The 144,179-nt window shown below is 35.7% G+C and overlaps 5 protein-coding genes across 6 annotated transcripts; 3 read left to right on the top strand and 2 right to left on the bottom strand.

Moving 5' to 3' along the window:
* Window positions 1–2,879: 2,879 nt before the first annotated feature.
* LOC141397508 (uncharacterized) lies at window positions 2,880–4,449 on the top strand. Its single transcript, XM_073973870.1, has 2 exons — window positions 2,880–3,067; window positions 3,130–4,449. Exons 1-2 carry the CDS (start codon window positions 2,946–2,948, stop codon window positions 3,992–3,994), a joined length of 987 nt encoding a protein of 328 aa, XP_073829971.1. The 5' UTR covers window positions 2,880–2,945; the 3' UTR covers window positions 3,995–4,449.
* A 14,867-nt stretch (window positions 4,450–19,316) lies between these two features.
* Bap60 (Brahma-associated protein 60) lies at window positions 19,317–21,292 on the top strand. Its single transcript, XM_073976752.1, has 3 exons — window positions 19,317–19,552; window positions 19,628–20,857; window positions 20,927–21,292. The coding sequence occupies exons 1-3, from the start codon at window positions 19,433–19,435 to the stop codon at window positions 21,080–21,082; spliced, it is 1,506 nt and encodes a 501-aa protein (XP_073832853.1). The 5' UTR covers window positions 19,317–19,432; the 3' UTR covers window positions 21,083–21,292.
* Window positions 21,293–28,042: 6,750 nt separating this feature from the next.
* On the bottom strand, window positions 28,043–30,090 carry LOC141398927 (lipid scramblase CLPTM1L). Of its 2 annotated transcripts, none has more exons than XM_073976740.1 (3): window positions 29,489–30,090; window positions 28,991–29,428; window positions 28,043–28,926 (listed from the first exon to the last, which is right to left on the bottom strand). In XM_073976740.1, exons 1-3 carry the CDS (start codon window positions 29,933–29,935, stop codon window positions 28,117–28,119), a joined length of 1,695 nt encoding a protein of 564 aa, XP_073832841.1. In that variant the 5' UTR covers window positions 29,936–30,090; the 3' UTR covers window positions 28,043–28,116. The 2 variants fall into 2 exon arrangements, with proteins under 2 accessions (XP_073832841.1, XP_073832842.1); XM_073976741.1 differs by having other exon boundaries at window positions 28,991–29,425; window positions 29,489–30,073.
* An 11,971-nt stretch (window positions 30,091–42,061) lies between these two features.
* On the bottom strand, window positions 42,062–130,873 carry LOC141398924 (nose resistant to fluoxetine protein 6). The gene is made up of 7 exons (XM_073976737.1): window positions 129,299–130,873; window positions 60,526–60,791; window positions 44,692–44,870; window positions 43,906–44,616; window positions 43,667–43,832; window positions 42,973–43,596; window positions 42,062–42,912 (listed from the first exon to the last, which is right to left on the bottom strand). Exons 1-7 carry the CDS (start codon window positions 129,723–129,725, stop codon window positions 42,784–42,786), a joined length of 2,502 nt encoding a protein of 833 aa, XP_073832838.1. The 5' UTR covers window positions 129,726–130,873; the 3' UTR covers window positions 42,062–42,783.
* LOC141398925 (uncharacterized) lies at window positions 79,727–80,974 on the top strand. The gene is made up of 4 exons (XM_073976738.1): window positions 79,727–80,115; window positions 80,180–80,415; window positions 80,478–80,675; window positions 80,738–80,974. The coding sequence occupies exons 1-4, from the start codon at window positions 79,816–79,818 to the stop codon at window positions 80,943–80,945; spliced, it is 942 nt and encodes a 313-aa protein (XP_073832839.1). The 5' UTR covers window positions 79,727–79,815; the 3' UTR covers window positions 80,946–80,974.
* Window positions 130,874–144,179: the final 13,306 nt, after the last annotated feature.

Below are 144,179 nucleotides of genomic sequence, written 5' to 3'. Positions count from 1 at the left end.
CGATTCTCTGGGTTACAGTAACTAGTTCCACTTCAAACCCCTCACATTGCAATCAACTGTAAACTTTAACATGGGGATGTCATAGGAGGTAACCAATTGACCCTCTATCAGCGTTGCCGACAGTTTTTGATCGGAAATCGTCAAAAAATCGTCAAATCATCAACAATATTTGAAAAATCGTCAAAAAATCGTCAACATGGTTCAAAACTCGGTTTGCTTACCGTTTAATGCGATTTTTCGCTGATATTTTTGTGAATGAGACTGACAACATAAGGTATACAAACCAGTAGTGCGATTCTGTAACTTTTTTTAATAACGAACCGACATCGGTATTTAACGAAAATATTCGGTTGAGTTAACGAATGTCCTATTCTGTAACTTTATGTTAACGATTGTAGAAATCGTTAACTCATACCGACGAAAATCGATAGGAAGGAAATGTCAAATATTATATTTTAATATTAATTAAAATATATTTTGAAGCTGAAAACATTATTTCGTCGCGAGTACAAAACATAAAGCGTTTAAGAAGGAAACAATTCAGATTTTTGAAGGAATTTGGCTCAAATGTGTGTCTTTTGGATGAATACGGATGCCAGTAAAGAAGGATTTCTTAAGATGTTTTTATTGTGTGTGTGATTTAAAAGTAATAAAAGTGATAAAACCATCATTAATCTTTTTTAAAAGCGCAGTTGTATTTTTTTAATTAAAAGTTGGGATCATATTTTGGGTTGTGGCGCTCTGTATGGAAATTCAGCTTTGATATTTGACATGACTTAAGCCCCTTCAGTGATCGTGGATCCGCATTACCGTCATTTGAGTTTATATATTCACATATCCAATATTTCATAGCGGAGAGTATGAAAAGTTCGAAAATCCAAGCGTATACGCCATTTTTAGCATTCTGATTGTTAGGGATGCTGAGTTTAAATCTATAAGATTATCACAAAACAAAGTAGGTTATAGTAATACTATTCACGCGTTGGCCTTAATGCTAAATTAAAGCCTCCTAGAAAGATAGTGTTAAGGACATTGGTATAGGTCTTACATAGCAGTACCACACTTGAGTTCTTTTGAAGCATTAGCTAACGTTTTTCCTCTTTAGTAAGTAAAACAAAGGTTAGCGTAGTCTTCATATGTAGGATAGCATCGGGCAGCTTCGCCACTGTTGCGCCTTCACCAGCGCCGATTTAATTGATGCTACATGAAGGTGGTCTAAAGGAAATTTATGAGTTAATCGAAGATCAAAGAGAACTTTGATGATCTTTATGGAGTTTCAATAAAATCGGCGCTGGCGAAAGAACAACAGTGGCGAAGCTGACCCATGTTATCATACATAGGTAACCCTTATGTAAACGCTTTAAGAAGATTTTTCTCAATAAGGCAGAATTTACCTTGTGTACACTCCTCATTAGCATAACATATGCTCATATAAAAACGCCGTTTTTAAAAGAAATCAACAAAATATTAATAATGTACTGTCGTTAAGACTTAACAACAACTTTTTTTTGGTTGTTAACTTAACAATAATTTTCGGTAATTAACGACAAAAGTTACCGACAAAAATTGTTAAATTTGGTATACAGAATAGCACTTACCGAAAATCGTTAACTACCGACATTCGTCGTTAATTCTGTCGTTAAGGAGTTACAGAATCGCACTACAGAGCAATAAATCTAACCCAATATTACTTAAATACTGCTATAAAAACAGCTTTCAGAAGATGATAGTTTTTCTATGGTTATCGAGTTTGAAGTTATGCAGCATGGTAAAGCTGGGTACACATTGTCATTTTAAATGGTAGCTTAGCTCAAATATCGATTTCTTGACAGTGTGACCGTCCATGTTTGTCCGTACACGTACATTTTGGTTGTTGGGCAGTCGAAAATCGATAAAAATTGTCATTGAAAACTGGCTGACAGCTTATAGAGGGCATTTGTAGGAAGTTAATAAAGCTGGACTCATATTTTTTATAACAAAATATATATAACTAATATTTTATCTCGAAAACTTTTAAGAACGATTTTCATCCATTACCAAAACTAAACGAAAATTGTCAGCTCATGTAATTTGAATGTAAGGCTAAAACTATGAAATACCTGTGCCTAGATATGTGCCTAAATATAAATGGAAATTGCTATAAAACATTAAAAAAAGCTCAAAAATCGAGTTTGGAACATTGCTTTCCTTAAAATCTCTCGTGAAACTTTGGTCAAAATGTAGTTATCGTCTTTTATTTCATGCATTTCTGGCTTACGTGAAAAATCGTCATTTTGGACCATAAAATCGTCAAATCGTCATTTTTCAATTTTGGGCCAAAAAATCGTCAAAATGACGGTAAATCAGCAAATTCGGCAACACTGCCCTCTATACATTACCTGTTGGTGGTATTGTACTAGTTCCAAGTTTACAGTCATATACCACTACCATTAAAAAAGTGGTAGCTTTTATTTAAGAGTAAATAGTCGCAACTGGCGCCTCGTCGTTTCTCGGGGACAACAAGTTGTCAATTGGTTCCCTTCGCATTACTTAGGGGTCAGTTTTGTACTAGTACCACTTGACTCTAGTTTAGGACTATTTAATTGGTTCCCTTCGCATTACTTAGGGGTCAATATTTGTACTATTACGGATTAGAACTAGTTCTGGACTACTTCAATTGCGACAATTGGAATTTTCGTTGCAAGCGGGATTCAATATAACAGACAATTTAAATGACCTAAATATGGCCATAAGCTTTCTTAGTTTTCTAGTACTTGCTTTAAATTAGTCTGTAAAAATGCGAATGATTATACGTATGTTTGTATCATTGTACATATGTATGATGATTTTGTGGTTTGTCATATAGGGAATTACCCTTCATTGTACCTAAAATAAATCTCCATTGTTGAAGAATATGCAGCAAGAATTACATTTCTCATTCTTTGTTTAACTATTCAAAGACTAAAATGTCGGGACTTAAGTTAATGTGTCCAATATGTACAGAGAACTTTCAAGAATCAGACGAAATTTACACCACCAGTTGTGGCCATTTGTATCACCTGGCATGTATGCAAGGGTGGCAGAGTCGGTAAGTGCAGTAGTATTTTGTTATTGAACGATTTTAATTACATATTTACTTTGCTTTTACAGAGCAACAAGTTGTCCCCAATGTCGCGAAGAGAATCCTTCCTCTCATAAAATATTTCTAATTCTCAACGACGATCCGGAAGACTCAAATCCAACGTGTTCTATTGAATTTGTAGAAGAATTACAAGTAAAATTGGAGTCAAGCCTTGACAAAATACACGAACTCGAAGAACAGTTACGAGAGAATGAAGTCAACTTTCTGCAGATGCAGAAACAGTATTCAGCCGAACAGGAACTAAGAAAACGGTTACAAAAACAAATTGATGAAGTAGTTATTACTGATGAATATTTTCTACAAATGCATACTTTATATTCACTGTCAGAGGATCGAGTGAAAACGCTACAAGAGGAGATTTTACGTTATATTACTGAAAATGATTCCAAATCTGAGCAGATTAAACAGAAAGAAAATGATATTACTATACTTAAAACTGCTTTGAGTTCGACTGATAAGAAAATAGCCGCTGATGACGAAATCAGTAAACAATTGCAGCAAAAAATCTTGGAGCAGGAGAACAAAGCTAAGGACCTACATCAAGAAAATGCACGACTTGCAAATACAAATGAATACTACATTAAGGAAATTGCTTTAAAATCAAAGGAGATATCTGTATTAAAGGAATATCTAGGCCGAAAGGATAAACATTTAGATAAAGCAATGACAGATAGTACAATTCATGAAACTTATAAAAACGATGTTGAAAAAGAAGTTAATCAGACTACTGCCGATCTTAAGGTAAAACATCTTGAATCTCACCTGGAGAAAGAAATTGAATGTAACGCAAAACTTTTGATGGATAATAAGAAACTTCAAAATCTAATTCAACTAATGCAAGAAGAAATTGAACTTCGAAAAACTGAACATTAATAGCTTCGTTCCAGTACTTTTGCAGTGGCAAAAATAGCAAAAGAGAACTGCCGAATTTGCTCTCAGAACACATACTTTTTTCAAAAAGTACAGGAACGGAAAATATAGTAATGTTCATAAATATGTCAAGAACGAAAAATGGCAAACGTCACATGAAAAATAAAAAATGTATTTTTGAATGTTTGCAACGAATAGTAATTTCAAATTTTAAATCAAAAAATGCAAGTTATTTGCTAGTCATTTCGAAGTGAACAAGAGGGTGTGGAGGACTAAAGTTTCAATCAATTTTCCAAATTTACGCCCTTGGGACAACAAAAATCATAAGAAGTGATATTTTAACAAAAGCATCAAACAGAGCAGCATCCCATCCGACCATTTTGGCGTAGGTTAATCAATATACATACATATCTACATATTATGTTGACAATAAAAACCATGTTAATAATTCCTTAAAAGGTTTATTGTTCGGGTACTTATTTGATCAGTTCATGTTTTTGGTCCACAATAATATCGACTGACCTATTTATGTATGTATATTAAGCAATTAAAATAGTCTAGTCTTATCCTTTCCATTCTGTGGTGTTGAGGGAAGGTAACAATATGGCTTTTGGGAAAAAAACATTTGGGCTTTCGTATGCCAAGCATTTGTTCCACCGAGGATATTCTTTTAGCAGAAGCTAAATTTTGAAGGGCTTGAACAATACAAATCAAGTTGTTGTGGCGTAAACCTGTACAGAAGATGATTCTATCTGTTAAATTTGAAAACTCCCAGCATCAACTTGCGATACCATTCTTGCATTGGTCACAATTGCAGTAGTTCATCTGTAAGATAGAAATTGTCAAAAAAATATGAGCTTTGATGACATTTTGTACTTCAATACCACGTATTTTCATTTAGCGATTCAACAGTTAATAGCGAGATGAATTAATTTAATGTTGGTTGCATAATTTCAAGTTAATTTGCTTTAAAAGTATTTTTATTGATGTTTTGGTTCAGACTTTTTTATTTTTAGGTTTGTCCTTGTACTTTCTCAGTAAATATTACTCAGTAGCTTCTTTTTAGAAAGTAAAGCATTTTATACTCTTTCAAAGGAAAAAATTAAAAAAGTAAAAAGACAACATTCAGTAAAAATTTTCAATTTGATTAATATTTACGTTTATGATATTTGAATATTTTAAACTTTTGACAACTGCCTAAAGCTACAAAATGTTACTGAACAAAATTCCTCCAGTAAAAATTATAAGTTCTCAGTAACAAAAATTTCAAAACAAGTTTCTCAATTCATTCTCTTTTACTGAACATTTGTGTAAAAAAACAACATTCAGTAATAACTTGTAATAATTATTACAAATTATCGAGTAAGCATACACACTTTTTATTTCTTTCAAAAAAATGTCAAATACGTATATCTTTCCAGTTGTTGAAGAAATAGCAATTGTTTACTTTGACATAGTTATGTAACTAGTTACTCATTGATCCTAGTTACTTTACACCCAAAAATGGCACACAAAATAGCCTATAGCCCGCTTTTGTCACTGGAAATGGGCTTCCCTGCCTATCATGAAAATTCACTAGTTACTGGTAATGCGGAGTGTAATATATTGACTATTTTATAGACTACCGATGGATAGTGTAATCAACAATGTTTCTCTCTTGTAATCTTTTTTCACAATTATTATTTCTCTTTTTGAAAACAAAATAGAAAAAAATGTCAATTTAATTTAATTTTTTTCTGAATTTATAAAAGACGTATTTTGATGCGTTGATGTGCAAAAATTTTTTGTTAAATGAAGATACAACAAACGTGAAGAACAGAAGAATATTTGGTAAGTATCGATATTTTTGGGACAATAGATATTTTTATTATCTCATTACATTTTGTACATTTTATTTCAGGTACTTCTGAATTATCTGAAAGACCCTTGAGATGAACATTTCCAGGACCAAATATACCGTTCTAGTTCTTGGATTCACACACAAGTTTCAATAACAATAATCAAAAGATTAACATTAAATTGTCCTTTGTGATTGTATGTACGTATATACACGTCATGTAATTAAATAAAGCGTGGTTAGCGCATATACAGATTAACTGATATTATTATCTTTTTTTAAACTGATATAATATCCGTTACACGTTAAGCATTTACCCATTTAGCTGATCAAAACATACTAGTGATTTTGGCTATCATTTCTAACTATCGATTTAACTGGTTACTGGTAATGCAATGAAGGGACAATTGAGTTTCCCAAGACTATCAAATTTTGCCAGTTTTTGTAGTACAGGAACGCATTTTATCAAAAAACTGTAAAACTACCCAGCAAAAAAATTTGGAAGTAGTGCAATGCAGAGTTTTCTGAACACTAGAAAGAGTGTTAAAATTCTAAGAATTTGTTTTATAAAAAATAAAGAAATACAAACTAAAGTTATGAACATTGCTGTAATTCACGAGACGCAAATTATTTTTGAAGTGGAGTTGGAGTTTTTTGGAAATCTGAACTGAAGTAGGAGGGAAAATGAAAAACCATTTGGATAATGAAGCAATATCAATTTCGATGTCATAAAAAGCAGAGTAGAGGAAGTAAACTTAGTTCCGATCAAATTTAATGGAGAGTTTTTATAATTTGTGTTAATGTAATAAACATGGTAGAATAAAGTAAAGGTAGGCCACAGCTAACAGCTGATTACAATTTTTTTCTTTTTATGGTCTAATCTGTCAAAATCAGGGTTGACATTTTGTACTGTTTTTGGCATTATGCAATCATAAAGGTAGATGCGTCGCTGAATTGTTCCAACTTCTACTGTAACACTATATCTTCTACTGTAACACTATATCTTAAAATTGAAAACAAGGACAAAAAATGTGTATTCGCGTGGCAAAATAAAATTGTTGATTTTTTTAGCAAAACTTACGAATGAGCGATTTATCAAATATTGATATTAATTTAAATTTGTTCCAAAAGTACGGGAATGTAAAAATTACAATTTTTGTAAAAATTCTGCTGACATTTATCTGCAAATCGGATGCCAGCAATCACGATGTCAGATTAGCCAAACTTGTCAAGTAGAAAATAAGTGAATGACATTTTTTTCACTGTCATAAGTTTGGGAAGAACTTTTGCTATTTTTGGAACACTTTTCCAACAAAAATATTCTGGAGCCTAGCTAAAGAAATGTTTTTACTCTATATGACACTTTTAACATACAGTCAACCAAAAAAGTCTACATACACCCTATAAATCTCGAGTTTTAAGGGTAAGGAAGCATTTTTATGAAAATCCAAGTACATAGTTGTGTATCATATCCCTAATAAACAATATTACATACAACAAAAATATATTCCATAATACGAATAACGGTAAATTCTATAAAAATTAAAAAATTAATAGGGAAAAAGTGTACATACACCTAATGAAATATTAAGATTACCGTAAAATTTATGGTATAAACAATACAAATTTTATATTTTTTTGCTTTATTGAATGTCTCTGGTTGTCTATGATATATTTTAGACAAAATAGGAACACATTTGTGTTTTAATTGCCGTTATTTAAGGTCAGACTTTGCTTATAGCTCGTTATGGCGTACCCTTGCAGATATCTTTGAGTTTTTCAGTCTAGTAGTTTATGAAACCCCAGGAAATACAGTGGGACTAGTTATTCTGAGATCCTAGAGCGATATGAAGTTGTTCTTATGGATAATATATGCTCCTGAGCTTCAATAAAAATATGCGAATTCCTGAGTTTTTCATAAATTTTATAGTTTTCACAGCATTCCAAGGGTCAAATTACAAGCAAGAACCTTGGAATTCATTTTTGGACCTTAACTCAATCAGAAATGTACAACATTATTATACAAACCCGCTCCTAAAGTTTCCAAAGTATCAAAATAAAAGCATCACCAAAGAATGCATGCAATTTGTATGAAATTTACACTGTTAACTAGTATGCTCTCGTATTATGATCGTTAGGGTCACTTGAAGCGCTAGAAATGTCGGATACTTTTACATTGCTTATTCAATGGATGCTCGATGATTGTACCAGACCTTATTACAAGGTAATTCGAAGGCTTCTGCATGTAATTTGCCCCTTGGAATGTTGTGAAAACTATAAAATTTATGAGAAACCTCAGGAATTCGTATATTTAGCTAAGCTCAGGAGCATATATTATCCACAAGAAAAACTTCATAGCGCTCTTAGATCCCAATATTGTTAGTCCCACTGTATTTTCTGCGGTTTCATAAACGACTAGACTGAAAAACTCAAAGAAATCTGCAAGGGTCCGCCTTAACGAGCTATACGCGAAGTCTGACATTAAATAACGGCAATTAAAACACAAATATGTTCCTATTTTGTCTAAAATATATCATAGACAACCAGAGACATTCGATAAAGCAATAAAATATAAATATGTATTGCTTATTCCATAAATTTTACGGTAATCGTAATATTTCATTGGGTGTATGTACACTTTTTCCCTATTATTTTTTTAATTTTTATAGAATTTACCATTATTCGTATTATGGAATATATAGCTCTGTTCCAGAACTAAAAAGTTTTTACAATTTTTACCACTTTTACACATTTTGCGTTCCCGTACACAAAATTTATATGAAAATCCTTTACGACTTTTACAACTTTTACGACTTTTACCACTTTATAAAGTACGGGAACAGGCCATATATTTGTTGTATGCAATATTGTTTATTAGGGATAAGAGATAGAACTATGTACTTGGATTTTCATAAAAATGCTTCCTAAAGCGCTCGGCACATACGGTGCGTTCTGCGTTGCGTTACAACAACCACATGAAAAATGTGTAAGTGAAGCCAAGTTTTTTGAAAAACAACAACATGGCTGACGCATTAAAGTTAAACATAATTTAACTGTTTTGGGACAACGCGTGTCGCAACGTGTCACTAAACGGACCGTATGTGCCGAGGGCTTTACCCTTAAAACCCGATATTAATAGGGTGTATGTAGACTTTTTTGGTTGACTGTATAAAAAGTGAAGCTCTAAGTTCCATATGTTTTTGTAATACGGGATAGCTATGCAGATACATCTACCATTATTATTGTACCATGCCATTTGACGTTTTAAGCCATGGATGCAGTGTGGCATTTTTCAGTGATTTTCATACCTGGCCTACCTCTACTTTATTGTGCCATGGTAATAAAGTTAATATTCTTGTTTTACACGAATAAGCAATGTATTTTATTTATTTTGGGATATTTGCAATGGCTTGCATTTTATAACATCTTTAGACTGCATTTAAATTTAATCCAAAACACTACATCAAAGGCTGTGATTTGGATCGAAAATGAAGTGCATCCTAGCTGTGTGCCGTGGAAACAAAATGGAGTGCATCCTAGCTGCGCGCTCTCTTGTAAAATTCATAGGTGAATTCATAGGAAAAGATGTACTCCAGCGGCAATTGTTCTAGTGATTTAACTGCATCCGCGGATGCAAACTTTTTGCTGGGTAGAATTAAATAGTACTATTTTGCATGTTCTGGAACACAGCTTTTTTATTTGTATGTTCGATGTATATTAGGGATATATATTTTTTTGAAGACAAAATATATTCATCAGAAAAAAAAAACTATTTCCCATATATACTTCTTCATATAAATGACATGTAACCTCCCCCAAGTCCGAACGACGTGCCGCACACTAAAGGCCTCTGCACATACGGCGCGTTGAGCGACGCATTGCATTGTTATTGCATCTTTAGACCACAGCCGACCAAGATGAGGGCACACAAAATTCTCAATATTTCCAACTTTTGACAATGTGTTAGTAACGTTGTATGCACGCATGCTGCAAAACAAAAACAAATCAAAACATTTGTGTGCTCTTTCGTTGCGTTCGGGTCGTGTGTGTGAATTGCCGAAAAACTTCGTAACTTTAACAATATCAAAGCACGACATTGCTTTAGACCAGCCAAGATCATCCATGTACGTTAACGTATATGAGAATAACAATCAGTCGTCGTTGAGCAGCCGACAAGTAAACACGTGCATGGATGTACGCAAAATTTTAGTGGGGACACTGAACAAAACCGCACACACTCGCCTCATGTTTACTGGTTGCAGTTCTATCAACCACTGAATGCTGATACAAACTTTCTTGTGATTCTCTCACTACTTTACTCTCTTTTTTATTTTGAGCATCAATGCTTTAGACTGACTAAAAATGCAATCTGAAGAGTGGCTTGCATTTTAATTGCATCTTTAGACTGATTAAAAATGCAATCCGAAGAGTGCATATAAATTCAATCCAAAACACTACATCTTAAGCTGTGATTTGGATCGAAAATGGAGTGCATCCTAGCTGTGTGCTGTGGAAGCAAAATAAAGTGCATCCTAGCTGCGCGCTCCTTTGTAAAATTCATAAGTGAATACATAGAAAAAGATGTACTCCAACGGCACTTGTACTGTACACATGTACAACTGCATCCGCGGATGCAAACTTTTTGCTGGGTACACACATGAAACACTGTGAGTATCTAAAGAAAAAATAATAAAACACGTTTTTTCTAATCGTATTTTTATTGATTTTTGTTGAAGCACATTTAATTAATAGGTATATAACATTGTGCCGACTTTCGTAAGGTCATTTGCATTGTTAATGTTTAATGTCTTATAGTACGGTTACACTCGAGTTTTTTGCCGGGTTAACCCACTTCGAGAGGATGTATTTGACGTTTGCGCTATGGAATTGACATTTGAAATCCAAACCCACTGGGTTAATCCGGTTTATTGTAACCGGGGTATTAAGCATCCTACAGAAGTATTGAGTATTGTAATTATTGCGAAGTATTCCAATACAAAATGTCACTGATGCGTATTTGAAACGCGCAATACACACGAAATAAGTGATACGAACAGCAACAGGGTGCCTCCTCAAGTCTTCAGTGGACCATCTACATGAGGAGGCAAATATTCTTCCAGTAAAGCAACACAATGAGATGCTCTCGTTGCAGTACTTGCTTGGGTGTTACCGTGAGAGCCATCCCAATCACCATCTGCTGGCTAGGGCCGACACATTCAGGCATATTAGGAAGGATATTCATGCTCTAGAGAGGGAGGTCCAACAATATAGAAGAGAACCCGTGGATCAACAGGCATATCAAGCAGGTTTAAATAGTATTCACACGGATGCAGTTGCTAAGACCATAAGCAAATATAGTGTGAATAAAGTCCTCGAAATACATCCCCCATCTGTCGCAGCTTAGGAGCGTCAGCTGCTACGACAAACTAGAGTAGTTTTGGCTCAACTACGCTTGGGATATTGCAGTCGTCTAAATTCTTATTGGGCGGAAATCGACCGCGCCGTGCAAGACATCTGCCTAGTATGCGGCATGGGCCCGTAAGACACAAAACACCTTTTCTACTGCCCAGCCAAACCTACTCACCTAACTCCAGTGGATCTGTAGTTACATCCCATCGAAGCAGCCACTCTCCTGGAACTGGAAATAGACCCAGAGCCAGATTGAACAGAAGAACGAACATACAAACATAATAGTCGTGTTCCTTTACGTGCCAGAGGTTACCAGTTTTTACCACTTTTTACCCGCAATTGTACCCTTACTTAAAAAAGCATACAATTTATATGATCGCAGCTCACCACTTTTACCATTTTTTGCCACTGTTACCATTTTTCAAAGTAAAGGAACAGACCAAATAATAAGCACTGTTACAACAACAACAAGACGATTTTTAATTAGGTTGCTTTTTCATGTTTTTTACTGAAACAAAGCAAAGAAATCAAGAAACGAGCTGATTTTGAGTTTCTAACTTAATAACTTAAGGCCTGGGTACATAAGCTGCCTCGCCTGCCTATGTTGCCCTTGCTCTTTTATTCTTCTATCACAAATTACGTCCAACTTTACCCACTTAGCGCCGAGATTTTTTTGCGAGAAAACTTAATTTTTTATGAAAATTATATTTTTTTAAACTTGTTAAGCATTTTTTAACAAATAACTGTTTTCTCTAAAACGTATAGTTTTCCTGCAATCGGGACTTCTTTTAAAAGTGCCAAAAACTTTGGAGGGTAATATAGGTGTATTCTTGTTTGCCAATCCCTTGATTTTTTATTGAGAAAATACTCTTACTATATTCCTAATCTCTCTCTCTATGGCCGAAGGTAAGGAAGGTAAGGAACTCAGGGGAAGCTCAAGCTCGACCCAGCCTTCAGATACAGGTAGTGACTCAGACTCCGAATCCCAAACAAAAAAGCCATCGTGGAAAACCGCAAAAAGATGGAGATCCACAAGATGGTAGATGATGTGGGTAAGGGCATTGAAAACCTCACAACACACAAAAAACAGCTGTCTGGGGCTAAACGGCGCAAGCTCAAGAAGCAACAGGCAAGCAAAGAGGCAATTCTGCAGGATGCTCCCAAAGAGGTCACGAACACTCCCTCAACTTTCTCGGAAGTTGGGAAGACGATCAGATCTCCTGAAGAGCAGAACACTGCAAAGACAACAAAAAAAAAAAGAGCTCCACACCTTCAAATGATTCGAGCAAACGGCGTCAAAAACCTCGCAAAGCATGCTGTTCCGAGAATCCCTTGGCAGAGGGCGACAAAGTGAGCTCGAACATGAAAAAGGTGTGCCCGGCCGCGGAATCGACTGCAGACCTTGGGGTTTCCGTAAAGAAATCCCGGACCAAGTGGAAGAGGGCTGCGGAAACCGGTAAAGAGCAGCCATCTTACGCCAATGTAGCAAAGAAACGCTACAGTGACGAGCTCTGCTATGCAGTGATCGACACCATTAGAGGTTCCGGCAAGTTACCCAAGGACCAAATTCAAGCCATTGAAGATGAGGTCAATAACTTGATTTTGGATCACCTAATGCAGGGGGGAGATCCTATTCAAATTGTCAGCAGCGGGGTCAAAGGGGCATGATTGTTTACCAATTTGCCCAGCATGCAAACATTGCCGCCCTCAAGGATATTGTCAGTAGTATAAGACCTCCGTGAGAAAGCGGCAAACTCAACCTGGTGAGGAAATACCAAATTCCTTAACTTACTAAGTCATCCGTTTTTTTTCCGAGGTTGGAGCAGCACGTTCGAGACAGAACGCATGCTCGAGGTCTTTGGTCGTCAAAACAGGACATTGGATGTGAAGAAATGGGAGGTCTTCCACAGGGAGGAGAATGAAGATAGTACTCTCCCTGTGGTCGGAATTGACCATCTCTCCATGTCCAGTCTGACAAAGACAAAGTGCATGGCCTACTACGTTTCAAACGCTGTACGCTTCAAAACGGTAAAGGCGAGCATCGGCGTAAACGAGAAGTCAAAAATAACAGCGAGGAGGCTTCACCTCCAAGCAACAACATACAGGGAGCCGACATTGAAATTAGCGCTTCCCAAGAATCCTGTTTACTGGAGGACCAATGATCGGAGTCATCCAGATAAACCTCCATCGGAGCGAGACGGCAACCATGGCACTGATGGAGCAAATTAACACAGGTAAAGTACACATCGGTTTGATCCAGGAACCATGGACTATTCAGAACAAGGTTTCTGGACTAAACCATATAAATTACCAACTTTTTATGCTAATACTGGGTCTCGCCCGAAAACCTGTATAATATTCGACAAAAACTTAAGTTTTCTTTTCTCTCCAGAGTTGTCAACATCGGACCCAACTGTACTGAAGCAGGGGAATGGCAACATATACCTGGCGTCAGTATATCTGACGTATGATCCACCGACACTACCACCCACGTCGGAGCTGCAGCGGCTGGTGAAGGAAGCAAAACAAACAGGTAACGAAGTACTAGTAGGTAGCGACGCAAACTCACACCACGTCACGTGGGGAAGTACTAATACTAACAAAAGGGGCCAAGCCCTTTTAGATTACTTGAATACTAACGACCTAGTAACACTTAACACAGGGAATACACCCACCTTTGTTTACAAATTTAGAGAGGAGGTATTGGATATAACTATAGAACTGCTAGAATATACTAATTTTGACTATTTTCTCTGATAACGAAGCAGAGCATATACATATGTTCAGAAAATCTTATAAACGAGGTACTGAATTGGAGGGTCTCGGAGGAGCACTCCTCAGACCATAGCTATATAAGGTTTGAACTAACACGGCCGACGCCGAAACCAATAAGTTTCCGGAATAAATCCAAAACCAACTGGACAAAGTGTGGAAAACTAATTAAAGAGAAGCTAGGGCAGGAAAATTATGAATGCCTAAGCACAGAAGACATAGATAAGAAAGTTAATAAACTAACGGATATTATAGTAGAGTCATTCGAAGAAAGCTGTCCCCGTCGAGAGAGGACATCTGCCTACGAAAAACCCTGGATGACAGGAGAGATTCGTAATAAAGGAAAAGAGATCCGGAGACTTTACAATAGAGCTGGACGAAAAAAAGCTGTATTCTGGGACAGCTATCATACAAAGCTTAAAGAAAATAACAAGAACTGCAAAGCGCAACTCATGGAAATTCTTTTGTGAGCAGGTTGACAGCGTTAATGATGTATCAAAAATCAAAAAGTTTCTATCGAAAACCCATACTCAAACCGAGATAATGGTAGATGATATGGGTAATAAGATAGAAACAATCTACGACACTTTAGGGCTTTTGATGAAGACAAATTTTCCGCCGGGCACTACGGCAAAGGTAGGGATATCTGCAGATTGGGAAAATGCTACGGTAGTCGATACCATGATTAAGAGCAAGATCTCAAACGATATGCTTAAATATAAACAACATGCATACGTTAAAGGCAGATCTGTGGAAACCGCTTTACATGAGGTAGTACACCACATCGCAAACACCTTCGACAAGAAGATGTATACACTGGCAGTATGCATTGATATCGAGGGTGCTTTCAATAACGTCAGCACTGAAACCTATATCCAATCCTTAGATAAATTTCATGTGGACCGGGCCCTTAGGAACTGGATAAGCAATATGATAAGGAATATGTGGATACGTTGGGGGCTACACGACGTAACGAAACGGGTAAAGTTGGTCAGGGAACGCCACAAGGGGGATTTTGTCACCTCTCCTGTGGGTTACTACCATATGGTCTGTTCCTTTACTTTTAAAAATGGTAACAGTGGCAGAAAATGGTAAAAGTGGTAAACTGCTATCATATAAATTGTATGCTATTAAAAGTAAGGGAACACTTTACAGGTTAAAAATGGTAAGAAATGGTAACCTCAGGCACGTAAAGGAACAGAGCAATAAATAGCCTACTGAGGACTTTAACCAAAGAGGGATTTGAACCAGTCTGTTATGCAGACGACGTTATAATACTTCTGAGGGGAAAGAACCCTAATTTGTTATGCAAAAGGGCCGAATCGACCCTAAAACTTGCGTATAACTGGGCTAGACCAAGAGGTCTAAACGTAAACCCGGAAAAATAGAAATATGTCTCTTCACTAGGAAAACAAAACTGGGTCACATCGAGGAACCTGTTTTCCTTAACAATACTATTAAGATTTACAATAAGGTCAAATATCTGGGAGTAATCCTGGATAGGAAACTTAAATGGAAGCATCATATCCAAGAACGAGCCAACAACGCATACAGATGTTTGTCAACCTGTAGAAGGACCATGGTCTCTAAATGGAGTCTCAATCCAAAGATGACACACTGGCTATACAAAAGCGTAGTTAGACCCATCCTAACATACGCATCAGTAGTCTGGTGGACAGCGATGGATAAAAAATGTAATATCCCTGTAGGAAATGTTAATAGTGAATCTATACTGACTTACTACTGACATTGTCAACAGTACTACTGACAAACTGTAGACAACTCATGTAATTTCCTATAGACATTTTGTATGAACGTGTCATTCGAAAGTCAGTATTGACATTGGAACTAGTATGTCAGTAGTAAGTGAGTAGTTGCTGAGGAACCATGTGTTGACATTGGAGGTAGTGAGTCAGTAGAAGTAGTGAGTCAATAGAGACATTGGAAGTAGTGAGTCAATAGAGACATTGGAGGTAGTGAGTCAATAGAGACATTGGAGGTAGTGAGTCAATAGTACATAAAGGTTCATATGGAGGCATTGGTACCAAATTTTTCACTATTAAGTTTTGTGGCTTATTTGGAACTTTTTATATATTAAAAAGCTATATAGTGTGCTAATAAGACGATGAACTTATACTTTTGTTTAAAAGTATATTTTTTTAAAAACATATAACTATGAAAATACTAAAAAAGTACAAATTGCGTATTACAGTCTTTTTATCTTTATAAAGGGCTAAGCCCAAGATTCCACATAAGCACAAAATTAGTAAATAAAGCCAATGTTTCCAAGGCTGTCTAACCAATAATAAAAAATCGTTTTCATTGTCAGAAATATCATCGCCTTTTTATTTTCTTGGCCATAAGGATTGGTGTGATTTATCTGCTTAAAATATTTCTTCTTCTGCTGCACTTAACGTTTTATTAGGCGATTCTCTGAATATTGATATAACATCTAGGAATTGAAAAGATTAAACATGTATAAATAAGCACAAATAAACAAAATGTTCTTAATTTGCTTACACATTACATTTGTATAAACATTGGAAAAATCTCGCAATCGATTTTTTCCAAAAACACCCTTCAACATTTTAACTCATTATTATGCCGTGTCCAAATATCAGATGTAAGTTGCGTTCTTCATTTCCAGCAAGACGGGACAATGTATTCGTCAGGCTCAACAATATTCTCTAAAGCGAGGTACACACGATCAGTTTTGACTGTCAGTTTTGCTCAAATAATCGGATGCTTGCCAGTGTGGCCGTTCATTTTTGTCAGTCATCTGGTAACCACAAAATATTTTGGTGTTGTTGGACAGTTTGACATTTATCGATATCGAAGTTTCACCACAAATGTGAATTTGTTTCTATTTTTCACTCGTCTTTTATAATTTCCTTTGCTCATGCTTTCTGTTATTAAAATTATCGTTAAATCTATTGATTTTTCACAAAAATATTTTCTTAACGAACCGCCAAAATTATTTTATATACAATTAAGAAAATTAAGAAGATGCTTCGTTGGGCTATCAGCTGTCAACATAAACAATGCTACTTCTTATTAAGGTAAAAGTATCAATTGTTGACAACCTGTTGACAAAAGGTGTGTACGATAACCCAATAATTTGTACAAAATTCGTACAAATTTTTACTGAATGCTGTTCGATAACAAAATTATCCAGCAAAAGAGAGCGAGTTTGGAGCGATTTTTGGAGAATTTTGGGACTGAGAACTTACAAATTTTTACTGGGAAAATTTGTCCCGCAAAAATTTCCAAGTCTGATCAGCCGGCTTTTAATCACCTGTTTAATGTTAACAACTTGAAATGTTAACATTTTTGACCAAGAAAATTTCACAATTGCACATTTTTTTTAGATTCTAAAGCGTTGAGGATTAAAGCATTAAATAAGAAAAATGTAATTTTGAATTTTGTGCTTTTGTTTCATTTGGTTAAAAATATCAAGAGAAACAAAAACAAAACTTCATACATTTTCGGAAACAGCTGACTTTCTTGCAAGTTTTTGCAAAATGCTGTTCGATAAGACCGTGTTTAGACATTCAAACTGGAAAGAAAATTTTTCTTCTCAATTTCTTTTAAAATTTCCTTGTTGTTTAGACACGGAAATCATGTTTGTGTCAATTTTATAATTTTTCTTATTCTTCTTCACACTCATTTTCTCATTGCGCCGTTCAAAAACAAAGCCAAGGCAAAATTGTAATGAAAAGTAAAAATGAATGTGTGTGATAAACAATTAATTATTAAAGGAACCCTTGAATAGCATTTTAATTTTGATATTTCCCTTATTTCGAATTGTTTTTGCTTAAAAAAATAGTTTTTCCTCCAAATGGTTTTTTTTTCAATTGTCTCCGCTGTTGTTTGTTTCTCGACAGAGAAAATAAAATGAAAGAAAATGCAAAAACAAATCTGCAGCCAACTTCATGTTGTATACGAAAAAAAACGAAACAAAACAAAATTTGCCAGTACAGAGGTGTGTGTACCCCCTCTTGTTCCTTTCTACTCCCTCGCCCATAAACTCAATTTTCTTTCCCATCAACTTTCCCTGTATAAACAGGGACCAACTTTCTGCAATTTTTCTTGCTTGAGAGAGTTAAATTCACTGAGAGAGGTTGCTGGAAGTGACTGAGTAATAATTGCTGGGAAAGTTATCGTACACACCTAAAGTGTTGACTTTAGGTTAGTTATCCCTACTGGTCACTTGGGCCTACAAGCTCATATGCATAAAATTAAATGCGCAGATAACAGCTTATGTACGGCATGCGGAGAGGACGACGAAACGTTGGAACACTTTAGCTGTAAACACATCTAACGTTTGAGTAAAGTTTTGTGCTGCGCGTTGAGAAAAAACAACAACAACCGGGCGAAGCCTACACTAAAGTCCAGCATTGATATGTTTGCCGTCATATATTTCAAATGAAATTGAATTTTTCGGCATCATGCCGAACAGTGTAAAAACGGCCAAACCGACACAAAACTTTACCCAAACGTTGGATCTGTTTTCAGCTTTTCTTTGCCAATGCCCAGCTTTCGCAAATATCAGGTCCCAGTCTTTAGGGACCGACACTATACCGGGAATTAATCAGATAACGTAAATGATTTTAAACAGTTAAAGCTGTAAACAGATACAACGTTTGGCTAAAGTTTTGTGTCGTTTTGGCCGTTTTTACACTGTTGGGCATGATGCCGAAAAATTCAAATTCATTTGAAATATATGCCGACAAACAGATAAACGCTGGACTTTAGTGTCGTCGTCGCCCTGTTGTTGTTGTTTTTTTCTCGACGCCCAACGCAAAACTTTAATCAAACGTTGTATCTGTTTCCAGCTTAAGGGATTTTGTTAATGGCACGGAATTCCTAAAATAATAAAGAGACCAAATATGACCCTTTCTTCAATTAGTCTAGAGTGCACAACAGGCCTATTCTGGCTTAAGTGTATGTCCATTGGACATGTGGCGACTTGCGCCCCTCTTTTCAACCTAACCTCCATATTCCTAACAAATCCCTGACTTTTTACGAATCTAGCATTTACGATTAAATTTTTATCGCATTTTTCATCAAAAGTCGAAAATTACAAAAAGTCGATTTTTTTTGAATAGCTTTGCAGATAACAGACAATACTATGACAAAATGCGATAAAACCCACAAAAATATTCGAAAATTGTTGCTACCATTTTTTGTGACGTTTAAGCGACCAGTGGCTTTATCTAGGTTAATGTAAATGAGCTATTAATATTATAATATTGGCATCATTTTTATTTTTCTCTTTTCAATTGGCATCATTTTCTCCGTTGCCCTTCAAGTCGATTTAGGTGTCCCTAAGAAAAATGGCGACATTTGTATAATTCTGCGTCGCTGTTAGATCTGCTGTAAACTTAACTTCTTTTATATTTTGTGAATATTTTTCGTAAATAATGTCGCAAAGATTTGCTCCCGGTCAGGGACAATCACCAGTGCCTGGTCAACCACGATATCCTCCTCCACCACCACAGGCTGCAGGTATGCGTCCCTATGCCGCTGGTACTTTTCCTCCGGTAAGTAAACTTTCTTGTCAAACGTAAAAAACAACAATTGAATAACTTGTTTGTCCAATTTGATTTAATTTTCAGCAAAGGGGATTTCCTCTGCATCCTAGTAATAGTCAGCCAGTTGCAGGCAATACGAGTTCTCCGGTTGGGGCTCCACTGCATCAACGGGCGCCTCAACCGGGCTTTCAGAGTGGTCTGAGGGGTAGTGGAAGTGGTGGTGGTAACAAACGTTCAAGCGAAGCACGTAATATGAATAATGCCCAAAACAAGAGTGAGTTCAATTCCGCAGCAAAGAAGAAGAAGAAATTGGCAGATAAAATACTGCCACAAAAGGTACGGGACTTGGTTCCCGAGTCTCAAGCCTATATGGATCTCTTAACTTTTGAGAGAAAATTAGATGCAACTATAATGAGGAAACGACTGGACATACAAGAAGCTCTTAAAAGACCAATGAAACAGAAACGAAAGTTACGTATTTTCATTTCGAACACATTTTACCCCAGTAAGGAACCCACAAACGATGGCGATGAGGGTTCTCTTGCTTCATGGGAATTGCGAGTGGAGGGACGTCTTCTAGAGGATGGCAAAGGTGATCCGAACACGAAAATTAAGCGCAAGTTTTCATCTTTTTTCAAGTCGTTGGTTATTGAATTGGACAAGGAATTGTATGGACCAGACAATCATTTGGTTGAGTGGCATCGCACACACACCACACAAGAAACCGATGGCTTCCAAGTTAAAAGACCAGGTGATAGAAATGTTCGTTGCACCATATTGCTGCTGTTGGACTATCAGCCATTGCAGTTTAAATTAGATCCAAGACTTGCTCGTGTATTGGGCGTACACACACAAACTCGTCCCGTAATAATATCTGCGCTGTGGCAGTACATCAAGACACACAAGTTGCAGGATGCCCACGAGCGGGAATACATCAATTGTGACAAATATTTGGAACAAATTTTCGGCTGTCAGCGGATGAAGTTTGCCGAAATTCCACAACGCCTCAATCCCCTTCTACATCCTCCCGAGCCGATTGTTATCAATCATTTCATCGAGAGTGGTGCTGAAAATAAACAGACGGCCTGTTACGATATTGATGTTGAGGTTGATGACACACTTAAAAACCAAATGAACAACTTTCTCATGAACACTGCCAGTCAACAGGAAATACAAGGTTTAGATGCGAAGATCCATGAAACGGTCGACACCATTAACCAAATGAAAACGAATCGTGAATTTTTCCTAAGCTTTGCAAAAGATCCTCAAACATTTATTCAACGTTGGATTGTTAGTCAAACACGTGATCTGAAGGTTAGTAAAATTGTTTGTGTTTTCCAAAGGTATGGAAGGCCTAAGATGATTATTTTATTGTATTTGCAGGCTATGACAGATGTCACAGGAAATCCGGAAGAGGAACGCCGTGCCGAGTTCTATTATCAACCATGGACACATGAGGCCGTTTCACGTTATTTCTTTACTAAAGTCAATCAGAAGAGAGCCGAATTGGAACAGGCCTTGGGTATACGAAATGGTTGAATGGCACAACAATAAAACATATATATCAATTGTCAGATGTTTATATTTACATCTGAGTTTGTAATTCCATTGTATCATGTTTGTGGTATTCTCATTTAAACTAATTTCTCTTGTATTTAATATTTGTCAACAACAATACGCATTAGATTTCTCTAAAAACAAACAAATTATGATAAACATTAACAAAAATAATAATTATTATGTAAGGAATTGTGTTTTTTGTTTATTTGTGCACCCTCTGAATATATGTATTAGGATATGTCTAAGGGGGTAGCAACTCTTGGTTCATCCAGAATACTTCAAATAGAAAATTAAATGACATAGGTAAATAAGATGAACAAAACTGAAATTCACAGGTGGAAACAAATTTGGAGCGGAGAGATCATTTACATTTGTATTTGGTTTATGACAATGAGATCAATCAGCTTATTACGGTTGGCGTAGTCGTGGACGTTCAAGTGACGTAGACGTCGTAGTCGTATGATGATGATGAATAATGATATACAACTTTTGCCTTTTATAGCATGTTATGTCCTTAAAAAATCAAAAGAAATACATTCGTAATTCCCAGAACCGATTTCTTGGATTAAATGTAATATTTATTTTTTTGATACGACAAATCGGTATTACGTATGGCGTTGAAATACGTGGAAAGAGTCGTGACCTATTTTGTAAACGACAGGATATAAAAATAAAAAGTCAATTTCAAAATAATTTTTTGGCAATGATTATTAAAAATTATTGGAAAATAACTGTAAGAAGTACAAATGTTACCACTTTTATTCATTTGCATAAGATAAATTTCGTGTTTTTATCAAATGACAACCTTTCTATTGAAAATCGGCGTTTACACATGCCAGTGACAGTTCTGTGGTCGGCTTGGGACTTGAGGACCTTGTTCCTATATCTCAGATTGTCGCAGATAGCTGTGTTATGCGCGGACAACATAGGTTGCGATCATGGCCCACATTTTCTGAATAGTGTCGTATGATCTACCCGTGCGAATACCACAAATCTATATAGAATATAATTTATGGGCCGATTCCGTACAGCGAGGCGAGTCATGTCGCGTCGTCTATCGTCTCTGTGACAAAATTTAAAAAATGCACTACGTACAACGATAGAAAATAATTGTCGATAACAAGTTATTTTTATTTTTTTATTTTATTTTTATTCGTTAGTAAAAATGTACGGCGACAGCTAATTTGTTGTCGCCGGAAAATGAACATTTCGGCGACAAAATTTGACGACGTCAGGCGATATTGCCATACGGAATCGAAAAATTGCATTTGGCGACGCGACACGACTCGCCTCGCTGTACGGAATCGGCCCATTAGTTTGAAAAGGCTAGTGAAATTATGTAAATATGCCATATCGGTGGCGACGTACATATCTTGGGCGGAAGTTATTATCCACTGAAACACCATCTACGAATTTGTAGAAAATCGGCTGAAAAATACATCTAATAACTAAAAACGAACGTCACTGTTTTATAAGGAATAGAGGAAACCGTGGGTCTGTCCATATTTAACCCAATGCCAACATCGAATATACAGATTTTGGCAGTATCTTTGGGCGTAGTTTAGTCCTTCATATTAAAAGTTGTTAATATAGTTTCCCTAAAGTGTCCACAAGGTAAAAAATCCACGTTTTTTTAGAATTATAGAGTTATCGTTGACACATCGGCTGATTTCATAAATGCAGTATGATGCGTCAAATGACATCGTCGCGACTACATAAATGCAGCATGTCTTTTTATTGACATCGTCGCGACATCATAAATGTCACGCGACACATCACTTTGCGCGCGCACCAATTACCGAAGTTGTGCAGTGTTTCCAAGTGGACTACACACCAATTCACATTTCTTTAGTACTGTTATGCCAACTGACATTTGCAAAGAATTATGAGAACTACCGAAATACGTCGAGCTCATGATACAATAAGAAGGTAGCATTATCAGCCCAGCTGAAGCATTGAATTTATGTCAAATTTTGAAATCTTATGTTACCAAAAACGGCAGTTGCTACCTTCTTACTGTATCATGGTCGAGCGTATACTTTTTGTAAGTTGAAAAAGTTTAACTTTGACAGAACGTTATTGTTTGTATGTGTGTGTGTGTTTTGTATTTTAAAAACAAAAGCCCAACAAAACATGAAATGCAATTCATTACAAAGGATTTTTTTTTATTTTTGTCTTAATAAGGCGAAGGCCATTTATAGTGATATTTAATTAATTATCTTTCGAGTTGAGCTGTTAGGCCTTTAGAGATACATTAAAAAATTAGGAGTCTACCGTGGTAAAACTGATCTTCAGGTGTATTAGGATGTTGTTGTTGTGGCAGACGAAGGCAAAGCTTGGAAACTAGTATATATCGCACTTCATTAGATAAATGTATATGCGAAATTATGTCAGTCAATTGAAACTCCAAACTTTTCCTATAGTCCTGCTTGGTAATCCCATTTTTCAATGTTCACAAATACTACCTATGGTAAGTTTTATTCCTACATCATTAGTAATTGCTCTTCTATATCAGAAGATTTTATTTTTGATTTGATCATCAATTATTGTCTACTAAAGTTTTGACAAGTTGATGGTGGCTTAGAACGCTAAGACGCCGGCAACCTTGACACTCAGTTGTCGGAGACCCAGGTTCGAATCCCAGCCTGGCTCATGCTGAAATTGTTTTATTTTTGCCTTATTAAGGCGAAGGCCATTTATAGTGATATTTAATTAATTCTCTTTCGAGTTGAGCTGTTAGGCCTTTAGAGAAACATTGAAAAATGAGGAGTCTACCGAAGTCCCACGCATCCAACCATTACACTACGTTTCACGGGTGGTAAAGCCGATCTTCAGGTGTATTAGGATGTTGTTGTTGTGGCAGACGTTTTTGTTTAACGAATGAAAACATTTAAGTAAGTTCAGTCGCGGATTTTGTGTTTTAAATTTTGGGACTCAACGTATTTGGGTAATACGGACGCTCAGAGAGAGTTGTGCATTCATGAATGCAGCAAAATGACACGTCTCTTTTTTGACAATGTCAGTGTTGCCACACATATTTACTTCATCTTTTTATGATATTGTCATTTTTGCAATGTAAATACTGTATTTATGAAGTCAGCCATCGTTACATTATCCAACCACACTCATCTCGTCAAATAATTTTATCAGCAAATCTAGGACAATTAAACATGAGCAATCCGTCCAGCCATAGAATGAACCAACAAAAGACCTACCTATATTAACGCATTCAGCAGGTTTAGAGAGATCCGTACTAATATACAACTCATATATGTATTTTCAAGCTCCACTCGACCTACATAATTGCATATTAGGCTGACTTCCGTTACAAATGACTGAAAATATGCGAAGTATTATGTTTCTTAAAGCGGAGTACACACTATCAGTTTTGACTATAGATTTTTCGGAAATATCCATAAATGCCAAACTGTCCAGCAACCACAAATTATTTTGTGATTGCCTGATGACTGACAAAAATGAACGCCCACACTGGCAAGCCACAGATTATTTTTGCAAAACTGATTGTGTGTACCCCACTTAACGTCGTTGCGAAGCTATGTACGTGTTTCTAAACGTCAAAAATACACATTTTTAGCGCAGGTAAAAAGCAAACATGTATAATTTTTATTTCTTATACATTTAGTTGCATTTTCGACAGTGTTCGAATATTTTAGTGATACTGTACCGGAACACAACGATAATCGTAGTGTACCGCATGCCGGAGCACTAAAAATCGTAGTGCTCCGACTGCGGAGGACTAAAAATCGTAGTGTTCCGACTGCGGAGCACTAAAAATTTTAGTGTTCCGACTGCCGGAGCACTAAAAATCGTAATGCGCCGACTGCGGAGCACTAAAAATTTTAGTGTTCCGACTGCCGGATCACTAAAAATCATAGTGCACCACGTGTTGGAACACTAAAAAATAATAAAGGTATTATGTTTTCTTAGGAAAATTAAATATTTGGTTAAATTTGATCAAATAAAAATTAAGATAAACTGTTACATCCATGTATGTTTAAATTAGTTAAACACATTGCGAAATTTGGTCAGAATTATGAAAAAACAATATTTAGTTTTTGTGGAATGAAGCACAAAGATCGTCGTGCCGGAGCATTAAAAATCGTTTTGTACCACGTTTTGAAACTATAAGGTAATGAACCATACATTAATTTATTATGATTTCTGGAAATTAAATATTATATATATATTTTTTTAATAAATAAAAATTAAAAGAAAATGTGAAAAACATCTGATTTGGTTTTTGGACAATGGAACACTAAAAATCGTAGCGTACCACGAGCCGAAACGCTAATAATAATGTTAAGATAATCGTCTGTTTATTATGTGTTTATTAAATATTTTATGTTTTTAGAATAAATAAATAAATAAATAAATATGTATTTATTTATTATTTAATAAATTATTTATTAAATTATTATTTAATAACTAAAAATTAGAAGAAAATGTGTAAAACATCTGATTTTAGACAATGTAGCACCAAAAATCGTAGTATTCGACTGTGGAGCACTAAAAATCGTAGTGTTCCGAGTGCCGGATATCTAAAAATCGAAACAATGGAGCAATAAAAATCGTGGTGTTCTTTTGTGGAGCACTAAAAATCGTAGTGTTCCTACTGCCGGATCACTAAAAATCGTAGTGTGCCGACTGCCGGATAACTAAAAATCGTAGTGTACCACGTGCAATACAATAAGGTAATGTACCACACATGAGTTTATTATGATTCGTGAGGAAAATTTAATATTTTATGTTTTTTTTTAATAAATACAAATTAAGAAATAAAAATTAGTAGGAAATGTGAAAAACGTCTGACTGGTTTTTGGACAATGGAGCAGTAAAAATTGTACTGTTGGACGTTTAGGTAATCATCTGTTTATTATGATTTATGAGGAAAATTAAATATTTGATGGCTTTTGGGTCAAGTAAAAATTAATAAATACTTAAAATTAGTTACAAAATTTTAGAACGTTAGTAGAAAATATGACTATAAATTAAATTTTTTGTTACATATGTACGTTACTGTGGTTGCACATTTAGACGCTCAGAATATACGTATCAGAATAACAATACTTAGTACATTTTCGTAGAAAAATTGTCTTCTTGATCTTCATGAATTACTTAATCTTCTTAATGTGAACAAAAGAAATAAGGAACGGAAAATATTGATAACAACACAATGTTTGCGGAAATTGCACCTGTAACTTTTTTATCAAAAACAAAATTCCTCAGTGAATGCAGTTGAATAAAGTATGTGGATTTTCCCAAGTAGACTTGTACATTTAAAGTTAACTTTATGATTACTATTTTGGGGAAATTGTACCTGTTGCCATTTGTACAAGAAACAATATTCATCAATTAATAATTATGTTTTTTTTTCTAACTTTCTACTAAAGCTCTCAACGTTTGTAACTAATTTAAAACACGTGCATTTTATTTATTAATTTTTAATTTTTACTCGTCCCACAACCTATAAAATATTTAATTTTCCTCAGAAATTATAATTAACAGCGTTTCGATTTTTAGAGATCCGGCAGTCGGAACACTACAATTTTTAGTGATCCGGCAGTCGGAACACTACAATTTTTAGTGATCCGGCAGTTGGAACACTACGATTTTTAGTGATCCGGCAGTCGGAACATTACGATTTTTAGTGATCCGGCAGTCGGAATACTACGATTTTTAGTGCTCCGCAGCCGAACACTACGATTTTTATTGTTCCATGGTTTCGATTTTTAAAGGTCCGGCAGTCGGAACACTATAATTTTTAGTGATCCGGCAGTTGGAACACTACGATTTTTTTTTTGATCCGGCAGTCGGAACACTACGATTTTTAGTGCTCCGCAGCCGAACACTACGATTTTTATTGTTCCATTGTTTCGATTTTTAGAGATCCGGCAGTCGGAACACTAACATTTTTAGTGATCCGGCAGTCGGAACACTACGATTTTTTAGTGATCCGGCAGTCGGAATACTACGATTTTTAGTACTCCGTTGTTTCGATTTTTAGAGATCCGGCAGTCGGAACACTAAAATATTTAGTGATCCGGCAGTCGATTTTCAGAGATCCGGCAGTCGGAACACTAAAATTTTTAGTGATCCGGCAGTCGGAACACTACAATTTTTTAGTGATCCGGCAGTCTGAACACTACGATTTTTATTGATCCATTGTCCAAAAATCAAATCAGGCGTTTTTCACGTGTTCTATTAAATTTTATTTTTTAATTTGTATTTATTAAAAAAAATTATAAAATATTTAATTTTCCTCACAAACCATTGTACAACAACCGAATCAATGTTTTTCATATTTTCTACTTAAGTTTCCAACGTTATTAATTAATATGTATACATACATGGATTTAAGAGGTGTATCTGAGTTTTTATGTCTTAATTTGTACTTATCTCAAAAATTATAAATATTTAATTTTCCTCGCAAATCATAATAAACTCGTGTGTGGTACATTATCATTACGTTATTTTTTAGTGTTCCGACATGTGGTACACAACGATTTTTTGGTGCTCCGACTGCGGAACACTACGATTTTTAGTGTTCCGACTGCGGAGCACTACGATTTTTAGTGTTCCGACTGCGGAGCACTACGATTTTTAGTGTTCCGACAGCGGTACCCAACGTTTTTAGTGTACCAAAATGTGGTACACTATGTTTATCGTTGTGCTCCGGAACAGTATCACTAAAATATTTTTTAGTGTTTGTGTTCCGGAACACTAACGCTAAAAATATTTTAGTGATACTGTTCTCGGAGCGGTACACTATGTTAGTGTACTGTTTATTTTCGAACTCTGATTTTCGATGAACAATGCAACTGAAATATTTTGACGAAGTTTACACAAGCTGCATGACCAATACGTTTTTGACGTTTTGACGTCATGACTACATATGCATCTAATAAAACTCAACTTGTATCATTTGTCTACATATAAAAAGGAATGTGTATGTGTTTTATTTTATTACTAAACAATTATGTGTGCAAATACATCTACTTTTGTTTTTTACTTTCAACGGCTTTACCATCATCAGTAGCACCAGCATCTGTCACATTTTCAGTCATATCCTCATTATCTGCCATCTCCTCAATGCATAATCCTGTATCAAGACGATTTTTATCAACTGGATACAACCATCGTTGATAAAGATATATTAGGAAAACGACATCATCTCGCAAACAGGCTACTCGGTGGGCTGTAGGCATACTTATAATAAAGGCAAAGAAATCATCTATAAACGTATTGAAGGCTTTGTACATAAATGCACGCCATGGCAAAGCCGCCACTGATTTCAGTTTGTAATTGACAAACAACTGAGGTAGCATAAAGAGGAAACCAAATGCATATACGCCCTTTACCAATGAATTGAGCGTCCACGAATACCAACTACGATGTGGGTAATATATCAGCGAATAGATAGCTCCACCAATACACAGTGGATACAAAAGGTAACTTAAATAACGCATTCCTTGCTTATCGAATTCTTCCGTTTTCAGTTCAGCCGAACCAACTGCCTTAGCATTTGTCGATTCCCCATTATTAGCGGATTGTTCCTTTTTTCGAATACCTTTGAGGCCAATTTGCAATTTAAGTATTTTCTTACACTTCCACAGTTCAATCAGTACCCCTATACCGGCTGGAATTAAAACTAAAAGTGAAGTCTTTTCATCCATCAGGTACAGGAAGATTACAATTTGGGAGAAGGCACGCCACAATGTGGTGCGAGTGGAGAGGCCTTCATATGATTTCTTTTTGCCCCAAAAGGCTACATCATTTTTGAATGAGAGAAAATCGAAAAGCATCTGAAATATACAAGAGAGTTAATTACAAGCATAACCTTCAAAATCTATCACATAATTTACTTACATGGACACTGGCCACAAATATGGTAACTAAAAGTAAATATAAATTTGTGTCCGATAACATTGATTTGATTTCCTCTACATCATTTTTAGTAAAACCCATTTGATACATCATTTTCATTGCATGCTCTATCATAAGCATTAAACGTAATCTTCCAATACCCATTGGACGGAAATGGAATTTAATTGTGAATGTGGTCATATTACGATCCACCTCCACCAAGTCTTTCATACGAGTATTAAAAAAGTCGGTTTTTAGGATGGGTAAAATTTGTTGATATCTATTGACATGTATGAGAGGAGCCATTTCTGGAGGAACATCCGCTGCCGACAAGGATATTAAATCAGTTAGCAATGAAACATGAACATCTGACATTATATGGGTCTGAGGTTTGACTCCGATTTGAGACTTTTTTGGCACCGACGAGGCATCCTTCTCCTTCTGTAAAAGTTTATTGCTTAAATCTTTTGATGTCATCCATCATTGGATTGGAGTACTTACATCTCCCAAAAGGTTATAGGCGGCTGCCTTGGGCACCATATATTCGGTAATACTCAGACTGTGTATTACAGTTGGACCATCTCTCCTCAATGACTTCCATTCCAGGGGTTCACCCCGCAGTGCCAGTACCACTTGCATATATAAAGTACCATTTCGTCTGGTTTTCGCAGGTACCTTAATCTCATAATCTTTTTCGTAGGACTTCAGATAATCAAAGTCCTTTATACTATCAACTTTGGTTACTTCCGTTGATATAGGGTTGTGGGTCGTAGATGTCCATAAGGCTAACTGCATACGTGGTCGATTTGCAAGAAAGGAATTATAACAGGGAACGTCGGTGCATTTGAGGGTGGTAAATAATGAGCTCATCATCCACATCGAATGACCAATGTAGCCGAGGAAGGCTATTCCCAATATGGTCGTGATTGAGGGAAATGCAAGTGGCATTTTGGCGATGAAGAATTAAAAGGATGTCGCCATAAATTTTTAGTGAATAAATGGAAATTAGAAACTGAAGCCGGTAGATTGTTGTTCGAGCAGATTATGAAGACTAAATTGTGAATTGTCTTTAGGACTATTGTGAATAATTTGTAATTGTGATTGGAGAAATGTTATTTGAAAGATTCTTCTTCTTGGTAGGTTAAATACACTTAGAAAAAAATATTTAAAGGTATGTTTTATGAGTATGTTTTTGGTAGCGCTTAAAAACCGCATTTACATCTAATAGTACGATTATACATAACCGGATTTAACAATTTATTTGACGTATACGCAAAGGGGTGGGTTTGTTAAATCTGATATAAACGTACTATTACAGTTCTTATCCCAGGTTTTCCTGAATTCATTTAACTTCAAAATTACCAAATACAAATGGAACACGTTCGTTTACAATACTTTTTTGAGCATTTATCAAAAAACGCGAAAAATGAATGAAGGAAGTATCAAGGTTTCTCCACATAATTGAACTGTGATATCATGGTTTAATAATAAAGGTTAGCTAAAGCTTCCTGTCAATTTAAATTTTTTTCTTTCGACTGTTCCTAAAACTTCAAAACAATATACACAATCTTTGTATGTGTGTGTGATGTTTGTATAATATGCCAACAATTTTAAAAACAATCGAATTCAATGATTTTCAAAATTGGTTTTAGAACATTTGTATGGAAGAAATTCTTCAGCTTATTATTGAAACAAACATTTTATCATATCCACAACTCGATTATGTGGAAAAACCGTGGCCCTTCATTCATTTTCGCGTTTTTTATAAAATGCTCAAAATTGGTATTTTGTAAAGAAACCCACTTGTTGCCTTTTTGTATACTAATTTTGAAGTTTTATGAATTCAGGAAAACAAGGGTTCTGTAGATTTTTTCATTTAAATCTACCTCTTTACTTATACCATGTGTGGTATTATAAAAGCTCTCTTCCTTTCTCTAAAGCCACACGCTGAAACTTTCATACCAAACTTTCCCATTATTTTGCAGTTCATAGATCGAGTTCCATACTAAAGCAATTTTATATAATTACTGTATTGGGGAACTCGACCTAAGAATGCCAAAATAATGGGAATGTTTCGTATGAAAGTTTCAGCGTGTGGCTTTAGAGTTTAGTCCCGGTCAACACTGGAGTAATTTCATTGAAAAAAAATCATGAAATTACGCGTTGTTAGATCGAGTTCTATACTAAAGTAAAATCATGAAATTGCTGTAGTGGCGATCTAAGAACACCTAATTTCATGAAATTTTGTAATAAATTCACGCTATTGTGGACCGGGACTAATACGGCGTTTATATTATAGTTTTTTGCAGGGTTAACCTTCTTTATGAGGATTTGTTTGAAGTATATACAATGGAAATGACATTTGAAACCCAGACCCACTGGGTTAACCTTGTTATATATAAACGGCCTATTACATACAATAATCTTCAAGTTTTACAACTTTTTACTCGAAGAGTGTTCTTCTACTTGATGTTGTCATTTTGCATATACATTTTGTATATAAAAAGTGACAACCCATATATATGTAAAAAAACAGAATAGAAATTTGTTTTTGTAAGTAATACCAGTGTCAAGGGTATTTGTAAACAAAACAAACAAGTAAGAAAAGCGTTAAGTTCGGTCGGGCCGAAATTTTTATACCCTCCACCACGAACTGTATTGAAGTGAATAGGAACAATTAGTTTAATTTCGTTTTACTACAGATGTAGTACATATATCTCAACTGATAATGTCAAAACAGCTCATACGGGGCGACATTATTATTCTTTCCAAAACATGGACCAATATTTACAACTTTCCCGAATTGACGAAATACATAAAATTGGGCAATACGGACTAGACCTAAACCTGGATATTTTGGATTTGGATAGTTAACAACATCGGGAGCACCGTTCCATGAGGCTGTATAAAACGTTGACCTGCCCCTGGATTCTAGTTCTATGAAAATTTGAAATGAAAAATATTTCCTTTATAATATTTTTCATTTGATATTTATTTTCTTTATAATTTTTTTCATTTCACACATGGTAGAATCATTACAAGGTAGGGCATAGCAAACAGCTGATTACAAATTTTTTCAATTGGTTTGCTTATTCTTTCAAATCAGTATACACAAATTGTGTATGTATATGGTTTTGAAAAATATGACAAAATATTTTATACATATTAAAATTTAGTCGAAATGAAAATTGGTATTACAACATTTGTTATTTATATTTATTACAACATTGTGATGAAACAAACTTTTGAAAATTTACAGATGCTGACTCTGTGAAGAAACCTTGGCCTCCCATTCATTTTTCGCGTTTTTAGTTAATGATCCAAAATATCAAATAAACAGTACAACCTGTTGCATATGGAGTTATGGTAATTCTGACAGAACAATACACCCAGGCCATGTTTTTCACAATTTCTTCGACCCTGACCTACCTTCAAAATTATTGTACCATGATTTCACATATTCACAGAAACAGAATTGAGCCTCTGCACCGATAATTTCTGGAGGAAAGTTTCGTAACTACAGCGAAGACTATGACGAAAGAAAATGATTGCGAACGAAAACACCTAAACTTTATATTGACTTCCTGTTTGCTTTAAAACAACTACAAAATTTAAATATCACGAGTACACGAGTAAATACTAAATTTCCACAACTTCCAAAATACCTTGAATCGGGAGGTACGGTCCTATGGGGGCTATTTGAGGCCGTCGACCTATACCAAATCTCAGCCACTTCGGTGGAATAATGAGGCTAAGGGCCAGAACAGAATCAATCGTCGCTTGCTTCCCCAAATGTCAAATTATAAAGGAATGCCAGAGCCTCTTTACAAATCCGCCTGCGTTCTTCTTTAGGAGGCTCTGGCATTCCTTTATAATTTGACATTTGGGAAGCAATCGACGGTTGATTCTGTTTCGACCTTTAAACCTTCAAAATACCGAAAATCGGGTGGTACCGTTCAATGAGAGCTATATGAAGACGTTGAACTATACCGACCAATATAAGGTGGAAAATTGTATACCCTCAACGAAGTCTATGTACCAAATTTTAGCCATTTCGGTGTTATAATGAGTCTAAACCCTTCAAAATACCGAAAATTGGGATGTTCTTTTCCATGGGTGAAACCTATACCGACACATTTCATATGCATTTAATATCCCAAATGGAGACCAAATACCAAATTTCAGCTATTTCGGTGGAATATTCACAACCTTCAAAAAACCGAAAATAGGGAATTACTAGAGTTGCGTCGTTCATGAACGAACCGGCTCAAAGGAACGATTCCGTGAAAAGAACGAACGGATCCGTATCCAGCCCATTCTTTTATATCGTTCATTTAGATCCCCGATGGACGAGTCATTGCTGCTTACAAAATTAGCAGCATTGGTTTTGCAGTCAAACTCTAAACAAACGCTGCGTTAGAGCAAGCAGCACAAATTTCCACACAAAACAAACAATGATTCAGAGAGCTACTCTCGCTCAGTAACTCACCTCGTTCAGTAGCACATCTCGGTCATATCTTTCTTTTGCATCATTCGTTCATCTGGATCTTTCATGTCAAAACCACCACCACTACGTTCAGAAACAAAACCACCCCCATTAGCACACAATGTGTCATTCGTGAACGAACATTTTCAAAAGAACGATTCGGTGAAAAGTGCGACAGAGTCATATGCAGCAGAGAACGAACGGCTTCAAAAGAAAATAATACAGTCAAATGTATTGTTGAACGAAAAAGAGCCAACGAACGAAGTAAAGGACCCGGATCTTTTTGGTGAACGGAATGAAAAAGATCGATCCGCTCAATGAACGAGATTGCCCAACACTAGGAATTACCGTTCTATGGGGGGCTATACTAACCCTGCGTTTACACATGACAGGACAGTTGGGTTCATGTATTGATTGTCAAAAACCCAAAACTTGCCTGTGTGACATAGGCGTCCATACAACAGCAAAAACATTTGCAATCGTCGATTTCTTTTTGTTTTCCGTTCGCATGTTTCGTTTTTGTTCATGTTCATTTCATTTGTTTTCAACACATTTCAATCATTATCTCACTTATTTTTACAAAAATGTGAAAAAATTGTTAACCAGACTGTCTGTGAAAAAACGATGGACAGCTGGGAGACAGCCGACAAATGTATGTATGCGTTAGTAAATCAGAGTTGTATTTGCAGACAGCCTGTCTTGTGTAAACGCCTAGTAAGGCGTGGAGCTGTACCGACAAGATTCTGGGGGAAAGTTTTATACCCCCAACGGGGACTAAATACCAAATATCAGCCATTTCAGAGGAATATTGAGGCCACAACCTTCAAAACACCGAAAATCGAGAGGTAAGTTATTTGGGGGTTATATAAAAGCGTGGACCTATACCAACAAATTTCATATGGAACGTTTAGTACACCAAATACCAAATGTCAGCCATTTCGACGGATTAATGTGACCACAACCTTCAAAATACCGAAAATCGGTAGGAACCGTTCTATGGGGCTATATTAAGGCGTGGACCTATACCTACAATTTTCTGGGGGAAAGTTTTATACCCCCAACGAAGACTAAATACCAAAATTCAGCCATTTCGGTGTGATAATGAGGCTAGAACTTTCGAAATACCGAAAATCGGGAGATATCGTCCTATGGGGGCAATGTCAAAACGTGGGCCTATATGAACATTTTATAGTAGAAATGTTTCTTAAGCTAGGGTCACACTAGGCAAATATTTGCTCCAGCGACAGGGAGTGTGTGTTTACTGAGAGAAAATGAGCATAAATTTCAATGCATTATTTACGCTCATTTGCTCTCAGTAAGCGCACACTGCCGGTCACTAGAGCAAATATTTGCCTAATTTTACCCTAGCTTTAGCCTCTGGAAACACAAAATACAATGTTACAAACGATTCTGTGGCCAAATGAGACTAGCACATTCAAAATATCTTAAAGTGACGCGTACTATATATGGGGGCTATACCAAAACATATACCTGGGGCTCAATTCTTGTTCTATGAAAATTTGAAATGAAAAGTTTTATAAAGGAAATAAATGTCAAATGAAACATTTTATAAGGTAAATATTTTTCATTTCAAATTTTCATAGAACGAGTTATGGTAATTCTGACAGAACAATACACCCAGGCCATGTTTTTCACAATTTCTTCGACCCTGACCTACCTTCAAAATTATTGTACCATGATTTCACATATTCACAGAAACAGAATTGAGCCTCTGCACCGATAATTTCTGGAGGAAAGTTTCGTAACTACAGCGAAGACTATGACGAAAGAAAATGATTGCGAACGAAAACACCTAAACTTTATATTGACTTCCTGTTTGCTTTAAAACAACTACAAAATTTAAATATCACGAGTACACGAGTAAATACTAAATTTCCACAACTTCCAAAATACCTTGAATCGGGAGGTACGGTCCTATGGGGGCTATTTGAGGCCGTCGACCTATACCAAATCTCAGCCACTTCGGTGGAATAATGAGGCTAAGGGCCAGAACAGAATCAATCGTCGCTTGCTTCCCCAAATGTCAAATTATAAAGGAATGCCAGAGCCTCTTTACAAATCCGCCTGCGTTCTTCTTTAGGAGGCTCTGGCATTCCTTTATAATTTGACATTTGGGAAGCAATCGACGGTTGATTCTGTTTCGACCTTTAAACCTTCAAAATACCGAAAATCGGGTGGTACCGTTCAATGAGAGCTATATGAAGACGTTGACCTATACCGACCAATATAAGGTGGAAAATTGTATACCCTCAACGAAGTCTATGTACCAAATTTTAGCCATTTCGGTGTTATAATGAGTCTAAACCCTTCAAAATACCGAAAATTGGGATGTTCTTTTCCATGGGTGAAACCTATACCGACACATTTCATATGCATTTAATATCCCAAATGGAGACCAAATACCAAATTTCAGCTATTTCGGTGGAATATTCACAACCTTCAAAAAACCGAAAATAGGGAATTACTAGAGTTGCGTCGTTCATGAACGAACCGGCTCAAAGGAACGATTCCGTGAAAAGAACGAACGGATCCGTATCCAGCCCATTCTTTTATATCGTTCATTTAGATCCCCGATGGACGAGTCATTGCTGCTTACAAAATTAGCAGCATTGGTTTTGCAGTCAAACTCTAAACAAACGCTGCGTTAGAGCAAGCAGCACAAATTTCCACACAAAACAAACAATGATTCAGAGAGCTACTCTCGCTCAGTAACTCACCTCGTTCAGTAGCACATCTCGGTCATATCTTTCTTTTGCATCATTCGTTCATCTGGATCTTTCATGTCAAAACCACCACCACTACGTTCAGAAACAAAACCACCCCCATTAGCACACAATGTGTCATTCGTGAACGAACATTTTCAAAAGAACGATTCGGTGAAAAGTGCGACAGAGTCATATGCAGCAGAGAACGAACGGCTTCAAAAGAAAATAATACAGTCAAATGTATTGTTGAACGAAAAAGAGCCAACGAACGAAGTAAAGGACCCGGATCTTTTTGGTGAACGGAATGAAAAAGATCGATCCGCTCAATGAACGAGATTGCCCAACACTAGGAATTACCGTTCTATGGGGGGCTATACTAACCCTGCGTTTACACATGACAGGACAGTTGGGTTCATGTATTGATTGTCAAAAACCCAAAACTTGCCTGTGTGACATAGGCGTCCATACAACAGCAAAAACATTTGCAATCGTCGATTTCTTTTTGTTTTCCGTTCGCATGTTTCGTTTTTGTTCATGTTCATTTCATTTGTTTTCAACACATTTCAATCATTATCTCACTTATTTTTACAAAAATGTGAAAAAATTGTTAACCAGACTGTCTGTGAAAAAACGATGGACAGCTGGGAGACAGCCGACAAATGTATGTATGCGTTAGTAAATCAGAGTTGTATTTGCAGACAGCCTGTCTTGTGTAAACGCCTAGTAAGGCGTGGAGCTGTACCGACAAGATTCTGGGGGAAAGTTTTATACCCCCAACGGGGACTAAATACCAAATATCAGCCATTTCAGAGGAATATTGAGGCCACAACCTTCAAAACACCGAAAATCGAGAGGTAAGTTATTTGGGGGTTATATAAAAGCGTGGACCTATACCAACAAATTTCATATGGAACGTTTAGTACACCAAATACCAAATGTCAGCCATTTCGACGGATTAATGTGACCACAACCTTCAAAATACCGAAAATCGGTAGGAACCGTTCTATGGGGCTATATTAAGGCGTGGACCTATACCTACAATTTTCTGGGGGAAAGTTTTATACCCCCAACGAAGACTAAATACCAAAATTCAGCCATTTCGGTGTGATAATGAGGCTAGAACTTTCGAAATACCGAAAATCGGGAGATATCGTCCTATGGGGGCAATGTCAAAACGTGGGCCTATATGAACATTTTATAGTAGAAATGTTTCTTAAGCTAGGGTCACACTAGGCAAATATTTGCTCCAGCGACAGGGAGTGTGTGTTTACTGAGAGAAAATGAGCATAAATTTCAATGCATTATTTACGCTCATTTGCTCTCAGTAAGCGCACACTGCCGGTCACTAGAGCAAATATTTGCCTAATTTTACCCTAGCTTTAGCCTCTGGAAACACAAAATACAATGTTACAAACGATTCTGTGGCCAAATGAGACTAGCACATTCAAAATATCTTAAAGTGACGCGTACTATATATGGGGGCTATACCAAAACATATACCTGGGGCTCAATTCTTGTTCTATGAAAATTTGAAATGAAAAGTTTTATAAAGGAAATAAATGTCAAATGAAACATTTTATAAGGTAAATATTTTTCATTTCAAATTTTCATAGAACGAGAATCCAGCCCCTGTATAAACAAAGTTTTGTAGAAATGTTTTTAGCCTCTGGAGACACAAAATACCAAATTACAATCAATTCTGTGGTAAAATGGGACAAATAAAAAAATCCTTAAAACGACGACGCGACACGCGTCGCTTTGTATGGGGGCTATATGGAAATGTGAACCTACATAGCCCGCTTTCAATACCAAATGTCCTACGTAAGTATAATAGATTCTACCAAAATTGATCCACCTACTTCAATCCGTTCAGACACTAGAGTGATTTCGACAGACGGACTGACATGGCTATATCGATGTAGAATTGCACGCTGATCAAGAATATATATAGTTTGTGGGGTCTACAATGATTATTTCGAGGTGCATATTTATATAAGGTAAGGCCGCGGCACATACAACCACATGAAACAAGTGTAATGCTTGGTTTACATTTACGAAATCCACTCGATTTCAACTGTCAATTCCTTTGCTTATAGCACGGTTACACTACAGCTTTTTACCGGGTTAACCCACTTCATGAGGATTTATTGCTTAATCTGGTCAAATCTGACCAGATTTGCCATACAAAAATTAAATCCTCTCACGACTGGGTTTATTTTAAATCCGGCACAAATCCACCAAAAATACAGTGTTGTATTCGGTATTTGTGCAAAAAAATCCAACTCTACTCAAAAAGTACCAAAAGTTGCAACTGTTTTTGCAACAGAGTTAGTCGTGTTTTACACGTCTACGATTGTTCGCATGAGATTTTATGGAGTTAATAAATCTAAAGTTATTTGAAAATCATAAAATTATTTATTTTTTACATTAGACACTTTTTTAACAAAAAGTACGCTTGATACCATGATACAAAACTGTATCCCTGTGTGTAAAATATACCAATATGAGCAAAGAGGGGACGATATCTCATACGAGAAATTGTAAGTGTAAAACAAGACTTTATTAGTTATTTTGTATGTATACGTAAACAAACATCAGCTGACAGTTTATATCCTCGAAAAGCTAAGTGTAACCAGCAAAGATTAACCCACTGGATCTATTAAACCCAGTGGGTTAACCTTCAATAGTGTAACCGGGATATTAAACGTCAAATGAAATCCAATCGATTTCAGATGAGTTTTCATTTGACGTATACGCAAAAAAATTGACAGTTGAAATCGAGTGGATTTCATAAATGTGAACCAAGCATAAGTGATGCCCAGTTTGTTCTTGAAGTTTTCATGTGGTTGTTATAACGCGACGCTCAACGAACCGTATATGCCGCAGTGATAACAATTTTTTTCATATATTTTTCAAATGTAATGGATGACTCGAAAAAGGTGCTGCCACTATTAATGCTTTTTTCGAACGATAGCCCAACAGTTTTTTAAAAATTTGTTGTTCGATAAAGAACTTGTTTAATAAAAGAGAACTGAGAAGTACTTGCAAGAAATACTTTTTACTTGCGAAGTTATCGAACAGGCCTACTTTTTTCTACAAAACAGAGTTGTATAGAAGGATTTGTGCCGGATTAAAAACAAATCCTGCCAATACGAGGATTTAATTTTGTATGGTAAATCTGTTATATCATGGCCAGATTTAGCAAATAACACCTGATTATGCGCTAAAGGTAGAAACATAATGAAAGACTAAAGGCAAAGTACTACCTAATTCAAATTAATAAGACAGCATTTGAATTAGGTAGAACTTGGCCTTTAATCTTTGACATGAAACCATGGTGGAATAATAAGGTGTAACGCCAAAAACAGCTGATCTTCATACCAGTTTTCAAAATGCGTTATTGTGAATAAAATCACATACAAAATGTAAACAAGCAATTCACACTAATGCATTATTGTGAGCAAATTTGACGTTTGACATGATTTGATGTAACACCTTCTTATTCCACCATGCATGAAACTGAGCATGAAAAAAGCGGCGTATTTCGTTCTGTTCACACCTTAAATCCTACCAATGAAGTCATATCATAGACAAATAAAGATTTATACGCCGGAATGTTCTCATCTATTTTGGTCGAAAAAAGTTTTACAACATAAACAAAGGCGTTTGCATTATAGCTTTTTGCCGGGTTAACCTTCATTACGAGTATTTATTTGACGTTTGCGCTACATAATTGACGTTTGAAACCCGGTGGGTTTATTAGATCCGGTTAAGTGCAAATGGGCTAATAGGTCGTATGATGTATTATTGCTGTTTGAGTGTTTTTACTATTTCTGGATGTTGTTCGTTTGCTCTCCAGTACAATGCAAAAGACTTTGGCCGTTTACAAGAATTTACTGGACTTGTACAAAATTGTACAAATTATTGAGAAAATGAACACACCTAATAGTCGTGTTCCTTTACGTACCTGAGATTACCAGTGTTTACCACTTTTAACCCGCAAAGTGTTCAAGCATACAATTTATATGAGAGCAGTTCACCACTTTTATCATTTTTTTGCCATTATTACCATTTTTAAAAGTAAAGGAACATACCAATTACGTATTTGTTTTCGAAGTCGAGTGACATGACCACACAAACACAAAAACTGAATCAGCTGAACGCGCAAAAACTTTTTGTGCGACATCACAATAGTTTGTGTCCTGGTCAAAACTCTGTAACTTTTGAACGGATAGAGATTTCATAATTAAACCATTGTTCGACAGATGCATCAAAAACAACTATATTCGGTGTAGTAGTTGCAGAGGAATTGAAAGTCAAAGTTAAAATGTTAATTTTTTTTCATATTATGCATCAAATTATGAGTGTGTTTGAGTTACTCTGTGTTTAAAAATGACAGGACAGTGGACTTCATGTATTGATTGTCAAAATCTCACAACTTTTACAACTGTTTTTCAGTTGTCGAAATTATGAATTAAAGTTATCGATTTCCTTTTGTTTTCCGTTCACATATTTTGTTTTTGTTCATGTTCTTTTGTTTTCAACACTTTTCAATTATTATCTCATACATTTTTACAAAAAATGTCAAATTTTTCTTAACTGGGAGACAACCGCCAAATGTATATATGTGTTAGTAAATCAGAGTTGTATTTGTAGACAAATCGTCTGGTGTAAACGACTAGTTATTCAAATTTTCCAATCTATTAAAAAGGTCAAACACCAATAAACAAACCATAAAAATACAAAAAAATTAAAAAAAAAAATTTCAAAGAATAAAATTTGTTCAAAAATTAAAAAAATACTCCTTGGGTTTTCAAAAAAATTATATATTTAAAAATTTCCATTTGTGTAAAAAATCTATAATTCATATGGGAAAACGGAAAGGGAAAGCACACTTTTTTGCCCTGTCATTTCAATAAATTTATAAAAGTGTTAAACGGACGGATCGGGTACAAAAGCATATATGGAATTTCACTAAAATTTAGCACCCGAGTTAAAATTAAATAGCTCACTTAGTGTAAACGCTGCGGTAAAGGCAAGAATCCTACCTACCTAAAAAATAACGAACACAATTGGTCTGTTCCAGAACTGTAAGAATCTACTAATTTTTACTATTTTTTCCGATAGCATAAAGGGAAAAATGCTATCGTAGTAAAAAATAGTAGCTTCTTGCAGGTTCTGGAACAAAGCAAATATCTGTCAGTTTCCGAGAAATAGCTATTTCTTTCTCCAGAAATTTGCAAAAATTAAGTATTTCCCAAAATTGGGAAAAAATGACGTCTTTAGGAGCACGCCACGCATACATCTTCAAATATTTTGACCTAATTTTTTGGTTTCCTTAGTTTCGATATGTTTACTATCGAATCCCATATAGAAATTAACCATCGATGACGACAAACAATTGGGGGTTTGGCCAGGAAAATCGATTTCTGGACCACAGTGCGTTATTCTAGACAAAGATGTAATCGCTTATGTTATAAAGAACTATAGCGTATACCGTCCATGGAGTAAATGCGAAATATCTGCCCAGCATGGGATACATGTGGGCTCTTTCCGTATTTTATGAAATGGCAAAATGCCTGTGTTTTGGTATAAGAGAACACAATTGGCCAGACTAGTATTCCACGAATCTATTAATTTTTACTAGTTTTTTCGATAACATAAAGGAACAAATGTTATCGTAGTAAAAAATAGTAGCTCCTTGCAGGTTCTGGAACAGAGCAAAAATGTTCAAAAATGGTAAATTGTAAAAACTGGTATAATTGTAAATACTTTTTAATGCTGGAACACATGTATTAATTTTTGCAAATTTCAAAACAGTGGATTAAATAAAGAACAAAATAAAAAATGCATATTGTAATATTTTTCGTTCGGTTTTATTTAGAAATATGTATATACTAGATTCGATGTGTATTTAATGAAAAGTGTATGTGTGTGGAAAATTTTATTGCAATATTGTATGCGTTTCGTTTATTTACTTGTAATTTAATGTTAAATATAAAATTAAATTATAACACTTTTACATAATCATCGATAGGAGAAATGAGAGTAGGGGAAATTTAAGTAAAATAAGTTAAATAGTTGTTGTAATTGTAAAAAGGTGAAAATGATACAACTGTTTCATGAATAAGGTTGTAGAATTGTTTCTTAATTTACAAAAATAGCTAGTTTAGCACATACATAGATACAAAATTAATGTCAAATAATTTGCAGCCCCAGACAATAGGACTGCTTTCACATTTTGTGTTTTGAATTCGAATTATGCACTCGATTCAAACTGCATTCATTCGAATATGATTCGTTAGTGGGATGATGTTATTGAGTGACGTTAGATTAGAGATTCGTAGAATGATGACAAGAATGTGCGAGCGAATGATGTGATTCGTTGTTGATAAATAGAGGAAGTTCGTTGTCTTGTGGTTGTATGAATAAACTTACTAATTAATAACAAATATTCAGTAGTTACATATATATGTACATAATCATAATTAAAATAATAATAGTTAAACATTACGATAATAAAACAATTTGAAAGCGTACTTCTGGCCCCTGAGGCCTGGCGGCGGCGTAAAGTTTAGCACCTCTTACGCCAAACGCTTTTTTCGACTAGGCGATAAAATCTTGAGCATTGTGACTACAGGAGCTTCAAATGACATTGAAACCACAAACGAGAGCAAGTAGGAAGCCACAACAAAGCCAAAGAACATGATTACCTAAGGAAGGGAAGCGGGAGATATATATTGTTGCATAAAACGATTTTAAAATACTCTTACCATTGTGTCGCCGCCCAAATGTAGAGGTGAATCGGTGTTTAGAGCCATTGAACGTATGACAATAGGGTGAACCAGATATGCACAATAAGTAACTCTGGAGAATGGATAGAGGCAAGGGGCCGAAAGCAATGTGTTGACAAAGCCTCCATATCCTGTTGAACAGGCAATGGTTATCCAAGCCAGCGACAGCGCCCATGCTGAGTGACTCAATGAACTGTAAAGTGCAGCAGTAAATTGTGACAACTCAGCACGATATAAACCGAATATCAAAACAAAAAGATTCAACGAAGCTAATGTCCAGGCAATGGCGACTTTGGTTTTTGATAAACGTATCTTGCAATTGGTACGGAACAAAATCCATCCAACAGCCATACCAATCAAATAGGGTCCCAAGCGAGTCCATGGTTTGTCGTAAATCTTGTCAAACAAAGCCAACGGATCATCAGAATCAGGTCTGTGATTATTCGTGAAAGCAATTACGGCCGTTGTTATCCAAGACATCACCAAGAAGACACCTGTTGTCACAGCCGATAATTTAAAATGACGAACTCCCACAATAAGTATTAGGGCTCCAATGATGTAAAATTGGGTATCATTAGCTAGATACCAACTCCACAACATACACTAGAAGAGAATGAAAGAAAAGGTATCAAGGGAAAAATTAAAATAATCTATTCCAGTTCTCTGAACTCACCATTTGTTCGACGGGGAAGAGAGTGTTAATGTAGAGGGCATTACGCCACCAATAATCGGGACATGTTACATGATCCATTGTGGGAGGATCAAATATTGAATATGTTGCCAAATATTTCATGGATACCTGAACAACACCCAACACAAACATATAAGGAGCGGTCAATCTGAAAGGAGAAAATCATGAATTTGAATTTTCAAGGTAATTATTTTACCATTTTCAAATTTGACTGTACCAACCTCATAAAACGGTATATGACCAAACCGAAAAAGTGCGCTGTACATCTGGTAAATTCGTTTGTTCCTTTTATCAGTTTATTCAGTTTACCTTTGGCATTCGTGCGGAAGTACAAATACGATACCAGACATCCACTAATAAAGAAGAAGGTATCCACACTAAATGGCCCATTGGTAATGGCCTGGAAGAAGAAGTTCTTTTCTACATCTTTACGCAATTCCATATTGTCGGAGTACTTGAAGATTACAATGCAGGTATGGCCGAGTATAACCCAAGCCATTGAAAAAGCTCTCATGCCGTGAATGGAGGGTATGGTATCTGAGCCAACATTACGATCGCAAATGGCATTGAAATTTGTTATAGCCGAAAACGAGAGTAACAGTTCTGAGTAAACACTAAGCTTTTCTGGTTCATGAAGATGACCTTCTAGATGTTCGTCTGAAGTGCTTGCACTGGTAACCGGACCACATTCCGTCACTGTGTGTGGTAAATTTAGAACAATATTCAAATCCTTAAGTGATTCTTTTTTTAACGATTCATTTGTCACAGAATCACTGTAATCCGATGATGCACATCCTATACCCGATGATGTTTCACTGTTGTTCATCATTTCTTTGTCCTGTTGACGCAAGGCTTCGCGGAAACGCCTTCTCAGGTAAACTTCGTATATAGTACCGGCAAATATTAGGCAAGCTACAATTGTTGAGACCACGCTAGAAGGTAAATGAAGATGTATTAAAAAATTATTGGCATATGTTGGATTACAAAAAAAGAAGGTGTGTACTAACATTAAAATCCAGAATGTTCGATCTTCGAAAATGTTAAATTCTTTATCTGTAGGCATTCGTACATCCATCAATGAGATTTCGTGGGAATCAATAGGTCGTTGAGCGTGAAGTGCTATTGCTTTCACATCATCAGTGCTGCAGGTTGATGGTAAACATACTCCAAGATATAATGTTCTAATCTGAAAATAAAAGAAGAAGAAAATAGCTATAAGTTTGCATTTGTGCTTAAAATTTCTTAGATTTGTAATAATCTAACTGAAACCCAACCAGAATTATCCATTGGAATTAGTTTATGTTGTTGAAAATATTGACCTGTTTAGCATCATCAAAATAGTTGTTGCAATTCTACGTAATGCTATATCCGATATTGTAATTACAACACGATCCGAGAAGTGGTCTTAAACTGGATTTAAGCTCAAAAGTGTCGAACTTTTGTGGACGAGGTATCTGCAGGAATGGTTTGAGTAAATATTACGATGTTCAAGGTCACAGCTTTTGGCAGTTATTGTGCCCACCAGCCGTTTTAGGTGGCCATTTAGTAGGATTTTAAAGGCTTTGGGCTATTATGATGGGAAGCATGGATTTGTCTACGAAAACAAATATATCGTTCTAGTCATTACGACAAGAACTACTTTCGGTGAGAATATCAATCTATCCTGGAACAGCCTTTAAACTGTCCTTAAACAAAAATGTGTGAACTTTAGTGGGGCGGGGTATCCGAAAGTAGACATTCCAACTTTGTATTAGTTTGGAAGAAATTTTAAGATGGAAAAAGTTTATACCCTCTTTGAGAGTTATGATGTTAACCAGCCAGACAACTACATACAAAATCTTCTTAATGTTGAAATTAAAGTTTAACCAAAATTTTTCGATATCAAAATTATAAGAATTTTTATTATTATTTTGTATTTCCTAACATTGGAACCCCAGTGCGTATGACTGTTATTATAATTATTCTAATTAATAACAATCATACGCATACATGTTAAGAAATACAAAGTATTAATAAACAAGTGAGCAAAGGCAGCGATACCCTACACCATAAGTTTTTTACAGGTAAACATTTCGTTTAGGAAGATACTAAAACTTATCAGCCACCCTGGCTTTTATACCAGATGACTTAGCGCTAATTGAACCAAAATAATTAAAAAAATCAAAGTATGTTTTTATTAATGTACATCAATTATTTACTAGCTATGTCCTAGTCAACATCATCGACAAAATTTGGATTAATTTAAAAATGACGTCGTCAAAGCCCGCATACAGAAGAGAATTTTCAGTATAGGTCCACATTTCCATATAGCCCCCATAGAAGGCTACCACCCGATTGTCGGTATTTTTAAGGTTGTGGCCTCAATACCCCAATGACTGAGATTTGATACTTAGTCTTCCTTGGGGTTATAACGCTTTCCACCAGAAATTTGTCGGTTGGGATTTTCGATATTTTATATACCTAAAAAAATATAAACCATTCCAAAAGAGAATAATCAGTATAGGTCCACGTTTCCATATAGTCTATGGGGGCACCTCCAGATTTTCGGTATTTTGAAGGTTGTGGCCTCAATATTCCACCGAAATGCCTGTAATTTGGTATTTAGTTTTCGTTGGGGGATATAAAATTCTGCACCAGAGAGTATAGGTCGACATTTTCGTATAGAAGGGTAACTCCCGATTTTCCTCCAGAAATTTCTCGGTTTGTTACATCCCCCATAGAACGGTACTCCCGATTTTCGGTTTTTTCAAAATTTTGGTCACATTATTTGAATAGCAACTTGTTATGGGCTTTCTTCTGGTTCTTTCTCAAACCGAGTTATTCATTGAGGTTTTTAAATATATCAACAGATTTTATATCTAATCTTTCCTTTCTGCAACGGACTTTGTCTGATTTTCAGCCCCATGAAGCTGAGTAGGATTGATAACGCTGGTCAACACGGCTTTTGTGGTTCTAACTGAAATCGGCGAATTATTTACGAATCCGGTCGCAGGTTTTTTCCATCAGCAGGTTTTTTCCATCAGCTCAAAAACGTTTTTTTACGATTATACCTAGAATTTCGTTAATCTCGGATTCAAACAAATATTTTTTGTGGGTTTTTCGACACGAATATATCAAGAAGATGTTGTACGTACGATAAAAACAGTTTCTGCAATAATTATGGTGAATATACATGGTTGAACAATATAAGGTAACAGCAATACCCAGCTGAATGAACTGGGCTGTAATGTTAGTGTCAAATTCCGTACAAGATTGTATATCGATGCCTTCCTTCCTCAACCTCGTATCTTAAAAAATACAACTTTTCAGGAGAGACAAAAAACGGTTTATCTTTTGATACATCCGTGTTTGGGTAAAAGTGTAAAATGCAATATTAGGGAATTAAGTACATCTATGCATATTAGTAGGGATAATATACAAATCTTTTTTAATTTACGCATGAAACGCATTTTTTGAGATACGAGTTTGAGGCAGTAAATCAAATCTAATGTTTGTGGGTCCATTACAACAAAAGAGCATGTCATAGCGACAAACGCCAAAAGATGTATATCCTTTCCTCTTCTATCACGCTGCATTGTGAGTATATGGTTATTTTGTTCGTGGTACCTCAAACATACACACCATCAGCGACGTAGATAATGAATGTCATTATTCCACTTTTATCGTCCACTTACCACCATAAAGACTGTCTGCTTTTATGGTAACTATTGCATAGGCAGTGGTATGCACGACCGCCTTGCACTCAGATTGTCTGCGGATCAATCCCTGACCAGAACATCAAAATTTTCGGTGGTGACAAATCCCCTCAGACTGTCGGCTTACATTTCCTCAGAATTTAAACTTCACTAAAAAGTGGTGTCGTAAGACACGCCGTTCCGATTCGGCGACGCCCCAAGGCTAACCCTCACCCCAAATTTCAAGATCCTAGCTTCCGCTGTTTCACCTGGGCATTGATTGTCAGTCAAACATTATTGTTCATTTATTAAGATACGAGTTTGAAGCAGTTATGAAAATAGGAGTGAAGAGATACGAGAATATATTTTATTAATATTTAGAGAACCACGACAACATATTGAGATAATAAGTGGTTATGGCAATAAAACACAAACATAGAAATCGTTAGATACGAAAAAGTCAAAATCCCATTTTTATACCCTACACCACTATTTGCGGGGGGTATTATAAGTTGGTTTCGGCTAAAAAGTTTGTAACGCATCGAAATAATGGTCGTAGACCCATACTTATATACACCAAAATGAATGATAAAAAGACAACGTTTTTTTCCAAAGCGAATATCTCAGCTTCTACATGGGGTCTACCAAAAGCAAAACAATGACAATGAAAGCAGAAAATATCACCTTTCTACTGATGTAAAGTAGGTGCTCGTAGGTGATCAAACAACGATGATATCACAATAGTAGCAAATAAAACCCCAATTTTAATTTTTTGCGATTTTAATTATATTGACGAATATCACAGCTTTGGTTGGAAACTTTCCAAAAGCAAAGCCTGACTATGAAAGTAGAAGATCCCGCCTTTACAATGATGTAAACTAGGTCGGCGTAGGTAACCAAATAACGGAGATATCGCAATAGTCGGTAATACATCCCATTTATCCATTTTTTTTGGAAATCATGTTACAGATCCCAATTTTGATCGAATCGTCACCAAATTTTGAGGGTTAATGGGGGTCTCACAGAGGAAGAAGCCTATTGATTTTGGCGATGGTCGGATAATATTTAGGGGTCGGAATGGGCAAAAAACTTATTTGGAGAAAAGTCAACATTTTATTTCAAAGCCAATATCTCTGTTTCTTTAAGAGGTATATCAAAAGCAAAACCTGGCAAGGAAAGTAGAAAATATCACCTTTACAACGATGTAAAGTAGTTTGTCGTAGTTCGTAAAATAGCAGAGATATGGCAATAGTCGATAATGCATCCCATTTTCCGATATTTTTGTAATCACGCTACAGGTCGCAATTTTGATCGGATCGTCACGAAATTTTGGGGGTTAATGGGGGTACCAAAGAGAAAGAAGCCTATTGATTTTGATGATGGTCGGATAATGTTCAGGGGTCGGAATGGGCAAACACTCATTTGGAGAAAGGTCAACGTTTTATTTCAAAGCCAATATCTCTGTTTCTTTAAGAGGTATATCAAAAGCAAAACCTGGCAAGGAAAGTAGAAAATATCACCTTTACAACGATGTAAAGTAGGTTGTCGTAGGTGGTAAAATAGCAGAGATATGGCAATACCCGATAATGCATCCCATTTTCCGATTTTTTTGTAATCACGCAATCACAGGTCGCAATTTTGATCGGATCGTCACGAAGTTTTTGGAATTTTATGCGGTTCCCACAGAGGAAGAAGCCTATTTATTTTGGTGATGGTCGGATAATATTCAGGAGTCGGAATAAGCGAAAAGCTTATTGGAGAAAAGTCAACGTTTTTTTCTTATGCGAATATTTCCGCTTCTAGTGGGAGTATTCCAAAAGGAAAGCCCGCCAATGGAAGAAGAAAATATGTCCTTTACATTGACGCAACCGAGATATCGCAAAATCGATATATATAAAAGAGCTTAGTGATAAGTGAGTGAGTGAGTGACAGATCATCGCCCAGACGAAACGGCTGAAGCTAGAAGCTTGAAATTTTGAGTGTAGGTTGCTGTTGGTATGTAGGAGTGAGATAAGGCTTGGTTTTTGGAAATTCGAACTGGAAGGGTACGAAAAGTACTAAAAGATACTAAATATGCTACGCTTTGTATTAGTCAAACGGGAAGTGCTAGAATTCTGAAATTTGGAATGAGGGTCACTGGTGAAGAGTTAGAAATATGTACCAAAGGGTTTTTGGAATTTCGACCTATAAGTGTACGAAAAGTACTAAAAGTTATAAAATTTAGTACCAATTGTATATTTTGAACGGATATAGGTAGAATCTTGGAATTTGTTATGGTTGGGAAGTGGTGTTTATAAAAGGAAATGGTTTTGGAAATTCGTACTCATGTGCACGAAAAGTTCTAAATGGTACTAAATTTAGTACAATTTGGATTTGGATGAACGGATAGAGCTGGAACCCTGAAATTTGGAATTAAAATTACTGTTGAAGTGTAGGATTGAGATATGAGGTTGGTTTTGTAAATTCGTACTTATGTGTACGAAAAGTACTAAATGGTACTAAATTTGGTACAATATTTATTTTGGAGAACGGATGGAGTTGGAATCCTCACATTTGGAATTAAGATTATTGTTGGAGTGTGGAATTGAGTTACGGAAGTATTTTTGGAAATTCGTACTTAAAAGGTACTAAATTTGGTACTATCTGGATTTTATTGAACGGATAGAGATGGAATTCTGAAATTTGAAAATAAGATTGCTGTTTAAGTATAGGATGAGGTAGTTTTGGAAATTCGTACTTATTATGTACGGAAAAAACTAAATGGTACTAAATTTGGTACCATTTGGTTTTCGGTGAACGGATAGCGCTAGGATCCTGAAATTTATAATTAATATTACTGTTGGAGTGTAGGATTGAGCTATGCATACAGCTTTGGAAATTCGGACTTATGCTTACGAAAAGTACTAAATGGTACTAAATTTGATACAATCTGTATTTGGGTGAACGGATATAGCAGGAAAGCTGAAATTTGGAATTAAGTTTACTTATGAAGTGTAGGATTGAGATATGGAGGCGGTTTGGGAAATTCGTACTTATCTGTACGGAAAACTACTAAATGGTACAAATTTGATACAATATTGACTTTGGAGAACGGATGGAGTGTGAATACTCACATTTGGAATTTAGATTACTGTTGGAGTGAAGAATTGAGATTTGGAGGTCTTTTGGAAATTCGTTTTTAAAATTTACTAAATTTGGTACTATTTTGGATTTGAACGGATAGAGCTTGAATTCTGAAATTTGAAAATAAGATTGCTGTTGGAGTATAGGATTGAGGTAGTTTTGGAAAGTGTGGGTGCACGGATAGAGCTATCATCCTGAAATTTAGAATTAAGATTACTGTTGGAGTGTAGTATTGAGATAGTTTTTGTGAATATCGCACTTATGTTTACGAAAAGTACTATTTATTTGTTAGGTTCACTGTTAGAGGTGGTAGTACAACAATGTACTAGAAGTATTAAATAATACCAAATATTGAAGCACTGGCATTCAGTGAACCAATAAATGAATTTGTTATGAGGATTGCTGTTGAGATTGGATCAGAATGTTTATGAAAAGCCGCCTTTAAAATATATAAAAGGTTTCTACATGTAATACCATGGAAAAGTGTACTGAAAAGTGTACTATTGCTTTCATGTTAACGCGAATGCGGTTTCTAAGTAATACACTAAAATCAAAAAGTCAAACGTATCTTTTGAACAATTCTTTTTTTATTCTTGTCATTTTAGAATGAATATTTAAAAATATTAATCTATGCCACTATTGTTTTACAAGAAGGTATTTATCCCCTGATAACAAAAACCTTTCCGTTTATTTGTGTATTATTCCCTTTCCGCATACGAAGTAGCGGGCATTTTGCTAGTATATTATAAAATATAATATATCCAAATTTTCCATTTTTTTGTAATCACGCTACAGTTTGGAATTTTGATCGGAGAGTCACTAATTTTTGGGGGTTGATGGGGGCCCCACAGAGGAAGATGCCTATTGATTTTGGTGATAGTCGGATAATATTTATGGATCGGAATGGGGAAAAACTCATGTGGAGACAAATTTAAAATTTTATTCTTTGTGAATATATCGATTTCTGGTAGGGTTATTTTAATAGCAAAGCCTGTCAATGGAAGACGAAAATATTACCTGTACATTGGTGTAAAGTAGGTTGGCGAAGGTGGTCAAAGAAGGGATATACCACAATAGTCGGTAATGCATTTAATTCTTCCATTCTACAGGTCGATATTTTGATAGGATGGTCACAAAATTTTGGTTGCTTATGGGGGTCCCAGAGAGAAAGAGGCATATTTTTTTGATTAAAAACCAAAATATGTTTGGTGGTAGTCGGATTATTTTCCCTAAAATAAATGTTTACCAGTGAAAAGCTTATGCACAGGGGTAGCGGTGTAGGGTATCACATGGTCGGCCCCGTCCCGACTATAGCCTTTGCTCACTTGTTTTAAGATACGAGGTTGAGGAAGTAAGGCATCGATATCATATAATGATGCATATTCTGGCAATAGATATACACATCAAAGCAAGCGCGGCTTGTAAGGAAGGCTACGTGCGCAAGGAATGTGGAGAGGTAGAGGATACGGACATGCCTGCGTGCTTTACAAACTAAATTAGGGCGTCTACTAGAGTTGTTCATACATGGTTCCCAGGTCATAAGGGACTTGTTGGTAACAAAAAAACAGACGAACTAAGCAGAGCAGAACAAAGAACGATACGGGCTGTAATTATTTTCCAAACGATCAAAAAATTTTACCTGTTCATCGTTGTGGCTAAAAAACGAATCTTACAAAAATTTATGAAAATCGGATCAGATTTTGATGTATCCCAATATGCATATTTGTCCGATTTTGGGTAATTTGGACCCTCTACTATAGCTAATATGAAAATCCGAGACGATTTTTTACAAATTTTTGTAGGATTTGTATTTTATCCACAGCAATGAACTGATAACCTGTAGAGCGATTTTCTGAAAATTCCCCCTTGGCTCCTATACAAAGTACTATGGAAATAAAGATCGGTGGGCACGGGTTATCGTTAAACGAGTGTCATAAATTTTTGTAGCAATCGTATTTTAGCCACAACAATGAACTGGTAATGTTTTTCATTGATTGGACCATAATTGCGGCCTTTAGAAAATTTTCGTGCAATTGCATCTTGGGCCCCATACAAATTACTATGAAAATAAAGATCGCTAGGTTGGCACGGTTTAACGTTAACCGATCGTCATAAAATTTCATATTTTATTTGGTCGCCCTTCATACTGAAAATATACTAGAGTTGGGCAATCTCCTCACGTCATACAAATCAACAAGTTAAACATGTGAAATTGCGTATACACAGTTCTTTCATATAAACTACCGGAGTCCATTGAACGAGATAGTGGACGAGTTCGTTCAATTGAACTAGAATATACCAAAATATGAATCTATGTTGATCATTTTCTTCGTGGAGGTTTTCTACCCATTGAGAATCCGAAATACCAACTTGCAGTCACTACAGTAGACTAATCCTTTAAAAAAACTTCACATCGAGCAGTATTGTAGGACCATCCAATTTGAGAACCCGTAAACCAAATTTCTGACATTTTGGTAAGATAATGCTGTAACTTGTATATCCCCAAAGAAGACTAAATACCAAATGTCCGCCACTTTGGTAAGATTTTGTGGCCAAAACATTCAAAATACCGAAAATCGGTATTTCAAAGCGTGAACGCACATGAAAAATTTCTGGGGGAAAGTTTTGTAGGACATGGTTACGGACATGGTTATAACGACTGAGATTTTATGCTGATCAAGAATGTATATATGGGGATTTGAGAGTAAAATCCGCTTTTTCAAAAAGTGGTTTTTGATTTCCTTTATTTTTTGCTGTCTTGATGCTGCCCATCAGAGTATTTTCAGATTTTTTTGACTAACGGCCTTGAAAAAGTAGAATTCTGTAAAAACTATGTGCAGAGAAATACTCATAACTTCTTTAATATTGGTTCAAATAGAAAAAATCTTTTTTATATTTTTTGTTGTTTTATCAGCTATCTAATAAAAAAAATGGAAAACATTCTTGCACAGTGGTCTTGGGAGCAATTTTCGCGATTTAAAATTTAAAATCAATTTTTATCAATGATTGTACTCTTCGATTTTCTTGAATTTTTTTGTATTAAATTTCGATTAATTACTAAAATTTTAAGTCCTATTTGGTAATGGAATTCGAATGATTACTATTTTTTCTAATTTTTTTTTAATTTGTGCAAATTTTTACTGGATGTTCGTTTACCCTACAGTACCATGCAAAAATACCTTAGTCGATTACAAAAAGTTACTGGACTTGTACAAATGTGTACAAATTATTGAGTAAACGAACAGACCTACTTTTTACTTGATGAGAACCCCCTTTGATAAAAGTGGATTTTTGCGTTAGGTTACTTGTCACATAATTGAGTCACAGTCAAAAGTATCCACTTCATTTTCTTTCATTAAAACTGCGATTGCTAAGAGTAAATTAATGAAATAATTTTGTTTTTTTTTTTACATTTTTACATTAGTGTCTTCAATTAAAATTAATTAAATATAAAATATAATTTAAAAAAATTAAGTTTTAGTGTTTTATTTAGAAATGCACTTAAAACTAGAAAATAATTTGTCGGTTAGCCTCAATAAATATATTCTTTCTCATGATGGAATCTCCCAAATAAAACGCTTGCCGTTTAATTTTGCCACCATTTATAATTTAAATGCAAGCGTTTTATTTGAGAGATTCCATCATGAGAAAGAATATATTTACTGAGGCTCACCGACAAATTATTTCCTAGTTTAATTTTTTTAAATTATATTTTATTTTTAACTTTTTAGTAAATAAATTTTTTTGACCACTTAGAACAAAATTATAGTAAGTTTAGGCCGAAAATTTAGATAAAAACTTTAAAATGCCTGAAATCGTGTAGTACCGTTATATAAAGTCTATACCAAAACCTGGTGTTATGTCCATAATTTTTGGTGGGGGACTCCAAATGCCAAGTTACAGCCAATTCTGGCTAGAAATGAAGATAAAATCCTTAAAACACTTCAAATCCGGTGGTACCACTATATGGGGGCTATATAAAATCCTGGACCTATGTCAACAATTTTTTGTGCAGAAGTTTCTGTACCATTGGGAACTCCAAATGCCAACTTACAGCCAATTGGGCCTCAAAATGACGATAAAATCCTCATAACACTTGAAATCTGGGGGCTGTAGGAAAAATTGGGCCCATATTCATGTATTGTCATCCAAATCTGAAAAGTGTGCAAGGTTTCAGTTCGATTGGTCAACTGAAACTGTGTGGAAAATGAGTTACTAGAGTTGAAATGCAAGTTAAATAAAACACCGTTAAGCACTGTAAAATGGACCAATCTTTGTTTTAATTTCATATTCATGTATTGAAAAGTGTGCAAAGTTTTAGTCCGAATGGTCAACTGCAACTGTGTCAAAATTGAGTTACCAGATTTGAAATGCAATTTAAATATAACACCGTTAAAGCACTATAAAATGGAGCAATATTGGTTTTGATTCCATATTCATGCATTGTCATCTAAATCTGTAAAGTGTGTAAAGTTTCAGTTCGATTGGTCAACTGCAACTGTGTTAAAAATGAGTTACCAGATTTGAACTAAACGAACCAAAGCAAGTTAAATAAAAGACTGTCAAAATTAGCAAAATTCAGGTAAATTTAGATAAAACAAGTAAGAACGGCGTTAAGTTCGGCCGGGCCGAACTTGTTATACCCTCCACCACAAGTTGTATTGAAGTAAAATAGAATAATTAGTTTCCTTTGGTGTATGAAGAAAACTTAATACTAAATTTCAGCAATTTCGGTAAAACAATGTGAGGCACCATTCTAATGGGGCTATTTCAAAACGTCGATCTATACCGACAAATTTCTGACGGAAACTTTATAGGCTCAAAGAAGACGAACTACCAAATTTCCTATATTTCGGCAAGAGAATGTGGCTAAAACTTAAAAAATACCGAAAATCAAGAAGTACGATTCTATGGGGATATAGGAAGACGTGGGCTTATACTGATAATACTCTTCTGGAATATTTTATAACTCTTGGAAGACGAAATAACGAATTTCAGCCATTTCCGTTGGATATTGACGTCACAATCTTCAGTATTACGAAAATCGGGAGGTACCGTTCTATGGGGGCTATACCGAAACGTGGACCTATACCGACGAATTTTAGTCAGAAATGGGGCAATATGAAAGCGTGGACCTGTACAGACATATTTCTGGCGAACAGTTTTATATCACAATGAAGACTAAATACCAAATTTCAGCCATTTTCGTGGAATATTGAAGACACAACCTTCAAAATACGAAAAATCGGGAGGTACCTTTCCATGGGGGCTATATGAAGGCATGGACTGATACCGACAAAGTTCTGGGGAAAGTTTTTTACCACCAACGTAGACTAAGTACCAAATTTCAGCCATTTCGGTGTGATAATGAAGCTAAAACCTTCAAAATAACGAAAATCGAGAGGTACCTTTCCATGGGGGCTATATTAAGGCATGGACTGATACCGACAAAGTTTTGGGGGAAAGTTTTATACCACCAACGTAGACTAAGTACCAAATTTCAGCCATTTCGGTGTGATAATGAAGCTAAAACCTTCAAAATACCGAAAATCGGGAGGTACCGTTCTATGGGGGCTATATGAAGGCGTGGACCTATACCGGCAAATTAAAGGGGGAAGTTTGAGTATCCCCAACGAAGTCTAAATCCCAAATTTCAGTCATTTCGGTGGAATATTGAGGCCACAACGTTCAAAATACCGAAAATCGGGAGGTACCGTTCTATGGGGGTTATATGAAGGCATGGACTGATACCGACAAAGTTCTGGGGGAAAGTTTTATACCACCAACGTATACTAAGTACCAAATTTCAGCCATTTCGGTGTGATAATGAAGCTAAAACCTTCAAAATACCGAAAATCGGGAGGTACCGTTCTATGGGTGCTATATGAAGATGTGGACCGATACCGACAAAATTCTGGGGGAAAGTTTAATACCCCTAAAGAAGACTACGTACCAAATTTCAGCCATTTTGATAGGATAATGAAGCTAAAACCTTAAAAATACCGAAAATCGGGAGGTACCGTTCTATGGGCGCTATATGAAGATATGGGCCGATACCGACAAAATTCTGGGAGAAAGTTTTATACCCCTAAAGAAGACTACGTACCAAATTTCAGCCATTTTGGTAGGATACTGAAGCTAAAACCTTAAAAATACCGAAAATCGGGAGGTACCGTTCTATGGGGGCTATATCAAAACGTGGACCGATATATCCCATTTTCAATACCAACCATCCTGCAAGTAATAAAAACTTCTTTATTAAATTTTGACTCTCTATCTTTAAAATTGCGAGCTGTATCTTGATTTCAACAGACAGACGGACGGACGGACAGACGGACATGGTCAAATCGACATAGAATTTTATGCTGATCAATAATATTTTACAGTGGATATGAAATTGATTAGTTGCGGGCGGAGGGTCGGGAATACTATAGTTTCAGTTGTCACCAAACAACTTCATCAGTTCCCTTTTCCGCCGACTCTGTATCGATAAACAGGTCAATAAGCCCATCCAGCAAATTAAACAAAATGAGAAATTTGCTATATGGCCCTAAAACTGATTACCCTACAATTTGAGTCGAACTAAAGAATTTTGTATCCACCACTGTTTTTATGTCGTCTTTGCATTGCAAAGAATACGAACATAGTGTGTTGCTTCAATAAGCGGGGGTAAAACAACGAGAAAGTTGTTGTTTTTGCATTACGCATTGATCAACAAGGCCGTGCTGATGCCTATTATTGTTGTTGGCGTTTTTTTATTGTTGGACTGCAGAATTTTACATCTTTGTGTTTATTTCAGCTTTAGTCCATATTTTGTTGTATTCAAGTATTTGAATAACAACAAAATGTTTTACAGTGGATATGAAATTGATTAGTTGCGGGCGGAGGGTCGGGAATACTATAGTTTCAGTTGTCACCAAACAACTTCATCAGTTCCCTTTTCCGCCGACTCTGTATCGATAAACAGGTCAATAAGCCCATCCAGCAAATTAAACAAAATGAGAAATTTGCTATATGGCCCTAAAACTGATTACCCTACAATTTGAGTCGAACTAAAGAATTTTATATCCACCACTGTTTTTATGTCGTCTTTGCATTGCAAAGAATACGAACATAGTGTGTTGCTTCAATAAGCGGGGGTAAAACAACGAGAAAGTTGTTGTTTTTGCATTACGCATTGATCAACAAGGCCGTGGGAACTGATGAAGTTGTTTGGTGACAACTGAAACTATAGTATTCCCGACCCTCCGCCCGCAACTAATCAATTTCATATCCACTGTAAAACATTTTGTTGTTATTCAAATACTTGAATACAACAAAATATGGACTAAAGCTGAAATAAACACAAAGATGTAAAATTCTGCAGTCCAACAATAAAAAAACGCCAACAACAATAATAGGCATCAGCACGGCCTTGTTGATCAATGCGTAATGCAAAAACAACAACTTTCTCGTTGTTTTACCCCCGCTTATTGAAGCAACACACTATGTTCGTATTCTTTGCAATGCAAAGACGACATAAAAACAGTGGTGGATACAAAATTCTTTAGTTCGACTCAAATTGTAGGGTAATCAGTTTTAGGGCCATATAGCAAATTTCTCATTTTGTTTAATTTGCTGGATGGGCTTATTGACCTGTTTATCGATACAGAGTCGGCGGAAAAGGGAACTGATGAAGTTGTTTGGTGACAACTGAAACTATAGTATTCCCGACCCTCCGCCCGCAACTAATCAATTTCATATCCACTGTAAAACATTTTGTTGTTATTCAAATACTTGAATACAACAAAATATGGACTAAAGCTGAAATAAACACAAAGATGCTGATCAATAATATATATGCTTTATAGGGTCTCCGACGAATATTTCGATGTGTTACAAACGGAATGACAAATTTAATTATACCCTCCATATGGTGGAGGGTATAAAAAATAAAAATATTTTTTTTTGATTGCTTAAGTCTGGAGTATTCCCCCATTGGCTTAACTTCATCACTTTCCTCTTTGCAGAGAAAAATGTTTACAAAACGCACTGACAGCTTGCAAAATTTACTGATCGCTACCAATATCATGATTTCATCCCGGCGAAGGGAATTATCAATTGGCTTTTCAGTTTTTGAAATGATGATTTTTTAGTGAAAACCTGAAACATTTTTCTATGCAAAGAGGAAAGTGATGAAGTTAAGCCACTGGGGGAATACTCCAGACTTAAGCAATGATTGAATCTTCAACTAAAACAGAACAAACAATAGTTTTTTTTTTCAAAATAGTCTGGGATAACCCCATTGTTGTTGTTTTAATATTTTGAAACAACTAATTTATTAGTGGAGAAAGGGAACTGATGAGATTCTGTGGCGAGGATCGAAACTAGTCTTCCCTGCCTTACCCCTTGGCGAACAATGCCAAACTTTCTCCACTAATAAATTAGTTTTTAAAATACATATTCAAACAATGTGATTAAGCCAGACTATTTGAAAAAAAATTGTAACAGCTATCCCAATTAAAAAAACGCCACCAATGTTCCAAAAATAAAAATTGTTAAACAACATCGATTTCTACCTCACAGTAAAAATTATCCGCACTGAAAGTTTTATTTAACAAAACGGATTTCTTAGGTACTTATATCCTTTACAGCACTTGATATAATATCCTTTACAGCTTTTAGCCTTTTTGGCATAGATTTAACTAAATTTTCGGCGCAAGAAATCTGAATTTTTGCCCATTTTTCTTGCAAGACATTTTCGGGGTTTCTGTACTTTAGATGTTATGACTTCTTTTATTTGTCTCCAAAACAATAATAATTGTTCCACAAACATTCGAGCTGGGACAAGGGAGACATCCCTCATATTAATGAGTGCACCCTGATTAATATTAGTTCAATGATATGGGACCTACTGTGTATTGCCGAGTCCGAACGGCATGTCCTAAGACGCCTCTTGTAGAGAAGTTTTACTTGGCTGAAATACTCAGGAAATGTCGCCATCATTACCTAAGGTAATTTAGGAACCGTGGAAAATTTGATGTTGCCTGGCCTGGGAATCGAACCCACGACCTTTAGCGTGCAAGGCGGGTGTGCATTCCATTGCACCACGGTGGCATCCATTGTCTCCAAAATACTCCATAAATTGTCTATACGATTCAAATGGGGGGATTGGGGAGGTGTTTGAATCACTTTTGAACAGTTATATAGCATCCATTCTCGAACAATGTGTGATTTGTGTTTGGGATCATTATTTTGATAAAATTGGAATGTTGTCCCCAATCCCTTTTTTCAGCGCTACATTCCAAGTTATTCTTCAGAATGTTTAAATAACACATCTTATCCATAATTCTTTCGATAAAGACAAGATTCGCTACACCGGAAGCACTTTACGGTTGCAATTGTGTGTTTAGGGTCCAATTGTTTTGGGTTTTCTATACGCTATAGTTTAAGTGGTCCATCTGACCCAAACAGACTGTTATTTTTGCCAATGAAAGCAAATTTTAGCGTTTAGGGTCGGATGAACCAAATAAGGTATGAAAGAAAGTGAAGTGGATACCTTTTAAAGTGGTCCACTGTATATGCTGTTTAGACTTTATGCTAAGGATAAAACGCTCATTTACTCAAAGAGTGGCAAATCTCAAAAAATCCAGTTTCGAGAAAAACGCGTTTATAGTTGGCGATTGAAATATGACTTCCCAACTAAAAAAATATTACCCAAAAAATAAAATAACTACTTGGACCCTATTTTGCAAACAGCTAGCCAGATATCAGTGCTAAATTTCTGCGCAAGATCAAGCATTGCATTATGCCAAACTCATAGTAGATGAGCTGAACTCGTTGAGTTTGGAGATATATGTATGTATGAAAATTTGACACAAAATAAAGTAGAATGGAAATGTCACTAATTGAGTAAATGAGCGATAATTCGGACTTATCCTTTATTCTTTTACCAGAAATGACGTAAGCATGAATGTCATTCTTCCCCCCTTTCTCCACCAAATTTCTGGCAATATTTGTATCAACAGTTTTGTATTGTGTTTTTGTTCGGTTTTCGCTACTTACAACATCAGTGGGGAACGTTTCATTGAGTAACATTTTAATAATATAAAATCCTGGTATAAACGATGGATTCTCATTGTAAACTGTGGTGTAAGCTTGTGTATGTGCTTTGGCGAAGGGTAAACCGGAATTTTTTGCTGCCTTTCTGCGAGCCGCTTCATCATCTTCGCCATCTTCATGGTAGATTGCCTTACACAGTGACATTGAACCCATCCAATAGTTATTGCCATAAAAGAAACCAGAAGCATAATGTCCGGAAGCATCGTCCACTGTAAATGAAATGAAAGAGAGATAAAAACGAGATTAGTATTTTGTTACACGACGACAACAAAGAAAGACAAATCTAAACTAATAAAATAAATAAAAACAAAAAATATTTACATACATATGTAAGTACTTAAATTTAATACAAATATACGACTAATGGATGGCAACTATATTGGGAATTTTCTTTTTCCATTAATATTTGGGAAATTCCAATTAAACCAATACTGCCACTGTGCCATTGTTCGTGCTGGACTGTCATGACTGAGTGCTGGAGGCATTTACAATTATTACATAACACATTTTGTGGTTGGTAGTGGCACTCTTTTTCTCCAACCAAGTTGATGGCTTTTATTGCCACCTAGTTTAGTAACAAAGTGGTTAGTGGGGCTATTTCAGTATTACATTTTTCGTTTGAAACTTTTTGGTAATTTTGTTTATTTTACTCTTCTAGTCATTTGGGATTTTCAAACAGTTTTTGCTATACATAATCTAATTGTTGATGGGTTTTTTTGGTGATGTCACGAGATATATTGAGGGAAAACATACATTCTTTAGAGCAAAATTTTAATCAATTACAAAAAAATGAGATTTATAATTGGACTAGTTTATGATTAAGCTTAATTGTGTATATTGTTATTTCTTTGGATTTTGACAATTATTTTTGGATAAATATTTTCTTCTTTCATTTCCCTGGGAACTCAACCCTTTACATATGGTAACTTCAAAACACTGGAAAATTCCAAAAATTGAAAATTAACAAAGACAACCACTTTAGAGTTGTTTGCATATATTCCGCAATGCACTTTGCCTCAACAATCAGACTTTTGACAAAGCCAATGTTGAATGCTTGCTAGACATTTGCAACACAACGAACGGCGAATGGCGTACGGACGGACCAGTCAACAACCACTTGTTGTTGCTCGTTACCTCAATGCAGTATTTGGACAATGTTATAACTTCTGCTGGTTTTCGGTTTGTCTGTTACACGATACGAATACAGTAGAAAAATATAAAAAAATATCTCGTTCAAGTTTCAACTTCCACATTAAACACATCTGATTTGTATTTGGTAAACCGGAATTGATAATGTTTTTTACTTGAAAATGCCAATTTGCGATTCGTTTTTTGCAATTCTGTTGCATTGCTATTTACAGCCAAGACCTTGGCCAAGGTGAAGATCAAACTGCAGTTTTTTTAGAACATTACGTAAAATTTGTAAACAAAGTTGTTTTTGTGGATGAAGTGTTTCTTATTCTCAATTGGAATACAATCTTTGGTAAACTCTACGTATATACATACATATGTATGTATATCATGAATCATATATTTACGATTTTATATAAAAATATAAACTCCATATATCATTATTGAAATTGTTTATTTATATTATTTATTTTCATTACGGTTTATTTATATAGAACTTCCCGACCCGGTCCGCGTTGCTGACCCTTGAAACAGTTTTATGTTACCTTTTCATAAGTTAATTATATTTTTCTTGCATCGGTAATTAGGCGGGATCTGCAAGTGACTATAAATAAAAAAATCTTCAGAAATGTTGGTGTCGATATGCAATACTAACATTTATTTATTTTTATCTATTTATTTAAATATTTATTACAATTAAAAATAAGTATGTAATTAAAAAAAATTAAGTAACAGTGTTTTATTTATAAATGCACTTAAAAGTAGAAAATAATTTTGATGATGGAATCTCTCAAATAAAACGCTTGCATTTAAATTAAAACTTGTGATAATATTGAACGGCAAACGTTTTATTTGAGAGATTCCATCATCAAAATTATTTTCTACTTTTAAGTGCATTTATAAATAAAACACTGTTACTTAATTTTTTTTAATTACATACTTATTTTCTAGTTTTTAGTGCATTTAAAAATAGAACACTGAAACTTATAAATTTTATAATTATTTTTAATTTTTTTGTAAATACATTTTTTTAAGATTTTCAATTTTATTTGTATATACTTGAGATTATAAATGATATTTAATGATGGTGCCCATATAGCGGTACCAACCGATTTAAGTTGTTTTGAGGATTTTGTCTTCGAGTTCCCAGTTGTACAGAAACGTCCCCACCAAAATTGTGTACATGGGTCAGATTTTGAAATAAGTATTTATTTTTTGACCGTTTGTGTGCTTGTGTGTGTGGATGTGTGTAGTAGTGAACAAGTTAGACTGAATGTGGAAAAGGCAAGTTGAGAAGGGGAAGTTCGGAGAAGGTTGTTTGGAAGTTCGGAGGGGGGTGGAAGTTCCTAACATCCACCTTCATAACACCACCCCTTCGAACAACCTCCACCGATTTTCCGAACAACCTCATTCAAACTTCGCAAAATCTCCTCCGGACAACCTCATCCGAACTTTCAAACAAACTCCTCGGAACTTCCGAACAACATTCACTTTAACTCCTAACAACTTACACCGAACCACCGCCGAACTACCTCCTCCGAACTTTCCCCTCTCAAAATGCTCTTTCAATTTTCAACGGAACCCCATAAACAATTTAGGCCGAAGTTGGGAACTCGAAATCAAAGTTACAGCCATTTCGGCCCAAAAATTAAGACAAAAACACTTGAAATCGGGTGGAGCCGTAATATGGGGGCTATACCAACACCTGGACCTATGTCACAATTTTTGGCGGAGAAATTTCTGTACCACTGGGATCTCCAAATGGCAAGTTACACGCAATTCGGTATAAAAATTAAGATAAAATCCACAAAACACTTGAAATCGGGCGGTACCGCTATATGGGGGCTATACCAAAACCTGGACCTATGTCCATAAGTTTTAATGGGTACGTTTCTGTGCCTAGTTGTCAAAAAGCAGCCAATACGGGCTTAAAATGACGATAAAATACCTTAAATAGAGTGGTACCGCTGGATGGGAGCTACAGGAAAAAATGGACCCATATTGATTTTGGTTTCATATTCATGTATTGTCATCCAAATCTGAAAAGTGTACAAAGTTTTAGTTCGATTGGTCAACTACAACTGTGTGAAAAATGAGTTACCAGATTTGAAAAGCAAATTAGCAAAACAGTGTAAAAATGGACCAATATTGGTTTTGATTTCATATTCATGTATTGTCATTTATATCTGAAAAGTGTGCAAAGTTTTAGTTCGCTTGGTCAATTACAACTGTCTTAAAAATGAGTTACCCGATTTGAAAAGCATGCAAAATTGAACACTGTACAACACTGTAAAAATGGACCAATATTGGTTTTGATTTCATATTCATGTATTGTCATCCAAATCTAAAAAGTTTGCAAAGTTTTAGTTCGATTGGTCAACTGCAACTGTGTGGGAAATGAGTTACCAGATTTGAAAAGCAAAATACAGGAAATCGGGTGGTACCGTTATATGGGAGCTATAGGAAAAAATGGACCCATATTGATTTTGGTTTCATATTAACGTATTGTCATCTAAATCTGAAAAGTGTGCAAAGTTTTACTTCGATTGGTCAACTGCAACCGCTTTAAAAATCAGTTACCAAATTTGAAAAGGGGGTTACGTTAGACACCGTAAAAACACTGTAAGAATGGTCCAATATTGGTTTTGATTTCATATTCATGTATTGTCATCCATTTCTGAAATGTGTGCAAATTTTAAGTTCGATTGGTCAACTGTAACTGTGTGAAAAATTAGTTACCAGATTTGAAAAGCAAATTAGATAAAACACTGTAAAACAGTGTAAAAATGGACCAATATTGGTTTTGATTTCATATTCGTGTATTGTCTTCCAAATCTGAGAAGTGTGCAAAGTTTTAGTTCGATTGGTCAACTGCAACCGTGTTAAAAATGAGTTACCAGATTTGAACTAAACACAAACACACTAAATTATAATAAACTTACAGCAAAAAGCACTAGCGACTACGGCTATCGGCTTAAATATTAACATACCGCCAAAGAACTGATGACACGAGGCATGCTGGAATAGTACAACTTGAAGTCTTTGTCTGAAATCTAAACGTGAATTGCTTCTTAAATCCTTCAAGAATCAATCTAAAGCTTCTAGGGAATTTTTATGTGCCATCCTTCCAGATGATAACTTCTATATAAAATTGCATGTGTGCCCTTCATACAAATGAATGTCCAGTGACAACTTAAGGTCCGACTGCGTCGCCCATCGCCTTCTTATAATGTATATTTTATACCTGATATACCTATACTTATTTCCACCAGGGGCCATCCCAATACATAATTTAAAAATAACATGGAAATCGGTTCAGAAGATTTGGAGATATAACATATTTAAAATAAGTGCTCAGTGTGGGAGACACAACCACCATTGCAAATCAATTTTCAAACCGATAAGTTCGCAAGACTTACAAAAATAGCGTTTAGCGAAATTCAACAAAATATATTGCCTATTTTTAGCGTAAGCCATCCCTGTACATTCCCTGACAATTTCATGAAAATCGGTTTAGTAGTTTTTGTAGAATAGATTAAAATAGAAACTTGAAAACAGTGGTCGTGGTCAAATTTTCTTTGCATTAAAACCTAAGTTGGGTTATGATGAACATTTCAAAAAAGAATTATCCATTACCAACAAACGACATTTGATTTTTATTTATATACATATGTAGATTTATTGTAATATGTAAATCAAAGAAATAGGGTATAGGGGAAGTACTCCGCCTCTTCCGAAATTCAACAAAATATGTAGCATATTTTCACCGGGGGCCATTCTTGTACATTCCCTGACAATTTTAGGAAAATCAGTTCAGTAATTTTTGTAATAAAGATTAAAATTGAAAAAAGTGGGCGTGTTCAAATTTTCTTTGCATAACAACCTAAGTTGGGATATGACGAACATTTCAAAAAACAATTATCCAAAACGGTTCAGCCGTTGTCAACTGATGCCATTACCAATAAACCGCATTTGATTTTTAGTTATATAGATATAGCATTCTTAATGAAATAGGGTATAGAGGAAATTCAACAATATATGTAGCCTATTTTCAACAGGGCCATCCCTGTGCGTTAAATGTCAATTTCAGGAAAATCAGTAGAAAAGATTAAAAATGAAAATTGAAAAAAGTGGGCGTGGTCAACCTAAGTTGGGTTATGACCAACATTTAAAAAAAAATAGTTTTCCAAATCGGTCCAGCCGTTTTCAACTGATGCCATTACCAACGAACGGCATTTGATTTTTAATTGAATTCTAATGCGGAGACATAAAAGTGGGTAGTAGTTTTTTGGTTTACATAAACGGCCACGAGAGTTTTAAAGCGTTTTTTTGAGATTCTCATTGATATGAATTTGCCAGTTTTTTGAGTTATAAAATTGGGTAATAGTTTTTGTTTCAACACAAAAAATTAGGAAAATTATGATGAGAATAAGTGGCGAAATCCGAAACTGTAGTCTTTTCTGCTATTTCAAAAATGAAATTAAGTTTAGCAATCTCAAATACTTTCACTTTTTATATAGGGTATATTATGTTTGTTTTTCTGTTTGTAAAATCGAACTAATTATTTGCGATCAGGATAAAGTTCTAAGACGATCTAGCCATGTCTGTTGTAATCACTCTAGCGTCTGCAATAATTGAGATATAACGCTAAAAAATGAGCCATATAGGTCCACGTTTTGGTATAGGCCCCATATAACGGTACCACCCGATTTAAGATATCTTGAGGATTTTAGCTATATTTTTTAATCGAACTAGCAAATATGAAATGAGACATTTGAGGTTTCCAATGGCCAACAAATTTCTCTACTAAAAATTGTGAAGATTAGTAAACACTTTGGTATAGCCCCCATATAACGGTACCTCCCGATTAAAATTTTTTTAAGGATTTTAGCTACAATTTCCGCCCAAATTGGCTCCAATTTGGCACATGGAGTTTCTAGAGGTCAAAAAAAACTTCTGCACCAAAAAATGGTCCGGATAGGTCCACGTTTTGGTATAGGCCCCATATAACGGTACCTCCTGTTTTTTCTGACCAAATTAGCTGAAATTTGACATTTGAATTTCCCAATGACCAAAAAACTTCTCCACAAATTACCAATATAGATCCACGTTTTGGTATAGCCCCCACATAACGTGCCCTCCCGATTTAAGGTATTTGGGGATTTTAGCTAAATTTTTTGAACGAACATGATGTAATTTGATATTTGAGGTTCTCAGTGGTCCCAAAACTTCTCCGCCAAAAATCGTTAACATAGGTCCATGTTTTGTTATAGCCCCCATATAACGGCACTTCCCGATTTTCGGTATTTTGAGAATTTTAGCTACAATTTTTAACCGAACTAGCTGTAATTTGACACTTGAGGTTTTCAGCGGTCACGAAACTTCTCCACCAAAAATCGTCAACATAGGTCAATGTTTTGGTATAGCCCTCATATAACGGTACCGCCTGATATTCGGTGTTTTGAGGATTTTAGCTACAATTTTTAACCGAACTAGCTGTAATTTGACACTTGAGGTTTTCATCGTTCACAAAAATTCTCTACCAAAAATCGTCCAAATTGGTCATTTTTTGGTATAGCCCCTATAAAACGGAACCTCGCAATTTTCGGTATTTTGAAAATTTTAGCAACAATTTTTAACCGAAATAGCTGTAATGTGATATTTGAAGTTCTCAGAGGTCCACACAGTCCATGTTTTGGTATATCTCCAATATAAAGGCACCAACAAATTTGGGGTATCCGTGGTCGAACATTTTAGTTCAGAATATTTTGTGGTGGAAGGTATAAAAAGTTCGGCCGGGCGAACTTAATGTTCTTTACGTGTTTATTTTCAGAAAAGGGACCTTCACAAAAATAACAAACAAGAACTATAAACTGTAGAAAATTAGAAAACGGTCCAACAATAGATTTTAAATTTGGTTTAGGCACCAATTTCAGGCATAGAAAAAGTTACCTGTTCCACTAACAGATCCTTAGTTTGTAAAAACGTCAAGTTCTTTAATTTTTTGGAAATGCAGGTCATCATTTAGGACCTCCTCGCCGAGAATAAAAAATATCCGAGAACTTCCTGAATGGAAAAAATTTAATATTTGTGATGGAGATGTGTGTTAGCCTTAATGTTAGACTGTCAGATCCCAATTTAGAGAAATTTGTGGCCCATTTCTCTGAATGCATAGAATATGTAGTGTCATAATCAGGACCACGAGGTACTCCAGATACTGCAAGAATCTACAAATTTTTCTACGATAACAATTTTTATACCCTCCACCATATGGACAGTATAATTAAATTTGTCATTCCGTTTTCCTATGAAGTATATGTTTTCTTGGTGAGCATAAAATTCTGTCCATTCGTCCATCTGTCGAAGTCAAAATACAGCTCGCAGTTTTTAAGATAGTTTAAGATAATTTGGTATAGAAGTTCCTTATACTCCTAGAATGTTTGGTATTGAAAATGGGCTATATCGGTCCAAGTTTTGCTATAGCCCCATAGAACGGTACCTGCCTTTTTTCGGTATCTTGAAGTTTTTTGTATATAGTCTTCGTTGGGGATATTAAACTTTCCACCTGAAATTTGGCAGTATAGGTCCGCGTCTTCACATAGCCCCCATACAACTGTACCTCCAGAATTTTGGTATTTTTAAGGTTTTATTTTCAGTATTTTCAAGGTTTTGTCTACCTTATTCCATCAAAATGGCTGAAATTTCGCAATTATAGCAAGTTTACATTTACGAAATCCACTCGATTTCAACTATCAATTCCATTGCATAAACGTCAAATGAAATCCAATGAATTTCAGATGAGTTTTCATTTGACGTATACGCAAAGGAATTGACACTTGAAATTGAGTGGATTTCGAAAATGTAAACCAAGCATACAACGGCACCCACGATTTTTGGTATTTTAAGGTTTTAGCCACATCACATATCTTACCAAAATGGCTGAAATGTGGTATTTGGTCTTCCTTGAAGGACAATACCGCCCGATTTTAAATTTTTAATATTTTAGCCGCATTATCCTACAGGAATGGATAAAATTTGGTATATAGTATGCGTTGAGCAAAGGCTTGTCGGTATATGACCACGTTTTGATATAGACCCCATAGAACCGTACTACCCGTTTTTTGGTATTTTCACATTATACTACAGAAAAGGGGCAAAATACGAATTCTAATTGGTATTAAACCTTGTTTAAAATTAAGCGATATTCTTCAGTTATCGTGGCGAAAGAGCTTTCATAAACGAAAGGAAACTAATTGATCCATTTTACTTCAATACAACTCTTACTGGATAATATATAAAGTTCAATACGGCCGAACTTAACGTCGTTCTTACTTGTTTTTATTACAAATTCCATCTATTAACTTGCAATTTTTAGCTACAAAAAAAGTTATCGCTAAGTCCTACCGATTTCAACAGTGTTTACTTTTATCGGAACTTTTCATTAATAATTTTGCGTTTTAATTTTACCATTTTTTTTGTAAGCGAAAATAGGGTTGCAGAACTCCACTGCTGATGCTTTTTGACATTATTTTCTCGACTCATGCAAAAAAACAGAAACAGAAACAAGTGTTCCATACGCCATTTGCCGCAATAAATTAAATACTTCTAAATCGAAAATTAAAGTTCTTATTTTTGAAATGTGTTTTTAAACTTGTAGATTTTTAAAATATTAATTTTGCGTCGATGCGTGGATATCTCGGAAATTAGAGCAGATAGGAGAAACATGTTCATTAAAACAGAACTGAGAAAGAAGTACTTGCAATTACTTTTTATTTGCGAAGTTATCGAACAGGCCTATTGTTAAAATGGATAAAGGAGAAAATAGTAAAATATTGATAATACATTTTTAGAGCTATTTGGACCATGTTCTGGTACATATCCTTTTGACTCACTTTGCATGTTTTAGGGTTTCCTCATTTTTCGTTACTTTATTAAGAATTAATTTAGGTTTTGTGGTTTTAACTTCTGTTTAATTTTGAATATATCGCTATGCTTTCTGGAAATGTTTATATTTGATATAATCTGCCATTGGACAATTACTGTTTTAACAGAGAAAAAACTCAGCAATTTAGAAGCAAATTTTGTAGCCTCCATTTAATTTTTTACGTACGTATGTTTGTATTTCTGATCATCATTATGAATGGAGAAGAATCATCAAGAATAAATTTGTTTTTTTGAAGGTTTTGGAGAATATATTTTCTGAGATTTGCATCAATTCTTTAATGCTTCAAATACTTTTTTGGTGTGTAATTGTTTAAAGCTATTATGAGTTTTGAAGTTATGTTAAATGTCAAAGATGAGACAACATTCAAGTTCAATGTTAATGTGTTTTTACATTGTCTCTTTTGGAGTTGGAAGGAAATATGAACATAATCTTATTTTTTAATGTTTGAAATTAACGCTATGTAATTATGAATAAGACAATGTTATGCATGTGTCGCAGATGTAAATCACACATCACAAGTTTTGATGTGTCGGACAATGTCACTGGTAGTCAACATCTGAATGTGAAATCTTAAACGCTAAAAAGTAATAATAAAAGCCGTGCCTATTTTGTTGTTATTTACTTTATGGTCTATGCTTCTCGATTTGAATCGATTGAGGTGAAATGTGATGAAGTTTTAACTTAGCACAACATACATATATTGGATATCATTTATAAGGGGTAGTTTACACTATATGTAAATGTCATATGACATGAAACTTTCCATCGTTATATATTCGCTAATATGTGTAATATTAGAGATTTTCCTTACGCCATTTACTCTGTGCGTCCACACCAGCAAAATATAAAAAAACTACGTCTCCTCATTGCCTCCGTGGGTAAATATGGAATGTTTTTATTTTGTGTCATATGACATTGACATTGATAGATAGTGTAAACTACCTCTAAGCATTTTGTATATGATTCCAAAAACATGGGCGGAAGTAAAGACATGCCTGGCGGGGAGCAAATCCATTAGATGGTGATTAGGATGGATTTGCCTATTGCATCCAAGCAGACATTTCATCGACAATATCCTGTTGTGCCAACCCACCGGTAAGACCTTAGTCTACTCACGCGTATGGTCCACTGAAGACATGAGGAGACACCCTGTTACTGTTCTCAGGGGGCAATCTGAAAAGTTTTTAATTGCCAATCACTTACGTTGGCAATCCACATAGGATCCGCATAGCTTACCCCAGACCGACCTATGGCATTGTATGTGGTTAACAGTGGCGGGTATTTTCATATTCCTTGGGTGCAAGAACTCAATAAGATCAATGAGATAGGTGTTTAGCCTTACACAAATGTTTTCAACGGTGGGACCTGATGACGCCATGAGTGTACAATAATCCGTGCACCAAATTAACTCAATGCCATCGGAAAGGCGTGGAATTGCATAAATGTAGGTATTAAACAGATCCGGAGATATCACCCTTCCTATGGTTGACCTTATCAAAAGCTTTAGTAAGGTCCAATGCCACCATCACTGTTCTGTGGCACTGTCTGTTCTAGTTGAGACCTCGGCTAATACGTGTGGAAACGTCGTGCAGTGCCGTTGTGCTAATATACTGCTTCCAGAACCCGTGCGGATAATACGCTTTGATGCTGGGGAGGAGTAACGCCTCAAGTATCTTTGCTACGGGTAAGAAAATTTAGATCGGCCTGTATGATTCACCTTTGCTGCCATGCTTCAGCATTTTCCACCTTTTGGAAACTATTATGATGGCAAACGATCCAATTGCTTTAGCATAGCCATTGAAATTCTGTCAGGCCCTTGCACTTTGACTTCGCACCTTGGAAAACATCTGCAACATAACTCATCGTAAATTTTGGTGGTTCCTCCTTGGCTGGAAGGGATCGCAAAGGACGTAAAACACTTCTCGTCGCCCGGTCGCTTTCGGGCTATCCTTTTTCCAGGGTTCGATAACGCCTTAACTTTCGTCCACAGTTTACTATAGTCACTTTTCCGCTTGTGCTCATCGACTAATCTATTGACTTTCATTATCAATTCTCTGACTCTGGGATCGCTAGGGTTCGTACGGCGAAGCTCATCACGCTCATTCGGTAATGCCGTAATGCTCATTTCCTGCTGGGAAATGAGGTTTAAGCTTTAGCGGCTTCGTTTAACAAGTTCGTTTTTATACCCTCCACCATAATATGGAGGGTATAATTAAATTTGTCATTCTGTTTGTAACACATCGAAATATTCATCGGAGACCCTATAAAGTATGTATATTCTTGATCAGGGTAAAATTCTAAGTCGATATAACCATGTCCGTCCGTCTGTTGAAATCAAGATGCAGCTCGCAATTTTTATGATAGGGCTTTGTAATATGGAATAGATGTTTCTATTACTCCTAGGATGTTTGGTATTGCAAATGGGCTATATCGGTCCACGTTTTGATATAGCCCCCATAGAACGATACCACCCGATTTTCGGTATTTTGAATGTTTTAGCTTCATTATCACACCGAAATGACTGAAATAGGGTACTTAGTCTTCGTTGGGGGTATAAAACTTTCCCCCATTAAATACCCATAAGGTATTCGACCAGCAGGAATATAGTAAGCGGTTGCAGCACTGATGAAGTCTCGGAAATTCCTCCCTGCTACCCGAACATCAGAGGGATTGGGTAGTTCTCTGAAGCGTTATTGGTGAATTCTCTGAATCGTATGTTTAAAAAAGAGCGGTGTTTAGATGTTATAGAGTCGGGAGGTATATTGATGGAGAGAGGATAGGCAGATGGTTAGACCCAAACGAAATGACGGGTCACGTCATTCGTAAGACCAGATGACACGATGGATATGTCTGGTTAACTATGACAGTCCTAGGATGAGCCAGTTTTCACCTTCCAACAGTTGCTTAATGTCAGGCTAATAATGCGGGACAGAGCTATTTATCGGGGGGATAAAACATTTGGTTCTTTAGTACTTTTAGTTCTATCTCGGCGGTTCCACACTTTACCGCTAGCCTCATACACTCCAATTATATGTAAATAGAGTCGAGGGGAAGAGAGATAAGTTTGTACTGGACAGACTGGTGCATTAGGATTGCAAGTCTACCACATCCACTTCTCGAACGATCCAATGTTAATATAAAATGTATCACATAATTAATACCGATTTACAAGTCCTCGCAAGAAGAAAAGCGCAAGACAACTTACACCAAAATGTTGGGAAAAATTACAGTCTCTCCACAAATCTTCGTAAAACCAAATCATTATTTGCATTTTAGGCTTTTAAGTTTTTTATCTGAGAGGTTTCACTGTTTTTTTTTTTTTTATATTTTATGCTAATAACACTCTGATGAAATGATTAATGAGCATCACCAAACAAACAGCTGAAATGCTCCACGTATTATCAATATTACGTGAATGGGCGATGAAGCAACCGCTTCACATGTCCCCTCCATTCATCTTATATTTGATGAGATATTAGAGCCTCGGGTATTACAAATATGTTAAATCAATTTTAAGTGATGCAAATTAGCTGACTGATGATAATTTTAGAGTACAAAATGGGACAGATAATGGGAAGACAACACCCAGTCGCACAAAAATACTTCTCTTATTCTTGTTGTCCGGAAACTTAGAGAAATAGCGGAAAATCCGTTTAAAATTAAGTAAGGCATATTGAGTATGAATTATCCTGTCTTATTTTAGACCAAAAGGTGTTTCAAATTATTGTGAGGCATTACAATTCCATTTTGTCCACATGTATTTGTAAACATAAACTTGAAGAGATTTCCAAAACATTTTCAAATTCAAGTTCAATACCAATGTTTTGCTGAAGAAGTGTACGTGCGTACGACGACTAAATAACAAAAAGAAATTGAATTAATGCGCTTTTGTTCGTTCGTTTTTAGTCACGCATGTCAGGTTGAAAATGTATTCAATCCGTTTTATAGTTCATCTCGATTTGTTGTTTGGTAAATGAACCAACTGCAAAATGAATATTGACATAGTTTTGTATGTTGTTGGGTATTGAAAACAATTTTAAAACAACATTTACAGACCATCTTTAGGAATAAAGCAGTGAAATGGCTAATTTTAGAAATTTATTTGCACTTGTGTCATCTTAAATATAAACATAGGGAGAACTCTGTATCAAAAGGGGTAATTATTTAAGAAAGACTTCACCATATCTTATATTCGGAACTTAAACTCCTCAACTGGTATCTAAAAATATGTATGTTTACTTATGTATAAACATTTAGCTCTAATTTGTGCTAAAACTGTATGCTAATTATTCTTAATACGAATATGGCAATTGTTTAGATTCGAATACCGCTCCCTATCTTTATGCTAGGAAATTAGCAAAGACTAAAAAACTATGTAAATCAAGTGGAACAATATAAATAAGGAAACATTTTAATAATGTTTAGATGAGCGTATTATCTTTAGAAGGTAGTCATTCGACCGCATATGGTATTATTATTGTTAACAATTTATGAAACCAATTTTGCGAACTTTTATTGCCAAGGTTGAAAACATAACATTTTAAATTGTGTTTTTAGTGTGACAACTGGAGAGATTTTCTTATTTTAAAAATGTAACAAGTAAAGAAGTATCAGCCGGCTTTGCGAACAGAGATGTGCCCTCAGCCTATGTGGATTGAAACTCTTTTCCCTAAAAAATATATGTTAAGAATTTTGGATGTATGAACTTGCCGACAAAAATATGGATTTGGATTACAGCTCAAAATTGTTGAGGAGCAGGTCCATTTTGGAAGTGGGTCTTATTTTGGGAGTCATTCCTTTCGATGGCGGCCCCGAGCCCACCAGTTATTTCAGTTAGTTACCGTATAATTTAGAGCTTTTGATCCATTATTTCAAAAAGCATGGACTTGTCCACAAAAAACATAAAATCGTAACAGACACGACCGTGAGTAGTACCTTCGACAAAAATTACCATGTTAGCGAATATTTTTGAACTTTAGTAGGGGAGGTACCAGAAGGAGTGGACCGATAAGTACCATCTTCTGTCTAAGATTTGTCTAAGATTTGCAGAAATATTACAATATGCAAAGTTTGGAACAACTCAGTATCCAATTCGGAGGTTGTCGTGCACATCAGCCACTACGTATGGTGTTCATAGGGGTTTTTCTAAAACTTTCGTGCAATTTTCTCAGGATGTATGGACTTGCCCCTTAAACTAAAACCGTCGTAAAGATGGCAGGGAATATACGTTTTTGTTGTATTAACATAAAAAATGAGCAGATTTTAAACTGCACTTTTCCGAAATTTTTGTGTAGGTGGTACCCTAGAAAAAAAAAAAATATTATGATGTGCAAAGTATGGTTGTACAGCAAAAAGTTTTGAACTTTTGTGGGAAGGTACCCGAAGGATTGGAACTTAAACTAAATTGGACTAAAATATTTGTAATTAATCGTAGTTAAATATAGAAAAAATTCAAGAAAATCCAAAGGTGCACTCATTTATAAAAATTGATTTTTAATACTAAATCGCTAAAATTTAAAAATTTGGCATAGCCCCCATATAACGGTTCCGCCCGATTTCTGGTATTTTAAAGTTTTTAGTCACAATTTCAAACCGAATTTGCTATAATTTTTCGTTTAGGGTTCTTAGTGATCAACAAACTTATATTCCAAAAATTATGGGCATAGCTCCATGGTTTGGTATAGCTTCCATATAACGGTACCTCCCGATTTTCGGTATTTTGACTATTTTAGCAATTTTTAACCGAACCAACTGTAAATTGACATTTGAGGTTATTAGTGGTCACGAAATTTCTTCACCAAAAATCGTAAAACACAGGCCCTTGATTTAGTATAGCCCCCATATAACCTAGCCTTCCGATTTTCGGTAATTTGAGAATTTTAGATACAATTTTTAACCAAATGGTCACGAAACATATGTCTATGTTTTGCTATAGCCCCTACATAACGGTACCCCGATTTTCGGTATTTTGAGGGGTTTATCTAAAATGTTTAACCGAACTAGCCGTAATTTTACATTTTAGGTTCACATTTTTATACCCTCCACCATAGGATGTGGGTATATTAAGTTTGTCATTCCGTTTGTAACTACTAGAAATAATCATTGTAGACCCCACCAACTATATATGTATATTCTTGATCAGCGTGCAATTCTACATCGATATAGCCATGTCCGTCCGTCCGTCAGTCTGTCCGTCTGTGGAAATCACTCTAGCGTCCGAACGGATTGACGTAGGTGGATTAAATTTTGGGAAAATATATTATATGTACGTAAGACCTTTGAAAGCGGGCTATGTAGGTCCACGCTTTCGTATAGCCCCCATACAAAATGACGCGTGACGCGTCGTCGTTTTAAGGAATTTTTAAGATATTTGTCCCATTTTACCACCGAATTGATTGTAATTTAGTATTTTGTGTCTGCAGAGGCCAAAAAACATTCCTACCAAAGTTGGTTTATATAGGTTTATATATATAAGGCCCCATACTAAGTACGCGTCATTTCAATATATTTTGAATGTATTAGTCCCATTTGACAACAGAATCGGTTGTAACTTTGTATTTTGTGTTTCCAGAGGGTAAGAAACATTTCTACCATAAAATGTTTATATAGGTCCACGTTTTGATATAGCCCCCATAGGACGATATCTCACGATTTTCGGTATTTTGAAGGTTTTGGCCTCATTATCACACCGAGATGGCTGAAATGTGGTATTTAGTCTTCGTTGGAGGTATACAACTTTCCCCCAGAAATTTTTAGGTATAGGTCCACGCCATCATATAGCCCCCATAAAACGTTACCTTCCGATTATCAGGTATTTTGAAGGTTGTGGCCACACTAATCCACCGAAATGGCTGAAATTTGTGTGGAGGGTATAAAAAGTTCGGCCTACCTAAAATTGTGAAAGGAAACTAATTATTCCATTTTAATTACGACTATTTTATGGTGGGGGTGTAAAAAGTTCGGCCCGGCCGAACATAACCTCTTTTTACTTGTTTCCATTTGAACCAATATTAAAGAAATTATGAGTATTTCTTTGTACATTGTTTTTACAGAATTTACCTTTATCAAGGCGCAAGATCTCTGGAACCGTTAGTCAAAAAAATAAACTGAAATGTTTTGCTGATGAACAGCATCAGCATAGCAAAAAAATCCGATTTCACTCAGAAATCCCCATGTATACCTACTTTATATGGTCACAAATGATTAATTCGATGTGTTACAAACAGAAAAAAAACTTAATATTCCCTCCATACTATGGTGGAGGATATAAAAACAGCATTGCCTAAAATACTGTGAAGTTTTACGGTGTTTATCTATATATATAAAAAAAGGATGATGTTAGTTACTACGCTTATAACTCAAGAACGGCTAAACAGATATTGACAATTCGCACAAATTCGGAATGGTCTCATGGCAGAAAAGGATAAAACCTAAAAAAATCGCGAAAATTTGCAAAAAATTTGCAAAAAATTTTTTCAATAAAGTCAATTTTCCACAAATTTGAAAAGACTAAGATGATAATGCCAAAAGTGGTTTCCACAGTTTTGAAGAAAAAGGTACAAATCCACAAAATTGGTGGGTTAATTGAAACATCAAGAGCTCCGAGGTAATTTCATTTAAACCGTAGGTAAAAACATCTTCGAAAGATAAACTTCCGATGTATGCGGTATAATATTTAAGCTGTACCAGATATATTTTGATACTGTTTAGATTCTGTCATGATAGAAAAAAATTATGCCCCCACCGTAAAAGGAGTATTAATTCAATCAATTTAGTTCCCACAGAACTGGAAGGCAATTACAAACGGCCAAATACATACATACAAACATACATAATATGTATGTATATATGTACATTGGTACTGTTGGTACACTGTATGTATGTCATTCGAAAAAAAGGATGATATTCAAAATTTGAAAAAAAAAACAATAAATCGGAGGTACTGGAGATTTTTTGGTCGAATTATCTGACAAATTTTCTTTATCGGCGACATAAGTAGGTAAATACTTATTAATCGTTTATTAGTTTGTGATATTAATTTGACTATGTTATTTACGTCGAAATTAAATATAGGGTGACCAAGTAATCGACAACAGTCACGTGTTATTGTGAAAAGATTTCAAGCATCCGAAACACACAAAGAACGGCAACTAATAGAATAGCTCTGTCCATGTTACCAGAGCCATTGCATCTTATACCGAATTTGCAGTGCATGTAGAATTCGGGAGATCACATTAAATAGAGAAGTCAGAAAAAATAAGTAAAAAAGCGTTAAGTTCGGCCGGGCCGAACTTTTTATACCCTCCACCATAAAATATTCTGAACTAAAACGGAATAATTATATTCTTTCCTGTCCACAATTTTAGACGAAGATATTTTGTGACCTCTGATACCTAAATAAGGTAAAAAACATAAAAAATGTATTCAATCAGTAAGGAACCTTATATGGGGCTATATCAAAGTGAAAATGGGGAAAAATTTTAGCTAATACCCTCAAAATACCGATAATCGGGAGGTACCGTTATATGGAGGCTATACCAAAACATGGACCTATGTTGACGGTTTTTGGTGGAGATTTTTGTGACCACTGGGAACCCCAAACGTGAAATTACCGGTAGTTCGGTCAAAAAATGTAGTTAAAATTCCCAAATACCGAAAATCGGGAGGTAGCGTTAACCCATCTTGGAACTTGACCTGCCTATGGAAAAAAGACGATCGGGTGCAAAAATATAGCGCCCTAGCTCAATTATTCCGAACGCAAGAGTGATTACAACAGTCGGACAGACAGACGGTCATATGTGCAAATGATTAGTTCGATGTGTTACAAACAGAAAAACAAACTAAATATACCCTCCATACTATAGACTAAATATATACCCTCCAGACGAAGGTGGTTACCTGATAACGATCGGATCAAAATGGGTAAATAGGTTAAAATGGGTTAATTGATTAAAACGCAAATTTAAATAAGCACTATATTCAGCATTAAATTCAAATTCATATTCAATTGCTTTAGTGAAATATCGTGTTCAGTGGTGGAAACAAGAATTGTAGAAAACCATCGATTATAAAACGAGTAGGGCGTTAAAAAATATATCTTAGTCCCGATTTAGAGTTACCTAATTTTTTCGCTGCTATTGTCAGTTTATAGAAGAGAGAGTCGAGGAAAATAGAAACACTTTGCCTCTCAGTACCTTCTCTCTTCGTCAAACTGACAATTGTCGAAAGTACAATTGTCTAATGTGCATCTGCTTCAAAGATCGTCTTAAACAGTTCAAAACAAAGAAGAACAAAGAAGAAATTGAACAAGGTGATAGCAATAATAGTATTATAGGTTTAAACCAAAGCCATAAAGTTCTGTACCTAACAAACTGCGAGACGAAGTTCGCCGGGTCTCCTAGTTACAACTAAAGATATCCACAATTCGACTATAGTAGTGTTGCAGAACTAATAATTTTTTAAAATTTTTACCACTTTTACACATTTTTCACCACAAAGCATTCCCGTACCCCAAAAAGTAGTAAGATGTTACCTTCTCTTTAAACAAAAATGCCTCAGAAAATCGCTCTCTTCAAAAACTTTTTATACGACAAATTTGGGCGAGAAAAAATAGTAACGTGGTTGCCGGCTTGTAATTGCCAAGTTTGACATTTGTTTTTGTTCCAGTTTTTTACGTTTTTTTTTTTTTCATTTTTCCGTTCTCGTACATTTTGAATAAAGTTGTATGTGTATCTCATTTTTCATAGGTCGCTCTTTTAGCATTAAAAAAACACGGGAACACACATTATATTCCCAATTATCTGCATTCACTTTGTAATATGACAATATTTACAACCCCCCGGTTATCTGTTGGCCGTTTCAAATGTAGTTCAAATGCTCGCTCATTTTAACAATAACAACAATCATCAATTGCATTTGATTAACATTAATTGAACATGAGAGCCAATCGATCACATTTTTCGAAAATACGAAACAAGCGTGTCTCTCGTTCCTCTCTCGCCCTTTATCGCGTAAACAGTCAAACTATGATAATGAAAAGAATTGTGCCTTTTGAGTTATCAAATGTTAGACGATTAATAGTAAAATTTTACAATTCAAGGTATAAAGTAGCCGCGGTTGTAATTGAAGGCAATTTTATAGTACTCAGTTAAAAAAATATGGAAAAGATTTCGAAAAATAAAAATAGGAAAATGTCAGCCGAGAACAGTGATGATATTCTAAGATTATTGACTGACCAAGAACTTGAGGAATTATTGCACTTGTATGCTGAAAACTGTGGCATTGAAAGTTTTCAATATTTGCTCATTTACACGCAGCTTCAATGGAATAGGAAATTGCATCAGAGGTGCATTGAAAGACAAAATGAAAAGTGGATATCATTTCGAAAAGATTTTTATACAGACGGAAAGGGAGATTTTAGAAAATATGGTACATATATATGTCTGCATCAAGATCTAGTAAGTACATCTGTCGTCGACACGAGTTGCTTTCACAAAAACTCCATTGGTTTTCATACTTCAGGTACAAAGTGTGACATTTCACTCTTGGGAACCAAATTCCAACGAATTGTTAGAGTGCTTGGAAAAAACCAACTTGATTCAATGGAGAAATGGGGCTTTACTTATTAATATAGCACCACAGTTTTCGGAAAGTGTAAAAACGATTGTTCTCAAGAAAGGCGGTGTCATACGTAAAGCCAGACCTTGCCAAGGCTTGGTATTAAACCGTTCAGAGGCATTAAATTTTAATAAAACAAGGTGTGATTTAATTATAAATTTTATTGTTATATACAAATCAATATATTTATGTTCTTCTGCAGAATTCCGGAGGGTTATGAATTAGGTGAACTTGAAGAAAAACATGCCGAATTGATACATTCTCTGTGGGCTAATAACAAAGAAGGTTCATTGGATTACATTAAAGGTCACATAAAGATTAATAAATCGATTGGTTTGTATGAAAAGTCTAAAAAAGAATTAATCGGTTGGATTTTTCAAAACGAATTCAGTGGTTTAGCGTAAGTATCATATCAAGACGTTTCGAAAATGTTACATTTTAAATAATTTTTTGTCATTTTAGAATACTTCAAGTAATACCATCGCACCAGAGGAAAGGTTTTGGAAGAATTTTGGTTGAATCTTTGTCTACCGCAGTTGCACAAACCGAGAGTATACCCGTAACAGCATGGGTGGTCGTTGGAAATATCAAATCAGAAACTTTGCTGCAAAAAGTTGGTTTTAAAAGAGCCGTTACTTATGAATGGATACAATTACAAAAGTTAGAATAATACATAGTTTACATACATACATAATCATACATACATACATTTATTTTTCATTGAAGAAGGCAGTGTCGATATTGTCGACTTACAGCAGTTACGACGGAATGGAAAATATGTCACAGCAATACCTAAAGCGGGATGCACACGATCAATTTTGACTGTAAGTTTTGCTCAAATAATCGGTTGCTTGCCTGTGTGGCCGTTTATTTTTGCCAGTCATCAGACAACCACAAAATATTTTGTAGTTGCTAAACAGTTTAACAGTAAACGATGTTTCCGGAAAATCGACAGTTAAAATTGATCGTGTGTACCCCATTTTAAGGTGGCTTTGTAATTGCAATGAAAGTTGTTATTTGACTGTGGGCTTGTGGTTAGATATTAGTGGTGCGATTTAGTAGCCTGTTTCTGTATGTCACAGACACCATGATATTTCTAGATCCAATATTTATCGCAATATTTAACATAGAGCGTTGGTACAGAAGTTTCTATTACTCCTAGGATGTTTATTGGGAATATACAACATTCCTGCAGAGAATTGTCGGCATAAGATCACGTTTTGATATAGCCGCTATAGAAAGGTAACCCCCGATTTTCGGTATTTTGAGGGTTTTAGCTACATTTTCTCACCGAAATGGCTGAAATTTGGTTTTTTCTTTCCATTGGGACTACAAAGTATTCCCTCAGAAATTTGTCCTTATAGAACGGTACCGCCCGAGGTTTTAGCCGGATTATCCTATAGGAATTGGGAAAATTAGGTTTATAATTCCTGTAAAGATTTGTCGGTATAGAAACATGTTTTAATATAGCCTTCTTAGGTTTCTCAGATTGGAAGGTATTAAGATATAGATCGATGTGAAGACTTTTAAAGGATTAGTGTACTGTGGTGACTGTAACTAAGTATTTCGGATTCTCAATGGGCAGAAAATGATAAATATAAGTTCATATTTTGGTATATGCCCAATATGAAGGTACCTCAATCGTCCTAATGGAATGACTGTAACCTGGTATTTCGGATTCAAAAAGGCCTCATTGGTCTTAAACCTTATTTAAAAGAAAGTGATAATCTTCAGTTAGCGTGGCGGCAGAACAAAATGAAACTAATTTTTCCATTATACTTCAATACAACTCCTGGTGGAGGGTATAAAAAGTTCCGACCGGCGCACTGTGGTCCGCCCGTGGATAAAAATCGAAAAAATTATGACAACGAATTGCGATTGAAGTAAATATTCTCTAAACACATCAAATTTGTAATATCTAGTATTAGCTTCGCCAATTTACAGCGGTAATATGTCAAGTGAAGCCAAAGAAGTTGAAATCGATCCGATTTCGCTCCGACATTTCGTTCCGAATTTATGTCAACCACTTCATACAACTTTCATTAAGATATCGTTACGATTTCGGATCAGATATCGGACGTAACGTCCGAATTTTGTTCCGATTTCGTTACGATATCGGTACGATTGGTTTGCTGGGTTATTAGTGAAATTATACAAAATTAAAGAGGTGAATGTAAAATTTCCAGAATGAAACTTATAGTTGATGGTATTGACAATGTTTTTACGAAAAAAATATTCCCAATCGTTTTCTAACTTCCTTACAAATAAATTCTTTGTAAATGACTTTTTCTGGTATTTTTATACCATACACCACTATATGAGAAGGTTATTATATGTTGGTTTTGGCCAAAAAGTTTGTAACGCATCAAAATAATAGTCGTAGACCCATACTTATATATACCAAAATGAATGTCTCGACGAGCTGAGTCCGTCTGTCCATCTAAACCTTGTAATCACACTACAGGTCGCAATTTTGATCGGATCGTCAGGAAATTTCGGACGTTGATGGGGGTCCCGGAGGGGAAGAAGCCTATTGATTTTGGTGATGGTCGGATATGGTATACCAAAAGTACAACCTGACAATGAAAGTAGAAAATATCACCTTTCTAATGATGTAAAGTAGGTTCTCGTAGGTTCTCAGTTTTGCGATTTTAATCACAGCTTTGGTTGGGAACTTTCGCAAAGCAAAGCCTGCCCATGAAGTAGAAGATTCCATCTTTACAATGGTGCAAACTAGGTCGGAGTAGGTGACCAAATAACGGAGATATCGCAATAGTCGGTAATACATCTCATTTATCCATTTTTTTTTTGAAAATCACGCTACAGGTCGCAATTTTGATCGGATAGTCACGAAATTGTGAGGGTTAATGGGGGTCTCAGAGAGATGGTCGGATAATATTTAGGGGTCGTAATGGGCAAAAAACTTATTTGGATAAAAAGACAACGTTTTTTTTAAAGCGAATATCTCAGCTTCTATATGAGGTATACCAAAAAACCTGACAATGAAAGAAGAAAATATCACCTTTCTAATGATGTAAAGTAGGTTCCTGTAGGTGATCAAACAACCAAGATATAACAATAGTCGCAAATAAAACCCAACTTTTAATTTTTGCGATTTTAATAATAATGACGGATATCACACCTTTGGTTGGAAACCATCTAAGTAGAAAGTAGAAAATCCCATCTTTAAAATTATGCAAAGTAGGTGTTAAAATAATAGAGATATCGAAATAGTCGGTAATACATCCCTTTTTTGAGTTTTAAATTTACCGAATTTTGTCGGTAACCAAAAAATGCGTTAGAGAATTCCACTACTGTACTAAAAATGTATGTTGAGTTTTACTAATGTTGGGAGTATTTGGGAGACTCCATATTTTTATACCCTCCACCATAGGATGGGGGTATATTAAGTTTGTCACTACGTTTGTAACTACTCGAAATAATCATTGTAGACCCCACAAAGTATATATATTCTTGATCAGCGTGCAATTCTACATCGATATAGCCATGTCCGTCCGTCCGTCTGTCCGTCTGTGGAAATCACTCTAGCGTCCGAACGGATTGACGTAGGTTGAAATTTTGGGAAAATATGTTATATTTACGTAGGACTTTTGGTATTGAAAGCGGGCTATATAGGTCCACGCTTTCGTATAGCCCCCATACAAAATGTCGCGTGACGCGTCGTCGTTTGAAGGAATTTTTAAGATATTTGGCCCATTTTACCACCGAATTGGTTGTAATTTAGTACTTTGTGTCTCCAGAGGCCAAGAAATATTCCTACCAAAGTTGGGTTATATAGGTCCACGTTTTGGTATAGCCCCCATATAAGGCCCCATATAAAGTACGCGTCATTTTAATATATTTTGAATGTATTAGACCCATTTGACTACAGAATTGGTTGTAATTTGGTATTTTGTGTCTTCAGAGGCCAGAAAACATTCCTACCAAAGTTGGGTTATATAGGTCCACGTTTTGTATTGGCCCCACATAAGGCCCCTTATAAAGTACGCGTCATTTTAATATATTTTGAATCTATTAGACCCATTTGACCAAAGAATCGGTTGTAACTTTGTATTTTCTGTTTCCAGAGGCTAAGAAACATTTCTACCATAAAATGTTTATATAGGTCCACGTGTTGATATAGCCCCCATAATACAATATTTCCCGATTTTCGATATTTTGAACGTTTTAGCCATATTATCACACCGAGATGGCTGAAATTTGGTATTTAGTCTTCTTTAGGCGTATAAAACTTTCCCCCAGAAATTTGTAGGTATAAGTCCACGCCATCATATAGCCCCATAGAACGGTACCTTCCGAATTTCGGTATTTTGAAGGTTGTGGCCACATTAATCCACCGAAATGGCTGAAATTTGTGGTGGAGGGTATAAAAAGTTCGGCCCGACCGAACTTAACGCTTTTCTTACTTGTTTTTTTTTTTTAAATTCGGGGGAAAATTTCTAGTTTACGACAAAAAATCCAGCTGCCATCATCTGCCCACGGTAAGTTATTCCCCTTTTAACGAGTATGTAAAATCGTTAAAATTCCGAAATCAGGAGGTACGTTTATATGGGAGCTATACCTAAACATGGACCCACATTAAATATTTTTTGCAAAAATGTATTTTATGTACTGAGAACTCAAAATCCAAAATTACAGCCAAATTGGTTGGAAAATTTGGCAAAAATAATTCAAAATTCCGGAAATCGAGAGGTACGTTCATAAGGGTGCTATACCTAAACATAGACCTATATTGAACATTTTTTGCAAGGAGGTATTTTGTTCACTCAGAACTCAAAGTGACCTTAGACTTTTTTACAACCTGTACAATGAGTTTTTACCTCAGATTACATAAAACTTAACAAAAAAGAGATTTGATAAAAAAGCTTCCGCACAAAAAGCTTTTAAAGTTTTTATTTTTCAGAATTTTGGATTTTTTTTAATTCACTGTAAGTCGACGTTTATATAAAAATCAAGTATAGGGGCACACGACATAACCGTTTGTTTCTCACTAATTTGATCCTCATATTATTTCATATACATCATTTATATTATATGTAACTTTATTAAATATATTATAGAAATTAAAAGTGGTTTGTGCGGGACCTTTTTCAATAGTTAATTGAAATAAAAGTTATTTTAGTCATTAATAGGCCAAAGGTCATACATTCGTGCAACAGGAAATACATTTAAAAAAATTCTCTTCAGAGAATTTAAAAAAAAAATGAAGGTGGTTTGTGCGGAATCTTTTTTATACCCTCCACCATAGGATGGGGGTATATTAAGTTTGTCACTACGTTTGCAATTACTCGAAATAATCATTGTAGACCCACAAAGTATATATATTCTTGATCAGGGTGCAATTCTACATCGATATAGCCATGTCCGTCCGTCTGTCCGTCTGTGGAAATCACTCTAGCGTCCGAACGGATTGACGTAGTTTGATGAAACTTTGGGAAAATAGAGTATATGTACGTAGGACTTTTGGTATTGGAAGCGGGCTATGTAGGTCCACGCTTTCGTATAGCCCCCATACAAAATGACGCGTCGTCGTTTTAAGGAATTTTTAAGATATTTGTCCCATTTTACCACCGAATTGGTTGTAATTTGGTACTTTGTGTCTCCAGAGGCCAAAAAACATTCCTACCAAAGTTGGGTTATATAGGTCCACGTTTTGGTATAGCCCCCATATAAGGCCCCATATAAAGTACGCGTCATTTTAATATATTTTGAATGTATTAGAACCATTTGACCACAGAATTGGTTGTAATTTGGTACTTTGTGTCTCCAGAGGCCAAAAAACATTCCTACCAAAGTTGGGTTATATAGGTCCAAGTTTTGGTATAGCCCCCATATAAGGCACCATATAAAGTACGCGTCATTTTAAAATATATTTTGAACGTATTAGACCCATTTGACCAAAGAATCGGTTGTAACTTTGTATTTGTGTTTCCAGAGGCTAAGAAACATTTCTACCATAAAATGTTTATATAGGTCCACGTGTTGATATAGCCCCCATAATACGATATCTCCCGATTTTCGATATTTTGAAGGTTTTATCATCATTATCACACCGAAATGGCTGAAATTTGGTATTTAGTCTTCTTTAGGCTTATAAAACTTTCGCCCAGCAATTTGTAGGTATAGGTCCACGCCATCATATAGCCTCCATAGAGCGATACGTTCCGAATTTCGGTTTTTTGAAGGTTGTGGTCACATTAATCCACCGAAATGAAATTTGTGGTGGAGGGTATAAAAACTTCGGCCCGGCCGAACTTAACGCTTCTTTTACTTGTTTTATAATAAAATGGGTCTAACGTTATTTTAGGCATTAATAGGCAGAAGTTCACTCATTCTCACTACAGGAAATCATTTGGAGAAAAAATGTCAAAAAGTCATAAGCCTAGTAGAAATATATTGAACATTTTTTGCGAGGATGTATTTTGTTCACTCAGAACTCAAAATGCAAAATTTTAACCAAATCAATTGGAAAATTTTTCTAAATTCGTCAAAATACCAAAATCGGCGGTATCTTTACATGGGGGCTATATCTTAATGTGGTAATACATCAACAAATTTTTTTTCTATCCCCTTGCCTCGTTATAAAATTTTGTCAATTATAACTATTTTTGGCACTATAATTAAATTTGTCATTCCGTTTGTAACACATCGAAATAATTGTCGGAGACCCTATAAAGTATATATGTATATTTTTGATCAGCATAACATTCTAAGTCGATATAACCATGTCCGTCTGTCCGTCCGCCCGTCTGTTGAAATCAAGATACAGCGCGCAATTTTCAAAATAGAGCTTTGTAATTTGGTATAGAAGTGTATATTACTGCTAGGATGTTGAAAATAGCCGCCATAGAACGGTACCACCCGATTTTCGGTATTTGGAAGGTTTTAGCCTCATTACCACATCGAAATAGCTGAAATTTGGTATTTAGTCTTCGTAGGGGTTATACAACTTTCCACATTCAATTTGTCAGTACAGGTCCTCATCTTCATATAGCCCCTATAGAACGGTACCTCCCCGGTATGTATTGTGTCCTCAATATGCTATCAAAACGGCTAACGGTACTAAGTCTTCGTTAGGGGTTTAAAAGATTCCAAATGAAATTTTGCATTGCATTGCTCCACGTCTTCATATAGCCCCCATAGAACGGTACCCTCCGATTTTCGGTGTTTTGAAAGTTTTAGCCACATTATTTAATCTTAATTACTGAAATTTGGTAATCAGTCTTCGCTTAAGACACAAGACAGTTATACAGATACAAAACATCCCTTGGAAAAAATCAGACATTACAGGTTCACGCTTTTATATAGCCTCCAGATTTAAGTCTAGCCGGTATTGCCCAATTTTGTTATGTATTTTTTTATGTATTTGCTGTAATTTAATATTTGCTCCGTTCCAGAACCTGCAAGAAGCTACTATTTTTACTACGATAACATTTTTTCCTTTATGTTATCGAAAAATAGTAAAAATTAGTAGATTCTTGCAGTTTTGGAACAGACCAATTGTGTGTTGCCAGGAGTTCAAAAGCTCAATTCGGAAAATTGTAAATATTGATCCATGTTTTGAAAAGATCTACGATGATGATGTCCAATGTGAACGCTTTTGAAGGGAGTATTATCAGTTGGGATATGCTACTCCTGCAATAAGAGGAAGCTCTACTTAACGCTCTTATTACTTGTTTGTTTTTTAGTATTTTGACAAAATAATACATTTGGAGGTTCGGAGTATTTGTATGTGAAATTCTGCAACCGCCTTTTCATTTTTCACCATACAGTGATTTTAACATCTTTCGGTCATTCTAAGCATACTGCTATATTGGCGTATGATTATTAACATAACTCATACACCAATGTTAGGTTAAGCATTACTATTAATCATACGCACTAACTCCAAGATTTGAATTTAATGCTTGTATTGACAATTTGCAATTTTATACAATTTCTTTACCATAATTTATGTACATACATACATACAATTAATTGTTATGTATTATACTTTTGTTAATAATCAACATGTCATTATTACAATAAAAACAATACAATAAATATCTTGTAAACATAATAAAGAAAAATATCAAATAATTCGTGACAAGTGAATGAAGATGATTTGACTTCGAACATTCGAATTATTTCACCTTGATTCAATTAATTTTAATGTCTTGTAGCGAACATTACAAATTTGCCCAGAGGCACGTTCGATTAATGAGGCTGTGTCGATATTTGACTTTAACGAAATGAATAATGAAATTTTGCTGTTTCTTCTTCGTTGAGTGGTAATTATCTTTATCCGCGGCAGACAAATTGAACAAACACTGACTGATGTGTGTATATGTTGAGAAACAAGCAGCAAATGTGTGAATTGCAACCGAAATATTTCGTTGGTCATTCCATTGAAAGAGATCCAGACACATTGTTAGACAGCCTTTGTATTTTTTGTTATTTTTTGCCGAATAATGTTGGACACTGATAACGGTAAATTCGCAAATCGTAAAATTATTACCTCAAAAAACCTCTTTATGATTGAATGGAAGTTAAAGTCGATTATTGCCTCTGGCTTTAATTACAATTACGGCTCCTAACTACTTTGTGATCGAGTGGAAAGACTAACAACAAAAAATGTACAGCTTGGACAATTATTTAATATTTTGCAAAGTTTCTTTTGTTGTTGTTTTTTTTTATTACGAATTTGACTTACTTTATTTTTGTTTATTGCAAAATATTTTTTTCTTTGATTGCGAATAGGTGTTGATTGATATGACGACACAACTCTGGGCGCTTTCAAGCATCTTTCGTTGAAATCGTAAATTTGACTGAAATAGATTTGGAAAGGCAATTTGGTTGGCTGGTTGTTTAGGGTTGGGTTCCAAGTCTTCCAGAGATAATTGTTGATTATGTAACGTTATAAAAATTATATTAAAATTTTGTTTGAATTGAATGCCTTGGAATCTTTATTAAAAAATACATATAATAAAATAGGATAGTCACAGTTAATTTAATGTCTATATAATTAATTCTTAAGAACATTAAGAAAATATTAAAAATCTATTTCTCACCGTGGTGCAATGGTTAGCACGTCCGCCTTGCACTCAGAAGGTCTGCGGTTCGAATCCCAGGCTAAGCAACATCAAATTTTCAACGGTGGCAAAATTCCCCCTCAGTAATGCTGGCGACATTTCCTGAGTATTTGAGCCATGAAAAACTTCTCTACAAGTGGTGTCGTAAGACACGCCGTTCGGACTCGGCAATAAAAAGTAGGTCCCATATCATTGAGCCAATATGAATCGGCGTGCACTCAATGATATGAGAGAAGTCTCCCTTGTCCCATCTGGGATGTTTGTGGAACAATTATTATTATTATTATTATTTCTCAAAAATATTTTTGAGGGGACAGGAAAAGTCTCAAGTATCAATGAGTGCAGCCCAATATTAAACTCAATGATATGGGGCTTTCTTGTTATCGGCAAATTCGAACACCACCACTTGTAGAGAAATTTTACATGACAGAATGAATACTCAGAAAATGTAAGCCATCAGAGCGTTGATGAGTTTCACTGTCACTGCTTAATATTTTTGATTTTGTTTAGCCTGGGTATCGAACCATTTCACCACGTTGGCACCGAGAACGTGGATCTATACTGATATTTCTCTTTTGTAATGTTTCATACCCCATAGAAGACTAAATACCAAATTTCATCCATTTCGGTTTGATAAGGACGCTGAAACCTTCAAAATACCGAAAATCGGTATATAACCCAACGAAGACTAAATGCCAAATTTCAGCCATTTTGATGGGATATTGAGGTCTATGGGGGCTATATGAAGATGTGAACCTATAGGGAAAAATTAAAAGTGAAATGTTTTATACCCCCAACGAATACCAAATGTCAAATTTCAGGCATTTGGGTGGGATATTGGGACCACAATCATCAAAATGGAGAAAATCGGGAGGTACCGTTCTATGGGGGCTATGTGAAGACGTGAACCTATACCGACAAATTTCTGGTGGAAAGTTGTATACCCCCAAAGAACACTAAAAGACAAATTTCAGTCATTTCGGTGGGATATTGGGGCCACAAACTTCAAAATACCGAAAATCGAGAGCTACTGTTCTATGGGGGCCGTGGACCTATACCGACAAACTACAGGTGTAAAGTTTTGTACTTACAACGAAGACTAAGTGCCGTATTTCAGCCATATTGTTGGGATAGTAAGACTACAACTTTTAAAATACTTTAAGCCTTTTCGGTGTGATATGGAGACCATAATATTCAGAATACCGAAAATCGGGAGGTACCTATCCGGAAAAATTTCAAGTGGAATGTTTTATAAACCAACAAAGACTAAATGTCAAATTTCAACCATTTCAGTTTGATAATGAAGCTAAAACCTTCAAAATTCCGAAAATCGGAAGTTGCAGATCTATGAGGGCTATATGAAGACGTGCACCTATTCTGAAAAATTTCTGGTGGAAAGTTTTATAACTCCAAGGAAGACTAAATACCAAATTTCAGCCATTTCGGTGGAATATTGAGGTCATAACCTTCAGAACACCGAAAATCGGGAGGTGTCGTCCTATGGAGACTATCGTGGACCGATATACCAATATCAAACATGCTAGGAGTAATGGAAACTTCTGTACCAAATTATAAAGCTCTATCTTAAATATTGCGAGCTGTATACGTATGACAACAAACGGATGGAGGGACAGAACAGATATTAACTCCGTCGAATCTTGCCCTAATCATCTTGTATCTCGTGCTATAGAATCCTGTAATACCATTGCTTAGATCTATTGTCTTTGGTACAGTACTGGTCGACTAATATTCTGCTTTCCATGTTATCTTGGCCGGGTACTCATGCAGCTCTCGAGTGCGAATCGCAGTCTGATATTATCAAACTTAGAAATAAGTGAATTATAAATATCTAATATCATGAAGAATGAAGGTATACCAAGAAAAAAATTCTTGTATTTTTCTTATACCCCGACACGCTAAACCTAGCCTATTGAGAAAGTTGTCCTTACAGTGGCGCCCGAGCAGGGACAGACAGAATTAGACGGTGTACGTAGTAATGAGTGGAAAGTGAAATGTTATTAAAGTGCGGTCGGTAAAAGAAAGATAAAATGAGCTTGTCCTGGGAATGCAGCCCCCGTAAGGACACCAAACTTTACTGTTAGAACTTGGAGTATCGCAATGAACCGAGGGGCTTGGATATATATCTAGAGTTAGGACAAACGCTTCGATGAATTCATGCATGTCAGTATTGCGCGCTCATATTGACCCACTATACCTATATTCCATTCCAAATATCCATACTAAAATTTCTCAGCCTATATCATGCATAAATACTCATTATGAAACCCTTTACGAACCCATTATTTTTATAATAAGTAGTTATTTTAGTGGAAAAGTAAGCACATATTACTCGCGACATACCATTGTTGAAATAATGGATTAGTAAGAGGTTTTGTAATGAGCACTTTTGCCATTGTCACTTCCAAATAAATTCTCATAAAGGAGGTTATACCGGCAAACAAGGTCTAATGTAAACATGCCTATCCAGCTACATTGCCAATCCCAATTAACCTGCAAAATTTTAAACATGTCAAACAACAACAAAAATGAAATATTATCTGTAAAGGTCGTAGTGAACATAAATATCACATATTCCTACCCATTCGACTAGTTATTCAATTGAATGCAACAATTAATTTTGTTTACAATTTTGTTTTACCAAATTTAAAAAAATGGATGCTGTCAAAAGCCACCAGTCTGGGCCATCGACCACTACAACCATCATTAACAATACACACACAGCCAGATGAATATTTCTATTTCGTTGTTGTTGTTTTCAGATTCACTCTCACTTTTCATGCCAACGAGAAGTGCAAGGTAAAAAACCAAACCAAACGGCAAGGTCGTCTGTTACAAATAAACATGTATGTACTAGGTAGGGATAGGAACGCTAAGCACATACCGGTGCTACTACCGCCGCCGTCGTAGTAAATTGATAACTGGTGTGAGGGCAAATGCGTAATCTTTCTTGTTCAACTTTATTTTCGAGCAACTTTTGTAATCGTCAATGAACAGAAGGAGAAAAAACGAAACGAAACAAAACAAAAAAGCCAACAACCGATGACCAAAAGCAAAAGATCACAAAAAATGGTTTTAAAATCGATAATAATGACCATGTTTTGGTGATTATTGTTGTTCGTATTGGTTTGTTACACATTAAGAAATTAATGATACGCCTCCAATATGACACAGAAAATCTTGGAATTCGAAATGTAAGACTCTGCACAAACACGCGCGCAATCTCTGTAAATTAGTATTTTTTATGAAATCTGTGTATTTCTATCATAGAAATTCCACAGAAAAACAGACTGTCATCATGACACATCGATATTTCGGGGTTTTTTGCTTATTAGGGTGGGACGAGTGGCATAGTAAGACAACATACGTATTGAAAAAGTAAAAATTCGATTTTGCTGGGGAATTTTGAAAACAGAAATTCAATTGCTTATGTGTTGTTCGATATAAAAGTGGTAGTATGTCAGATTTAGTTTGATTAGGTTGAAATTCTGGGTCGAACAATGCAATTAAGATTGGACTTTAAAATTTTGCGTGTTTGTAGGCAGGTTAAGTTAGAAGTGGGACCATATCGGCCCAGGTTTTGGAATAGCTCCCATGTAACGCTACGGCCGTATTTTACTATTTTTTCTGACCGAATTAGCTATAATTAGGCATTTAAGGTTTCCCAGAGGCCAAACAATTTCTCCGCCAAAAAATTTCTCCACCAAAAATTGTGGACATACAGCTGTGTTCAAAATAATTGGAGTGCCCATACCCAAAAGGGGAAGGGTCCAAAAAACTTCCCCATTTTGGCCAATTTTGTATTTCTTTGTTAAAAAAAAAAAATAAATAAATAATAATAGGAGTGTGAAATAAAACGGACAATAAAAATATTTTTAGTTGAATTTACGACCAAAACTGTAAAAATTTTAGTTGATAGTATGAAATCCAATAAATTTGAAATTTTAAAACGTATTGATATATTTCTGTTGATGAATTAACAGTTGGATATCAACAATGTTAAACAAATGCGAAGTATGCCAAAATGGAGATGTTTAACCATGTTCTTTGACCATCCTCTTTTGTGTATGGGCACTAGGGTTATGACTTTTTTACAACCTTGTATCCCTGTATGATATTTTGATGAGTTTTTACCTAAGATTACAAAAAATCTTAATTATAAAGTGATTCAATAAAAAAGCTCCCGCACAAAAAGCTTTTGAAGTTTTTATTTTTTAGATATTTCACTGAAAACAAGGTATGCACAGTGGTGGCACTTACATGGGAAGGTATGACAAACATACTTTTAAATGATATATCGAACTGAAATTATTATCAATGGGTCTTAGTGGACTAAAAACCCTCTAAGTAAAATATTGGGGTCCTAGGTCCAAAATTTCGCGTGGTTGCCATGTAATGAATCATTCTGAATTGAAGTATTTTACTATTACCAACAAATTTTTCAACCGAAATTGCTGTAATCCTGTAGCAAGAGGTTTTAATGCATAGTAAACACTCCTGCGAAATTTTTTCAGTATTGGTCAATTGTTTGGTATATTCCATATATGATTTTTATATCGATTTATTAAGGCAGATGTCAACCAATTACTTAAAAATATTCCAAAAAATATAAATTCAGCAACCAAATAAGGGAGTTAGACTTTTGGTCATTACAGCCAAAACCGCAAATTTCCGCAAAAATTCTATACAGTTTTGAAATCTACAGGCGCTAGGCTTTAATTTGGTACTAGTGGCCATTCTTGCGAATTTTTGGTAAGCAACTTAAACTTTAAGGAAATCCGTGAATCTATATTAAATATTTTCATTTTGACCGATATTATACCAAAATATATGGCAACCCATGCAACTTAGAAGAATTTTCATAACTAGAAAATTTAAGCTAAGGCAATTTACTAATTTACAATTTACAGTCGAAATCGCTTATAACGTCGTCGTTTATAACGTTATATCGCTTATAACGACGAAATCCAAAAGTCCCGAATTTCGGCTCTTTACGGGTATATTCCACGCAAATAAATATCGCTTATAACGTCACACTATGTCGCGAGTTCATATTAACTGTGGCCAAAAATAGAAGAAGTTGTCGTAGGTGCATCAATTTTGGTACACGTACCTATTATTGACTTACAATCTTCAGGACAAAAATTTGGGTTGGTCGATCCACGTTTTGATATAGCCCCCATAGAACCGTACCTCCCGATTTTCGGTATTTTGAATGTTTAAGACACAATGACCAACCGAAAGTATTCAAATTTTGTGGTTAGTCTTCGGCAGAGGTATCAAACATTCCAACAGAGAATTGTGGGCTTAGGTCCACGTTTTGATATAGCTCCCATATAACGGTACCTCCCTATTATCGGTATTTTGAAGATTTTAGCCTCATTATTACACCGAAATTGCTGAAATTTGGTATTTAGTCTTCGCAGGGGGCATTATACCTTCACCATGAAATTTGTCTGCATAGGTCCACGCCTTCATATAGCCCCCATAGGACGGTACCTCCTGATTTTCGGTATTTTGGAGGTTTTAGTCTGATTATCACACCGAAATGGCTGAAAATCGGTATTAAGTCTCCGTTGGGGGACTTATAACGTTCCACCAGAAATATGTCGGTATAGGTCCTCGTCTTCCTATAGCCCCCATAGAACCGTGACTCCTCATTTTCGGTGTTTTGAGTGTTGTGACCTCAATATCCACCCGATATGACTGAAATTTGGTGTTTAGTCTTCATATTGTTTGTGAGCATATTGAATATATCAAACTCTTGTCTTTATATATGAGAAATTTCCTTTAAAAAAATTTTTGACCGATTAGTGGTCAAAAAACGGTCATTTTTTTTAAAAAATCGAATTTTGATTTTCGCTGTTCACAATTTTTTTAAAAATTTATATTTTTAAAAATTCTCTCGTTTTAAAGCAAGACTATTAGGTACTTAATAAGCTCACAAAAATATATGATGATCGGTTCATTCGTTTTCGGGCTATAGCCAACACCGCAAAACGATTTGTTAAAAAAGGGGGTATCCTCTCAGTGAGGTGGTCGCTGAAAAAGAGAAGTGACACATTCGTCTGCAAACCTCTGCAGCTGGGACCTTTATATATTTGAAGTACTCACTTTTTACTATTCATACAGCAAAAAATATCGATATACACTTTTATACAATTTTTTTCCCACTCCACTCAATTTAAAATTTGCTTCAGAAAATTAATAAACTTAGTAATACATGTTTGGGTAAATGTAAACACCATATGATTAATATTTACATGCAAGCAAAGGTGTAGCCAAGTTTATTACATCCCAGGAGAACTTAGGAACCATTTTTGCAGCGACCGTTACTTTCAACTTTTAAATATTAACGCATAATATAATTTATTAATTTTAGAAAAAAAAACACAAAAATACGTATTAACTAAAATTGTCAGATTTAAATCCTCATATAGCAAAAACTACTTCACGTATCAGTACCAAAATTCAGATTCTTCTTAATTAATATGTTTTCTATCACTCCCCATCAATAAATTTGTTCAACGAAGTATTTAGTTTTTACCATTTTTGGCCAGGGTCGTGACACTGTGCGTCATATCGGTTGTAACGTCGGTTTTTTGTGAAATATTTGAAGTTTACTATCGGTTATAACGTTGAACCATACAAAGAAAAAATTTTTCTCTCAATATATTGTTTTAATAGTAAGGTTTATTTTTTTACCTTACATATACATCATAAATATGCTAAATCATATCTCTTAATGTTACAAATAAATATCATAACTAAGTAGAAAAGGAAACGTGTTCCTAAACTCTTTATATTTAAGTATTCACCACTGTTAAATGACTCGAAATGTTATCGATTGAATAAATAAATAAATAAATATATTGTTTTATGTAAATATTTTCAAACTACAAAATACGAAACATCTGAAGTCAATTAAGCTTGAATATTTGTCACCCAATGTCATATCTGCATTACAACCCATGGACCAAGGTGTAATAAAATCATTAAAATCACACTGCCAGAATCGAAAATATCCACTATCTGGCAAGAATAGAAAAGGATCAAAGTACGAAATTAAATGTGCTGGATACAGTGTTATTGTTAGATGAAGCTAATTGTTTTCGTCATGCGCGATTGTTCTTTAAACTATTCTGAAGACATTTACCTTCATTCTCATTTCTCCCAGCACGTAGAAGATGTTGATGAATAAGTTGCACGTATAATGACGACATAATATTGGAAGATGAAGGCAATTCTGACGAAGAAATTGAGGATACTACAGAGCCAGAATTTCAATTACCGTCAGTGCCAGAGGCGTGTCTAGCTGTAGAAACCCTTCAAAAATGTATTTACCCAGAAAATGTTATAAGCAAAGAATGTGTTTTAAAACACCCTTTCAAAACTCAGATATGCAGAAGAATGTATTTAATATCATTATTTTTGAAGCGATTTGCATTTTTAAATTTTTAAAACGATGTCATGAATTTTTTGATTTTTGTCGTTGGGCGCATCCACTGTGGTATGGGGGCATACGACAAAGCCGTTTGTTTCTCACTAATTTTTTTATCTAATTATTTCATATATCTTAAAAATTAAAAGTGGTTTGTGCGGGACCTTTTTGAAAATTTAAATGGAATAAAATTTATTTTAGTCATCAATAGGCAAAAGGTCAAAAACATTTATTTTCATTTCCTAGAATTTAAAAAAAAAATATTTTTGAAAGTGATTTGTGCGGAACCTTTTTTATAATAAAATGGAATGAATGTTATTTTAGGCTTTAATAGGACAAAGTTCATTCATTCATTCTCACTACAAGTAATCATTTTTGAGAAAAAATCGGCACTGCTATTATTGTGAACGCAACTGTATGTAGGTTGACGTTTTGGAATATTCCCCGTTATTTTGAAGTATTTAGCAACATTTTCTATATCAGTCAGAAATATAAGTCGGCAATTAAATATCCATCAACAATTGTGGACATAGTTTTGGAGTATATAAGTTTCGCCCCACTTCCCGTAGTTTTAAGTTTTAGCAATATTTTCTGACCTAATAAGCTATAATTTCCCATCAAAGATTGGGAACTTACATAAGTTCATGTTTTGAATTAGCCCATATTAAATGGTACTGCCCGATTTCAGGTATTTTGAGGATGTTATGGACATAATCGATCTACGTTGGATGCAATTTGCCATTTAGGGTTCAAAGTGTTCACAAATCTTCTCCACCAAATATTGTAGACATATGTCCACGCTTCGTAATAGTCCCCACATAACGGCACCAACCGTTAGGTACTTGCGTAACAGAAGGAAAACTATTATATTTTAGTTGCGAATATTTCCCGGCCGAACTTAAATATTCATAACTTCTTTAATATTGCACAGTGGATCCACTTGTATGGAGAAAGTGGACAAAAATATTTAGAGTGTAAAAATCAAGCCAATGCGCCGGTTACAACTATGTGCTGCTGCGAAGAGTGTTTTAAGAAACCACGAGCGTAACATTCTCCCCCCTTTCCCCTCTGGAGGGGGTATACGGTAAGAATTGTTTTATGCTGTTAATACAAAATGACATGAACAACGGTCGCGATTATCTTATGATGCAAAAATAGGCTTGGGGAAACAAAACAATCTCCAAAACAACATAAAATCCAACCAATTTAGCGGATTAAAAAAAAAACAAAATTTTTGTCTGAAAATTGGTAAAAGTTTTAATATAGATCTTATAGCGTTTTTTTTTCGAAGACACATACTGCCCATATATGGAAGAAGAATTCTTGACCTTTCCATTGATGCCAATTATGTTAGTGTACGCGGTCAGATAACAGAGTTATACCCTAATATATCCATAGAAACAATATTCTAGGGCAGCCTTATTCTGCGACCCACCATTTATAGTCTGGCACTAGATGGCAGCTGATTTTAATGCTGAATAATCTTAAACCCATGACCTACTTTAGAAAATTATTCCCGAGGTGGGCACTGGTGGGCATCATGACTAAAACCTTAGGTCAAATTTAAGTATATGATCGAATTGGCATTACAAAATACACTAAGAAAATATGCAGCTAACTAGAATTCCACAACACGCTAAAACACTATTTTTTAATGAAAACTAAGCTATTACCTCCTTCTTCAAAACACACTATAATATTTTGCTATACCTATTAGTTTCGCGATATTTTGAATATATTTAATTGCACTTAAAATATTGATTGTATTCACAACAAAAAATATTAGTCAAATGTTCCGACTTTTGAAGCTATTCTTAAAAGGATCGCGTTCGAATGAAACAAAAACTAATATATTTTTAAAAAGGTCCATGTCATAGCTGTCAGAATTGCCAGATGTTGTACCAAAACTTTGACATTAATTTTTTTATTTTTGGCAAATGGGTGGATCCACTGTGTATTGGTCCAAATAGAAAAGATATTTTTTGTATTTTTTGTTGTTTTATCAGCCACTTAATAAAAAATAGAACAAATTTTGCACAGTGGGCTTGGATGCTAATTTCGTGATTTATATTTTATAATCCATTTTTATGAATGATTGTACTATTCGATTTTCTTGAAATCTTTTTGTATTAAACTACGATTAATAACAAAAACTGTTATAAACGAAAAATTGTATTGACAAATTAAGAAAAAATAAATAGGACTTACAATGTTTGTAATTGATCGTAGTTTAATACAAAAAAATTCAAGAATATCGAAGAGTACAATCATTGACAAAAATTGATTTAAAATCGCGAAAATTGCATCGAAGCAACTGCGCATTTTTTTTTTAGCTGATAAAACAACAAAAAATACAAAAACGATTTTTTTCAAATTTGGCCAATATTAGAAAAGTTATGAGTATTTCTTTGCATATAGTTTTTACAGATTTTGACCTTTTCAAGGCGCGATATCTCTAAAACCGCTAGTCAAAAAAATCTGAAAATGTTTTGTTGATGAGCAGCATCACCACAGCAAAACATAAAGGAAATCAAAACCTCATCTTGAAAAAGTGTCCGATTTCACCCAGAAATCCCCATATATATTCTTGATCAGCATAAAAGTTGATATACTCGTACTCGTAACCATGTTCATATTTATAATTTGGTGTGGAAGTTGTTATTACTCCTAAAATGTTTGGTATTTATATCGGGTACCTTCCGATTTTCGGTATTTTGAAGGTTGAGACCTTAATATCCCTCCGAAATTGGGTATTCAGTATTCGTTGTTGGTATTAAACCTTCCAACACAAATTTGTCGGTATAGATCCACGTTTTCATATCGCCCCCATAGAAGGGTACCTCCCAATTTTCGGTATTTCGAAGGTTGTGGCCTCAATGTCTAACCCAAATGGCTGAAATATAACATTTAGTATTCTTTGGGGCTACAAAACCGTATTCCAGAAATTTGTTTGTGTAGTTCCACGTCTTGATATAGCCCCTATAGAACTCTGTACCTCCTCATTTTCGATTTTTTAATGTTTTTTGGGGCTACAAAACTTTCATCCAGGAATTTGTCGGTATAGGTCCACGTTTTGATATGGTCCTCATAGAACGGCACCTCTAGATTTTCGGTATTTTGAAGGTTTTTATCACATTATCTAAGCGAAATGGCTGGAATTTAGTATTTAGTCTTCTGTGGGGCTGCAAAACTTTCTTCCAGAAATTTGTTAGTATAGATCCACGTTTTGATATATCCCCTATAGAACGGTACATATGGTATATCCCTATATGAAGGTACCTCCAAATTTTACATGAACACGTATCGTCTAAATGGAATGACTGTAATATGGTATTTCGGATTCTGAACAGGTAGAAAATATTGATATCTCATTGGTATTGGACCTTGCCTAAAGGAAATTTATATTCTTCAGTTAGTATATTTCACTTCTTCTAGGAATAAGCCTTGCCGTGGCGTAAGAATTTTCGTAAGACAAAGGAAACTAATTGTTCCATTTTACTTCAATGCAACTCATGGGGGATGGTAATTTAAAATTGAACTTGCCGACAAAAGTAGTGAAAGGATTTAGACTTTTGGACCACTATGTCAAGAAGCCTGGACATGACATAAACAGGACCACAGGGAGTACCTACGGAAAATTTTTCCAAACGATCCTCAAACAGATCTTAAACTGCACTTAAGCAAAAATGGTGAACTTGTTTCAGGTAGGTAACCGATATGGAACTTTTTGTACATTCAGAAGAATTTTTTCTTTCTGTAAAGTTTCGTGCAAATTGGATACTCATATGTTTGTACATATTTGTGTTAATAAAATCATCTTACAAATAATTATATAGCTCGCAGTTAGATACCATTTAGGCGTTTTTGTCCTAAAGTTAAAAGCATTTTTCTATTGTTTTGATTACGCAATCAGTGTCATACAAATTTGCAATAATTGTTTTCGATGTCTTGTAAATGTTTTCACAAAATGTCGGTCAAAACAAACTAACGAAAAAATATAGAGGCAAATAAATGTCATTCAGTCAAAAAAGCATTGTTAGTTGGCGTTTGATTCATTCATTGTTGGTGTCGATTTTTGGTCATTAACCCCATTGATTATTGAGACCTGCTGTCGGTGAAAAAAAGTGAATGTTGGCAAAACCACCAACCAACCCACCGTCCAACAATTATTAGGTGGGTGTAACAATGACTTTTACCCACTTGGAAGTGTAAAATGATAGTAAAAGTAAACCACTAACTACAAAACTAAGCCACCCCCGCAATATTCCCACAAATAAAATTATGACGGCTAAGGTTGCTCCGCATACAAATCCACAAAGCGAAAAACACAGAGAAAGAAATCCATGTGTACGTAAATACCAAAAGCACGTGCTCCTCTTCTATCCAAAGATACCATGACAGCAGCAGCAAACTTTTGAATTCACTTCAGGTATTTACTAATGCGGAAGTTGTTCGAGAGCCACGCTTAGTAATTTCTGCAAATAAACTATTTTACAACAACTATCAAATTAAATATTGTCTAAAATCAACAATTGCAGAACGAAGCGACGTCGCACGTTCGTTTGCATGCTATGCCGGCTGTTTGTTCGATTGTTTGCATTTTAAACAGGAACACCAAAAAATTGATACAAGCCCCTTGGTAGATCTAATGGCGATTGATTTAATTTATTTATTTGTTTCATTAATTAAATATTAGCAAGTATGAAGGGGGCTAAGTTCAGCCGGTATGTACTTTTATTACGCTCCACTATGATTTAAAGTAACACATTGAAATTAACAAAAATCGAGCAGCACCGCTACATTAGGACTAAACCATAGAATATTGTAAGAACACATGTCTGACTGGAAAGCAAAGACGTTACTAGTGTAAAGTTTAGATCTATAAGGTTATGCACAAATGCTGGGAATGACTGAGGACATCTATTGATTGATTCATTATTAAAAGATCTTAAATCTATTGGACGGATTACTGTTCTTTCCTCAGCTCTGGATTCTGGTGAAAAATTGAATTCTTGTGTCTTTCAGCAGACTGAAGGCTAAGGTAGAAGGCTAAGGTAGTACCGATGATTTGGTAGTGCTGATAAGTTTCATATTTTTACCACCCTGTCTGACCTTTTCCAAAGTCCTTTGGTACAACTAACAAGCCAGGTTCAGGACAATGGTCTTAGAGTTAACCCATAGAAAACGAAACCCTCTTATTTTCTTAATAATAGCTGCAGCGTCTTTCAGGTAGAGACTGTTACTATCAGGAAAGTTGCAGAATTTTTGAAAGGACTTGAAGGTAATCTTACAAGACCGGTGACTATATACGTCGATATTCAAGCGGCTCTCAAGTCCCGGACCATAAATTCTGGAAATATCTTTGATTGCAAGAAAGCTCTGCACAATATCGTTAAACTTTGCTGGGTTCCAGGGCATAGTAACAAATGGGAAATGAATTAACTCGAGGTGGCTGTAAGTCTATCGACCTTACTGTTGATAAATCTGTCCGGCCTCCAATGTGCTACTAAATCGGTAAACTTCGTGAGATCTGTATACAGAAAGCACATCGAAAATGGCTCTTGGAACCTGGATGTAGGACATCCAAAGCAATCTGGCCTCTCTCCTATCACTCGAACTAGTTAGGGATGAAAATCACAGTGGGATTTATAACGGGTCATTGCAGAGTAAGATCTATAACTTCAAAATGGGATGACAGTAGCATTAATTACTGTAGGCTATGTGAATATGCAGAAGACATATCGCCTGGTGTGTATGTAAATTTTCCTGCTTAATCTGGCTCTGGGTCTATCTCCAGTTCTAGAAATGCGGCTGATTCGGGTTGTAGGCACAAAGTTACTGGAGTTAGTTGAGTATTTTTGGCAGGACACCTGACATGCCTGGTTGCGGGGTCCTATCCACCATATGGAGATTAGGATGGTTCTCGCCGTAACTCTCGGGCAGGTAGTGCAAATGCATACCATTATGTTGCTGTACTAGAAGAATCTTTGTCTTCTCATGAGATGGTCCACTGAAGACATGAGAAGGCATCTTATTTCCGTTCCCAGGGCGCCATTGTGACAGGTTGGAATATTTATGCATTGCTATGCACTTATGTATATTCGCGGACCACACTGGCGCCGTATAGTTTACCACAGACCGATCTATCGCGGTATATGTGGTCAACACGGTTTCTATATTTGCACCCCATGTGCTGCTGGCTAGGGACTTGAGGACCTTGTTCTAACATCTCAGTTTGTCGCAGATAGCTTTGGCATGCGTCAACTCAGTATTTACCTCTGCCGTCATGTGGTGCACAGAGTGGTCGTAGATTTATTGTCGGACATTTGCACATTTCTCCCGTGGAAAAAGGTGGTGGGATCCCTCAAATAGAAATTTACCCTTCCGCAAGTGACAGCAGGGAGGGTACCTGGTGCCAAGATTGTACAATCGTCCGCATACGTCACAATCCCAATGCTAAATGAGGTTAAACAGTTCCGGAGATATCACCGAGGGTTTAGGGAGACTTTAATGCACGTCATGAGTTGTGGTATTCGGTCCTCGGAAACGACCAGAGGGTTATAGTTCTGGCTGGGCAGTTTGATAGTTCTACGTTTTGAACGGTCAATGACGAAGCCCCTCCCTACCAGAATTAGCAGAGAGAGTCCCAGTTCGCCAGACATAACCTTCGTGTCACCTGGTCTCACTAATGACGTCAGCTGGCAACCCATCGGCCAATTTCATCACCTGCGAACGCCGCACTTTCAGCGAAAGCTAGTTGGCCTAATTTCACAGAGTTAAGTAATCACTGCTTCAGATATCTACCTATTCCATCTGATGTTCGGGTAGCATACAGGACGTTCTGAGACATCATATCGCCATATACCTGCTGATCGAATACCCGAAGTGAGACCAAATTTCTCAGCAGAGGCGACGGGATAAGTTAATAAACGTGATGAGCTTCGTCGTGCCGATTCAAGTGACCCCAGAGTCAGGAAGCTGACACTGGAAGTTAATAGGTTGTTCGGTGAACATAAGCGGAACAAGTTGTTAAATCATCTGAAGAGTTGCAACATTGGTGCAGGAATAAGTGAATTGTAGGCAACGGTTAAGCCAGTAGCGAATCCGGAAGTGACATGGTGAAAATAAGAATACTACGTCACATTAGATCTCTTCCTGCCGAAGGATAAACCATCACAATTTACAATGGATGATGTTGCGAATGTCATTAGGAACGCTAAATCATCCAAAACTGAAAATGCTGAAATAGCTGGATGAGACGAGAGTCGAGTATCTCACCAAAGTTCTCAACCTGTCGCTAGCCACCCACATCGTTCCCAAAATCTGGGAAATGGTCAGGGCGGTCCCGCTACTGAAGCCAGGCAAGGATGCTACCAAATGTGAATCATACAGACCAATTTCGTCACCCGATTTTGTCGCCCATACCAAAAACACTTGAGGATTTAATCCTCCCCATTGTTAGAAATCGCTATCCAGTTGCCGATCATCAGCATTTGTTCCGTAAGCAGCACAGCACACATGTACTGGCATATCAAAATGTTTTTGTGAGTACCTCTCTCTGATATTTTTCACTTCTTGTGTGAGAATGTACTATTGAAAAACGTTCCTTTTTAGACCCAATTAATTAGTCCTTATCAATCACGCTGTCAATACAACAAATGACACTAAGCAAAATGAAAGCAAGGCCACATCACATTTTCAGCTTTGAAATTCTAGACAATCCCTCATGAACACCTTATTTTCCAAGGATGCCATGAAGAATACATAATGGCCTGGGTACAAAAGCTACCTCGCCTGTTTGCCTTACTTGCCTGCTTCATTTCTGACAAAACAAAAATAAAAGAATAAAGAAGGCCGAGCAAATTTCGAATTTTTTATTCTCTTATCAGAAGCAAGCAAGGAAATCGGGCGAGGCAGCTTAGGCACCCAGGCCTTTAAGGCCTGCTTCATTTCTGACATAATAAAAATAAAAGAATAAAGAAGAAAAGGGCAATCAAGTTCGAAATTGGCTCGGCCTTCTTTTACATTTTTCCTCCTCTACTTCTTGGACCTCATCTTAAAAAAAATATTACTAACTTAATAACTTACAATTATTTAATATTTTCATTCTTTTTTTCATTAAAGTTAGATAATGGGAAAGTGATTTTAAAACTGTGTTAATTGAACAATTAGCGGTTGTAGTTGTTGATAACAACAACAACTATAACTGATCTTAGACAATGTAAGCGAAATTAAGGCACATTTTATCTTCTTTGTTTTAAGTCACGCAACTTTATGTGTGCATAATTTTTAGCTTTTCTTCTTCTTCGGCGTCGTTTACATGTCGAAATTCGTGGCTTACACACATGTAGGTGAACGAATACACACACACTAAAAGTATGTTTAAGGGGCTAAATGACAAGTGGACAAATGAAATTAACTTTTCTTTTTTTTTTCGTCGTGATTTTATTGTTTATAAGACACTCACCGCTCATCATAAATTAATGACTGACTGAGTTACTTGCCGGCTGGCTGACTTACCGACCAACTAATTTGGGTGAATAAGTTTGGAGTCTTTGTATTTATTTACAATTTGGCAATTCAAAGAAAGAAAAAAAAAAAACAATTGATGCCAGTAAAGCACAATTATATAATGTTAATAGGTTATTATTGTTGTTGTTGTTTAGTAACTTGGACGACCGACCCATTGTTTTAAACAACAAAATTACCTGCAATAACATCTATTTAAGTTTTCATCTAGGCATTCATTTCGTTGGCTAAACCACAAAAGAGCAGCTTATGCTGTCACGTTCGTAGGTCCACCATCCGTGTTGTAGATGAAGATAGAGATTTGTTCAAAGTTTTGCTAAATGTGTTTGTTTTGCATTTGTGGGAAAGTTGTATCAAATATCAATTCTTTCGTTTATGTAGTGATATTTGTCGACATGACAAATTAATGATCGTTAATAGCATCGTTTATGTAAACAGTACATACAGTGAGCGACGCAGGGGATGAAAGATACCAAGCAACGGCCCTGAGCGGCTTTAACATAGCAAAGCCCAGGACTTATCTTGGTCCCTCTTTCATTTCATGTGGAAACAGACACCACCGTAGTGTCACCTGGGGAGGTGCCTTTAGCGCCCGTTCAAGGTAGTAAGCCAACATGTGCCGCGCGCTTACCCAAAGGAACGGTAAAAACTTGTGTTGGGAATTGTACTAGTAAACCACCCAAAAATTATCGCACTATGAAAAAACAAAAAAAAAAAAAAAAACCTCTAAAGCTAACGTGCACCTAGTTCGGACTCTTTAGAGAGAAGGTGCAGTTTACGCACTGGAAGAAGTACAAGGCCGATATTACTGCCATACAGGAAGTACGATGGTTTGGGAAGGCATCACCACAATACATAATCACAAGCCGGTTCATTCGCCGGTCTGAATGAAAGACTTGCTACAATTCGGATAATAGCTAAATTTTTCAACATCAGGTTTATTTGCGCTCATGCACGCACTGGAGACAAGATCGAGCAGACTAAAGATATAAAATATGTATATCTATGTATATATATCGAGCGCTTGAAGAAAAATATGACCTTTGTCCTGCCTATGACATTTAATGCAAAAATTGTAAATGAGAATATCTCTGGCCCAACCGACGGGAAATTCAATATCCCCAGTGAAACAATGCAATGAGGCTGATAGACTCCGCAGCTGCATACTACATGGTAGTTAGCAGCACCAGATTTCGGCATCTCGACATTCAAAGGGCAGCTGGATGTCTCCAGACCAAAAAAACAAGAAATCAAATTGTTTACGTTGAGACAGATGGAAGACATTTATAGAGCGTGTTGGATGTACGAACATTCCGAAGAGCAAACAGCGACTCGGATCACCACCTTGTTGCAGCAAACTTACGTATCCGATTTAAAGTTGCAAATAAAGTACGGACATATATAACACGGAAGTTGGACATCGTTAAGCTGCAATCACAACAGAGAGCCACAGCATATTCCACTAAACTGACCCAATTGCTTAAACAAATCACTTCTCGTCCCGATAACATATTACTATAGAGGTAAAGTATTGCCCATTCCATGCAAACAGGTAACAGATACATATAGTGTGCTCGGGAAATGGAAAGAGCATTTTTCCAAACTGTTGGTAAACAATACTGGCGAAGACGACGGAGATACCACAGATCCAATCCTAGAAGATGGTATTGAAGGTATACCGCCCAGCCAAGATGATGTAAAGACAGCAATAAACAGGCTGAATGATATTAAGGTAGCAGGAGCCGATGGCTTACCGGCCGAGCTGTTCAGAACCGGAGGCGTCATGCTGATAAGGTGTATGCATCAGCCAGTTAACACCATCTGGCAATTAGAAAGCGTACCCGACGATTGGAAGGTGAGCATCTAACTATAGGCGCATAAGTCTGCTCCCTATTGCTTATAAGATAGTGTCAAGGATATTGTGTAAATGACTTACACCTATCCCATCTGACGCTACCATGTGGGGCCAAAGCACGCATATATACCCTTGTAAAATCGGAATCAGAATGAGGGTTTCATGGTAGACATCTGTTCCTCTAGAAGAGGCGACTATATATAAGAAAAGCAAGCCTAAATGCTCAGCTAACAGCCCTGGCGCCAAAATCGGGTGCTGAAGACCAATCATCTACAGACTTTAAATTAAACATGATTACCGGAACGACATTGACCCTATGCTTCCCTTAAAGTTAAAAGGAATAAATAATAATGCGGCTTAAGACCTGGCAAATCCACAATTGACCAGATATTTACCTGGTGGCAAAGATCGGGCGCTGAAGACCAATCATCTACGCACTTTAAATTATACATGGTTACCGGAACGACATTGACCCTATTCTCCTCCTTGGAGTTAAAAGGAATAAATAATAATGCGGCTTTAGACCTGGCAAATCCACAATTGACCAGATATTTGCCTTGTGGCAAATCCTAGAAAAGACCCAAGAGATGGTGATCGACATTTACCATATGTTTGTCGATTATAAAACAGCCTTTAACAGCCCCATACATTCATAGGGATGTCTGAATTTACCATTCTTGCAAAGCTCATTCGGCTTTGTAAGATGACATTAACTGATACCTCAATTAAAATAGGAAAAAAAAACGCTGCGAACAGTTTAGTACCAAAAGAGGTTTCAGACAAAGAGACAGTTTCTCGTGTGACCTATTATTCAACGTTCTGCTGGAAAAGGTTATACGATATGCAGATGTTAAAAGAAATGGCTCAATATACACCCAAATACATCTTGTCGCCGTTTACTGTCAGACTCACTTTAGCCGATTCTCTTTCGACTTTCTTATTGTGAATAAAATCACATACAAACGGTAAGCAAAACAAGTAAAAAAGTATCAGTCGACTTTACCGACAGACATATACCCGAATACCGGCTACAAAACAAAAATCCTTTTTTCCAAAAATTATGCATTACGGAGGGTTTCAAAATTTTTGGACATTAGATCTTGCAGACAAAAATGTGAATTAGGATTAACGCTCAAAAATGTTGCGGAGGAGATGCATGTATGAATTGATCGAATTTGGGAATCATTTCCTTTCGAAATATATCGCGCCCACTAGTCATTTCAGTTGGACTCCGTATAACTTAGAGCTTTTGGACCACTATGTCAGGAAGCATGGACTTGCCCACGAAAAGCATAATATCGCTGTAAACAACGGGTAAGGTACCATATGGCCCATTTTGGAATTTGGACAAAATATTAGGAGATTTAAAAGTTTAGACCACATCGGTTGCTCCCTTCAACCGATATAGCGTGCACCATTTTTTTTTAATTTTTTTGGAGGAGGTACGGGAAGTTGTGTACCGATATCGCCCATCCTCGAACTTGAACTAAGTTTGGACAAATTAATATCAGTTCGAGAGTTATAGTGGGCTATTTTCTTAGGATGTGTGAACTTGCCCCTGAAAAAACGTATACCGTCATAATGGGGGCATTCGCTGCCAAGTTGTTACAGCAAAAATCAAGGCGATTCTTAAACTGAACTTATCCGAAATTTTGTGTGGGAGTTACCCGAAAGAGTGGAGCGATAGAGTTCATATAGGAACTTCATCTATGTCTGGTAAAAATGTCACGATGTGCAAAGTATGGACTAAATCAGTTACTCCCTCCGAAAAGTTTTGAGCTTTTGTGGGGGAGGAACCTGAAGGAGTGGACAGATTTGGCCCATCTTCGAACTTAAACTACGTTTGTACAAAATATTACGAAAGCCAAATTTTGGACCAAATCGGTTCATCCGTTCCAGAGTTACCGTGCGCTCCAGCTATCCAGACAGACAGACGGGTGGACATTGCTAAATCGTCTCCAAATTGTCTGAAAGGGATTTCGTCCAAACATATTTGGGGCCTAAAGCCATTATTTCGATGAGGCACATTTTGCCCGTATGCACTAGGCCGGAGCGATTTATATTGAGGGAAAAAACCTAATTTGGCCCTTCGCGTTCCTGATTCCTAGGATTGTACTAAGCAAAAAAGTCCACTAGACCACATGTTTACGGTGAAAATCGATTTAGACTTGAAGTTTTTTGTCCACAAGGCCAAAACTGCCTGAAGGAGCTTCCAATGTTTTTGCGATGTACTAGAGAGTTCTTAATAATTGTCTTGGCTACAATGTTTGGTGTTGGATCGAAAATCTCAATGGTTTGGCTGTTATATTCTAAAATATCCAAAAGACGTGGATTAAAAAACTTCAAAATCGGTACGCTTGATTTTCACCGTAGGCATATGGTCTAGTGGACTTTTTTTGCTCAGCATAATCCCAGGAATCAGAAACGCGAAGGGTCCAATAAGGTCTTCAAATCGCCCCACCCTAGTATATACCCTCGTTATCATAAATGCTGAGGGTATTACAATTCTCAGAACAAATTTTGATTTTAAGTGTTATTGATAGAACATCTTCTTCATGGTGCAATACATAAGGTGGAACAGTTGGACCAACTGATTTCACCCAATCTGTAAATTTTTTTTATTGTGAAAATGTAAACATTATTGTTGATAACTTGAAGGAATTTCAACCAAAATAGTCTTATTGTTGTAGTTACTGGTTCACCTTATTTATTGCATCATGATGCTCTTATTCTGCCATCTTATGCCGGTCATCAATCATACTAGCTGTCAAAATGTATTATTGTGAATGAAATCACAGGCAAAAGGAATACAGACGTTTGGTCCATGAGATACGTGTTTTATTACGATTTTTTTGTATTTTCTAATTGTTTGCTCATATGTCTGTCCTTCCCCGTTCATAAATTGACATTTCACCTGCGTAGTTTTTCGTGGTTCGGTCACAAAAATAACCCTTGTCGTGAAGTGATTTTTTGATTTTCTTACAATGGTAAAAAACACATAAGTAGATAAGTTACACTTATACAAGTCAGATATTAGTTAGAAAAGATGTGAAAGTATTATTCTAAAAACATAAATTGTGAAAACAAAGCAAGAGTTATTCTGTATTACACTGCAGAGTTAGCTGTCCGTTTAAACGGACAGTCGCAAAATCCACTACCGTAAAATTGTATAAAAATTTGGTGTTTTTTACAATTATGGATAAAGTAAACATGCCGTTCTTTAGGGCGTACGATGAAAAATATTTTATATAATGAATAAGATAGAGAATATCTTTAAAAATATAAAACAGTTGGCTTTGTGCGTACGACTAAAAATGAAGTTTACTTTATACATATTTGTAAAAAACACCAATTTCCCATACAAATTTACGGTAGTGGATTTTGCCACTGTCCGTTTTAACGGACACCCGAATCCGGGAAAACTATAAGTTTAAAAAAAAAAAGTTATTTATTAAAAAATGTTTAAAAATGAAAATAAAACTGAATTCAATTAAAAAAATTTAAATTTTCAAAAAAAAAAAAAAAAATCTGGCGCTAAGTGGGTTAAGACTACAACAATTAGCCTATTTTAGTTGAAATTCCTTCCTTCTTTACTGAAATGGCAAACGATTGCTATCGTCTTTTATGCGTACTAAAACATTGCCCCTTTTAAACATTTCTTTCTATCTACAGCATTTTATTCGTATTTATTTCCCCATAAACGAAGCTAACACGAACTGTAATGAACTTGAACTTTAACACAAAACTTAAAAAACGAAAATTTTTTAAAATATGTTTCTATGTATGTATATAGTATTAGGTTATATAGTTCACTGTCATGTGTGCAAAAAGGTGTGATGTTGTTTTCAAATCAAAGATTAACACACAGATCACACCTAGATTTAAAAGTGAAAGTGTTTTTGTTAAAATATTTAACAAGTTATAAGCCAAAGCACAAATACATATTTGGGTCAAATTTTGTGATAATACCAAAATGATTTTAATTACTGGCGCTATATTTAATTATTAGAAGGTACCAACATTGGTTCGCAAGTAAGTAAAGTTTATTCTGTAGACCGCACCTAATAATATTTTTAGACTTGAAGTTCTCTTCTATAAATATTTATTTTATTATTTCTGAATCAAAATATCATTGTCGATTTATGTGAGGAAAAGCAAATCGCATGCAAATGTTTAAGATAATTATTAGTAACGCCGGGGCTATTCACATGAATGGTCGAATGATGGAATCACTGCAAAATGTATTTGATTAATTCAAATGAAATTCCAAATTTACGAATAACACTGTGCTACAAGTAAGAAATAAACCAATTAACCATATGAGACTCTCTCTTTCTCGAATTGAATTAAGATCGAATTCAACTCTTCTCAAGGGACAAAATGCTGAGTTTTCAAAAGCAAATACATTCATCATAATCCCACATTATATTATTTAATAGTAAAAACTATTTTTTATATTTATTGTAGCACAGTGTCATTACTGTTTTATACAATTTTGCGTCACCTTTTTATGACAGTGACGATCATTTTACATCTTTGATGACATTCATTGTTGTGTAATTCCGGCTTAATAGTTTTGGCTATAACAAATTTACTTTTATCGTTTTTTATGACAACTTTCTTTAGATTTTGCAATGATATGCAGTAATGAATATTTCCGCTGAGATGCACTTGTTGTCAAATGTGTTTTTTTTTTCATATTCATGTTTTTGGTTATTTAAGTAATTTTGGCAAATGTTGTTTTTGTAAAATAACAACATTAAATGCAAATATATTTTTGTGATTTCCCTGTACTTTATCATGAATGAATTTGTTATTCTCTATAAATTCCGGAATGTCATAAATAGTTGTGCTGGGAATAATAGCAGCACTGGAATAAAATGTATATTATTAGCGTATTAATTATTGTCGTCATTTGTTTGATTTAAAAATGGCGATAGACAATAATATTCAAAATATCTCCAGAATAATAATCCAAAAATGCCAAACTTTAGATCGATTTTGACGCATGGTTTCACCTTAGAGCATATCTGTTGAAGTAGATTACGAACCCAAATATTTTTACTATTTTCAGTAGTACTAAATTTTATGATCAACGTCGCAGCTATAGAACAGAGGAATAGGAGAAAACAAAGAAGTCACAAACAAGTTAAATATCACTAACTTAACTTTTGAGTCATGTTTTATTAACCATATTCTGACTCCACAGTGTGATAGAACACCAAAAATGAGAAGACACGTCTCGCCGTTTTTCCCTATCTCGTCAACTTTCGCGGTTATAGGCCTCCAAAGGTTTGAGGCTTTGATGTAAAAAGGGTCATTTAGTCAGGACTGTAGCTCTTGTCTTAGAGAACAAAAACTGTGAACACATATAATCCATCAAACTTCATCTGCTAGGTCAAAATTGCCATGGTAAAATTTATTTTAAAATTTATCTCAAGTTTTGTTATACAGCTATCAAACCGATCAAATTTGAAGCAAACAACCAACTACAAAAATGTACCTCAGATCTCAAAAAACATCTTTCTAAAATATACGAACCCTGAAGGAACAGGTCTTAATGGTCAAAATAGCAAAACAATTGCGATTTTTATCCTCTTTTCTCGGCGTCTGCTCCATAGATATTAAACCGTTGAAAATTCAAGAAAACAATCAACCACAATAGTGTAGCAAAGGCATCAATAAACAACTTTCTGGAACATGCCAAATGTCTATGAACGGTTCTTAATGGTAAAAATAGCAAAAATCTTTTGAAAATATCCAATTTTAATAATTTTTTCTCCGACTCATGTCCATAGATACGAAACCGCCCAAAAATGAAGGATACTGTCAACTACAAAAATGTACCTTAGATTTCAAATGAATAACAGATCGTTTCTACAGAGTTCGTATATTCTAGAAAGATGTTTATTGAGATCTGAGGTAAATTTTTGTAGTTGGTTGTTTTCTTCAAATTTGATAAGTTTGAAAGCTGTATAACAAAACTTGAGAACAAATTTTAAAAGCAATTTGACAATGGCGATTTTGACCTTGCAGATGAAGCTTGATGGATTATATGTGTTCACAGTTTTTGTTCTTTAAGACAAGAGCTAAAACTTTGCCTCCGAGATAAATTCAAATTTCCTATCGGTTTGGAAGATATAGTCCTGACTAAATGACCCTTTCTACATCAAAGCCTCAAACTTTTGGAGGCCTATCTCCGCGAAGGTTGATGAGATAGGGAAAAACGACGAGACACGTGTCTTCTCATTTTTGATGTTCTATCACACTGCGGTGTCAGAATATGGTTAATAATTTTCGTGTTGCACCGTGTATTTTTTGTGTTTTAACTTTTATTGATTAATATTTGGTATTTCCGAAATTTTTAAACGTAGTGCGTATGATTGTTATTAATTAAAAATATTATAACAACAATCATACGCACTGACGTACCAATGTTAAGAAATACAAAATATTGAGAAAAAAAGTTAAAACAAAACAAAAAATTGCATCAATCCCACCGGATTGACCCCGAATAACGAAACACCCATGTTCCTGTCTGCGACTGCCACCTCAGTGTAAATTGGGGTTATGCTTTTTTTACAAACTCGTATTCCAGTATAATATTTTGATGAGTTTTTTTTTTAACAGCCTGTTTCTGTATGTCGAAAGAAGAATGTGTGCGAAAGAAATACGTCCAAACTCTTGTGTGTTTTTCAAATTTGTTTTTTGTTTTGAAGCAAAAGCAAAGGTAAAATTATTTCGAAAACTAAAGTTCGGGCGTGTTTCATTCTCACACATTCTTCTTTCGACATACAGAAACTGGCTGTAAGATTAGAAAAATCTTAATTTTAAGGTGATTCGTTAAAAAAGTCTCACGTACAAAGTCATTTCAAAATATGTATTTCTATATGAGCTTTTTTGACTATAAGCAGATATATAACTTAAAATAAGCTTTGGAGCCACACGACATAATAAAAGTAGCATAACCTTTTGTTTCATTTGCTGCGTGACCTTTTTTAGTACTTAAATAAAATAAATTTTATTTCAGTCGTTAATAGGCAAAAGTTCAGGCAAAATGTCATAACCATAGTGTACATACTATGTTTGTATTTGTATCGTTTTCGGTGTTGGGGACAGCATATCCTGGCCGTGTCGGGACAAACGAAAACCAAATGTATATTTGCTCAGTTTGTCACATCCGCTGTTTGAGTGTGGAGGACTCAAACTTAGGTGAGATGCAATAAATGTCGGGAGTGGGTGCATCTCAGCTGTTGATCTAAACTCCATGTGAGGGACAAAGTTGTTGCATGCTGGGTGAGCACAGTCCACAATGAGTCGTCGTCATCAAAATACGAAACTCTCCAGTGGTTCCCCAAGAGCAACCGCACAAGCAGCATATAACATCACCTGAAAATACATCCCTTTTGCAATATAATTGCAATGGACTCAGAGGTAAGTTTGAAGAAATAGTGGATTTTATGAGTCGGAAGAATACCATTGTCGCAGCGGTGCAGGAAACCAATCTCAACAACAACTGCAGCTTACAGCGTTTTGATGGTTACAACGTATCGATGAAGGATCGCACCAGAAGTGGAGCTGGAGGATTAGCTTTCCTATTACACCCCTCTGTTCAATACAGACACCAATCTCGCTTGAGCCTGGCTCTAATGACACATACATGAAATGTATGGGGTTGGCAGTCAGGTGTAGAACTGCCAAGGTAGAGCCGATAAATAGCTGTAATCCAAGTTAAGGACCCAACATTAGCCTGCTTTTGAAAGATCATAACCGATTGGACTTTAATGCTCATCATGTAGCAGCCGGTCGTCGGAAATGACTAGAGGGGTAAAGTGCTGGCTGGGCAGACTGATAGCTTCACGTTTTCAACCGTCAACCTACTCGAATTAGCGGGGAGTTTCACTGTTCGCCAGATATAACCATCGTGTCACTTTGTCTGACAAATGACGTCACCTGGCAAATTGTCTCTATCAGTAGACCGCCCGATATCATCATTTCTTCATCAATCATGGAAACAGTTTCAGAGAGTTACTAATCACGGCTTCAGAAACTCCCTTCGCCCAACTCTTCTGATGTTCGCGTAGCAGAAAGGATTTTCCGAGACATCATCACTGCTGCATGCGCTCGCCATATACCGGTTGATCAAATACCAGAAGTAAAACCAAATTTCCCAGCAGAGGCGACGGTGCCGAAAGTCAGGGAGCAGACACTGGAAGTTAACAGGTTGGTCGGTGAACATAAGCGGAACAATTGGTTAAATCATTCGAAAAGTTGCAACATAGGAGTCGGAATAAGTAAATTGTGGGCCACGGTTAAGTCACTTTCGAATCCTGGAAAGAAGGAAGGTAGGCCCTCAGTCACGTTTGACGACGTTTCGCTGACTGATCCAAAGACGTGCGCAATTAATTTTAATCGACAGTTTGTCGAGCGAAGCGAAAAGTAATACGTTGCATTATATATCTTCCTGCCGAGGATATGGTTCCTCCACACAATTCACAATGGATGATGTTGCTAATGCTATCAGGAACGCTAAATTATACAAAAAATTTTGCCCAGATGGAATCTCCAGGAAATGCTTAAACAACAGGATGAGCCGGGAGTCGGTTATCTCATCAAAGTTATCAACCTTTGGCTAGTCATTCACATCGTTCCCGAAGTCTAGAAAAAAGGCAGGCTGGTCCTGCTACTGAAGCCAGGTAAGGAATTCAGCAAAAGTGAATCGTACAGATCGATTTAGCTTTTGCCGCCCGTCGCACAGTCTCTTGAAGCTCTACACCTCTCCAGCGTCAGAAATAGCTCTCCAGTTGGCGACCATCAGCATGGGTTCAGTAAGCAGCAAAGCACGACAACAGTGCTGCACGCCGTCTCCACACATATTAGTCGAGGACTCAACCAGAGCAATCCGTGCGATAGGACAGAATTGTTTTGACGCTCGACTTATTAAAAGTATTTGATAATGTCAAGCACTCCAAGTTGTTTGAAGACATTGAGCATTCTAACCTTCGGCCAAGTTTGAAACGTTGGATAATTCATTATATGTGTTTACGCCAGTCGCACATGAAATTCAAGAACAAGTGAAAAGGGGAGTTCCCCAGGGTGGTGTGATATCTCCGAATCTGTTTAACCACTGCTTCTCCTGTGTTCTACTACTACTCCTTCAGACGGCATTGAGATCGTTGCGTATGCGGATGATCGTGGCGTCAGGTATCTTCCCTGATATCATTTGTGGAACTGTTTAACCATTAGTTCTCCTGTATTCCACCCCCTCAACTAACTCCAGTAGCTTTGTGGTTATACCCCCGAAGCAGCAACATTGCTAGAACTGGAGATAGACCCAGAGCCAGATTAAGCGGAAAAACGAACTTACAAACATATATAATTACAAACATACATAATTCACCTAGTTTTATCCGATTTTGTTATTTTTTCCACTTTTGAAAGCTTACATAATTTCCTTTCTCATAATAGTAAATACTTTCTTTAATCAGCTTACATCTAGACTATTTTTAGATGTTTTTTTTTACACTTGAACCACTAATACTGAGCCAGTTTTCAACTGATTTTGGAAATATCTGGCTTATTTGAAAGATAATATTCGCCCGTCTATAGGAAAAATTGCTAAAAAATCCATTGTGAATAAAGAGGTTATGACCATTTTAGGCTGAAAAACTAAAAACCTTAATTTTTCTCTACATTTACCATTATAAAGTCACTTGAAGTGACCATAGACTCCAATAAAACCGAATTGGTACATCGAAACCCTTGCATAGTTTTTTTTCAAGTTTTGTATAATAGTGGTATTCAACTTTTAATTTGTAATTTCTAAATGTTTCAATCATTACAGACGACCCTATACAGAGCTAATAAACTCGCAAAGAGAAAACAAGGTGAGCTGCTGAAGTGTTTAACATTCTATGAAACAGCCGTTGCTACTTTATTACACCTAAATGTCTTCTACAACCATCAATATGAATTAATTTGTTTACTTGAAAATTAGCTCCCTCATGCTGAGGTGTCACATTTTTTCGTAATTCAAGTTTTTTTCTTCTTCTTCTTTTAATTCTTATATAATTATACAGTTAAACTTTTCAAACTGAATGAATCTGTAGCTCCAACACACAAACCAACCAACCAATCACACAACAAAAAGTGTGTTCATAACTTTTTCCACGATTTTGGACGACGTTTGTGAAGATCTGCTTGATTAGCAAATAAAAACATAAGTCGCACCCATCAACGAAAAGATTTAATGCAAACAATGTATAGCCCAATGTTGTTATAAATATTTACATTAAAATGATGTAATTACGTTTAGTATAATAATGCTGTGTATTAGGGTGATACAATTTGTAGAGTATATTAAAATTCTTAAAAATTTTAAATAATTAAAAATGCATCTCTATTTATAGGCTATGTTTTGAAAAACGCTTTTTGGAAATCCAAAAAAAAATGGGATATTTACCTCGCTTTAATTCAAAATTTGTGTGTTGAAATTACATGAAAAATACCGGCGTAATAATAAACACAAGAACCAACCTTATACTCGTATTTATTTTTAAACACTAGCAAAAATAACCACCTTGGCTTTTTACACTTCATTGAGGATTCAATTCGGCGTACAATGTTTATTTATTTTTTAAAATACTGCGTTGGAGATTGAGACTATGCACGGTGTTCAGACAATTTCAAATTAAAAAAAACAATGTCATTAAATTAAAAGTTCTATGTTTTATAATTTTCATTGGAACCGAGCTGTCTGCAAATTTTTATTTGGGACTTTTTATATTATAACCTTGACCTTGGTTAAAATGACGTCGAATACGAAGTTGTCAAAGAATTAGTCAATTAAAAAAAACACGATTTGTCATGATTCATGGGTTTTTATTGTTATGTTAAATCTGCAAAAAAATATAAATATATTTGGCCACAATCATCACTTGGATAAATATACAATAACAAAAATCCATAACAAAAAAAAAAAAAAATGAACAAGAAGAAACTATCAAAATATTGTCATTAAAGATTTATCAAAATTTTCGGGATTTCGATAGAAAATCATTGTGAAATAAAAATGCGATCCAAAAATATCTGTATTTTTTGTATTAATACAAATAATTACAAGGACGTTTGCCAGTTGAGTGATCTTTAAAAATATGCCACCAAATAAAACTTGTAACTTGGAATTTTTCTAAAAAAAAAACAAATTTCCTTGTGTTTTGTTTGTTTGTTTAAAAAAAATTGAAAAATAACGAATGAGAGCATTTCTTTCAAGTGATTTAGAAAACTTTTAGGTTAAATTCTAAGAGTGACCTCATTTATTCTAAACATACTTTTATACTAGCCCAATCCAACATATTTTAAGGAAATTCTACACAACTTTTACTATAATTTGATAGTTTATATTCTCAGGGATGATAAACATTCCCACATTTTATCAACAATTATACGATTTTTTTTTAAATTTTGGGACATTTTCCATCAAAGAGCCTACCGAACATGTTCTATGTCATTGATGGCCAGCAGAGAAAAAACAACATCAAATCCTATGCAAGCGAGTCTACACGCAGAGAAAAAATATTTTTCGCTTTTGTTGGAACAAAAATATATGTTTTGGTTCCAAAAATGTATTTGTTTTGTTCAAACATTGTAATCCAAATCCAAAAATACCATCTTTTGTTCCAAACATAGAAAACAAAAACAACTTTCGAATTTCCGCAATATTGTTAAAATCGTTAACAATACTGATTGTAGGAACTATCATAATCTAATTTTATTTACAAAAAGTATTGTCAATACAGAAAACCAGCCCAGAAATTTTTGATTTGAGTGCATATACTTCTCATATACACTTTTCGCATAACTTGGATATAAATGTCGCGTATAATATTGCAATCATTGATGAACACAATACATGGTTTGCTGCATTGGCTGACAACAAAGACAAACAAAAAGCCACAAGAACCCACCACAACATAAGGCATAATTAAACACCATAACAAACATGAAAAGGAAAGAAGAATGAAACAAAACAGAAACAAATAAAAACAAGAGTCTCACAAGTACATACACACAAAAACAAAGGTAAAGGCAGCATGTCATACAAACACACCACAACTCACCAAAATTGTTTTTTCAACACGGCATCGAATAGCGAGAGAAGAGAAACAAATTTTCGAAGAAAAGAGAGAAATATTGTTCAGTTGACACAAACTATTTTTGGATTTACAATACTACATGAGGAATCCAACAATATGTTAACAATACATATTTTGCTCTTGGAATATTGTTGGATCAAACATATTTTTTTCTCTGCGTGTAGGCATTTGTTGACAGCTTGCTGGAGTAGAGCTTGTGTGTAAAACTATAGTGGTAGCGCTAATTGCCTAAGCAGCAATTTCTATGTGAACAATTTTTTGAAGAGGGTGGGGGTCTGTGCCGGTATAGATCTATGGTCATTGATCTGTTCCGTTTGCAAGATCCGCATCCACTACACGTCAACATAGGGCAGATGTAATGGATACAGGTTTTAATAAGTGCACTTCCGATGCGTCTCTTTTCTTAGCTAACTGCACGACAAACGCCAGTCAGGCACGTCAGGAGAGATCTTCATGACCATGAGAGGGAGGTCAAATGGTACAAACGAGAATCTCTAGACCAACGAGCCTATCAGACAGATTTGAATAGCATTCACACTGATGCAGTTGTGCAGACCTTACTTAAGGACCATTCCCCATCCATCGCAGCAGGCCGGCCACATTTTCCTCTTTTTATACGCTACATCACATTGTAGTAATAGGTATTATGTCTATAAAGGAAACTAGATATACCCATAATTCTTTTTAGGGATATACAGTGAATTAGTTTCTAAGTCCATATTTATGTATGTCCGCCCGTTTGTCCGTCCATTCGCAATGTTGCCCCTTAAAATACCGAAAATCGGTAGGTACCGCTATATGGAGCCTATACCAAAACATGGACCTATATAGACAACTTTAGGTTAGTGTTGTGTGCAATAAAAACTTCAAATGTCAATTTACTGCAAGTTCGGTCATGAAATACAGCAAAAATCATCAAAAACACCCAAAATCGGGAGATATGTTTAAATGGGACCTTTATCAATAAGTTGAACTATATTGAAAATTTTGGTGAAAGTATTTTGTGACTACTGGGAATCTCAAATGTCAAATTAGGTTCCGTCAAACAACGTAGTTAATCCCTCAAAATACCGGAATCGGGATATGAGGGCTATAACAAAACATGCACCTTTGTTGACGATTTTAAGTGGAGAAGTTTCCTGACCACTGAGAACCTCAAATGTCAATTTACAGTTAGTTCTGTTAAAAATTGTGGCTAAAATCTCCAGAATAGCGGAAATCGGGAGGTACCGTTATAGGGGGGCTATACGAAAACATGGATATATGTTGACGATTTTTGGTGGAGAAGTTTCGTGACCGCTGCGAACCTCAAATGTCAATTTACAGATAGTTCGGTTAAAAATTGTACGTAAAATCCTCAAAACACCTAAAATCGGGAGGTATACCAAAACATGGGCGTATGCCCTTAATTATTGGAATATAAGTTTTTTGATCAGTAGGAATCCTAAATGTCAAATCATAGCTTATTCGATCTACAAATGTGACTAAAAACGATAATATAATCGAAATCGGGCAGTACCGTTATCTTCCCAAAATTTCAGCGTTCTTTCTCCATTTTTGTGGATGCTAGAGTGATTACAACGGACGGACCGATATGCATATCGTCACCATAAAAGCCAAAACTCGTAACTAACAAAATAATAATTTTACAGGAATATTATGGAATATTATTCTTATGAAGGCGATTATATTGGATATTAGGAATCATATACGAATGGGAGTAAGTAATGAAACCAAAATATTAGTCTTATGTATGAGATTCAATCTAATTTTGACTTTTTTGGAGATACGACTTCGGGCATTTATGGCAACGATATATATATCGACTCAGAATTTTACCCTGATCAAGAATATGTATATACTTTATAGGGTCGCAAATGAATATTTCAACGCGCTACAAACGGAAAACAAACTTCATATACCCTCCATACTATGGTGGAGGGTATAAAAAATCAGTCAATGGTGATGTTGATCAAAGTTGATCTTTGTATGAAAAAATTAGCCATATACTCGAATTTCGATGAAAACAGCCTTCGATAAGAAAACAGCCCTTCATAAAATCAATTAACATTACTTTTATGTTATTTCTCAATTCAGGGTCCAATTTTACATATCTACCGAATTTAGAAGATAAGTTATGGATTAATATTCTGCTGCCTCATCTTCATACATAAAATGCAGAACAGTGGAATGAATCCAGTTTCAGTTCGTTACCCAGGAATGTGTAGTATAACCTTATAAATGCTTTTTCAATATCAAAAACAAGAAATTGCCATTTTACAGACATTGCCATTGACCATCGGCAGCTGTAGACGCAGCATGCAGAAGTTGTAATAGCAAACTCGGTATTTTCGATCTTGAGGAAAATACATACATACACATATTTATTTTTTTAAACAAAATAACTTCAAACTGGAAAGTTTGTTGTCGTTGTTGTTGCTGTTGTTGGAACAGAGTGGTTATTATGGATTAAATATAACTTCGGCGTCGCAAAAGTGGTTGACACACTTTTGGTTCAGTTTGTGACGTATTCAATGGTGGTTTATTGGACCAGTTGCCAGATAGGTTGTCCGGTCATATTCATTCATGGCTAATTAAAACTGCTGTACAGAAGTGACTATCGGCAATAAAAAATAAGTTGCTTTTGCTACCACTGCCAGGCCAGTTTGTTGTTTTGTGGCAATGCGGTGGCGAGAGTAGAAGACAACAACACAAAAACATTTTTCGTTTTCATATGATTAGTTGTTGCAGAAATCCAAGTAACAGGTAGTGAGTGAGTGGTTAACAGCAATATGCGCTGATGATGATGACGGCGATGATGGAGGTGATGACCACAATGATATATTACCAACCAGTTACATATTCAAGTCTGATTAAAAATAGAAATAGAATTGCGTAACGTGGCTATTAAATAATATAATTCCGAATGCAAAACACCACCACCACAGCAGTAAGAATTCAAATTTTTGGTCTAAATATGCAATTTGTATGCGTTGACAATTGCAAAATATGGCAGTTGAATTCTAGGAGAATTATTAAACGACAAGAATGGTTGAAAAGGCGGCTTTGATTCTCTTGGAATGTAAATGTAAACATGTAAATCCCTAATCAACAAGTACAAGAAAATGTTTTCATGTGATTTCTGGAATTTGGCCAAGATTAGGTAATACATACTGCACGGAGACCTTGAGGTAATTAAAATACAATTAAAAATCTTGAAACCATTTCGTAATGTACCACCACTACTAGAGTTTTACTGGGTTTTAAGCTCACTGGCAATCACATTAGTGTCTATTTTTTTGTGCATTTGGGTTTTGTCGCCTCCCCCCTAGGAAGGGGTATTGTTGTTATAGTAGCTGTCCAGCCGAAATCTGGGTTAATTCGTTTCAAATAAAACTGAAAGTGTTAATTATTTTAAGGCTTTTTTTTGTGACTGGATTTGTTATTTGTTCCTCTTTGCATGGCTTTTGGCAAAATATTTGTTGTTTGATCAGTTGGCTGTGTGCTCAAGATGACTGCGTTTTTTTGGATGAGGAAACCTGTGTTAAGTGGGTTAAATTTGTTTACTAAACACCCTATACATGATGCAGCTCTTTTAAAAGTAGGTCAGTGGTAGTTGACGTTCTTGATCACATGATTGATTGACAAGATGTAAATCAGTTTAATTACAGTAAATATTAGTAAACATGTTGACATCTTTGCTACCATTGGAAAGGTGTCAATGATGAAGAGGTTTGCGAGCACCACAAGCAGATTTTTAGGGCAAGGTTATTTCAAGCTTTTAAAATGGACTTGTCCTCGAAAACAAATTGTACCATTGTAAAAGGAGCCGCGAGCACAACAATAACGATCCGAGAAGTGATCCTAAACTGCACTTGTGCCAAAAATTTTGAAATTTTGTGTGGGAAGACCAGAAGCAGATGACCCATATAACCCATCTTCGAACTTGATCTAAGCTTGGACAAAATATTACGAGAAACAAATTGTGCACCAAAACGATGTGTCCTTTCGAAAGATATTGTGCGCTCCAGCCAGCCAGACAGACAAACAGACGGATATGGCTTTATCGACACCAAATTGTCTGAAAAGGATGTTTTCCAAATATACTTGGGGTCTAAAACCATTATTTCAATGAAGCACATTTTTATCGTACCTGGGTACATAAGCTGCCTCGTCTGGTTGCTTTGATTTCCTGCTTCATTTCTGACATAATAAAAATAAAAGAATAAAGAAGGCTGAGCAAATTTCGAACTGGGTTGCCCTTGTTTTTTTATTCTTTTATCAGAAGCAAGGCAAGCAAGCGAGGCAGCTTATGTAGCAAAATGATTTCCAAAATCCATATTTCTGACGATATTTTTAAAAACTATGCTAATAGCCTCGAATATAGAAAATGTTTCGAAAGCTATTCGCTGCGGGATTTAGAATCCTAAATGCAAAATAAGAGCTAATGTGGTTGAATATTCTGGGATACAAAAACTTACATCTATATGGGTAATATTAATTTGAAAGATTTTTTAGTTTTTGCTTCAGTTCTGTTGGAGAATTTGGTTAACAAATTTTGTAAGGAGACTATGCCGAACGTAGCCTAATATAGTTTATTTTCATATCTAAACATCCTTTTTAAATTGTCGTGCGCATTTAGGTGAAAGAAATTAACGCCCAAGTCCTTCATAATTAGTAATGCGTTCCAGCACCATTCATCGCTACAGAAACAATTTTGAAGATGGCCTTCCATTTAATAAACGCGAAAACAATAGTTATATAGTTATGCAATTATTTACCTTATGAGGAGAGTCCCTTATAATTATGAAAGACTTGGGCGTCCATTTCTTTCTCCCTATATTATCTAAAATATTGTGATCTCTCTCTTTTGAATGTATATACTTTGTGTCAATATTAAATATAAAAAAATAAATTAAAACCCCTTTAAAATACTCTCACGTAACGATACACAATATTTTTAATTTTCAGGATTTTTGGTCAAGTTGGGCGCCTGAATTTGTATATTAACAAATCCACGTCATGACCCTCGTGTGGAAATCATAATAACAATTGCTCTGTTCCACAACCTGCAAAAACCAACAAATTTTTACTACGATAACAATTTTTCTTTTACTAGGCGTTTACACAAGACAATTTGTCCTTAAATACAACCCTGATTTGTTAACACATACATACGTTTGTTTGTCGTCTCCCAGCTGTACATCATTTTTTCAAAGACACTAGGGTAAACAAATGTTTGACATTTTTGTAAAAAGAAGTGAGATAATAATTGAAATGTGTTGAAAATAAAAGAACATGGGCAAAAAAAAAAAAAAAAAACAACGCACAGGCAAGTTTTCGGTTTTTTGACATGTGTAAACGCAGGGTTATGACGTCGAAAAGAATAGTACAAATTAGTAGATTCTAGCAGTTCTGGAACAGACCCATAATGTGTAATTTTTGAGTCATGGAAAACTAAACGTATAATATAGTACGTTTATATATAACATATGGAGAAACAATAAGCCAGTCAATCAATCAGTCAACATAAATAATTCATTAGGCCTAATGTTTAATTAGTTGTAGCTATAAGCATCGGCGCACAGTGGTTCCGAATCGTTTCTCCTTATTTTCAGCTCAGCTTTCCGATGCATTAAACACAAAAAATTAAAAAAAAATTGAATTTTTTTTTAAATTTTAGTTTTTTTCAAAATTAAAAAAAATATATCGTCACCATAAATGCCGGAAGACGTAACCGACATGGAAATCGAAATTCGTTTTTTGATGGAATCTGATATATTAAGCTAAAATACATGCTCTGGCAAAATTTCAAGCTTCTACGTTTAAAAATAACGATCCTATTCAAGAAATGCCAATAGACGTAACAGCATACTGTAATTTTCATAGAACACAAAAGGCGTAACCCACATTATTTCAAAACTAAACAGCAGTACAAACAATGTATTCATTGATTTTTGCAGCAATTTTAATGCCAGAGGGAGGGCTTATTGAGTTAATGTATAATTTCCACGGGGCGGATTCGGTTAACCGGTTATTTGAACCGAAAGTCCAGGTTCGAAACCGGGTTAGACCCGGTTCTATTGAACCGATTACTACAAAATGGGTAACGTATGAAAGCTTATGGAAATACCTATCACATGGAAATACCTCTCCATATGTGTAATTTGACTCTTAGGTGACGATATCCCATGAATGGTAGCTTTTTTCAAAAATCACAAAGACCATTCTTTTAGTTAATTTTTAAAGCGATTTGACTTTAGACGGTTTTTACTGGTCTTACAGAAAAAATCCATAATTGAAATAATTGAAGATGATGACAGAAGACCTATGCCCTGATTTAAATAAACATCTAAAACGCACATATGGAAAACAGTATGTTAACAGGACAAAAGGAAGTGGTTATTAGGAAGGCAATGCTCGTCTCGATATTGTTCATTTTTACAAGAGAAATATTGAACGAAGATATTCAAAATTTGAGGCATTGATACGAAAACGTGTAAATGCTCAAAATTCACGTCGTTCTAGTAAAAAGATGTATTCTTTAAAGGCGGATACGATTAGGGTGTAAGTTTGCAAAAGATGGTCTTGTCAACCAACCCATGGTTTAATAGAGATCAACTGATTGTAGTTATCAAATAGGTCCAGGAAAAAACGCAAATTTTCTGTATTGGTTTACTTATACAGAAAGACAGGATATCCTACAGTCACTGCGAGCATTGGCTTTTGATCCTAGCAGTATAATCTTTTTTAAAACTGATATCAAAGACGACTGCCAGATTCTACCATAGAGAAGTTCCGGAAATTTTCAGGCAGTGGATCCTCCTCAGATGTACACACACAGGCTAAAAGTTTCAAAAAAGAAATTTCAACACCTGCAAGACTTAAAATGCTTAATTCCAAGTGATTGTCATTACTTTTATGACAACATTCCTTATGACAATTAAAAGTTACATTTAAACTGTTACAGATCACTTAATTTATATGAACTATATTTTGTCCATAATTTGACTTAAATACAACAATAAATATAATACTCCAGATTTAATATCGTCTAATACAATTGAAATTATAAGTAATTATAGTGGTGGTTGGAATAGACAGTTCACCTAATTGTGGTCCATTGAAATATTAACGTCAAGACTGGGAATTGAACCCAACACCGTCAGATTGCCAGTTTAAAGTTCGCTTAGCCGCGTAGGCCAATAAACTAATTCTAATTTAATTATAATTTTTCATTTATACTACATTCTTCAAATGTATACTCAATAAATTGTTGGTTACGTCGTTTGGCATTTCAGAAAAATACAATACCAAAAGACGTAACCCACACAGCTTCTAACATTCTGGAAAAAAATTTATTTTTTTTCCAAAAATATATTTCTTCCTTGTGTTAAAACACGACACTAAAAATTTTCGATATTTTATTAAACCGTTTTCATTTTATAACGTTTTTTGCTTCTCCTGTAAAGTTTTATTTTTGTGGGTTACGTCTTCCGGCATTTATGGTGACGATATATAAATACTCATACTCATTAAAAAATTTCCATTTGTGTAAAAAACTATAATTTATATGGGAAACGATATTGAAAAATACAAATTTTGAAAACGAAACATTGTTCCAAGTTGTTCCCTAAAAGTTCTAGTTCACTAAATTTGGAATTTCACTAAAATTTAATACTTGAGGAAAAATAAAATAACTCACTTAATGTAAACGCTACGGTAATTTATTGAAACGGTGCTTAAAGACAACAACCTACTTACTTAACAAAAAATAAAGAACACAATATCTGCTATAGTTTCTGAGAAATAGTTATTTCTTTCTCCAGAAATTTTTGAAAATTACGCATTTTCCAAAATTGCGAAAAAAATCGTCTTTAGAAGCACGCCACGTCCACACCTTCCAATATTTTGACATAATTTTTTGGTTTCCCTAGTGTCAGTATGTTTACTATCAAATCCCATATAGAAATTAACAATCGGTGACGACAAAATCTTTGGATTTTGGCCAGGAAAATCGATTCCTGAACCACTGTGCGACGTACGAAGGCGACCCATATACTCGCAAAAGTTTAAATTTTATAACTTGCTTAAATTTATACCTAAATATGGTTGGTCCAAATTCTATTGAAACCGTTCCTTACCGGAAAGGATCAAAGTCGGGCGAGCCACACTATATAATACCCTACACCACTGTTAATGTGTAAAATATATATGAAAGCTATATCCAAATCTCGACCGATTTTAGTATAATTTGGCAAATTTATTTTTATACTCCCTACAATAGTATGGTGGTTATATTAACGTTGTTGTTTCATTTGTAACGCATTGAAATAATCATTGGCGATCCCATACAGTATGTATATTTTCGATCAGGGTAAAAGTTAGTGTCGATCTATTAATGGCCGTCCGTCCGTTGGAAAATGGGCTATATCGGGCCACGTTTTCGTATAACCCTCATATAACGATACCGCCCGATTTCCTTTTTTCGGCGTTTGAGTACATTTTCTGACCGAATTATCTATAACTTGGCATCTAGTTTTTCTAGTGATCAGAAAACTTATTTACCAAAAATTCTGGACATTTGCCCGATTCCAGGTATTTTCAATTTTTTAGCTGATCGAATTGGATAAGTTAGGTATTTGGGGTTCCCAGTGGTCAAATAACATCTCTTCCCAAAATTTTGGGCATTGGTACTTTCGTAACAGAAACGGGTCATACTAGTAGACCGGGTCATACTTGCAGACCCGTGTCCGTGTTGCTGACCCATCGTTTTGTTTTCAATGGCAACTTTTTATGCCTTTTATACTTATACTGCCAGAAATTTTCAAGAACATCGGTCTTTAGGTTTCGAGATATAACCTATTTAAAAAGTTGCAGTAAATTGGGACTTCGGGCTCCAACTAAGAACATTTGATTGGGGCGCAACCACATTTGTATCGCAAATTAATTTGCAAGCCGATGCGTTAATAAGTTTAGCAAATATAGAGATTTTGAAACAATAGGCCCTCCGAAATTCATCAACAATATATAGCCTATTTTCACCACAGTACATTCCTGAACATTTCATTTTGCATGAGAGTAGGCGTGGTTATAAATTTTCAAGCTGTAACATATTAATTTTGGGTATTTCGGCTCCAAATAAGTAAGTAAGTTTTTCATGTACATATAGTGTTTCTATAAAATGATCGTGAGAAAGGTACCCCAGCTTCTGCGAAATTCATTAAAATATAAATTACCATAGCAAACCTTAAACATTTTCTGCAAATTTCATTATTCCAACACAACAGGGAGGTACCCCACTCCTCCGAAACTCATCAATATACATATATATTTTTATTTTCACCATGGAACAACTTTCAACATTGTCTGCAAATTTCAATTGTCTCGCAAATTTATTTTCAACCCTATACATTCGTAATTTTTGCAAATATAGCGTTTTTACAAAATAGGGCATAAAGGAGATACAGTGCCACCTCTCTGAAATTTTCAGAAAAAAAGGTTCAGTATTTTTGTAAATGTAACATAATTAAAAAAGAGGACATAAAGTAAAAAACTAAGTTGGACTTAGAAACATTATCCAAATCGGTCCAGCCGTTCTCAACTGTTTGTTTCATTTATATAGATTATAGAGAAGAGCGGATTTCAATGCACATTTTAGATTCGGAATAGAAATTATTATTTTTTTTTTTAATTAATTTCTATTTTTGCAAGTGAAAAAGGAAAGCCGAAGATTCGAAGACACACACAACCACCACCATGTGACATGCATGTTTCGCCTTTGGCTCTTCAGACATATCGGTTGTGGAGCAGCTTCTCTGTCATCCAACTTTACTTCTTTCAAATGCAACTTTTTACAACAACAATGCGTATTTGCCCATTTAGTTGTGCTTTCATGACAAACGCTTATTTTTAAATTCTTCAAATACTTACTTTTTATAGCCCATATTTTGGCATCTTGTAATCCCTTAAGATATTTATAAATATCCTGAGAACAATTCGATGAGATATCGCTTCGAACATTAATCCACTGAGAAGCAAGATAACTCAGATCGAATATGTTAAGCATATCCTTGAGGCGTCTGTTGAGATTTAAATTATCATCATTTGTGTCCAATGCTGTTGCATCTGATGAAGACAACGACGACGAATAATTGGCAGGATGCAGACGTAGATTTAATGGCTGTAAGTCATGCTGACTTACATTCAATTGTTGGTTTATATTACGGCTTATTGAGTCATCGCCACCACCACTATCACCGTTACTGATGGCAGCCTCCAGACAAGGTATTTGGGCATGGCAAAGTAGAAGGAGGAGAGGTAGTATAAAAGCCCGAGGGCCTAAGTTGATGTAATGCATTTTTATGCAAATAAGCTTTTAATTTTGTTGCTGTTGTTGTTCTCTTTTGAGCTTTTGTCACTATTTATTTTTCACTGTGTGTATGTATTTCAATTTGTTTAGGGTGTCAAAAGGAGTATTGGCCGTTTTTTCTCTTTCGTGTTAAGTTAAGCAAGCGTACCAATTTACAAAAAAACGGTATTTATGAAGACAAAAGTGACACAACAATAAAAAACAAACAAAAAATACTCGGACCGGCAGTTAACTTTCACTTCGTCGAGGAATTGATATTGCCACAGATCATTGATTTTATTACCGCACTCTGGGCACTTGGCCTCTATGCTTCTCTTATTTTTTTGGTATATTTTCGTTTTCGATTATTTAACTTCACTTATGTAATATGTTGATTTTATTAATAGGTATTTACATTAATTCCAACCGAAATCTTTCCAATATTTACTCTTTCTCTCTCTCTTCTTTACGGCTTAGAATCACTGTTGTTTAGGGCTTCTTCTTTTACTTGTGATTTTTATTCTTTGGTTTTTCAAGTACACTTGTTACTACAAATGCGTTTTTTTTAAACACCGAGCACTTAGCGCGTTTTGCTTGTACGGAAATCCAACGGACGGAACAGGCGCGCGTTCGAAACTAACTGACAACCGACCTGAGTGATCGCACGATTATGAATTGCGTCTGCGCGTCTTCAATGCTTATAAAAATATGCTAAATATTTCAACACGCACAATGGGGGCAGTGAAGCTCATGCCCATAACAGCAGTCAGCATGCGCTGCTTTCCGTAAGCAGAATTCAAAATGATCCGTCAACACGAGATAAACGTAGCATGGAACTATGTACGAGTACATATATTAAACGAATATTAAAAGCGTTTTCTTTGATGGACAGACCTTCATATAGTGTTATTGTTGTTATTACAATTTGTACTTATTTTTTGTCTTTTGTTGATTCCGTTTGCTTTATTTTGAGCAACAAGTTTAAAATTTTGGTGGAGAATTGATTTTGAGTACTTGTGTGTTTCTTGGCCAAGAGCCGGGTGCGTCTAGTTCGACAAACGAAAGTGAACTGAAAAGTGGTTTTCTTTTTCGTTGGCGAAAAGTTCAAACCAAGTTGTAGCGTCTAAGTCGACGTCGATGTCAGCCACCATGGCAGCGATCATTCAATCGCAAGACAAAACTTTAACTAAAATGACTCTGCTACTGCTGTGATTTGGGTTGCAGCAGTACCAACTGCAGCATCGGCGTTACTTTGGTATCTCAGCAATCAGCGGTTTTCGTAGTACATGAGCGGCCACTATGTGGTAATATTTATTGGGCTTACAATACCGTTGTTGTTAATGGTTGGTTGACTGACGTTTTGTTATATCTGTCTGGTCGGTTCGATCTTAAGATTGTCTGTCTGCCCAGCCACCAATTGTTGTGGGGATATGATGCAAATGTCTCGTTTATTGTCCAATACGTGGTCTCTGTTATTTCTTTCTCTCCGTTCATCCATCGCACATCATCTCCGTTAGCCTACCTGTTTATCCCCCCATCTAATGTAAAATATTTAATATTCCATCGTATTCAACCATGGAGAAAAAAGGGAATTTCTTAGCCATACCAATTCATGCATACATACATAAGTACGTGCATCATATGGTTAGTATCTGCATAGCCTTCCCTGTACATGGAAATCTGATGTAAAACAAAATCCATGACATTTGCCATCAGTCACTGTTGTTACAGTTCTTCCGCGTTAATGGAAATGCATACAGACAGAAGAGGTAAAGTAGTGAGTGTTTCCCTCGCTTTAAAATATGGGTAGTCGGAAGTTTTTGTATGCAAGAAAAGTGAGATTTGAAACAGGTTTTTTTTGACAAAGAAACAATTGAAAAGGGTTTACACACTACACTACAAGCCGTATGACGCTAGTTATTTCCCTTATTTTCTCATTGCCAATTAAACTATTACACTGTTAATTTGTTATTGTAAATCCAGGTCACCCAAAAAGCCCAGGTGACGATCAATTTTGTTTTGATTTGATTTAATTACAAAATGCGGAAATATTATTTCTTAATTTGTTAAAAAACTTCCGATATATTAATTTTGTTGCTTATTTTGTGTGATTGCTTAAGTCTGGAGTATTCCCGCAATGGCTTAGCTTCATTATTACAATCTATTACAGAGAGTAATGTTTTCCAAAACGAACTGACAGTTTTGCAAAATTTTACTTATTTTGGACAACCAAATATACAAAATCCTATGTCGTAGGGGATGGAAGATACCAAGGAACGGTCCTGACCGGTTTTAACATGGCAAAACCCAGGATTTATCTTGGTCCCTCTTTCATCTCAAGTGGACACTGACCTCCCCGTGATGTCACCTGGGGAACTGCCTTTAACACCCGTTAAAGGTAGTGAGCTAACATGTGCCGCGCGTTCACCCATAAGAACGTTAAAAACTTGGGTTTGGGCGTCGGGTTAGTAACCCTCCCCTAGAAAAAACAGCCTACTATGAAAAAACGAAAGAAAAGAAAAACAAACCCCTCTAAAGTTGACGAACCCCGCAAACGTTTTAAGGACCATGATCTGCGAATCTGCACCTGGAATGTTCGCACTCTTTATAGAATAGGCGCAGTCTTCGCATTGGCAGACGTACTTGAAAAATACAAGGCCAATGTTACTGCCATACAGGAAATACGATGGATTGGGAAAGGCGTCACAACAACACCTAAAGGTGACGCACTGTATTATAGCTGCCATGACGTAAAGCATGAGTTTGGTTGCGGATTCGTAGTTAGTCGGAGACTAAAACATCTGGTATCCAGTTTCACCCCAGTGAATAAAAGACTTGCTGCAATTCGAATAAAAGCTAAATTCTTCAACATCAGCTTTATTTGCGCTCATGCTCCCACTGAAGAAAAGGACGAACAGACCAAAGATATATTTTACGAGCGCTTAGAAGAAACATATGACCGTTGCCCTGCCCATGACATTAAAATCATTCTAGGCGATTTAATGCCAAAATTGGAAAGGAGAATATCTTTTGCCCAACAGTCGGGAAATTCAGTCTCCACAGTGAAACATCTGACAATGGTATGAGGCTGATAGACTTTGCAGCTGCAAAAAACATGGTGGTTAGTACTGCTTTAATCATCTCGATATTCATAAGGGCACCTGGCTGTCTCTAGATCAGAAAACAAGAAATCAAATTGATCATGTTGTGATAGATGGAAGACACTCATCTAGCGTGTTGTATGTACGATCGTTCCGAGGCGCAAACATTGATTCGGATTACTACCTTGTTGCAGCAAAGGTACGCACCCGCTTAAACGTAGCAAACAAAGTGCGAACAGACACAACACGGAAGTTTGCTGCAATCACAACAGATAGCCACAGCATATTCCACTCAACTGGCCCAACTGCTTAATCAAAGCACTCCTTGTCCCGATAACATATCAGGACAATTGCAAAGCATTGCCCACTCCATGCAAACAGCCTCAAAATCAGTACTTGAATACCAGAGACCTTCACCAAGGAATCCATGGTATGACCAGAAGTGTCGTGCTGCTACCGAAGAGAAAAATGCGGCATATAGGGCTACTTTACAATCAGTAGCAACGCGTAGCGCACGAGAGAGGTATCGGGAGAAAAGGAGAGAGGAGAAACGTCTTTTTCGCAGGAAAAAGAGAGAGATGGAAAAGCGGGAGTGTGAACAAATCGAGATGTACAGGAGACAGAATGAAGTCCGAAAATTCTACCAAAGAGTGAAACATCAAACTGATGGCTTTGGAACTGGCACATCCTCCTGTAGAGACCAGCAAGGTAATCTGGTAACTGATACAGATAGTGTGCTAAGGATATGGAAAGAGCATTTTTCCAAACTGTTGGTATCTAATAGTAGCGGATCGACGAAGATACCACAGATCCAATCCAAGAAGACGGTATTGAATGTATACCGCCCAGCCAAGATGAGGTAAAGACAGCAATAAATCGGCTGAAGAATAACAAGGCAGCAGGAGCCGATGGCTTACCAGCCGAGCTGTTCAAAACCGGAGGCGACACGCTGATAAGGTGTATTCATCAGCTAGTTAGCACCATCTGGAGGAAGAACGAGTACCCGACGATTGGAACCTGAGTATCCTGTGCCCCATCAACAAGAAGGGAGATAAGACTGTATGCTCTAACTATAGGGGCATAAGTCTACTCCCTATTGCTTACAAGATCGTGTCAGAGATATTGTGCGAACGACTAATTGGACTAATTGGACCATACCAATGCGGCTTTAGATCTGGCAAGTCCACAATTGACCTGATATTTACCCTGCGGCAAATCCTGGACAAGACCCAAGAGATGCAGATCGACACCTACCAACTTTTTGTCGATTATAAAGCAGCCTTCGACAGCCCGCTGCGTTCAAAGGTATTCCAAGCCATGTCTGAATTTGGTATCCCCGCAAATCTCATCCGGCATTGTAAAATGGCTTTAACTGACACGAGGTCCTCAGTTAAAATAGGAAAGAACCTCTCCGAAGAGTTTGGTACCAAAAGAGGTTTCAGACAAGGAGACAGCCTTTCGTGTGATCTCTTCAACATCCTGCTGGAAAAGGTTATACGAGAGGCAAACCTCAAAAGAAGTGGCACAATCTACACCAATAGTCACATGTTACTTGCTTATGCTGATGATATAGACATCATAGGCCGATCAGTAAAAGAAGTAACTGACATTGAGCTCGGACCGACTGTGGAAGTTGGTTCCTATAATATTGAGGTAGTAAAAGACTTCGCCTACCTCGGCACTTCTGTAAACACAACAAACGACATCAGTTGTGAAATAAAAAGAAAAATTATATTGGCCAACAGATGCTACTTTGGTTTAAGTAAGCAGTTCAAAAACAAAGCCACATCTCGTCAAACAAAAATAACGCTCTACAAAACACTGATACTACCCGTGCTGATGTATGGCTCCGAAGCCTGGGTACTTGCGCAAGCAGACATGGCAGTGCTTGGTGTGTTTGAGAGAAAAATTCTTCGAAAGATCTATGGACCAATCTGCGTTGACGGTGAATTTCGACGTCGCATGAACCCCGAGCTGTATCTGCTATACAACGACATCAATATTGTTAAACGTATCGAGATGCAGCGATTGCGTTGGCTAGGCCATATCATAAGAATGAGCGATGATGAACCCGCTAAAAAGGCGTATAAACACGGACCGCTTGGCGGTGCACGCAGAATTGGCAGGCCAAGGAATAGATGGCGCAAACAAGTGGATGATGAAATGAAAAGGCGCGGTATTCCAGAAAGCGAAGCAACAAATAGAGAGAATTGGAGATATTTTCTTAGTTCGGCCTATGGAACAAATGTTCTGTAATGGGCGAGCTAAGTAAGTAAGTAAGTATGTCTATCTATAGGTAGAGATGCATCACTTTGACACGTCATTTGAGCCCACCACCATCGTTTGGTGTTTTAATGGCAACTTTTTATACTTTACAATACATATTTTATATCTTCTACCTCATTTCTTCGGGTCCTTTGTCTAACCGAGTTATTCATTGAGGATTTGAATTTATCAACAGATTTTATCTGTAATCTTTCCCTTCTCTAGCGGATTTTGTAAAGCCTTTTCCATTTGGTCCAAAAATCTGATCTTTATTTCCATAATACTTTGCACCGACTAACCAGAGGGAATTATTTTAGTTTCCATAGGATATTAGCTTAGTGTGACTTTCGCCATAGAAAACCACAATTATATTTGTGTTTTACACATGACGCATGGAACAAAATAGTTGTTCCGACGGATGCATATTTCTAGAAACTTTTCTTTTTCCATCTTCCGTAAAGGACTTTGCGAAGACTCACGAAAAAACTGATGGGAAACCGATTATTGTTCCTCAACACCTCAACGAGTAAATTAGTATCAGTCGGCTTTACTAGCAGGGATATATCCTTAGCCTGTGTGAATTGAATGGACAGATCGAATACACCACCAAAATACTTTTCGCCAAAAATTATGTGGTTAAAGAATTTTCAGAAATTTGTGGCCATTTTTGGACGTGTGAACTTGCCGACAAAATATGGATTTGGGTTAATGATCACAATTCCTTCCAATAGATATTGCGGCCACCGATATTTTCAGTTGGTCACCGTTTAACTTAAAGCTGTTGGACCATTATGTCAGGAAAGATAGGCTTCCCATGAAAAACATAATATCGCTGCAGACAGGACCACAAGGAGTATCTTCGGTAAAAATTTTCAAAGGATCCTCGAACAGAACTTAAACTGCACTTAAACAAAAATGTTGAACCTTTGTCAGGGAGTTACCCTAAAGAGCGCACCAATACGGCCCATTTTCGAGCTTTAACTATGTTTGGACAAAGTATTAGGCGTAGGCGTTTTTTACAGTTGCCGGACCATTTTCTGAAGAAGTATGGACTTGCCCCTAAAAAAACTTGTACTGTTGTAATAGGGGCCTTTATTTGATCTTTTCATTCATAATTTTGCGTTTCAATTTGACAGATTTTTGTCGGTAACCAAAAAATGCCCTAGAGAATTCCACTACAGGTCTTAAACTGCACTATTCTGAAAATTTTGGAAATGTTTTGTGGAAAGTTTTCAAAGTAGTGGACCAATATAGTCCATCTTCGAACTTGATTTTAGTTGTGACAAAATATTACGAGGGCGGAATTTTGGATAGAATGGGTTGATCCGTTCGAGAGTTATCGTATTTTCCAGTCATCCAGACAGACGGATGTACATCGCAAACTTGACTCCAAATTGTCTAAAACGGGTTTCGTCCAAACATACTTGAGGCCTAAAACCTTTATTTCGATGAGCCACATTAGCCCAAAGGCTGAGGGTATTAACATGTAGATTGGATAAAATTTTGTTCATGGATTTTTGCTAAAAGAAGAATTCTTTACACAACCTAAGAGTATTTGTATACATGTTTAGACCTTGGATTGGGCGTCAGAATTCCATTTGAAAAGAATTCAAGACTGGTTTCCAGAGTTTTGATTACTCCTGAACAATTTAAAGGATCCACGAGGATAAACCAGAATTACTCTAATAGAAGAGCAACGAGTGAATGCCACAATAAGTGTATCGCCAGACGCACGATTGAACAACAGAACTTAGCATTGCTCAACTTTAGTCCTCTATCAACACAACCACTATTGGATTTCAGACATTCTTTATGATACGATTTACGATTAGGAACCAAAATGTCTTTTTTCAAGTTTTGGGCTCCACCATATCTGTCAGGTAATAACTACAATTGGTTTCTTTATGAAAATAACAAATTCCAATCTTTGGTCGCCAGCATTTGTCATTGAAAATATCCAGAATTGGTGTATTAACAAACCCATGTTTCATCGCTAGAATTTTTATTTTAACAGGATCTCGTGGAAACCATAATAACACTGCCACCGCAGCAAGATAGAGGGCCAAAAAAGAAGACACATGTCTCGGCGTTTTTTTCCATCACTTTTATAACTGAATTCTACCCTCAATAAAAAAAAAAAACAAGTAAGAAAAGTCTATAGTCTATAGATACCCTATGATTGTGAAAATTTAATTATCAAATATCAGAGATGTAATGTATAATACTTATGACCAAAACCAAAAAGTTATCTAGCATGACAAAGACATTTTTGCAGCAGGAAAGGAAAATTTAGTTCACACAAACTAAAATGTAATGAAACCCACTTATGTAGTACTACTACTTCCGTTGTTTAATCGCTACGTTATTAAAATTTTTACCAATTTCACACAAAAGTTTCAGTCCATTTAACCCGCTAAGTATTATTTGATCTTCACGTTGGTTTATACGCTTCTTCTTCATCATAAACTTAAACCTTGTTTAAAATTTTGCGGGTTATTATTTTGACCTACAGAGCCGCTACAAAATTGGTTAAAATTGTGTTTTTGGCCCATTTCATTCCCTGAACATTTCACGATCATCAGCAAAAACTAATCATTTCTATTCTGAATCCGAGTTTCACCCATTCAGAATTCGAGAACTGTTAACATATTCTATATAGTATGATATACATTCTTTAAAATGAAGTGTTTTAGGAGGAATCCCATAAGGTCGACCATTAAAATTAATTAACGTGGAAGCTGCGTTGGCATCAATATAAAAAATTAGGTAAAAATGGGTTGAAGCTAATAAGTTTTTTTATGCTCCCTTCCGATTTCTGGCTTAACCTTACATTATATAGACATATGCCCAAAGAAAGACTCAAAGAATACTTCATGGGCAATATGATACTAGTGTATCATTTTTCGATATATCCACTGCATCCACCTACCCAGCAAAAATCCTCGTTACAAACCTCCTTTCCCACCCATTATTTTAACAAGGGCATGTCGCGCGAAATATCTGGTTATTTTGTAACCACTGAAATAGGTAGGTGGTAACCACTGAAATAAGTAGATACTGAGTAGATTCTGACTACTTATTTCAGTGGTTACAAAATAACCAGATATTTCGCGCGACATGCCCTTGTTAAAATAATGGGTGGGAAAGGAGGTTTGTAATGAGGATTTTTGCTGGATAAAATTGATGCTGACATTTCGAAGCCGGAATTTCGGGTTTTTTTTTAATTGTTTTAATAATTCGGACGCTCAACAAGATAATATTCAAAACTCATGATAGGATTGTAAAACTCGTGATTTTACGTCGTTTAATGCATATCTCATGAGTGTGCTCCTTACAGCATCCTAGTAATTGGAGTCTAAAGGCCAATATTTGATGCGTGAATTTTTTTAAAAAAACCTATTTTTTGCGTTTAACATTTACAAGTGCCATTCATTCTAATGAGACCATCCGCGATCGAATCCATCCAGAGATTCGCGAGTAATATGGGTTTTTTACCAAAAATAGAATGTGGAGGCACATCCGCGGTTCTTGATGAATCTGTTTGAAATATGTGTATATAGACGTATTTTTGATGGGTGCTACTAAAACCGGATGCGCATCAAAATCGTATGCAAATTGCGCGATTTTTACCCACTTTAAGGTTTTTTGCATTGTGTGATGCAACTGGCGGCACACTTTGACCGCGGAGTGAAACATCGAAATAAGCATAAATTTTCGATTGCTTGAAGCTTTGAAGTTGAGCCAATGGGGGAATACTCCACTCAAGCAATCGAAAATGAGATTGAACTTCAACAATAAACAAAACAAACAAAAAACAGCCGAGGCACGGGCGGATTGGAGCTTTGTTAAAAACAAAAAACAAAATTCCAATAAACAACCTCACAGGCAACTTTGTTAGTGTTCTTTTCAACTCACAGAATTCGAAGAATTCTTAGTTGATACGTGCTGACATGTTGCAAAATATTTTGATTTTGGTGTTTCTTTGGAAAAGCCGAAAAGTGAGTGTGATTCTCATTGACATGAGAATACTAGACACTTAAAGAGTTCGGTTTTTCGCTAAAAAGGCATCATTTCAAAAACTGAGAAGCCAATTGATAATTCCCTTCGCCGGGATGAAATCATGATATTGGTAGCGATCAGTAAAAATTTTGCAACACTGTCAGTTCGTTTTGAAAAACATTACTCTCTGTAATAGAGGGTAATAAATGAAGTTGAGCCAATGGGGGAATACTCCACTCAAGCAATCGAAAATGAGATTGAACTTCAACAATAAAAAAAAAAACAAACATATGCATAAAAATTGAAAGAGATTGATTCGCTGTATCCAAAAACGGATGCGCATCAACTGATTTTAACTAATTCGCGAATAATAGGCTTTTTAATTTCCACATTTTTTGAATGATTGTAATTTCAATATTACTCTTAATTTCCTATCCTTATAAGTTATCACATTAAGCAAGTAAGCTTTCACGATGGTAAACCATATTTCTTGATGAAGTTTTAGCAGTACACATTAATTATTCTATGGGATTTTAGCGAAATATTGGAGAACTCCCAAATATTTTTTTTTCTAATTTTACGAATCAAACCAAAAATATATTTGCAACAATATTTTCCAACAATAAGTTTTTCTCTTTTGTTGTTGCTATAATTTGCAATTTATGTACCCAATCTCTATAAATTTGGTATCATATTTTTCTACGCATTGTCTAGATCCCGCACATATTTTTTAATTTATTTTTTGATGGTTTGTACGGACTCTGAGACATGATAATTTGGATTTTCTTCAAATTTTTTTATTATTTGTTGATTTTCCGCGAAAATAATAAATTTAATAACTATGTGTACGAATAGATATGGAATGCTGTTAACGATTTATGTATACATTTTCTCATAACAACAAATAAGATTTTTTAAATATTTTTATACCCTCCACCATAGTATGGAGGGTATATTAAGTTTGTTTTTCCGTTTGTAACGCATTGAAATACTCATTTGCGACCCTATAAAGTATATATATTCTTGATCAGGGTAAAATTCTGAGTCGATCTGTGCACGTCCGTCCGTCCGTCCGTCTGTGGTAATCACTCTAGCATCCACAAAAATGGAGATAGAACGCTGAAATTTTGGGAAAATGCGTCTTTTGTTTGCAGGCAGGTCAAGTTCGATGATGGGCTATATCGGTCCACGTTTTGGTATAGCCCCCATATAACGGTACCCCCCGATTTACGGTATTTTGCCGTTTTTAGCTGCATTTTCAGACCGATTTAGCTATAATTTGACATTTAGGGTTCTTAAGTGTCAATAAACTTATATAACAAAAGATGTGGACATAGGTCCACGTTTTGGTATAGCCCCCATATAACGGTACCCCCGATTTACCGTATTTTGACGTTTTTAGCTACATTTTCAGACCGATGTAGCTATAATTTGACATTTAGGGTTCTTAAGTGTCAATAAACTTATATAATAAAAGTTGTGGACATAGGTCTACGTTTTGGTATAGCCCCCATATAACGGTACCCCCCGATTTATGGTATTTTGCCGTTTTAAGCTAAATATTCGGACCGATTAAGCTATAATGTGACACTTAGGGTTCTTATGTGTCAATAAACTTATATAACAAAAGTTGTGGACATAGGTCCACGTTTTGGTATAGCCCCCATATAACGATACCCCCCGATTTACGGTATTTTGACGTTTTTAGCTACATTTTCAGACCGATTTAGCTATAATTTGACATTTAGGGCTCTTAAGCGTCACTAAACTTATATAACAAAACTTGTGGACATAGGCCCACGTTTTGGTATAGCCCCCTTGTAACTGTACCCCCGATTTACGGTATTTTGACGTTTTTAGCTAAATTTTTAGACCGATGTAGCTACAATTTGACATTTTGGGTTCTTAAGTGTCAATAAACTTATATAACAAAAGTTGTGGACATAGGTCCACGTTTTGGTATAGCCCCCATATAACGGTACCCCCCGATTTACGGTATTTTTCCGTTTTTAGCTACATTTTCAGACCGATTTAGCTATAATTTGACATTTAGGGCTCCTAAGCGTCACTAAACTTATATAACAAAACTTGTGGACATAGGTCCACGTTTTGGTATAGCCCCCATATAACGGTACCTCCGATTTACGGTATTTTGACGTTTTTAGCTACATTTTCAGACCGATTTATCTATAATGTGACATTTAGGGTTCTTAAGTGTCAATAAACTTATATAGCAAAAGTTGTGAACATAGGTCCACGTTTTGGTATAGCCCCTATATAACGGTATCCCCGATTTACGGTATTTTGACGTTTTTAGCTACATTTTCAGACCGATTTAGCTATAAATTGACATTTAGGGTTCTTAAGGGTCAATAAACTTATATAACAAAACTAGTGGTCGTAGATCAATGTTTTGGAATTGCCCCCATATAACGTTACCGCCCGATTTCAGGTATTTTGACGATTTAAGTTGCATTTCTAGACCGAATTAGCTATAATTTCATATTTAGGGTTCTTAGTGACCAAAAAACTTATATTCGAAAAAATTATGAACACAGGGACATGTTTTGGTATATAACGGTACCTCCTGATTTTCGGTATTTTGAGATTTTTACCTACAAGTTTTAACCGAATTAGCTGTAATTTGAACATTTGACATTTGAAGTTCTTAGTGGTCACCACACCTCTCCACCAAAATTGTCTGAAATTTTGGGAAAATGCGTCTTTTGTTTTCAGGCAGGTCAATTTCGATGATGGGCTATATCGGTCCACGTTTTGGTATAGCCCCCTTATAACGGTACCCCCGATTTACGGTATTTTTACGTTTTAGCTACATTTTCAGGTCGATTAAGCTATAATTTGACATTTAGGGTTCTTAAGTGTAAATAAACTTATATAACAAAAGTTGTGGACATAGGTCCATATTTTGGAATAGCCCCCATATAACGTTACCGCCCGATTTAAGGTATTTTGACGTTTAAATTCACATTTCTAGACCGAATTAGCTATAATTTGATATTTAGGGTTCCTAGTGACCAAAAAACTTATATTCGAAATAATTATGAACGTAGGTCCATGTTTCGGTATAGCCCCAAAACAAACCTCCCGATTTTCCGTACCTTAACTTTATTTTTTGGATGAACTTTCTGTAATTTGAAATTTAAAAGCCAACAAAAATTCTGCAACAAAAATTGTTCATTTAAGTTCATATTTTCGTATAGCCCACATACCTCCGAACTAGCTGTTAATGACATTTGAAGATCCCACGCTATGTACCGATTTTCGGCATTTTGAGGATTCTAGCTACAATTTTTAACCGAATTAGGAGTTATTTGACATTAAAGGCTCCCATCAAAAACTGTCAACATAGGTCCATGTTTTATTATAACCCCTATATAACGGTACCTCCAAATTTCTCGCCCACCCAAAAATTGTCAACATACATAGTTAGATATAGGCACCATAAAAAAGGGCCTCCCGAATGAAGCATTTTATGTACATTATCTGACATTTTAACGTACCCACTTAAAGTTGGGGACAGGAATGAAAACTAATTATTCCATTTTAGTTCAGAATATTTTATGGTGGAGGGTATGAAAAGTTCGGCCCGGCCGAACTTAACGCTTTTTTACTTGTTTTTTCTTTATATGAGAATAAAAACCGCTATAACTTTTGCGCGCATCGTCCAATTTTGTGAACGCGAACAGATTTGAAACCAGAATTTTTTCTTAACCTCCAAATTCCAAATGATTTTTGGTTTTCGCCATATGTCCTCAAGGAATTAAAATATCGACCAAAAATAAAATTTTTATATTTTTTATACAAAAGTAATGGTCCATTTCACCCGCTAAATAATATCAGATCATCATTCAAAATTGTAGGCATCTTTTTCGACCTATACTCTTACCCGGTGCAAAATGCCGTGACTATTGATGTATAATTGCGACTTCTAGCGAGTTTATTATTACCCTACAAACAAATAACGGAATATATTAGGCTGTAACTCTGTTATCTAATCATGCACACCAACATAATTGGCATCAATTGAAAGGTCAAGCGTTCCACTTTCAAGTATATCTCACTTGTTCGGAATGTCACTTCCAGGAATTAAGATATAAGCTGTATATTAAAAATTTTCACAATTTTCACACAAAAGTTTTGGTCCATTTAACCCTCTAAATATTATCCGATCGCCATCTCAAATTGCAAGCTTCACCTTTGTGATATACTCTTACCTTATTTAAAATTACCCGTTGATCGGACTATTATTGAGACCTAGAGAGCCGCTAGAAAATTGGATAAATATTATGTTTTTGGTCCATTTCACCCGCTAAATATTTCACGATCATCACCAATAAGAATAGGGATCTATTCTGATCTGAACCCGACCTCCATACAAAATTTCGTGACGATCGGTCCATAATTGCGGCCTGGAGCGTGTTTACAATTTATAATGGACAGACGGACGGACGGACACACATCTCAAAATCGCTTTATCTCGTCGAGATATGAAGATTGGTATACCACATTGGGGGTCTCCGACGAATATTTCGCGGTGTTACATGCATTTTTACCAAAACAAACTTATAATACCCTTTTCCACATTGTGGTATAGGGTATAAAAAACAAAACAAAAAAACATGTTGCTAACGCCACAATGTCCCCAAATTCCCACTGCATTGATCAATTCTCAACTAATCCCATCTTCTTTTTATAAAGTACTCAAAAAAATTAAATTAAAAAATTAGAGTGCGAAATTGAAGCCAATTTTTTTTTTTTACTTTTTTGAAGTACGTAACAAAGGAAAGGACCTGACCATAGACAGACATATTTAACGCAATTTTGGCCTTGGGGTTATAAGACATTACAACGTGTAGATTTCCTAAGTAATCGTATAGTTATAATATCCAAAGCGCTACAACTGCTTTGGCTATGTTCTCTATGCTGAACTAAATAATGGCAAACAAAAAACATTATTTTTTAAAATTGTAAGATATTTCTTAGGTTTTCCGACTGTATTCCCTTTCTTTTGGTCATTAAACTACGTTGGTCTTACCGAGTGATATCAGTGAGTTCAATGATACTTATATACTGTAGT

Source organism: Musca autumnalis, unplaced genomic scaffold, assembly GCF_047663935.1.
Source record: "Musca autumnalis isolate F117 unplaced genomic scaffold, ASM4766393v1 scaffold_3, whole genome shotgun sequence".
Lineage (NCBI taxonomy): Eukaryota > Metazoa > Arthropoda > Insecta > Diptera > Muscidae > Musca > Musca autumnalis.
Note: the sequence above shows the minus strand (reverse complement) of the source record. Positions and strands in the feature narration are given on the sequence as shown.

Bases quoted from the DNA above. Each gene is read 5' to 3' on its own strand.
- LOC141398924 (XM_073976737.1), bottom strand. From the start codon at position 129,725: ATGCATTACATCAACTTAGGCCCTCGGGCTTTTATACTACCTCTCCTC. The intron at 60,792-129,298 runs GTAAGTATTTGA...TTTCATTTACAG, and splicing joins CAAAATATGGGCTATAAAAA to TGGACGATGCTTCCGGACAT. The intron at 43,833-43,905 runs GTTGGTACAGTC...TTCTCCTTTCAG, and splicing joins GTCATATACCGTTTTATGAG to ATTGACCGCTCCTTATATGT.
- LOC141398927 (XM_073976740.1), bottom strand. From the start codon at position 29,935: ATGCCACTTGCATTTCCCTCAATCACGACCATATTGGGAATAGCCTTC. The intron at 29,429-29,488 runs GTAAGTACTCCA...AAACTTTTACAG, and splicing joins CCTATAACCTTTTGGGAGAT to AAGGAGAAGGATGCCTCGTC. The intron at 28,927-28,990 runs GTAAGTAAATTA...TGTATATTTCAG, and splicing joins TATTTGTGGCCAGTGTCCAT to ATGCTTTTCGATTTTCTCTC.
- Bap60 (XM_073976752.1), top strand. From the start codon at position 19,433: ATGTCGCAAAGATTTGCTCCCGGTCAGGGACAATCACCAGTGCCTGGT. The intron at 19,553-19,627 runs GTAAGTAAACTT...TTTAATTTTCAG, and splicing joins CCGCTGGTACTTTTCCTCCG to CAAAGGGGATTTCCTCTGCA. The intron at 20,858-20,926 runs GTTAGTAAAATT...TTGTATTTGCAG, and splicing joins GTCAAACACGTGATCTGAAG to GCTATGACAGATGTCACAGG.
- LOC141398925 (XM_073976738.1), top strand. From the start codon at position 79,816: ATGGAAAAGATTTCGAAAAATAAAAATAGGAAAATGTCAGCCGAGAAC. The intron at 80,116-80,179 runs GTAAGTACATCT...TTCATACTTCAG, and splicing joins TATGTCTGCATCAAGATCTA to GTACAAAGTGTGACATTTCA. The intron at 80,416-80,477 runs GTGTGATTTAAT...GTTCTTCTGCAG, and splicing joins TTAAATTTTAATAAAACAAG to AATTCCGGAGGGTTATGAAT.
- LOC141397508 (XM_073973870.1), top strand. From the start codon at position 2,946: ATGTCGGGACTTAAGTTAATGTGTCCAATATGTACAGAGAACTTTCAA. The intron at 3,068-3,129 runs GTAAGTGCAGTA...TTGCTTTTACAG, and splicing joins ATGCAAGGGTGGCAGAGTCG to AGCAACAAGTTGTCCCCAAT.